We start from the raw sequence: 142,231 nt of genomic DNA, 5'->3' as shown, positions 1-142,231 counted from the left end.
CAAACTGGGTAATAGGTTTTGTGATGTCACCAATTCACAGAAAGGTCAACACTAAAAGCCCAGAAGATTTAAAACAAAAACTGTAGGGACAGCTATTCACACAACTGTCGTCCATCAACAAAATTAAAGTTCAAACATATGATCGGTTTCATCATTTCCAGCTTATTTTCTGTTCATCCAAAAAGAAATGTTTTTTCTGGAACTAAACTATAGGTCAAAGAGCTTAGCTTCTGACATCTATAGTTTGACAGAGTGAAGTTACTTTTCAATTGTCTGTATTCCCATTTACATTATTTTTCCTTCTAAGGGGCCATATTAATTCTTCTAAAGCATGGTGGACCGAGGAAGGGATCTGAGTTTGCAAATTTCCAGTGAATTTAACGTGTTATGTCTGTTCTGGAAGGAAAAAAAAAAATGCAGTGCGGCTTTATCTCATCCCCTTCCTGGACATTTCAGGACTGCTATGTTGTGAGTGTGCTAACATCTTATCCCCTAGCATCTTATCTGTCTGCGTTATGTCGCAGGGCAGCACGGGACCATCAGGGCAGTGATCCAGACCTGCACGGGGCAGTGCTTTCTTCTCGTTATGATGTGAGGCAAAGGAAAAGGCACAGTCCTTGCTCCAAACACGCTTCCTAGTCCTTGCTAGGAAGTACCTAGCAGCTTGTTTTCTTGGAAAGTGAGCCATAAAACAACTCTTACAGCAATGCATTTATACCTGGACAGCTCAAGTCTTGAGCCAGAAGCTTTGTAAATATAAGAGAAGAGAAGCAGGCTAAGTTAGTGCCACTATTTTATTGTATTTTATTGTATTTTATTGTATTTTGTTGTATTTTATTGTATTTTGTTGTATTTTGTTGTATTTTATTGTATTTTATTGGAGGAGGGGGAGAGATGTCTTTTACATCTCCCATTTGCAAGGCACAGTGCTGGGTTGGGGCCCCAGGACACACCTGACATCAGGACAAGATGACCATCCTCTGAGACAACATCCTGAGTACACGACACTGGATGGGGACTGGGCTTGCCAGCAAAACAGCTTTTGCTTCACTCAACATCAGCTCAGTTAGGTGAAATAACGTGAGCTGAATCCCATTTTCAAAGAAAATGATTGCACAACCCAATGCTATCTGTGAAAACAAACAATTAAGCAAACGAAACCAGGCACCAAACTCTAAGAGTGCTTCATGCAAGACCGTGTCCGCCTTGCTAGCCTGGCTCTGGAGACCAGCAGTCCCTTCTCTGACACTTCTGCTCACTCCCAACATTGCACACCGACCCATTTCACTGCATTTCACTCAGGGAGTTCCCTTTGATCCTTTGTGGCTTTGGCGTGCTCAGCGGAAGGACCTTGCGATGGCAAATGGCTCCAGCTGCAGAGCTCTACTGAAGCAGCATTTGCGTCTGTGATCTGGCTGGCCTTGTCTGTTCAAAAGGAAGGTGGCTTTGAAGTCTTTGAAAGGAAAAGGGTGACAGCAAAACCTTAGTTGTGAGGTACTTTGATTCTTTCAGCGATGAACACCTCCCCTGTGTGTGTACCCATGTTTCTGTCCTGACCAGGATGGAGCAGAGGTTTGGGCACTCGAGGCTGGGCACAGGATGTGTGGTGAGGAGATGGAGGTGCTGGTGGCGGGTCTGTAGCCCTCCACCCAAAGTACCATGCCTGGAGGGTCTCACGAGAAGAGGACAACCAGTCAGGGCACAACGTAACCTGTGCCACAGCAGAGACACTGGGAAGCCCACGCGCTACCACCTTGGCGAATGACGTGGTTGCCCAGGGAGTTGTCTCCTTTAATAATTTTCATCCTTGACCAGGTGCAGGCCATGTGCGGGCTGGTCTCACCACTGGACGGCATCCTATGGCACACAGAGCTGAGGCCGGTGGCCGGTGCCTCGTGCCAGGTTTCGGTCGAAAACGCTTGCCTTTCATTTTGCCCTGGACTGGGCAGTGGGAATGGAGGAGCTGCATCAGCCAGTGCCGATTTCATCTAGTCGAAAGTTTGGCGTACTCGGATGAGTCAAGGCTCGTTAAGTAGCTGCTGAGGTGTCCTGAGCTGGCTGCGTTGTTCTCCAACGATGTGCACGCAATTTAGGAAGTGGCTGTTGGCTGCCTGTTCTCCCAGGTCTGTGTCTCACCAGGATCATGTTGACGTTTCCCTCCTGTATCCCACCTGACCCCAAAGCACTGCAGCATTAAGAGCAAAACAGCCTGCTGCGAGCCAGGAGAACTGTGAGTAGTGCATATATTGCATGGAGCAGCTCAGACAATGCTTACACCAGCATGGGAGGTGATCCTACAACAGCTACCGCACATCTGCAGGCAAAGCTGAGGCAGAGTGGCGTAGGAGGGGTCACGGTGGACATCCCAAAACACCTTCCTTTGGTAGAAACTCATTCCCTATTGGTATTCTGAGCCAGAGAAAGACTACTAGCTACAGAACTAAAAACAAGTTATTGATTAGAGCCAAACTAGTGTGACTTATGGGCAAACAGAATAAAGTCCAAGCTACTAATGTACAAACACGGAGTTTTAAAAGGGCCAGTTTCTGGAGCTGAAAACAATTCAGCTTTGGGCTAGATCAGCTGGGAGAGAAATGTAAATAGAAGAAGTGGAACAGTTGGGAAACTAAATATTTTATTGGTGCTGAAATATCACAGTTGAGGAAAAAGTTTGGTAAGAGGGAAAATAAAGCAGATGCAAAAATTAAATACATAGATGTGCTCTGTATGGATTTGTGTATACGTAGATATGAGGAAGAGAGAAGCCAACAACAATAGCTAATGTGACAGCTAATTTAATTGATTTCTACTGTAGAAAATTGATAGGACGACAGGAAGACATTTGTGGACAGTAGATTTAAAGGCAATAAGATGTCTTTTTGAAGCGGAGTCAAAACAAAGGATATCATAAAGCAATTCTGGTCCATTTCTACACGGAAATAGTGGTAAAATAAATATTCAGCAATGATTCAGAGAATGTAGATGAAGCCAATGAGTATGATCAGTCTAGACTTTGAACACAGACAACATATATTTCCTTCTCAACTGGAATCTTAGGAAACTTTAAAAAAATTAACAGAAGTGTAAGAAGCCCGAAGGCAGCAATTTAGATTCAAGAGACAAAAAGAAAAGGAAGAAAAAAAAAATAAAGCCAACTTTTCAAAGCATTAAAACGTTAAAAGAGCTGGCAGGAAAGACTGTGAGTGACTTTGATAAGTTTTGGGAAACAGGTTTCATAGGTCTAGAAGCAAAGTGGCATTGTGCCAGTATGAAAATGAGCAACCACAGGAGCTTGTGTGGCAGTGCAGCAAGATACCCAGAGAGCTGGTGGAGCCTTCAGTCAGTCCCAGGCTCGTCAGCATTCAGCCCCACAGAGCCAAGCTGACCTGATCTAGCATTGGTGATGGTCCTGCTCCAGTTCTCCAGTGTCCTTTCCAATCATTTCTATGACTGCAGACATGATGTGGGTAAGTGTATGGCTGCAGGGCAGCATAACCAAATGGACTGAAGCAAGAATTAATAAGAATGAATTAAAGGGGATAGTGCAATTCACATCAGTGAGCCTAGATACGTAGAAAATGGATCTAATTAGAATAATGACAGCTTTTTTTCAGTGAGGTTACAAGTTTGCATGACAGAGGTTACCAGGGTTGATGTAATTTACTTGGACTTCTTCAGGGTATTTTAGTTCATGGCATAGGATGATATAAAATAAGCGTGGATCTTATTAACTGGATTAAACACTGGCTAACTAGTGCATCTCAGGACATGGCACTGTAAGCTAGGAGTTACCATTTGGCAGGCGGTGTTTTTGGTGCGGCCCCTTCAAATCAAACTCAGAAAGACACACAAAATGCTTCCCAATGAAGCCTGAAGATGGCACAAAGATGGAACTACAAAGTAATGAAGAGGATATGTCTTCAGTGCAGAACAGCATGGATTACCTGGGCTCTTGCAACCAATATGCATTTTACTGCAGAAATGTGTGAATCACAGCTGTGGAACAAAACAGGAGACCTCCTGGCAGAAGGGGATTTCTACCAAAGCAAGCCTGAAATCCGGAGAGGACTTGGAGGTCATGGATATATGTGCCAGTGTGAAATATAGTGTCAAGGGTAATAAGATCCCGGGCTGTACAAACAGGAAATATGAAACAGGAAAAGGGAGGTTGCATTATCCCAGCCTTTCACACCGAGACAACTGCTTTGGGGATCACTGCGTGCAGACCTGGCGCTGTGAGCTGGGCAGGGAGGAGGCGGGAGGGTGCTGAGAAGAGCCAGAGGATGACTGCAGCACTGGAAAAGATGCCATGCTTCAGAGCTGCCAGGATGCAGCCTGCTCGTTGGATGGAAGAGAAGGTCATGGGTGACTTGGCCGTCATTTGGTCACCGGGGAAAACTGCAAGAAGCCCGGGTGAGTTTCTTGACAGCCAAGTATCTTTCAGTCACTTTTTTTTTTCTTCTTCTTCTAGAAAAGAGCTTTAATGTTTCTTCTTAATTCAATCAGAGATGAACTCAGGAAGGTCCTTTGGCAGGTGTTACACAGATCAGATGAGATGGTAACAGTAGTCCCTTCTGCCCTATGTTTCTGATTCTGTGCTCTTGTAAAAAATGGGTGAGCAGTTTTGCAGCTCCCTCTGACTTGAATCAGAAGCAAAATTTTGGGTAGCTAAAGACAACTTTGGGGCTGGCAAGGTAACTCCTGAAGTGAGCAGCTCGCCAAGGTCAAACCCCAGGATTGTGGGGGAGTGGGGAAGGAATGCAGAGCGGACTCCCACCACCAGCATGCAGACCCTTGGACCACATTTGGTCTCTTGTTGGTTTTTCCCCTAGCAGCAAAGCCACGACATTTTCGTGCTGCCCACACTCCCCCCTGCTGGTCACACTGGCTCTCGGCCCTTGCTACAGCCTGGCCCAATTCTGACTTAAGTTTTCTGACTGCTTTGAATTCTGGAGGTGAGATACAGACAAAGGTCACGATGGCATCCGCTCACCTGCCTGGAGGTGTGCAGGATTAAAACATCCCTCCCCAGTGTGCTTCAACAGGGCATGACTTTCAGCCCGGATGAGGGGAGCAATGAGGAATGCCTCTTTATTTGGCTGATGCTAGCAGGAAAATAAAGGCTGGGTAATCACCGTCATCCAAGCCAAGGAGGCCTCTGCCTGCAAAGGCCACTATAGGAAAGACTCAACAGCATCAAAGGGCTACGGAGAGCCACTGGGCAGGCGTGTGAACAGGAATGTCATTAACTCGCTTGAATGTTACCTCACGCTTTGCATGACTCATGGCGGGGAAGTAGAAGCTCGAGCCCATTACCTGTGCACTCTGACAGCGCGGTCGTAACCCCGGCAGAAATAGATTGCTAATAAATAACTTATTAGTATTGTTGTTGTTGTTGTTGTTAGTAAGAAGCCAGTTACTGGAGTGCTAACTCAAAGGAACGGCCTCTGTCCCCTGACCCCTCCTGCCAGCCACCCTTCGGGGAGAGGCGTTTGCTGCTGAAGATAGGGTTTAAGGAGAAAAATGAGTGAAGATTTCCGTTTCTGAGATAGCTGGTAATAATTAACATGCAGCTAATGGAGGAGCATGTTAGTTGGGCTTTCCAGGGAATGCATTCTAGCTGCGAGAAGATAGAAAAATTCCAGAGTGAAATGCAACTGGCCTTGCACCTCATATTTCTTGTGCTCCCCAGATCCCATTAGGCCATTAGGAGGCCTGACCCTGTGCATGCTGAAGCTACTCTGAGCATTTTCTTTGTGTGTAGAGGACTTTAGGGCAAGTCTGCTAAACCCTGAAGAAGAAAACCTGGATTCTACTTCAGCTGCAGAGAGCTGGAAACTCAGAGAGAACCTAAGAGAGACAAAGACTCAAAAAACCTGTAGGATGCCTCTATCTCTCTGGCAATATCTGCCTGCCAAAATAACCTTGTCAATTCCTGCTGAAGCTCCCCCCAACCCCAGCCCACCCTTTCAGAAGAAGATGGTTCATCGGGACAAGTACAGCCCAGGCTTTCTATCCAGAAGATCTCCAGTATGCCTATCAATACAACAGACCAGCGTGTGGTCTGGTCTGTGGACTGCACACCACCACCATCACACTTGGAATAAAGCAAGAAGGGTGCACAGACCTGGCCGTAACAGGGACAGCACGGCCCCATGGTGATAAGTTAAATTTTTAGTGTATCTCTGGCCTATCTGGTAAGGAATCCAGCACTGATTTCCTCTGGGGCAGGACAATTTGCACACTGTTAGCCCATACACAACCAGTTTTCAAGCAAGGAAGGGAAGAGTAACTTCTCCCAACAACTGGGATTAGACATATTTATATACAAAGAGTAAAAAACACCATCAGTTTGTGCTATCATTGTTTACTATTGCATATGCAGCAGAAATAGCTCAAGATAGTGTAAGAAAAATAGTTGAAGTCGTACAAACATATAGATTCTGGGGTATTTATGGGACAAGATAGCACAGCGAGGAAGGACAGATAACGTGGTGTAGGAAGAGAAGAAAGTGAGAAACTTTGTGCAGGGCAGTTGAGAGATTGAGGAAGATATGAATTTGAGTGAGAGTTTTAAACATCAGAAGATCTCCAAAGAACAGTTGTGGTTTTCCTCTCATAAACACAGAAACAACATAAACAGCAGAGAAAAACACACTGAAATCTTAACTCATATTAATAGCATTAAAAAAAAAGAAAGTCTCACTCCACGCACTTTCTTGCAGCTCTGCACAGGCAAAGACTCGCATGGGAAAGGGGAGTGAAGGACCTTTAGTAATCACAAAACCCAATCTCCTGTGATTACCATCCAACCTTTAAACAGAAAGTCTTCACAATTTGCCAACCGTAACCATAATTCCATTGTCTTTGCTCCCCGGTCCCTCGGCTCACAGTTACAAGCACACTCATGCAGAACGCCAGGTTATAATTCTGATAGCTGGTGGAGACAAAGAGAAAGTCCATCAGGGAAAGATAAATATTGTTCTATAAAGATCACCAACCAAATCTACTCAAATTCCAGAAGATAAGAATCGTTAATAATTTCCTGCTCAAAGTGGTCGGCCCTGGCCTCTCCTGCAACCTCTTGTTCCCATGAAGATAACATTTTTGAATAATAATTTTTTTTAAATTACCCCAAACCAAAGCAGTTTTCCCCTGAGTAAAACTCCTGCCCATAATTTGCAAATGTTGGCTTTAGGCCACCACAATTCTTTCTTCTCCAATGGGTTGTATGGTGCATTTAGAGAAATGCAGCTGTGTCGGAATTGCTCAAGCCCTTTATTTTAAGCAAAACACAGTTTCTACCCGTCTCCAAAAGATGTGAGCGTTCCAGTAACCGAAAGCTACCTGTTCATTTTACCAGATTGCAAACTCTTCCAGCTTTCCCTGGACAACAAAGTAACCATAAGTAAATTTTGAAGTAAATTTTGTATTTTAAGGGCTGATGACATGCTTTGAATGCAGCTGTGTAGAATCACTCTCTGGAATTGTTATCTACCAGTGGACTCCAACGCACTCAGAATTTCTCACACACTCCAATAGCTGGCTGCAAGTTTACAGCCCTGGTTTTATTTTCAAGTATTTGCAGAACCATTTTGGTTTGGTGATACATTCCCTTCAGCTGGAGAAAATATTTTGCAGGAGCTGTTCTCTGGCTCTTCTAGCTCTGAAACATCCCCACCGTTCACTGCTTCAGCAGCTGCAGAAGTGATTTGCCTCATGAGAAGAACTGTGAACCGTCTGCATCCCAGGATAGGGAACACAGGACCAACCATTACTACAACAGCTTCATGTCAAGTTTTGCAAAATATCTGTAGCCACGAACACTCCTCGCAGCAGAGCTGAGCTCCCTGTGCCTGCCTGGGTCTGCTTACTCCTGGAACCCACCCAGGGCTTTTCCCTCTGTGCTAGCCCCACAGGAGCCATCCATGAGACAGAAAGCCGATTCTGCTCAGCAGAAATGTAGCATTTTGATTATTGCCATGCACCAGGAAGAACCACTCTTGGAGCCAGATACAAGGCTGGGCTCACACGGGGGGCATTGGGGGTCAGGAAGTTATCGCTTTATTTGTAAACATGAGAAAACTTCATCTGGAGTCAATAAAAACACGTAGTCCCATGGGGCCTTTTTCTGAGTCAAGCAATAAATACAAAGATCTCATCCTCACAGCGAAGGGAAATTGGCAAAGAACAGCGGCATAATCATATGGTACGTCGTATATCTGCGGGCCCTTTCATCCCAGGATATTTACAAATATTAATGAGTCATGCTTCTCAAGCACCTTTTTGGAAGGTATCATTAGATCGTTTTCCAGATGGGGAAACCCAAGGGAGAGAGAAGTGATCCTTCCATAGCCACACAGAGCGTCTGTGACACAGCCAAAAGCAGAAACCAGATATTCTTGCTTCCAGTCCTTTGTTTTTAATTATAGCAACATTCTTCCTCTCGTATTTTAGGTTGTATTTTATGGCAAGTCATATATGAATACACACCTATGCATGACATTTCTTTCTGGTTTGCCTTCCACCAGTCACACTAATACTTTACCCCTTACACTAAATTAATTTTAACTGACCTTTTATAGCAGAAAACTCAATAATAAATATACACACAGATAGTGCTCCTCATAAAAAATAGTAATTGTCTTTATGAGCAAGCAAAACGATATTGGAAATTTGAAAGCAGATGCGTCTTTAATGTTTGAGAGGGGAAATTTAACAGAGTTCATATGTAGGTATACATATGAGCGAATGCAAAATAACACTCTGCTATGCTGTCTTGGTCAAGTTCAGTAACTTTCACACTGTATCTTAGAGGCTCAAACTTACCAAGACAGAATTTATTATCTGTTGGTTTGATGGAGAAGTAGAAAAGAAAGAAAAGAAAAAAATGTCAAGTACTCTCAAGTATGTGAAAAAGCAGCTATCTATCGGCTTCTTTGTTCTGGGGGATCTGATAAAAGAAGCAGCATCGTTTAGTGACACACCGCCTAGCCCTGCTTTTTTGCTCCTGGTGTGGATAAGCAAGGACAGTTGTCAATGGACAATCTAACCCACAGAGGCTCTGCTTTCCTCTAGAACACCACAGCACTTTCTTTCTTTCTTTCTTTCTTTCTTTTTCTTTCTTTCTTTCTTTCTTTCTTTCTTTCTTTCTTTCTTTCTTTCTTTCTTTCTTTCTTTCTTTCTTTCTTTCTTTCTTTCTTTCTTTTTTTCTTTCTTTCTTTCTTTCTTTCTTTCTTTCTTTCTTTCTCTTTCCCTCTTTCTCTCTCTCCTTCTTTCTTTTTCCCTCTTTCTCTCTTCCTCTCTCTCTTTCTCTCTCCCTTTCTCTCTTTCTTTCTTTCCAGCCAGAACACTGTCATAGAGTTTAGGCCAAAGTGATAACTACATTTACATACAGGGCCAGTACTTAATAGGTGATTTCTGCAAGCCGTATCAAACATTCAGATCCTTCTGTCTCCTCCCTGTGAAATCTAAAAAACATCTTCCCATCAAATCCATAGATAAGGGGGTGAGCTGGGCCTCCACACAGATTCTGTTCCTAACCAGCCCAGGAGTAGTGTGGGAATTTGATCCCTTTATCACTTTCTCCTTGGCTTTTTCTTTGGCCTCACTCTTCTCTGCTCTCATCTTTGATTTAGCTGATTGTTCTTTTGAGAGAACAAAGCAATTGCTCTGGATTTTACCAGGGGACGTTTTGCTGGTGGGATAAACCTGTCCAGATGTTGGCATTTACATCAGAGCTAGACGTCTAGACTTACTCTAACAGTCAGTGGATAGAAACAGGCAATCTGGGGCATGGGTAATCGCATTTTAACGTAGATGTTGAAAAAGCTCAGATGAACTAAGTCCTGGAAGCGCATATCTCTCCATTGGCTATAAAGATTGCCTGGAGCGTAAGCTCAAACATGAACATCAAAAGTTAGGTGAGATGAAAGTGTGTGGTCCTCAAAGAACCTACTACAAAAGCACTTCAATACTCACCAGGCTTTGGGTCTTTTGCAGTGCATCAAGTAATATCCATGCTTGTGTTTTCTATAATGATCAAATAGTAATAGAAAATCAGGGAGAGGATTTTCTACGAAGGAATCACAGCCGTACGCTCCTTGTCTGTGAGTGGTATCCACTAACATGCCTGAAGACATCTAGGCTTAAACTTCAGCCCTGAGCCCCAACAACTTCAGTTCAAGTATTTCTGCTGCCATCGGTGGAGTCAGATTGCCCCGTGTTAGCAAGGGGAAGAATGACTCCACAGAATACTCCATCTGTGGGAAGTGCTGCTTGTCTCGTGTTACCAAGCAATGTCCATATGATGCAGCCTTCCGTAATGCTTGCTCATGTTTCCCCAAAGTAAAAGGAGGCAAAATACTTCCTCCTCATCTCTAAATTTACACCACGAAGGTGTATCAACTCAGTTGACTTCATCAGCACAGTTTGCAGCTTGTCAGCAGTGAGACCTCGTCTTGTCCACGTCGTGACAGGAGGACACATTCAGACCTCCTCCAAATCCTGTAAAGAGTAGGCATTGCAACTGCTTCCCCCACTGATGATGCAGCCAGAGAGAGTCTAGCAACCTTAGGTAGCAGGCTTTTAACCAAGTAATGACAAAGTACTCTCCTATTTAGCTGCCAGAGCAATTGCAATGCCAGTATCATGACTGGAGAATGAAACTGAAAAGCTTTGCCACCCTCCTCCCCATACCAACCATTTCTTCATATTCTTCACACTAGAAGACAGCAGGCGACTTCCTTTCTTTGATATCAGGGCTGGCTGTCATTTTATCCTTATTCCTCTTCAAATTTAGCTACATTTACACAACATCAGGATCTCAACAAGTTCATTAAAGACACAGCTATCACTCCATAACTGAAAAGCCTGGTGAGGACTCTGCTTCTCCAAAAGCAAATTTTCCAAAGATGTCTGAGCAAAGAGGGAGTTTTTTTGTGAGGTCACTCTAAACTATCTTCCTAATCATTTCAAATTGTCAGTGAGATTTTGCACTCTGCATGATCTGCTACTCTCTGCTCTTCCACAATTCAATGCAGCTTTAATTTTGTTTGGATCAAAGACCTAGAGGAGTCCAAAAAGCTATCCATGATGGCTAGTTGTCCTTGTTTTCAGACAGTCTAAGGGTAATTTCCAAGTGCTCCCCCTTTGCATTATGCGCTAAGATTGTTTTTCTCAGTTTTTCTCGTTCTCTAGGAATGCTTATTGGCAGGAGTCTTTGTTTCTTAGAAGTTCATCAGCTCTCACCATCTGTTTCTCCCATGATGTCACCGTTCTCACTTTTGCCTCATCATTACTTCCACGGCAATCAATCAGAATTGGATGCCTCAACTGTCTGACCTCTCAGAGGAAAGGATATGAAGTTAAATATATATATATATTAAAAAAGGATAATGAGAATCAAAACCAGGGAAAAATAACTGTTCGAAGTTTCTGATTGCCTCTAAATGTAATTCTTCTAAATTTCTGTATTATGGCATCTTCTTTAAAGAATATTTTCAAGTTGGTTTCCAAGAAAAATCTCTTTGAATTTATAGGTTTTAAAAGGTAAATGTTTAATAATGTTTTCGTGGCATTTTTAAAGAGTGATTTCTCTCCATTTTTGCACTCAGCCTCATATAACCTGAATACCAAGAGACAGTGTAAGAAGTATAGGCAGTTCTTACATTGTAAAAAAAAAAAGAGAATAGCACATAGGCATTCTAAGTTGAAGGATTCATTTATTTTTCTTAATATTGGTGCCTAACAAACATAGGAAAAATATATCCCTGTTAACAATCGCTGCTTTGTAAATTTGGATATAAGACATCTGTTGGTTCTGAAACATACATACATCAAAATCAAGGAGAACCCAAATGCAAGAACTTTGTTGTTTCTAGCAGGGAAACAAGCAAACCATCCCCTCTTCCCATTTTTCTTTCTTGTCCTGATCACGCAATGTCAACAAACAAAGAAGGCCATAAACCGGGTTGTATTTTGCCTTGGCAGGGCACCTGTAGCATATGCTTGCTCTTACATAAAACAGAGCTTTTTAGCTGTTTTTTATTGCCCTCTCCGGTATCAAGGTGCCCACAACATTCCAGCCAGGAGCTCTCAGCTGCTTCTGGGGTTGTAACGATGCCAGAAATACCACTGCAGAGGAAGGCTTTCTCTCCATAGACCAGGAATAATATTTTCCACAGATCCCCAGCTTGCACAGGTTAATGTGACCACAGGCTTCTTCCTCAGCCCCCTGTAGGGTCTATCAGGATGAAAGAGTTTGAAAGTGCTTTCTTTGTACGCTAAACTTCCTGGAGCCAACGGGAGGGCTCAGTATGGCGTTTTGCAATCTGAGCATCCATCTAAGGGGCCGTGTTCCTCGCAAAGTCCCAGCGCTGCGTATGCTGCATATCTGCGCTAGCAATTACTGCAAAGGGGTGCAGCTGAGCCTGATCTCAACACAGCTGAAGCATGAGCGCTGCCAAGAACAGAGTGTGTTCAGCTCTGTTTTAAAAACTATGGTTCGTCTTCAGTTGCAGGAGCTCTCCTTGTTCTCATTACCTCTCCTGAGTGCCAGAGTCTGTGAGGTAAGCGAGAGAGCCCGCTCCTGCCTTGCCTACAATGAAAACTACTTGTTTCAATGTGGAACTCCATTTAACTGGAAATTATCCCCTCCAGATGTTTGTCTGTCCTCACTGGAGGATCTGGTACATCCCAAAGCTAAGCATTTTCTCATTCACCTTATGTAAATATACTTATATCCATAGGCATTCATCCAATAATATCCTGGAGTAACATTTCCTCTGTACTTGGTAATGAACACAATTCTCACCATATCACCAGTTTCATCTTCAGCTTGTTTCATGGGTCTTTTATTTCATCCTTTCACCTCCCCAGGAGGAGATTCCCTTTCTCTGCATCTCATGCTTGGGAATAGAGTAGAAAAAGTACAAGATTTTTACCTGGATCATGTGTCTGTCTCTCTAGTAGCATACCTGCAAAGAGGTTGTTCTGAACAGACCTTTGTAGATGATTCTCTTTTTTTTTTCAAAGTGAGAGGGAGGCTGTGATGGGGCATCAATTTTTGTTCTTGGTGTTCACCTAGTAACAGCCAGGCAGAAGTAACAACGGGACCCTGGAAATGGGTTCGTCCCAGAAAGTGGAGTGATCAGAAGACCACTGTAAACACACAGGACGAGAGGATGGCTGCATTACTGCATAGTCACCATACTCCCCTCAGATGGTCTCTCCCTGGGGTCCAATGTTCCCCTTGTACAGTTTCAAGCAAGATGCCCATCAGTGCTCAGGGATCAGCGTAACTGATCCCTTTCAGTAGTTATGGATGAACACCCCACTTCTGAAGGCTGAATCAAAGAGGGCCCTGGTAATCTCCAGTTGCATCATCTGCTTCCACAGACGCATGATCAGACTCTTCCCCTCCACTTCCCTCGCCCTTAGTTTCATCAGCCCTTCCCCTTTCCTCCTCAGTCGCTCTCCACATCTCAGTTTGCCCTGCAATACTCTCCCTCCATCTCCCACCGTTCACCCTTATGTCGCATGCATGAATAGCAGTGGGTGGAGCGGCTGCTGAAATCGTGCTGGATCCACAGTATGGGCAGTGGGGTCTGCATGCACTTAAGCAAAAATCCTTGAGGGAAATCCTAGAGCCAAGCTAAGGCGTCAGGATTTTGCTCAGTAGATCTGTAGCTGAGAAAATGAACCCCTGGCACCAAGCAAGATAAGCAGGGGGTGTTGAAAGTAGGCTGTGTGCCGAGAACTCCCCTTGCTAATCCCTGCCTCTGGCTTTGAGGGTGACCTAGAGGGGGACTGCTAATTTGCCTCTAGATGATGAGACGGCTTCAGGAGGAGGGCCAAGGGTGACCTTCAGCTTCTCATTTCTTCGCTTCACCTCGCCTCACAGTGACCACTTTGCTCACCGCCGCACCGGCCCAAGTCTCTGCTTCATCAAAAGAAACCGGAGTTCAGCGTCTATTCTGGGAAATACAGATGGGAGTGAAGGGAAGGAGGGGGGAGACCCGTTTCCATGGTTTCAAGCTCTTTCTTTCCCGACATTGCTTCCCTCCTCTTCAGCAGTTAATTTCTTGGGTTTCAGGGCTCGGGCCTGGCCCTGCCTCCTCCCCAAGGTTTCCTGAACCACGGCAAGCACTTTCACACCTCGGCAAGTCCTTCGCTGAGAGAACAAGGCAGGGGAGCGAGCAGTCTGCTTTGCCGTGTGTCACACCCTGGCTTTTGTGGAGTTTTCAGGTTGCTCTGCCCCACCGCTGCTCCCTCCTTCTCCTCAAGCAGCCCCTCACGCAGATGAGGCCTAGCTGCATGTGGCCTCCTCTGCCCCAAACCATGGGGGATGTCATACCCCCGGGATACGCCACTGCCCTCCTCTCTCCTGCTGCTTTCCCCAGGGCAGGAGGCTCTTTGCAGCCCCCCTGTTTCCCTTGACCCCACTAAAAGGACACCCCAGCAACCCCATTTTGTCAAGGGGAGCAGCCCACGGATCTAACTCCTTTAGAGGCTGCATTGAAATAGGTCCTGCTGGTGGCATGTGGGGTGTCCCCCAGCAGGAGCTGACCATGCCCAGTGTCATTCCCTCCATCCCTGCCAGCCCACGGCAAAGCCTCTTGGCTCTCTCCTCCCAGGCCCTCTTTGCTCTTTGCCCCCCAGACCCATTTCTGAGCAGATCCTCCCCACAGACCAGAGGCAGACGTCCCCCCAGGAGACTCTGTAAAGGAAAAGAGCCAGCTCAGAGAGATCTTTTGTACTGCCCTGAGCCCAGGCTGATTTTTCCTGGGAACACCTCCCGCTTGCTTTTTCTGTGAAGGAATGAATGTAGCAAAGCTTAGAGTTGGGCTCATGGCTACAAGTCCAAACACAAGAAAAGGGAAAGCAGGACTGAAAAGCTAGCTACCCTATCATTAAAATATGAAAAGGATTAAGCTTATCTTCTCCTTAGGAAATAGAGGAGAAGTGGGAAGTAGCAGTGTAAGGGGCCTACAGTCGAACAAGCTTTGTTTGCAGGATAAGTGGCTTTTATTCCTGGTGAGGAGAGCTAAGCCGTGTTTACAAATAATGCTGACGGTCCAGCCCTGACTGTGCTCCAAAAATGCACCATCCCTACTCCTGGATTGCCTCAGCATTGTGTCCCCAGAGGCAGGGAGAAGCAATAAATTAGAGCTGCTATCCAAAACATGACACAACTTTTGAGCAATATTTTCTTGTGCCTTGTGGTACGTAGAGGGCTGCTGTCCCCACCATCCCACTGGCAATTGCTCTGGTAACAAAAATATTATTGTCTGCACTGTGATGGACAATAAAGACCCCTCGGGCTCATTGTTTTAGAGTCGGGATTTAGCCCAAGTATCCTCACCACGCCTCTGCCTCTAAATGCTGTGATTCAGTGACTTGGCTGTGGGCTGGAGAGTCGCTCCCTCCCATCTGCTGCAAGGCTCGGCCCCGTAGGTGGGACGGAGGTGATGTGAGGGCCTCGGGCTGGCCTGCAGGACCAGGGCGAGTTACATCCCTCTGGCAGACAGTGCTTCAGAGCCCTGTGGGAGGAGAGCAGCCAAGAGGTAGCCAGCATGCCTCCTTCGCTCTCCTGCCCAGCCTGAGGCTCCTCTGCTGTGGGCTCCTTCATCCCACAGCCAAAAGTTCCCAGGTCCTCTGTCTTGTGAACCCTAGAGGGTACTAGAGAGCAATATTCAGCCTCCTGAGAAGCAGACTACTTGCCTGTGGTCCCGGTGGTGCCTTTCATGAAACTAGGAGGCAACCCTGTATATTGTGGAGGAGCCTTGGAGACACCAGGGCCTGAGCATCTCCCTCAGTCACCATCGCTCTCCGAGGAAAACCCTAGCAGGGACTGCTCAGCACAGGCAACATCATTAAATGCCTTGCAAAGGATGTACTTCTCCCCAGGTACTCACAAAAGGGGGCCAACACATGCAGGGTCAGCAACACCCCAACTTTAATGACCATGATTCCCTTCATTATCTCCTCCTCTGCTTTACAGGTAATGCAAGACATGTTTCCGTGATGGTGTGGGCCGTAGGAGACTCAAGGGGACTGGGCAACCTGTACCACATTACTCCAGCCCTCTGAGCTGTGAATCCATACACACCGGCATGGAGGAAAGCATGCAGTGTGAGCGCATACACTGCCCTGCCTGGAATCGTAATGCAGAATGGGATCATCCCGAACCCATCCCATCTAGGCACTCATCCAAATTTTAAATGTTCTGCGAGTTCAGACACAAGAGAAACATTTCTGCCCTTTCTGCTTTGCCCTGTGATGAGAGCAGAAGAGCAGCAGAGACTGGGTGGGAAGAAAGTCAAGAGGACCCCGCCAAATGATGTCCTAGAAAATAATGACCAGTCGTGGTGACTTGTTTCTCCCTCCTGGACCACACAGAGTCCTGATGCCAAAAAAAGCCCTTCTGCTTCCAGAGAGAGGAACATCTCTGATTCCTCCTGACAAGCCAGGGTGCCAGATGTTGGCAGTGCTGTGGAGCACGCTGGCTGTTTGCCAGTCTCTTGAGGTTGGCATGTTAATTACACCTAAACGTATAGAAGATTTGAATCAGATATAACTGCTCACAGTTATAACTTTCTATTTGGGCAGCAAAAGCACTCAGAAGTTCACAAAGCATGGAGTAAAACAAAAATGCACTTTCATAGCAGTGGAGAAACAGCCTGAAGAACATCCTAAAAAACAGAAGAGTTAAAAAAAAGTGTGCCCTTCTACTCTCTTGGCCCATTTTAACTTGGTAGAACTGATACACACGCCATATCACCCAGCTGAGCCTCTCCTAGAGTCTTTTTTTTGGAGATGACTTCTTACAGGTGAGATTTTCTTGTTCACAACCTCTCTCCCAGCCTTGCAGAGCCATATTTCAGTGATCCCCGAAGTTGTTTCCAGGGGTCAGATCCTGGCAGTAGCACAGTATTAGGAAGTGGAGAGGGGTCTCATCTGATACCTCTTCATACTACACCTTCATCCCTTTCAGGCCTGAGCTTCACCTTTCCACCAGCTGCAGACTTTAATATCCTCTTCTTGCCCATGGCCTGCACAGCTCAAACCTCTCCTGGCTGGTCTCCCTCTGCAGCTATGGGCTGTTCCATATTCCATGCTAACAGCAAATTTGATCCTGACATCACTTTCACCAACAGCCTGTTTGACAGACAGAAATGAAGGAAAGCATGTGGTGGGGACATTTAATTGCTTGTGGTGTAGCTGATTAAAAAGCTTTTAGAAAGAGCTTGGAACAAATTTTTCTTCAAGAAGGAAGGACGAGTCTCCCGATCAAAGCCAGGAGATATCTCCCTTCTGTGACCTAAATTAATGATACAGATGTTCTAGATAGCCTAATTCATCACTGTTTTCACCGCTTAGATGAATTAGATAAGTAGGATGTCCACAAATATGTCCAGAAACTGTTTCAAATAACAGCCAACCCAAGCTCTCCTATGATCCTGTGTGTCTATCAGCCAACAGGCACTTACAATCATTCACGGTGGGGTCCTTTGCAAAACTTCATTGCCCTCTGAAAACTCTAACAAAGGGTTCAGTCTTGAGCTGGAAATGGATCTGCAAACAAGGTGAATGCTTTGCATCCCTGAGCAGCTCTGAACAGTTCAGCAGTCTTGAAGTTACCTGCGCCCTTCAGCATAGCTGTTGCTGTCATTTCAGTATTGCCTTAGAGTTTGAAGGAAAACAAGAGACGTCATCCTGCAGAAGCCACTTCTGAAAAAGCCGCAATGTTTTCTGTCATCTTGCAAGCAAGAACAGAACTAAACAATTCATTGTCTATACAGGAAAACTAAAGTGCCTATGGGGAAAAAAAAATCATAACACACTTTGCCATTTTCAGGCTCTGCAATCTTTCAGCGTTAGAAATGTGAAAGTGTACTAACTTCCAAAGCAAAAAAAAAAAAAATAAAAAAATAAAATAACCAAACATCTGGGAAGCTCCAGATAATTATTGACCATGTTGTTTATCAAAAAAAATAAATAAAACAAAAAAGTGTTGTAAGCCACGATCAGCCCTCTGCTATCACACAGACCGTACTATACAAGCAACCACTGAAAATTTACTGGTTCTCACATATGTTTGCCTAAAGGACTGTGTTCCTGCCTGTAGCCACCTGGATGAATTTTGTTTGCATTCACACCACTTGAGGGAAGCCTGGCCAGGAAGAGATCTGAACCCTGGCAAACTCCCTGCGCCCTGCTCCACTCAGCCATCCCCACCCGCAGCTGCAGAGCAGTTGCAGGCCAGCACATGCGTGGCCATATGCAGAACACCCCGGAGTCGATGAAACCACATCACGGGCATGAGGAAAACCAGGTGGACACCAGACAAGATTGGTTGCAAGTGCAGGCTCAGGCCCAGGCACAAATTCAGGGGATACATCCCTGATGAAACCACAGAAGAGGCAGCAGCTATTCTGACAGCAGCAATCAGAGCCCAAGTTTCCAGCAGGCTTTTAAAAGTGTCAGACCTCCTGCACTGGCCCAGAGATGAAGGCACATTCAGAAGCTATTTATTGCACTTCAGGTTCTGTTTTCACTCCATAAAGAAAATAAATGTTTTGGCCATGAACACAGTCAGTTGTTTGGCTTTTGCTAAGCATACGCAGGGAAACTTCCTAGTAACATCTTGCACTGTCATCAAATACCACGAATTTGTTCCTTTCCACTGAGCTAGGCTCAGGCTTGAATTCTCAATCCATAGACTTTGAACTTGACTCAGGGTAACATTGTTTTATCTGAGGTTCACAGCCTCTTGAGGCCATAGAGGGCCAGCCAGAACATCTAGTCTGACCTCCAGCTGCCCCTAGGCCACAGACTTCAGCAGTTCCAGAGCAATACTTGGTTTCAGCAAATCTCTGTGAGCAGTGCCAGGAGAATCCACAAGATTTTTGTTTTTCAGCAAAGAAGAAGCTCAGGTATTAATTGTCTGGGTTTTGTTGTAGTTGTTGTTTGCTTGTTCGTTTTGTTTTTGTTTTCTGAAACAACTTTGAGAGAGGGAGCCACACAAAGACAGAAGTATGGTAAAATCTCCATCACTCTTACATCCCATCCAGGTGAGGACAGACCAGACCACATCCATCTGTTCTTCTGGGTCTCAATACCAAGCTCAGGATGAGGCCTCTCAAACCATATCTGGTGCACAGTCACTGGAGCACTTCCCTGCCTCTCGTCCCCACCCTTTCCACACCATCCTTCCCCACTGATGAATTCAGGAGCACAAATGATACCCACAAGAAACATTATTTCTGAAAGACAGTTATCCACTGATAATAAAAAAGGCTGAGCTCTCTGTGTAACCGCAACCAAGAAACTCTGTTGTAAAAACTGAGCTCATTCATAAAGAGAGACAAAAGGGGAAGCTGTGTGCAAGGAACAATTCACAGAGCACTGCTCAGTCAGCTCCGGCCCTTGAGACCCTCTGCAGACCCTTGCTCTGATACCCATCTGCACAGGCTGTTCTCAGGAAACTTGCATGGGGAGATGGAGAGAAAGGTGAGATGATCTTCTGTACACATGGCTCCGAAACAGCAATATCATGATGACTTATGAGATACTTTCTCTTGCTTTCACCATCTCCAGAGATTCATACAAACTGCCTAGCGGGTAGGAATGCTTATGGCCAAAGTCCTGTGGGAAAAAATTTTGCTGAGTCAAGCTGGTTGAAAAACAGAAATTCCGCTTTGTGGGAAATTCCAGGACCTTTGTTTTCTCTCAAAATTAATCGGAAAAGTAAGAAATCAAAACTTTGCAGAATGACATTTCCAAGCATTTTGCTTGAGTATTTGGAAGAAAAGATAGGCCAGCCAGAGTTTTCCAAGCCACAGCTTTGTGGGATGTGTGCCAAGTATAAAACCTTTTGGACATTTCTGTGCTGCAATTCCCAGAGCCACACCACGCCGCAGTAAACAAGTGCAGCATCAGAGGCAGCACTCCTAGCAGCATCACATTGCCCTACAGAAAATTCAGTGTCTGTGCAGGCCACATGTGTGACTTTCCCCTAGCAGACACGCCAGGCTGGAAGGAGATTCCCTTCCTGGCAGAGCCATTTGTTGGGCTCTCCTGGTTATCTGTGCAAGGTGAAAGTGTGTTTATATCGTGAGTACTTTCTCTTTCCACTATCATTACCTCTCCCACTCACTGTGTGTGTTCCAGTGACGTGCAAAGGAAGTTACAGCTGACATAGGAGAGGGACAGGCTTTTAAGATGTTCCCCAGAGCCTTGAAACAAAGGCTATTACAAGGAACTCTCTGTGCGTCTTCCAGCACAGAGAGCGTACGCACACCCAGATGGCAGCTCCTGAAGCTGGGATTGTGCAATCCTATGCAGCACCAGTGAGGCTTCATCCTGAATACTCACTGAACTGAGATCACAAGGCTGAGTAAGGGTGGTTTCATCTCTGCATCCTTTCACTACATCAGGAAAGGGAGTAATGGTCAGCAGCAGGCGGCTTCACAAGGTTATGCTCAGAGGACATAGTGTTTCCAGCGTGGTAGCACGTGGGACCACAGCCTCCAACACCCAGGCTGGAATTAGGGTGGGAAAAAGGGCAGGAACAGACCAAGGCTTGACGGTGCCTTTCTGTGCCAGAGCTTTACAGGCTTTCCCTAAGTCAAGCCAGAATCAGAGAGAGATTTCATTAAATAAGCAGTTCCAGGTTTCTCCAAGTGTCAGGGCGCTATAAAGGATTGTTTAACACTGATATGATGAATTAATTTTGCTAAATTCGGCCAGCACCTCCTGCTTCCAGACTGTTCAGTGGCATATTTTAACAGTGGCAAATGGAGGCACTGAGAGTTGCATCATGCGGTGCTGGTGAACTGAAGAGTGAATTTGCCGAGGACCAAGTGGAACACAAAGTGATGTATGGAGGCTCTTCATTGGCACACAGAAACAAGTTTAACAAACCACCACAAATTCCTTAAGGGAATCGGAGGACAGAAAGGCTGCAAGGAATAGATGTGGAGCACAGGAAAAAGCAAAGGGAGTTTAGGAAACAAAGTAGCTGGATTATTTCTTCCTAAATTGGAGCCTGAAGTTCCTCTCTGCTAAAGGTGCTGTATACTTCACACAGGCTATGCACCAAGAGAGCAACGTTGGGTCTCTCCACTGGGCTATAACAGAAATACAACTACAAGAAGTTATTTCAGATCACAAATATTGCTGTCAAGGTGCTGGGGGGGGGGGGGGGGGGTTACAAACACTAGCCCTGATTCTGCTGCGTTTCTCACATGTGTGTTCTCCTGCTCAACCTCCAGACCTTGTTAAATGACAGGGGCTCAGTGTGGTCTCCAAAGCTGACTCACAAATTGCTCCTTGCATGGCCAGGGCCAGAGTTGTACCAGCAAATTCATTTTGGGGGAATGACTTTTAATGAGGCTTAAAAGGTCTGCTAGGGAAGAGGCATGAAGCTTTCTAAAAATTTCATCGTGCTCACTAATTCTCCCAGACAGGAGAATCAAGACCAAGTGACTCGATCACATCCCTTCCCCCACCTTATTCCCTGGTCAGGAAACAGAAACAGCAGCATGGCACAGTGGTGAGAGTGACGCGTGGCTGCAAGGGTGCCGGGAGTGCTGGATACATAGGAAGCTCTCACAGAGCTGAGCTATTGCTAAGAGGTTTCCAGTGGCATTGTTCTACCAAAACTGAAATCAGGCAGTATGCCGGGGAAAGGGGTATATACGAGACTGACACTCATGTAGTACAGAGGGATAACACCAGGTAATTTGCTTTTTTAGCTCTCTTTGAATACATGGGGAATGGTTTGGGCCTAAGTGAGATTCCAGTGGATTCCAGCCTAGTGCGACTTTCTCTGCAGAGGAATGAATTCCACACCACCACCACCCAGAAAACAGACTATTATTAAAAGGTTTACTATTTCTACTACCAAACCGTACAGGAAGGAGAAGTGAAAAATAGCAGGACTGACAGCGTAGGGTGAGAGGACAGACAGATTATCCCTAGATCTCCTGCAGGAGCCAACTTTTATGATGAGCAAGGTTTACGCCAGCAAGGGTTCATCCACATGGTCAGATGATCCTGTGCAGTCTACACTTCAGTCTCCCCCCTCAAGCTACCCGACTTTGCAAGAGAGGAGTAGTGCCTTGCTGGCTCCCCTCCATTCTTTTGGGGCCTTATCCCACAGCCCCAAGTGCCGCGCAGGAAAACTGCACAGCTCTCTAAGCCCTTTCCCAGAGAAGTGGGAGGGGAGATGTCTGTCTGACCCAGGGCAAGGGGGCGGATTGTAGGAAGCCCCTTGAGGACTAGGAGCACGGGTGAGGGGCTAGCCTGCACCCACATTGCAGAGCAGTTATGTCAGCGGCCTTGGGGTTGTACTCTAGCCCATCTCCTTGGCTGGCCAGCCAGCTCGAGTCAAAAAGCATCTCTGATTTATAGGGATGTGGGTGTGGATGAAACACAAGTTACCAGCAACACTGGAGTTATAATCTTATTAACTCTGCAGTGAACACCCTAACCAAGCAGGGAGGCCAGGGAGACAGCGTGACTGGAACAGAGAAGCAGGGCAGCCAGGCTTGTAGTTCTGGTCCAGTTGTAGCCTCCCCACTCTCGTTCCCTCCACCCCACGCACCCAGCGGTCCTGGGGCCACCTGCACAGGGTGCAGGCAGGTCATGGCTTTCCTTTCCAGTCTCCAGGACGGGGGATGTCAGCAGCCAGACCCCCTCCCCCTGGCGCTCATCCCTCCTCCGCCTTCACCCCGAGACCCCGCAGCTGGGCCCAGAGCACGCAGCCAGAAATGGGAGCTGTCAGCGCAATCACTGCGGGTTTCACAACCTCCTATTACTGCAGCTTTATGGTTTGCTTGCTCTGTGTGCCAATATATGTGGACACATGCTCTGTGTCTGTGGATATACGTGCACCCATGTGTCATGTTACCCACCTCCTTAAGCACAGGGGAAGGCCAGGCCGGTGAAAAGGTGGTGTTCATGGTTTGGCATCTGCACGTTTTGTGGTCGCTCTTTGTATCAGATGGGCATGGGAAATTCCTACTGGACTCCAGCAACAAGTCTCTCCCTTGGCTAATTTTTAATGGCAAAGGTTTTGTAATCACCATCCGAGCCTGAGGAGCAGAAATTCCTGCGGGGTAATTGGCTTTGTCGGTCTGTTGGGTGCACTCAGTCTTGATCTCTTCAATTACTGTACGCATGTACCTACTCTCACACTGACACGCCGGCGAGGACAAGCCTGCCGGCTCATGGATGGGTGCGTGTCTTCAAGCAGCACAACCACCCTGGCAGCTAATGCAGCGCACGAGACCTGGGCCAAATCTAGCAAGGCACACCAGGCTCGGCTTGGTAGCAGCTACTTCATGAACTAGATCACAGAGGGGACAAGACCTGTGGGGATAGGGGGCCACCAGCCAGTCTTCTTCCACCACTTTGACTCAGCTCGATCACAAACTTCTCCATCTGCCACTGCTTAGGGCACCTCGCTCTTCTTTCCAACAAGGCCTTTTTCACATGGAAAATGCTGTAGCAAACCTTCCCCGTGGAGACACAGCTTCCCCTGGCAAAAAGTCTGCCTTTGCCAGGGTGGCTTATCCCTGCTGAATTTGCTGCCAGCAGAACAGCACATCGTCTTAAGACTCTTGACAGCATTGCCGCATCAACGGGAGGGACAGGATGACTTTTTCTTTCCTTAATTAATTGGGTTATGCAGGCAAAAAAGTTTTGGGAATGGATCAGGCTGATGACCCCTTAATGCTGCCTCATCAGCATGCAGCATTTAAAGGATGTATGTGACACTGAAGCATGCTTTGAAGCCCCTCCATGGGGCCCAGGAGGGCTGTGCATAGGCACAAATCTTCAAGCCCAGCATCCGTTGTCATTACACGCTGAACACCACTGAGGGCTCGGGCACAGCAAACGAGGTCAGTGTACATGTGGGTTATCCTCCTCATGCAGCCCATATCTTCACCATAAGGTGACCAGCACGTTCCTCTATACCATATCTGTCCCTCTCATGTCCCACCTGTCCCACATGCTGCTGCTGTCCCTCCCCATCCTCCCCACCTTCTCCCTGGGACAGTATCTTTGCCTTTCCCCACTAGACCGCAGATCTACTGCCCTTTTCCCTCTGCTAGTGGCCTGTGGGTTGTTCCCCCACGCCGCTGGAGTTCACCGCAGGCAACTTTCACTCCCTCATCTCCTCTAATTGCGGTCGGCACCCCCCGGGCTGGGGGGGCTCATAAATACTGCGGCCTTGTGAGGGAGTCTCCCAGCCAGTAATTGCCTGAACTTTCCAGATGCACTTCCAGCAAGAAATTAAAAAGCAATGTGACCCTTGTCAAGGGCACAGGCACCCCCCACAATGCAAACACCCTCTCCCAGGAAAACCCCGTCCCCACAGGCCAGCGGGGCCAGATGGAGCCGCAGTGGCAGAGGCGCTGGGGGTCCATAAATCAGGCTTCCCCACAGCCTCTTATCAGCATTGCGGGTGCTGCAGGAGGGAGATAAGGGCCCACCGGGGCAGGCCCGGCTCTCCTGAGAGCCTCCAGGCCAGCAGGCCTGGCCAGCAGCCGGCCACCCTTGCTCCCTGCAGCGCCTGGGCCTGCGGCCTCAGTACCCGGCTCCTCTCTGCCATCACAGTGTGCTGCTCGGCAGGCCTGGTGGCTTTACCCAGGCAGGCTGCCACTTCCCCGTCCCCTCTGCAACATGAGAAACAGCTTCGGGGCCTAATGGAAAACAAGCAATTAACGAGCAAAACAGCAGCGCTGACAAACAGGATTGGGGTGTGCACCTCTGAGCAGACACCCCCATTTCTTGCTTCTGCTGTCATACGTTGCGCTGGGTGAAGCAGGCTTGCCCCTCTCCCCTCGGGCTCTGCAAGATGTGGCACCAAGCTTGGCACTGTGAGTGCCAAGAAAGTACCAGATTACCAGAAAGGCTGCCTCTCCTCTCCGTGCATGCTGCAGCTGACTCTTGGCTGGTTCTGATGGCAGAAAGCAGTGACAGCAGCCAGGGCTGGTGTGGGGATAGTGGCAGAGGCGTCCTCATGGGGCACAAAGTGCTTCAGGAGTGCCTGTGATGTACTGCACCCTGAGCAGGCAAAGATAACTGGTTGAAAGGTCTCTCACCCTGCTGATCCCATTTCCCTCCAGTAGCTCTAAATCCATCACTTAAAAATTCAGTGTTCCTCTGCTGGAGAGCTGGGTGGCCCACAGGATGAATGGACTTCTTCACCCCTGGGGCAGCAGGGAGACTCGAGCAAACAGGGCCAGGAAGGTGCTGCCATGTTAGCACGTAGCTGGGTTATAATTTACATGTACATCCCATATGCTGAGTGCCATTAGCATCTCATCTGGGAGGGCACCCAGTCTCCTTTCACTCCTGAAGGAAACAGCCTCATTAGAAAGCACTTTAAGGCCTACGTGGCCATAGTTGCCTGCAAAACAGGGGCAGCTATGCAGAGACCAAAGACAACCTTGAACATTAGGTTCGTTCCCCTCTGATGGAGTTAGAAGGATGGCATTTCACATGGTGGGCAGTCTCAAGCTGGCCGGTTTCCCTGAGGGGATGCAGCAAACACACTCATCCCTGCTGCAATTTCGGTGACCTCAGGTGGCATGCAATAGGGGTGGTTTGGGTTTGCGTATTTAAAATGACACCTATGAGAGATTGCCCAAAGGTCCAGTAAAGATCAATTAGCTGGTAGAAGAGAAACCTTTAACTGCATGGCTAGTCAACATAAGACGGAACCTTGGGGCACTGAAAATGCGATTGAGTCCATGCCAAGTGTGGCCTTGCTGTTGTCACTAACATCATTCTCAGTGACTGTGACAAATACTGTCCTTTCCCACACTCCTTTAGGTAAGGTGCAACCACTTCAGTAGCCCCAAAGAAGCTTCAGAGGCAGGTGGGGCCTCCAATGGTCAAACCAGTGCTCCCAGCTACATGGGAGGGCTTTGCCTTTGGGTGGAGTTGTCCCAGAGCAGCTTGCCCACACCTAATTCCCCACACTCCCAGGACTCTGGAAGGCCACAGCCCCGTCCTTTTCCACTGTGCTGCCATCACCTCCACTTAACGAGTGTCATAAAGCCCAGCGCAGGGCCCCAGATGGAAGTCCAGGGGGAGGAGGGGTGCTGAGTCTGTATATTCTTCCAAATCTCCCCCTACACACTCCTCCATGCAGAAATATCCCTGCTCCTATCAGCGGTTTTGGAGCTGACGTCCTTTGTGACGTGGGTGAGGTCCCGCAGGGGCCACCAGCAATGATCTCTCCCCACCAGATCTGGCCTGCTCTGGCTAGGGAGACCCCTGCACAGCAACATTCGCCCCGGTGCTGGCAGGACACTGCTGGCTCCCGTTGGCTTGCTGAAGGTCAAGGCTGGTGGCACAGGGGAGCAGTGCTGATGTAGACCCACCCAGAGAGCTGCCTGTTGAAATGCTGCCACATTTTCCCTCCTCTGGGCTACTAAAGGCTGTCTTGATGAAAGCCTTTGTGTTCCCTCTTGACCAGCATTTCCAAGAGCTGAAACCAGGTCTTCAAGTGCTGAAAGCACTGGAGGTTAAGACCACACTGCCTGACTGGCACCTCTGTCCTATCGTCACGAGGAGGACATACAGGGGCAATAGACTTGGGCTTGCAGCAGTTTCCCCAGACAACAAGCAAGACCCTCAAGGAACCACCTCAAAGGCACCCTCACTGTCATGCCAGCATATATCTACTGTGGAAAGGTGTTTCCAGAGACCCCCTTCTCATTCCCTGTCCTGATGTGACTACATGGGAACCTTTAATATGGAATAAAAAAAAAAAAAAAAAAAAAAAAAAAAAAAAAAAAAACACGTGAGCAGGTACTGCAAGGCAGAAGTTCAGCCAGTGAATGTCTTAAAGTAAGGTGCTGAAGTCTCTAATACCTTGGTGCATAGAGTCAGAGCTCTCTGACTAGAAGACAAGCTAAACTTCCTCTGCCTGCCCCAGCATCCCCCTTCCCTTGTCCCCAGAGCTCTTCCCTGCCTTGCATTAGTGCCTGACAGAGGGGACAAGCAGGGGATGGGACACAAGAGACAGCTTGGCTTATCTCTCCCAGGGGGGAATTTCTCACCTCAGCTCTGTTCTGCTCAGCTGCCCAGGAGTCAGCCCTGTCGCCAGAGACAGTGTCTGGCCTGCTGTGTTGACAAAGTCACAAGAGATGTGGAGTGCACATGGAGATCAAGGCAGGGCTGACACAGGCTTTAAGCCCGTTCCCAGTGCTCCGCTCATCAGAGAAGGGAGGCGGGGTGGGGGTGGGAAGGGAGAAGATTTGTCTTCTGCACAGAAGAGACTTGGCTCTCCAGTTCCCCCAGCTCTCACACTTCCTAGTGGCAAGCAGAGGCAGCACGGGGTTGACAGGTGGGGGCATCACTCTGCGACCATTGCAGAGGACAGAAAATGTCTTCATCGTAGCCATGCAGCACTGTCGAACTCTGCTGCAAGTTCCTGTGTCTAAAACACCAAGTTATGGCAGTGCTTTGCTCCCAGCCTCGACAGCAAAGCAGACTCTTCTGGACAGGCATCCACCTCCACTGCTTCCTATCAGACAGCTCTTCATCTGAATGATTTCTCCTCATTCAGATGCTTATCTGCCAAGTTTGGCATCAGCCCTCAGATCTGAGCACTCTGCCCACGATCCTGCTGCACCCCCTTGTTTGCAAAGGATCTTGATGATGTGCACTGCAACTGCCTGAAAGAGAAGGGCAAGTTAGCATTCGCCTGGTCGTTTTCACACACACACACCACTCAACGGATTACAGTCGCTCATCCGTGCCTCCGTTCAGCACCAGATTTGCTTTGCCAGGAGGGGTTTGCCCATTTCAGGAGGGTGGGACCAGCACTGTTAGAGCCACCTCCAGTGGCCAACGCACAGCCCTGCTCCCTGTGCCACCTCTCTGCACACTCCCAGACAGCCAGGCCACGCTTTCCTCCTCTCACTGCTCCCACCGCCTGCCCCCTCCGTTCCCCAAATCTGCCCTTGCAGCTCACTTTTGGAAACAGGTGCAATTTCCCCTGCTCAGTACACCTCCTTCTTGCCGAGCTCTGGAGCATTTTGTGCTCTGCTCTCCAGGTGTTGGGGCCTGGTAGAGGCTGGGAGGCCTGGACACATCCCCAGCCCTAAATGCCTGCACTGAGAGCAAGGCAGAATCAGGCCCGGTGTAGCCGCCCTTACAAAGCTCTTTCACTGGGCTCTGCAGAGGGGTGTTTTGGCAACACTGAGCTGCTTCAGCAGATGGGATGAGTTAGCAATCGTAGTTCAATGCTGGAGTAACAGTGGCTACACTTCCTAGTATAGAAATGTTGCTTAAAAAAAACCCATACCCCTACATGTCTCAGTTCCACTGTGAGCCTGCCAGTAATAGAGGCCAGCTCAGCCTGAAATAGATGGGTTTTTAGTGGTGCCCAGCTCCCACCGAGGACAATAGCAAACCCCGTCCCCTGAAGAGCAGCGGCAGAAGTGCTGAAGAGCCTGCCGGCCCATGCTGCCAGCAGCCCAGCCACACAGCGGTGCGGCTGCAGGACGCCTCGCCAGAAGGAAAGGGCTGGCAGGTCTTCCCCTTCGCTGACTCTCCGTCTCCACCTTTGTGTTGCAAAAACAAAGAGGTTTGGGTGTGATCCCGCCCCGCGCCCAGCGGCAGCTTCGGTGGTTGCGTGCACAACGTGCCCGACCCTGGTGCTGCTCATGGAGGAGGAGGGTGCCTGTGCCCTGGGCATGCTCCACAGGCCCCCAGGTGCTGTGCTTCTCCCTCTCCAAAATACATACGCCCACACCGCCACCCCCTTGCCGGCAGTGGGGCGGTTGCTGAAGACTTTTCCATGCTGCAAGCTAGGCTGGGTGAGGAGGACTGGGCTTTTCCCAAGGTGCCCGCCCGCCTCCCGCTGTGAAATCACGGAGCGGATGGATGCAGATGAGCACGTAGGGTAGAGGGAGGGACGGTGTGTGCTGTCCCAGCCTGACTAAAAGAGCTTATAGTTTACAGCCAAACCTGGCTTGACCTCCTCTGGGATCACCCCAGGGAGTTGGGCTCTTCTTCTCCAGCTTTGCCTTTCTCATTTCATATTTTTGACCTTTATAGCAATATCCAAGAAAACCCCTCAGGCTAGAAATCAGGGGGCTGCGATTTCCCTTGGTGGTCAGTGGAAGCCAAGAACAAGGAGAGACACGTACTAATTCACACGGCCGCATAAAGCAGCACAGACGGGGCCCGGGATCCCACCACCAAAAACTAGGGGGAGGCTCAGCTCACATCTGCACAGTGCAGAGCGTGAGGCGTTAGAAGGACAAATGGAGAAGAGGAGGAGGAGAAACGGTCTCACGCAGCTACACACTCACGTGTCCCAGCTAAAAACCACTAGCAGAGTAAACTGTGAAGACCCCGGGCCAGGAGGAACAGAGTTACAGTAGTGTCTCCATCTAAATTGGCTCCTGCACTGAGAAGAGGAGCCTGTGGTAAGCGCGCTGGCAAAGCCTGCCAGAGCCAAACTACACAGCAACGTTAGCTGTCAGAAGCAAAGCCTCTGGGCTATTCTGTCTAGGATTATTTTTTTTTTTTTTTTTTTTTTTATAAGTCTTACTCTGCTTTTTCCAAACTCCAGACTCTGGCAAGCGTTCTGGGCAGCCTGGTAACTGTGTGCTAAGTTTGGCCTGAAAGCATATAATCCTAATGAGAATAGAAAGACCTGCCTCTCTCTGGGAGCTCCTGCTCGGCTTCAAAGGATCCAGGACTTACCAAGCGGTTTTGAAACCCATCCATGACTTCTGGCCCACTTTCTGGTTGCTGCTGAGGAGGGACAGCTGCATGCACAGCTAGGAGGGGGCACGGGGCTGGGAGGGGAAGGCAGAGGAAGATGAAGGGGTGAAAGTCATTGGTGACCAAGGGATAGGGCAGAGGAAGCAGGGCTGGGTGTCAAGGGAGGTGTTTGGTTAGGAGGGGCTAGGAAAGCCAGTGTTAGGCTGCACAGGTGCCCCCTGCACACCCAGCTTGGGGCTTGCATCTCTTCATCTGCCCACCTGGCACGAGACCCCTGGACCTTGTAATACTGCCCCAAAGGAAAGGGTTTTACAAGGCTGGAGAGGCTCCAAGAGAGGAGGTGCTCTCCTCCCAACCACTGTCCACCTTACATTGGTTCTGCTGCATGTCTCAGAGGGGAGCAAATACGTGCTTGTTTAGGCTGGGAGGCTGCTCTGTGTGTAAACAAGTAGGGGATGAAAATGTCCACAACCACTACCAACACAACATGGGAGCTCATGAAACTTTTGGAGGATTGCCCTCCACCACCACCCGGTTGGAGAAGAGAAATAGCGTGTCCTTTAGCAGAGATATTTGAGGCTAAGGAGCACAGAAAGGCCACGGATGATGAAGAAATAACACTGCCGTGCAGGTATTAGTGCTAGCTCAGGATATCACATGAACTGAGGCAAAGGGGAAACCAGAGAGTTGGGAATGCAAGTCCGATTAGCTATCGGAGAAAAAACAGCAGAGTACCTCTGTGTAACCCTCGTCTCCTGTCAGATCTAATATTGCCCGAGTTAGGGCTGCACATGGGTGTGCTGCTGCCGGAGCACCATGTGGCCAAAAGCCTGGTGCTGCGCCAAGCAGCATGTGTGCCACATTGCTAACGCAGAGCAGGGCTGTCGCCCCCATGGGCACCACTTGCAATTCAATGCCTGATCTTTCATGGTTTTATACACATCTGGCCATCCTGCTGCCGGAGTGCCTTATGTGCAAAGCCAACTGCAACGCGCTTCGCAGGCGGTGCGGAGATGCTCACCTGCCTGCCAGCTGCTTCCTGCTGCTCTGCCCCCCTTGCTTCAGCACCCCCTCCCCGTGAACACCAGGCCTTTCTGACTCAAGTCAGCAGCAGACACAGCTGTTTCTTAATGGCTTGCTCCACAGGAGCTGCTTGCCCAGAAATACAGAGGCAATGGATTGCCCTCCCTGCTGTCTGCGGGCCCCGGGCTGCGGGGACCCAGCCCCACTGCCTGCCCCCACCTCCTGGCAGCAGCAAGGTGGGTGGCAGCATCTCATCCCACACAGGCTCAGGGCTAGCAAGGCTGGGGTGTACCACCAGGCTATATACCCTGGGCCATAATGTGCCAGCCCTCTTAGCATCCCCAGGAACGCACACACACAGCACTCATGCTCTTAGCTGGGTCCCAAGCAGAGCCTCCGATGTCAATGTGCTCTCAAGCCTGGCACTCACAGACAATGGAAATGGTCTCATTAAAAAAGCTGTAGACAGAGTGAATCACAGCCTCCTGCAGGACTAGTCTCTGGGCCCTTCCCAAGCAAATGAGGTTGGCAAAAAGCAACAAGCCCGGTGCCCACAGCTGCCTGCTAACTCTGGACGGCACCGGGAGGAAACACCCTGCTTGCCGCTCCAGCAACCAGGCTCACCCTGCGCCAGGCAAAGCACTCTGCAAACACTGAGGGATGCAGGCAAAGCTAATGCTGTAGCGGTGAGAGAAAACAGATCTCCACCGAGGAAGCCACCCTGATGCTTTCCCCAGGATGCTTTGGTGATTGTGTCTTGCTTGAGAATGGGCTGCTCCATCCTAGAGAATGTAAGCACTAGCACCTATTGGACTCGTCTCTCCCAGCCCTGGTTTCAATTGCTTGTAACTTGCCACTTTCACCACTTGGGCTGACATTTTCCAGACCAGGCATCTGCCTTAGGCTGTTAAAAGAAAAAGAACACGAAAAAAAAAAAAAGGAAAACCCACACACATCTAGGGGTTTTGACTGTTTTTAGAATTGAAGGGGGAAAAAAAAAAAAAAAAAGAGTTTATTTTGTTCATGCTCGAAAAGCAGTGCTTACAACTGGTTAACCGAGAGTTTGAAATTAAGCAAGGGAAGTGCCTGGCTGCCAAGAATATGTCTCTGCTGTCCCCAAGAAAAATATCCCTGAATTTTGATCCAGTTATGAGCTCGATGCTCACACAGAAGAGATTTGGCAGAGTTGGCTGCTCCTTGCTGCAAAGTTTCTGCCCGAAGTGAGTGCTCTGTTTGTCCACACGTAGCTCCCAACACGCGGAACAGAACCAGACCTGCGCTGCAACATCCGCATCTCTCCATGTCAGCGTGTCTGCATCTCGGGCTGTTGATGGAAATTCTACTTTCTCTGCAAAATAAGCAGAGGAGTAAGCAATTGCCTTGTAAAATCTTGCTGAATCACCCCAATCCCAGTTGCCAAACATCAACTGGAAACACTGCCAGGCCTACCCTAACTTCGTTAGCTTCAAACATCTTTTGACTGCTGCCACAACCAAGACTGTGTCCCACGAACATCTCTGGTTTCCTACACAGACAAGCTGAATTCATATCCACCAATCCTGAGATCCATTCCAGTCAGAAAATATATATATATATATATATATATATATATATATATATATAAAAATATGCTATCTGATCACCTTATGCATCCTAGGTGCACAGAAAACCTTAACTCCATCATTTTCTCATTCAGGAGGTTAGACAATATTTTTAACCTCTATTGCTATGTAGGCTCCCATAGCCCCTCCATGTCTCCAGTTTCTAAGCTGGTCCTAGGCACTATTGATCCTGCCTCTGAGACTTGGGCCTCCGATTTTTTACCTTTCACCCAGGGGAGAAATGGGGGTGTTTTGAAGACTCTCATCTCAGGTGTTATTTTTTGGATAGATGTGGGACAGCAGGGAGCACGGTCCAGCATTGGAATAGCCACAGGCGAAAAATGATAACTCTGGGCTGTTGTCTTCCAGATATGCTGCACCCTCTGATTTTAGCCATAACATTTATGTTGAAGTCGTCTTTGTTCTGCTAAATATTTATTCACAGCAATACCTAGCCACACTGATAGAGATGGATACAGCAAAGAGAGACAGAGGGGAAAAGAATCATGATCCAGAGTGATGGGTGTTCCTGGGGTGGGAGACAGAGTGGGGAGGTTTTCCTCTCCCACCTTCTTTATTAGCGTGGCAGGGTTTGTAGGAAGAGCAGTGGAGTTTTCTAATTAGACCAAAGGAGGTATCTGGGAAAAGACAGACAAGCTGTCAGGAACCTGAGCTAACTTCAGGTCTGAAAGAGACACATCAAGCCTCAAGCGAAGCACAGACTGCAAACAAGCTGAACGGCAGTGTGTCAATCAGCCAGCTCTTCCGAAGGAAAGGGGGTTGTTAGTGCAGACACAGCAGCAGGAAACGCTAGCAGGGGAGAGGGGTAAGCGCTGTTAGCTCGCATGTAACAAGGAGAGGCAGAACTTCTTGCCAGGGGAACAGCAGGGGATTCGTGGAAAAGTGGGAAGCTGGGGAAAATTGTAAATTACTAAACAACCAGTATCGGTGCTGCTTCCTTAGCTTTTAGCATCCATTAAAGTCACAGATTGTAATTCCTTGCTCATCTTTTCAAGGTGTTTCCTGGGTTTGCCTTAAGGATCAGGAGCAGATCTATGACAGTGGCTGTTTTTGCTATGAACAGCGTTCTCCTGCCTGTGTCAGCCTGTTTCTGTCAGGCACTGGTGCCCCGTGCTAGTTCATTGAAGGCATGGTGGCAGTTTGGTCCCCCCAGCAGCTTCCTTGAGGACACAAGGCACACTGGAGGACGTGTCACGTTCTGCACGCCGCTGAGATGGCTTAGGGACATCTTAGCAGTTTTATCCCCTGTTGCTCAAACAGTCTGACTGCAGGGTGACAATGCCTTGTTGTGCCATGCAAAATCCCCAGCTTGGACTGCTTCTTCACAGCCTGAGTTAATGCTAACACCACCCAAAGCTTCACCCCTGTCTTTCAAGGACTGCTCTTCTCGGAATATGTCTTCCTCAGAGACCTGGCACAGGACTGGGAGCTCCCTGCAACATCAACCTTGAGCTGTGCGGGCTGCCCAGCCTCTCTGCAGGGGTTACAAATGATGCAGGCAGGACCATGCTCACCCTCAGCCTGCCCTCAGTGCTGGCAGCTGCCATCACAGCGACCACGTTTCGTTTCACTGGGTGCTGTAAGCCTGGATGACTGTGTAGGAGGCATGGGGCAATTTCTGAGGATGAAAGAGGTGGGACCTGAAAAGCCTGCCCTCCAGCCTGGGGACAGGGTCTGGATAATGCTCTTTGCTGAGTCCCCGCCACAGAATTCATTGCAGAGTAATTTCTTCCTGCTGCATCTTGCCCAGTTTCAGACATCTTTCTTTCTGACTCTCTCTGTTTCAATCTCTGCAGCTTATTCTGCGAAGCTATTCATCAGATAATTCCCACAGATGGCTCCCAGACATCAGTTCGCTCGTGAGCAGCTCTGTGTAAATCTGCCTGAAATGCAAGCAGTGGACGTGCAGGTGCCACAGGATCCTTCTATCCCCTGCCATCAGGGGGATCCTTTGAGTGGTGCAGATGTGCTCGGCTGAAAACTGCACATTGGTTTTCTGAGGTGCTGAGGCCACTTGTTCATGGCTGATGTTCATGTCCCTTTGGAGCAAAGGAACATGAACATCAGGCCCAAAAGCAGATTGCTAAATGAATACCCGAGGATCAGCTTACCCAGAGATGCAAATACAGGGTGGCAGAGAAGCGGTGGCTCTATCTCTACCCGCTGTTTGCTGCATCCTTTTTCATGCTTTCCTCCGTGAGCCCAAACCAAGCAGCTTTGCTGGGGCCTGTCCCCACCACCACAGCCAAGCTCGGCTCCAGCTGAGATCACGTTGGAAGGTGTTTCTCAGGATGATGGGCCTGCTCTCCTCCAAAGAGGGACTTAAAACAAAACAACCACAGCCACTCAATTAGAGTTTGGGGCTTAGAAGGCCCTTTATCTCATGAAAAAGAGATTAAAGCCCTCTGATAATTTATAAAGCGCTTAAAAGTTTAAAGGGGAATAGGGCTTTTATCTGAACTATCAGATAACATGAGGCACGCAAAGGCCACGCACAAGGCAGCCCCAGGGTGCAGTGGCTTCGCTACAGAGAGCTTTTGCTTCCAACCATGGATCTGATCCCAGTGCCTGAAATTAATAGCCAGACTCCCAGGCTCTCGGGGACCAGTAGCCAGGCCAGTCTGACACGTCCCTGCGGCTCAGACGTGCAGTCACGTAACTCTCGCTTAGAAAGTCCTTGGGTGTCCTCGCTTAGTGGTGGCTGACAGCTCCCGCGGTGAGATGGGCCCGGCTGCCCCTGCGTGGCCAGCCCAGGGCTGAGGGCTTCTCCCACCACACCGGTGGCCAGTGTTTACTTAATGAAGGTGTGTGGTGTGCTCGGCATACCCTCAGCAATGCACAGTTGGCCCGAGTGCTCTCAGAAGCCTGCCCAACCTGTTTTCATTCGAGTTGGTATTTCACACAGCCAGTTATTATTTGGGTGGCTGAGGCCGTCATTCATTACTCTCCTGGTGTACTTGTGCTGTCTTCCCAGCTCTCCCTCTGCTCATTATCCACTTTGGCCACTGCTGACAATGGTGTCCCGGCAGGCTGAGACCACCAGCGAACAATGGAGGGAGGAACGCGTGTGGGACACAGAGCGTGCCCTGGAGCTGGCCCTGGATGCTGGAACGCGCTCCCGCAGGAGATGGGGACTCCCAGGCTCGCGGCAAAATGCCAGGCTCAGCTATTCCTCAGCGCTGCCCACACATAAAGGAAATGAGATGCCCTTTGAACAACAGGGCTAGCAAAGCCCAGGGTTCCTGGAGAAGAGGGGGTGCCTGTCATCCCCAGACGTCTTCTGCTCACCCTCTGCATTAACCCTCATCCCTCTGCGTGTTAGAGGCAGTAGTGGTGTGCATGAGGTAGAGTTAAATACCTGCTGGTGGGCAGGTCATGTTCACACCTGGTGATGGTGCGGGCAGCTAATGGCTAACAGAAGGTGCAACAGCTGGTTTCTCCCTCTCTTTCCTTCAGAAATCGCCGGTTTGTGGCATTTTATCTACTCTGACAGACACAAACTTAGCATTTCTGAAACTTCTACTGTTCTTTCAGATGTGGTTGAATCTGGCTGACATATCACTGCTGCTTGAAGAGGGGAGGATGGACAGCCAAACAGGCATTGTTTCCCTTGGAAAACGGGCCTTAACAGTCCCCTATAAATAAACCAGACTCTCTTCCTTTGTGCTGACCCCCAGTTAAAGCATGTACTTCGCCCAGCAGATGAAGTCCCAACCTCGGTTATCCTAGCATGCAGACAGAGCCATGTGGCCGGACTCATCCTCACTTGACCACACTCCTCACGAGTGAATGAATCAAACGCTCCACCTTGCATCTGCTTTGCTGGCAGCCTGTGAGAGGATCAAAATGTTCCTAAACAAATGCAGTATGCGTATTGCTTGCCAAATACTTGCTTGTTTTGAAGGTCCTCTTTGCAGAATTTCGAGGCCAAGTTGAAAATGAAAGTTACCTCAGGAGATTTTGGTGGATCACTCGGGGAGATGGGGCTTTGTCAAGTAGATAAAACTCTGGTCTGTGGGTCAGCAGGCACGAGTCCCCTTCCCAGATCTCTCCAGGACCTTCTGCAGGATCTCAAAGAAAAATTCTCTTCGTATTTTCTCTCTCAGGGTTTGCCCATCCACTCCAGGAGTAAAGCAGCCACCGTGCCTGTGTGGTGTTGAGCGTGGGAGCCACTATGAGAAGGAGGTGTTCAAAACAACTCAGGAGTTGTGCTTTTTGTGCTGTCCTTTGGTTTAGGACACTACCAGAACTGGCCAAGAATACTTTAGCGTGACAAAGTTTTCATTCGCATGGCCAGCATGCTAACATCCTCATTCTTACCTTGCATGTCTGTCAAGTGTAAGCAAAGTATCTATTAATTGTGTCTGACTGAATTTCAGCCAGTCTTTTAAAAGGTCATTGATATAAGTTTAGACAATAGGCTAAGAACAGGCTGAATCCCCGTGGAAAACATGCACAAGGCATTCTCCTGTGTCACTGATTTAATGAGGAAGAGTTGAATACACTCCTGTTTAGAAAGGCCCAAATGCTTTGAAGGTTTCTGCTTGAATGGAAATTGGAATTCACTTTGGCTCTGCTCTCACCCTCTGTGTGCTCACCTCCCTGCACTGCCCCAGCCAAGGACATTTGCTGCAGGGAACATCTGCAAAAATAGGAAGGGATGCCACTGGCTTATGTGGGAAATCCTGTTTCCAGTGGGTACCTCCTTCCAAGCATGAGGCTCGTCCTCCAAGACCAAGGGGTGATGTATGTGACTCAACATCCAAGACCATAAACAACATCCAAGCCCATAAATGAGGTGATCAGCATGATCCAAGAAAATGAAGTAACTCTGATTTTGAAGTATTGGGAATTTCCAAGAAATTAACTGCTGAGAGTTCGTCAGGAGAGAAGAGGTGAATGTGTTACTTGAGATGGTGAATAATCAATCATAAACTCACAGGCTACTCAGAAACATGACCAGCGCTGAAATGCCCCAGATACATGACTGGAAATGTTACTTGATTGCAGGCATGACTCCTCAGGTCCACATGGTAACCAGAAACTCAGCCAAGATCTCACCAAGTTGGCCCTAGCTGCCAACTCCTAGGCCTCTTCGCTTAGTCAAGTCCTCTGTGCAATACACACTTCCTGCCCTCTCCCTTGCCAAAGTCCCACTCATCTGGAGCTCACCCCCCAGCAGCAGATGGAAACTATCCACCGCGAGAAGCAATGGGAAAAACCAGCTCTGGTTGGCTCCTCACCCCTCAGCACACTCCGAAATTGGTTAGCTGCGCTGGCTCCCCATCGCACGGAGTGCTGCCATCCCTCCCTTTCTATTTTAACTGCCTCGCATAAGGAGTGGAAAATTCTGCGAGGGAATTAAGTTGCAGGGAACGCTGGTAGGCACTGAGCTGTGAATAGCCTCCCACCGCCTGAGCCGCAAGAAACGCGTTGCTGAGAGAAGGGCAGACCACTGCCATGATGGGACATGGGCACGGATACCCTGCTGTGCTCGCTCTGTGCCTCAGATGCCATAAAAAACCCCAACACTCTGAGTATCACGTTTATTATGTACCTTTATAAGAGCCCCCAGCAGTTCCAGACACAAAGTTCAACCAGGCACCGTTCACTCCCCGGTAGAATATCTCACAGAGCAGCGTGCTAAAATTTTGTAAGCACTGTTGTGTCCCCAACACGTGAACATGAACAAACACCGCATGCCTGAGCACCCTAGTAGGGAGGCCGTGCATATTGCAACCACAACAATCAGAGCTTCGTATCTCCAGCAGCGATAACAGACAGTTTCTGTTATGCAAACAGCACCAGGTAGGGCAAAGCAGCCCACAACACGGCATCACTGATGCTCCAGGAATGGCACGGCACCTCTGTGGCCAAAGTGCACCTCCTGCTGCACGTCCCAGCATGGTGGCACTCGCATGGGGAGCTACAGCCACGGGGAAACATCCTCCTGCAGTAACATGGGGATGTTTCAAGGGATACCATGAAGCCCTAATCCTGCTGGAGAAGGCCGGCAGCTGGGTAGATGTGGAGCAGCTCAGGCAAGACCCAGCACCACCCAGGGTGCCTGTTGCTTATATGAAACAGATAATAAAGCTGGTTATCATCCAGGCAGCTCCTGCATTAGGTGTCAGTGGCCATGTGGAGGACTCCCAAAAGGAAAAAAAAAAAATACATGCAGACATTGCTGTCCAAAATGAGAATGTAAAGTATGAACTCAGCAATTGGTTTCCTTGGTCCTTGAACACACACATGTAACAACAAATGTGGAGCAAACCTATATCCAAGAGGCACTTAAGCACGTGTGGATTAAAGTTAAGCGTGTGTTTAAGTGCTGTCCTAGATCATACCCATTGCAAAATCAAGGCCTGTGCCTGTGGAGACTGTTGGGTGAAGGTGTCTTCTGGTACAAAATGCCACCTACAGCACCACGGCAGGACATACTGAACCCATGTGCAGAGACAGGGAATTACCCCTGTAGGTGCAGAGGCTTCAAGGATTCTTGGTCACATTCATCACCAGAAAACACAGGCTTATACAACTGCGTTGTGTTCCCAGATTTTAGTGAGAGTACCTGGAAGGCACATGAAAGAGGAGGAGAGAGACACATGAAGACACATCCTTCCATTCCTCAGGGTGAGAATATACCACAGGGTATTTATTTGCAACCAAAAGCATGACAGGCGGGTAGGCCTCGGTGAAAACTCCTCTGAGGAAATTGTGTAGCATACATTACAAGAACCAGGGGCACCAAATGAAAGTGGCAAGCAAAGCAAGCAGTAGGAGGTGTCCGTTTACACAACAGGAGTTAAACGGTGGAAGTCCTCGCCGCAGGATGCTGTGGGTGCTCGAAGTTTACACCCTTTCCAAAGACAGAAGGACAAATGTATGGAAAAATGAAATAAAAAATAAAGTAAAAAAAAAATCAACGAAGATGCTAGGTCTGCCTCAGAAAGTCCCCAAAGCACAAATTGTTGGAGACTGGCAAACGTTTGGGAGACATATCACTATACATTTGCCTTCCAATTAGACTGTGTGTTGTGCATGCGCTATCAGCCATCGTTGGAGACAGGATGCTGGGCTCCACGAAAACCCTTGGTCTGACACAGCACAGCTGTTCCTCCCTTCTGCACATGCATGTTTTGCTTGGTGGGGGCAGCGAGGAGCAGTGGACTCGCAGCCAGAGGGAACACCCAAGCCTTGGAACAGGCTCCATCCCATGTCTGGTTTTGCATGATTGGGGTAGATATTTTGCTCAAAATGAGATTGGACAGAGACACGAATCTGGGCACAAACTACCAGCATGCGCTCCTCGTATTCCAGCTGTGAAAAATGTAAGTTTCAATCTGAAAAGCACATTTCACACACAAAAACTGGAAATTGGACACAAACCTCTTTCTGCCAGCATAGCTGAAATATCGTGGCTTTGTCCCAAAACAGACTGAGAGCTAATTAGGGAGCTTTGAAAGTCATTCCCAAAGAAAACTTCTTTCCTCTGGTTATCTACCATGGCAGCCTGACTCCAGAAATACACGAATTTGTCAAAAAATAAAAAATAAAAGACAAGGATGTGTGTCAGCAATTTATAAACACTTCTGAAAAGGAATGGCACGGTCTATTTTACCAAAAAAAAAAAAAAAAAAAAAAAGTAGGAATATGGCTCTGACCGCACACTGAAGCTCTGAAAAGTACTTGAGCTCCTTTTTTCCTACACTACAATAGGAAATGCCAAAGGCCAACAGGACCTACAGTGCTGGGGGGAAGCTGGTCTTGGGCTCCCCTCCCTGGTTTGGCAGCAGCAGAAAATATCACTGCTTAAAAGGTGCCCCATAAAGAGAGTAAAACACCAATCTATCACAATAATAGCAATCCCAGGCACCCCAAAGCACAAAACAGGATTCAAAAACTTCAGGATCTTGGTTTAAAAATGAGAAATTAATATCCAACATGCTATGCTGAAGTTTTCATGTCTGTCACGGAGTCTTCAAGTCCTCAGACTCCACGGTCCCAAGCTCTTCTTGATGATACTTGGGGCTGGAAACATGTTTAAAGAAAACCAAGACATGTGTGAAAAATAAGCTGTGATTGGCACCAGATTTCATTTTTGCCATGGCCGTTTTGAAATCCTTGCTGTTATGTGCAAAGCAGCTCCTCTCTCAGTGAGAATTTGGCCTGAATATTTATCCTGAAAAGGACTTTCAAAAATAGCAAGGTCACAGAAGAATAGGGCCAAGGATCTATCTATGACTATCAATGGTAGAGTAAAATAAAATCTAAAAAAAAAAAAAAAAAAAAAAAGAGAGAGAGAGAGAGAGAGAGAGAGGGGGAAACTTGCTATATAGTTGTTTAAAAATAAATAATTAAATAAAAATCAGCAGTAACATGAAACAATGGGGCTAAATTTTCTGGATTAATTGGTGAGTAAATCCTCTCCAGTCAATTGGCTTATGAGCCGAATAGCCTGCAGCATTAGGGAAAAAAAAAAAAAAAAAAAAGCCACATGGTTTTGCAACACAGAAGAAGAAAAGAAAGAAAACTTGAAAGTAGCTGCTGTTCTTTGTGGATGGTTCCTGCCATTGGAAGTCATTACTGACTGATTAATTTACTAACTCATTAGGGGTTATTTACATTGTTTATGAGCATGTGACTAATTACACAATGAAGATACCAAAACATAATCATCTAATAACAGCGTGTGACCGTGGCAGAGATGAATTGGGTGACCAGGGCGATCCTGTCTAAATGCAGCCAGCAAGCCCCAGCCCGCCCAGATGACGGGGCGCTCGGAGCACTCCTTCACCCTCTCCCCCCAGCTCCAAGTCCACAAGAGGCACAAAAATTGCCAGGGACCCTTGCTCTGGAGGGGCCACATCTGGAGGGAAGCCAGGAGGGCTGCACACACGTCCTCGCAGGGAGACACGGGCGCGAAGCCTCAGTGCCAGTGCCACCGACTGGGAGGGTGTAATCGGGGCGAGTGGTATTTGGGAGCGGTTCTCACCCTGTCCAGAGGCAAATTCCAGCCCAGGAGAATTTGCTCCTGATGAAAGGTGTCTGACGGGCGGCCTCAAAGACTGAGGGCTTCAACATCTAAAGAAATGGCAACGTTGTCGGTGCAAATGGAGCAATCCCCTTCGTCCTCGCTGGCCTCGCAGGGAGTCTTATCTCCAAATGCCCAGTGAGTGTCTTCTGCAGTGGTGGGTTTTCCTCGTGCAGAAACTCGTTCTCCTGCCGCAACGCTGCATTTGCTGCAATGCACCACCACAGGGGCTTTGCATGTCCAGGGTTGCCATAAATACCTCCCAGAAATATGCTGTCACTACTGAAGCTTCTCATAGGGGAAACAGCTTTTATATCCAGGCTACATTGCATTACTTACTGGGTAAATCCAAGCTACATTAACAAAATAAATTAGCTTCTTACAGTATGACATCTCCCATTTTGGATAGGCTGCCACTAACCACTTCGCCATCTATAAACAAAAAGGGTGACACTGACCTGGCTTAACCAAAACTGATGTCTCAGGGTAAAGGCTGTCCCCAAGAGGTTTCCCTGGTAGAAAAAATAATAATAATAATAATACATTGAGGCTTAGAGGAACATCAACAGCTCACAGTGGTGTGAGCTCTCCCAGCTCGGCCTGGCTGACCCCCCTGTGCACAGGAGGGTGCGCTGGGCACCCAGCCCTGGGGTCTGGCTGGGGGTTTTGAGACATGTAACGGGGACACCATGGGAGTGCGAGGCTGAATGTTTAGCCACCCACAGCCAAAGCAGGGGGTACGTAAGACACAATGTCAGACCCCAGCTGCGGCTACCTGAAGACACCTTCAAGCAGCATGCCAGACTGACACTCATTCCCGGCAGTGCTTTCTTCATTTCCCTTTCTCATCCAAATGTTTCTGCTGCTGTTTGAAGGCACTGCGCTGCGAGGCACTGAAGGAACCACGGGGAAACCCCAGCCCAGCTGTGAACCCGCGAGGGAGAGGCAAAGGACCCAGATCGCAGTCACCCTCTCGTCTTTTCTCCCCTCCTGCCCTAAACAGGATGGTCAAGAGGGAACATGCTGATTTATTAAAGCAGCTCTTGTGCAGAAAAGAGGCCCGGGGTACAGGACTGCTGAGCTCAGCTGAAATCGGGCATCTCCCCCGAGCAGCAGCGGGGCAGGGAAATTTGTGTCAGCTGAGGAGTGTCCCGGCTGCAGGACATCCAGCTGGTTCCCTTCCCAACAGGGCCCGAGACAGCGCGAGCCTTCCCGCCTGCCTCCCCCAAAACCGACTGTCACATTTGTCACGGACTACGTTGGCCTAAATAGCTAGGTGTCACATCGCCAGCAGCCCGTACGGGAAGATCTTACATAACCCGGATAAATGGGACAAGGTCACCGCCGAGCCCAACCTCCTCTTGCAGAAGACCCAGCACCCGTGGGTCCTGCCGGCCCCGCCGAGCCCGGGAGCCCCGGCTGCTGCTTCTGGTGGCAGGCGGATCGCAGTGCGCTGCTGATACCTACAGGAAGAAATTCCTGGCAGGATTTGCCGGGCTGGAATTTGCCAGCGTCAGTCGGTAACCAGCGGTGCTGGATCAGGTGAGAGGGTTTAGTGAAACCGCAGGTGTGGCCCTTTGTCTGTGCCCAGTGCGTGTCGCGGCGGAAAAGTTTTACCCGGGTTACCTCACATCCCCTTCACCTGCTGATTCAGGCTCCTCTCGCTATTTTTAAATGAGGTGCTTGGTGTCACTCGCTGAGGAAAATTACCCTGTGCCTCCAGAAATGGATGCTGCGCCTCTGTCCCAGGAGAGTCCCCTTATGCGCGACACCATTTCGCAGCCATCAGCGCCAAAGGGATGTCTGCAGCATCTGCTGTAAGACAACGCAGGGCCCGTGTTTGTGAGAAACACCACGAGATAAGGAACAAGAGGGGGCCGGGTTATGGGAGAGCACAGCATGGGAGATCAGGGAGCAGGCCTTCATGGAGAAAAGGAGGGAGGATGGAAAGCAGGGGCTGGGGAGGCTGAATGCTGCCGGGGCCACGGTTTGGGAGCATTGGCCTCAGGGGCAGGGGCAGACACGGGCAGGGAGGATCCGCAGAGGGGCTGCAGCACGGGGAGAGGAGCGCGGGCAGGGCAGAGGCACCCGGGGGCTGCCAGCCCTGAGATTTTTAGGACGGGTTTTGCGATGGTGTGGATTTTCCTTACAGCCCCTGCTTTGGCTGAGGGGAGAAAGCGTTCAGGGCTTGCCTAGAAACGCAAGGCAGTGTTTAGCCTTGGTGGTTTCAGAGTTGTGTCCCAAGAGGAATTTTAAGGGTAAGCAGTTGGAAGTGGGGGAGGAGGGGAAGGGCTGTTAAATACGGATGCATTTTTCTTTTTTTTTTTTTTTTTTACTGTTATTTTTACTTACTCTACCAATTTGTTGCGCACTTTGGGCTGGCAGCATGGGGCCAGCGCAGGGTGGTGGCTGCTCCCTTGTCACCACCACGGGGCTGCGGCACCGCTCCTGCTCCTGAGGTGCTGAGGGAGGCTCTGGCCTTGCCACCAGCTCGGCACCACCATCCCGTGTCCCTGTGTCCCTCTGGCTCTGGGGGTGGCGGGTGCTTCATGCAGGGCCCTCCTCGCACCCCTGGGCCTTTGGCCTGATCCAGCCAGGCCCAGCTACAGGTGTCCGTCACCTGGAGGACACGGCCGGCGAGCGATGTTTGTATCACGTGCCGGGGAAGGAAAACCACAGAGGCAGCCGGAGGCCAAAAACAACAGCCGGGAGAGGAGGAATTCATTAAGAGAAACGGCAAGGGAAGCAAAGCCTGTTTGTGTAAGGGCAGAGCCTGCGGCAAGCCGTCCCGCGACCCGCAGCCACAGAGGGTCGGGGATGGAGCCGTGCCCCCGGCCACCCCCACGGTGGCCGTCTCCTCGGCCAGGCCATCCCGGCGAGCCACAGCCAGGGACCCTCCTGCTGTGGCAGGGGGGCTCCCTCAAACGTGATCCTTTCACGCCCTCGGCAGCTTCATTTGTTGCTCTCTTTGGGGTAGGTGGATTTTTGGAGGCTGTGGCCCCATGGGTGAGCACAGCCCCTCTCCTCGCAGCTCCCTGACTTAGCACCCCCTCTGGCATGCAGGCCAGCGAGTTCCCAGCAAAAGAGTTGGAACTGACTTCAAAAGGATTTGCAGCGAGCAACCTTTCTATCTCTTGATCCTCTCAGCTGTACGCAGGATTAGGGGCTGGCTGAAGCGCGGCGCCCCCAGCCTGGGGCTCGCTCCCCTCACTCTCCGGGGACATGCCGTGGACCTGCCTGTCCCCAGTCCCACACGCCCTGGTCCAGTGTCAAACACCATTTCATGGACAATGGACAGTAAGGACAAAATGCATGACCTTCCATGGCAGCCATCCCCACAAACCTCACATTGCCCCAGGGTTTAGCCACTCTGGATTTTAACTGGGCTGCTTCTCCTTGGGAAGGATACTGGCTCCTTCCACAGCACTCCCATACGGTGGGGCTGATGCAGCTCCTCCTGCCCCAGGGAGGAGGGAAAGGTGCCAGCCTAACACCACGGGGACTCAGGGAAGGGTTATGTCCCACTGAGACGGGGAGCAGGGGCAAGGTGGTACAAAATGCTGCAGGAACCTAATGAAAGAACTAAGCTTTCAAGATGGAAAATGAAAGGGAAGGCTGGGAGGTGGGGTTGTGTTTTATTTTTCCAACTGACAAAAGGTCTGGTCCAACTTTTTGAATCACGAAAACAAGGGAAGCTTTTGAAAGGGAGAAAAATGACCCTGGCTGAGCTCAGGGTAGCAGAAGAGTGGTTTGAGCTCAGCATTACTAACTTCCATTTGCTCTGCAGGATGGGTCAGTGTGATGCAAAGTTTGTCTCTGAGAGGGATGTCCAGACTGTTTCCAGTAGGTGGGGATGGGAACAGAGGTGGCGTTACCTCATTGCGGAAATGAGGGTGGGAAACGGCTCAAGCAAAATACATACTGCAAAAGTGGAGATGCTTAGCCATCGCTGGAAAAAAATAAAACAAAAATTGTAGCCAGCAGTGTGGATGGGGTTACTGCAGGACAGGACACCGGAGCTCCCTCCGTAGTGAAGAAGGGCAGCTGAGCAAGGGTTGGGACACAGGGTCTGGAAGTAGCACTGCTGTGCTCAAAGCCTGCTTTTGCATAGCTTTATGTGCATCTGGTTTGTGCCTCAGCTGGCCGATGCAAACCACAGGGTGAAAAAGTCAGGGCAAGGAATGTCCAAGAGGTGGTGGAGGAGTCAGCCACTACTGTTGTGTGCTCCGAGAGCTGCTGAGAAAGGGAGAGGACTCCAAGGCGCCAGCAAAAGCGATGGAGCCATCCAGATCTACTGGGATGAGCTTGTTCACAGAGCCTTGGGCCCCCATCACACTCTTCCCACAACCATCTGGCAGGGCCACCGCACTGGGATGCGCCGGGCAATCTCCGGACGGAGCCACCGCTGCTGCCGGTGCCGCTTCAGCTTGTTTGTTTTCCTTAATCCCAAGAGGCAGCATCTCTGACAGGGCAGCAGTGTGATTAAGATGATCCAGCGTGGCTGTCACAAGCATGTAATTACGGGTTTCCTGTGTCACTCCTGCTGGGAGGTCAGTGACTTGCCCTCCCTCGCTCCAGCAGCAGGAGGGGAGAGCCACCAGCTCCTATCAGCCTCTTAACCTCCTGGCCAGCTCTGGCCTCCAGCTCCAGCCTCCGCAGCCCTGGGGAGGGGAGGGCAGGCAGTGGCACACAGCCAGGCTGGGGACGGACAGCAGGCAAGCCACAAACTTTTTCTGGGGGGCCAGGGAGAGTCAGAGCCAAGAGGAGGGGATGGAGAGGACTGGAGAGGGATGGTATGAGGGCAATGCTGCCCATGGATGTAGAAAAGTGGATACATTCCCCCTCCCACTACTCTTTTAAGACATAACATAATCCATCTAGGTCCATTCGGACTTCTCAGGCACACTTTCCCATCCCCAACATCCAGGTATCTCTGCCTACACCGACATGAAGAGAGGAAGCCTTGCTGCAGACTGCCCCAGGCTCTCCCCAAAGGCACTGCAAGATATTTCAGTGGCCCCCAAGGGATCATCGTGCTCTGCAGCACCCATGCTTCCCTCGCAGCTAGCAGGCTGGCCAGGGATGCACAGAGGGGCTGCTCTCACCAGATCGGTTTCTGAAGCTGTTGCACATAGGATTAGCTGCAAATCGCAGCAGAGAAAGACCCGCTGCTGGCCCGTCAGAACAAGACGAGGTTTTGTGCGGCATTTGCTCCCAGAGAAGGCAGGGTTTCCTCAAGCTCTGTTTGTTTAGTGACCCCCACATAAGGAAATCCATCACATAGCCTCCTTTATTAATACTGGCAATCATCTGCAGCCAGCTGTTGCCCAGCTGTCAGAGCTGGTATTGCACGGGAATCCCTGCACAGAGCACCACATCTCATCCTTACAGACCGAGCCTCCAAGAGGCACTTGGGGAAGAGCTTGCATGCCCCTGCAGAGTCCAATATCAATGCTCATCCGTGGTGGCAGCAAAGCATTTCTGTCTGTGAGGAACCACCACTTGGTTGCAAGACAAAACTCTCTCCAAAGCACCAAATGCCACTGTGTTTAGGTGCTGGCCAAAGCTGAGATTCAGATTTCGGGCCAAAACAGAGTGGCATCTCACGTGTAAAGCAAGCCATGAAACTGAAACTCAGTTCTTCACTTACCAGTATCACCTATTTGCCAGGCATATCTTCCAAAAGGGCATCCAGTTGCAATCCAGAGACGTCAAGAAACAGAGAAGTCACCATCGGACACAATAGTGTTCAGTGAAGCACTGAATAAATGCCTTCACCACTGGAAAATGTCTGCCTTCCTCCTAATCTGGAGCTGCCTGGCATGAGCTGAGAAGCAGGCAACCCAGACACGAGCTGTGTTTACACCTAACACAGTTACCAAGAGCTGCAGCCATGAAGAAATGACGACACAAACCTGGGAGCCAGGGGAGGCAAAGACTTTTTTACAGGTTTCCTCTAGTCTATGTTGCATTAGAAAACAAGTGAGCTCCATCCATAATGCATACTGTAAGCAGGGGCGTGATGTAGAGACCCTCAGACAGGGTTTGCTAATTTATGCCCGCAGCCATGCCAGGCACATGCCGTTCCTCAAATAACCAAGCTTTTCTCTGAAACACTAAAAAAAAAAAAAAAAAAGTGGAGTGCTGAGGTCCTTCGAGTGAAGGCATTCGCACAGCCAGCCCCTGAAGCCTTCCCGTCCCTCTCGCGCACCCCCTGCTCACATGGCACAACATTTCGGTGTTTCTGAGCGTGCTGGGGGTGATTCACAGGCACGCACACAATGCCTGCTTTAGCATGAGGCCGGGGAGGAGCTCTGCCTGCCACAACAGAGAGAGCTGCTGCTTTCTGAAACGTTTCCCAGGAGGAAAACCCCTCACCGTGCCAGCCCCGCATCGCCGTGCCGCTGCAGGGTTGGCAGCCCTGACACGCGCCGGATCCCCTCCCAGGATGTGGGAGCTGATCACTTCTCATGACCTGCCACAGCCCTGGGGCTGGGAAAGTGTCCCCAGGTGGAAGGGACCCAGGGTGCAAGGGCCAGGAGTGCCACTTCTAGAGGGGAACAGGGGGCTGCTCTGTACTGAACCAGTGGAGGAGACATCAGATCTGCACGCGATGCTAGTAAATTTGGAAGCAAAGCAAAAAGACATCCCTTACGTGTCAGGCACAGGAGGGCAGCTATTTGTCACCTACACAGCTATGGGACTGTGTAGGATCACTGAGGCCATCTGCCCCAGTCCCTGCAATTACAGGCCACGAGGATATTCACCCCCATCTCTTCCATCGCCCACATCACAAAACGCCTCATCATTCCCCTCCTCTCCTGGTGGCCCTGGGAAAGCAGAGCACGCCACAAACTACACAAGGCTAAAAAATTGTTCCTGCCAATCTGATTTGGATCAAAATACCTTCCTGACCCCAAATTTGGCATTTCCTTAGGGCTACAAGACATATATTAGCCATGTCAAGCAGCCCTGGGAGGGATTTCTGTGTGCCGCTAGCATCACCATGACACCCCTCCACATCTTGTCTCTAGCAGTAGCCAGTGTCCCAAGCACTGGGACAAAAGAGGGGGAAATGCAAACAAACCTTCTTTTCAGCCTCCTTTCTAAGTGAATTGGTAGGGAAGAAAGTTTGCTGGTGGGTTTATAGGCAACCTGAGAAAGGGATTCGGTTAGCAGGGTTGTGTGCATTAACTGGGATTAATTAGTGCACCACAACAAACTGAAATCAGATCACTTTTCAGTCCCTCTTGGCAATACCACCAAATGGAACATCCAAAACTTAATATTGCGAGCTTTATTCTTCCAGTCCAGAACCCCGTTATCCTGTCATCTGATCCCTTCCATAAATTCAGCAGTTCTGCCAATGAATTATTCAGCTGTCCTAGGTCTTATGCATCAGCTGCTACACCCATGTAAGACCAAGATCCTGATGAATGGGAAGAGGGACAAAAAATAAGGCAGTCTGCTGTCTCTGTAGCTAGAGAACACCCTAAAGCACACCCCAGAAAAAGGGCTAAAGCTCCCCAAAATATGAGTGTTTTACTGGCTAAGATGCAGAAGAGCCGAGAGGAGGAGATTTACAAACTTGATATGAATCTTGTATTAAAACTGTCTGTTGAACTTGTACCATTTAAAACTCATGGTCACTGAGATCATTTCTCCAGAACACCATTTATTTTACTCTTTTTTTTTTTCTTCTGTTTATCTAACCCACACATGTAACTGGTGCAGGAAGTACTGACAGGACATGACTCAGAAATACATACAAGCGTGTCCCTCTACATTTACGCAAGAAAATTCCCAAGGATTTGCTGCTGAGGATGGCAGCATTGCACTGGATGTAACAGGTACTCATACAAAACATCCTCGGGGCCCTCTGAGCTCATGTAAACGAGCCCTCCATGGACACCCTGGGGCCTTCTACCGTGATGGGAAACAGTCATCTTTTTCTCAGGCATTGCCCTGTGACGGAGGACCCGACGCCACAAGCCCTGGCACTTGCTGCTAGCAAAAGGAAGGCACATGTTTTTGATGTTCCTTCTCCACCAAGGGATGTAAGTCTCAAAGAAAACACCATCCTCCCTTAAACAAAGCATCTTTTTCCTAGGAAGCTGAGTACACCAAGGAGGACTGACGTTAGTCTCCTCTCTTAACAGACTGATGGAGGGTGGTGTGTTTTGGGCATGGGATGAAAACATGACCAGATGCTAGCTGACCCTGCACCAGGGAGCCAAGCCTGGCCCTGCCTGTGAAGGCTTTGCTGATCTTTATCTGCTAGAAATGTGATGCGTCTATCCAGCGCTAGGTCTGGTGGGGAACCTCCAAAAGCTGAGTTCAGCAAGGGGAAAGGAGAAGGGGATGAACGGCCAGGGAAGGGCCATCCCATAGCTCAGGTAGGAGGGCACCGAGACTGCGAGCTGTGCAGGAGAGCAGGGAAGAACTGAAAGCTGGCCAAAGATCAGCAAAGCTCCCTTATGCTCCTTTGGGACACTTCTTGGAGCTCATTATCAGCACCCTACGGCCGACTGCTGAAAGAGACAAATCCCAAATGGCAACAAAAGACAGAAATTCTGGAAGTTTTGAAACAAAGTCAATTAAAGACCCCAGCATAGAGCTGAAACAGGAAAAATACCACTACAAAGATATAGAAGGGGGTGCTGAAGAAGCTGACCTCAGCACCAAGTTGTGCAGAGCAGCACCATCAGCTCCTTCGCCAACTCCCACAGGTAAGCATCGTTCCTTCCCGAGGTCTGGTTGCCAAGGTCAGGGGTGCAGAGAGAAAAGGAACTTCTGAAAAGTAGGACATGAGGGTGGTAGAGCAAGCGTGAAGCAAACATCTCCCTGCAGTACGTAACTCCTCAGCAAGGAATGCTGGAGAACTGCAACGTCCTTCATGACAAGAACTAGTTAAACTTTACGCTCTTGCAACAAAAGCATTCCCATCTCACTGACCAGGAAACTGGAGCACCGGCAGATTCCAGCCGATGCTCCTAAATGTGGAAGCCTTAAATCAGATGTCTAAACAGCTTGCAGGCATGTTAGAAAGGGTCTTGGTCTTTCCAAGATGCTGCGGATCCCCATCTGCTGCTGGCTGAACGGTTGCCAGCTGACCTACCTCACAGTTCACGATCGCTAGCCTCTCCACACAGGCGCGGGATTATTATCATTATTATTACTGATAAGAGGGCCCAGCTCATTCACTCCATTAGCCCAATTAATTCCAAGGCTTGCAATGCCATTTCCGTCTGATAAGTCAGACAAGCAGCCTGTCATGTAATTTGCTCAAGACTTCCCCAAGTCTTCAGAGTTACCTCTCGCACAGATTTTTTTTTTTCCAATCCCAAGGCAGCAGAGTCATGCATGACTATGTGGGGCCATTTGATCCTATCACTTTCAAACAAACACCCCCCTGGAAATCAGGTGTTAGCACGCCCAAGCAAGAAAAATCTGTGTTCCAGCGCTGTGGATGACTGTAGCAGAGATCTGTATTAACATGTCTTTGCCAGGCCAGAAGAAAATTCACAGATTATATTTTTTTTTTTTTTTTTTGCTGTAAGCTAACTTTATCCAAACTTCTGTTTTGGATCATTGAATCGTGTGTTTGAACAAATCTTCCCCCCGCTCCTCTTACGGCATGACGGCGAGGAGCTTATGTGACAGAGTTGATACTGTTTTGTTAGATAAAAGCACACAAGTTTTTGGACATCAAAAAAGCGAGCCTTCATCACTTACAATGCATGTAGGAATTCCTGTCCATGAAAATACTAATCTTAACACTTTCCCAGTCTGTGTTAAATTAGTAGCATTCATATGCAGCACTTCAGGCCATTTACAAGGGGCACTTCCTGCAATCAAAAACATATGTCCCATAAATGGCCCAGCTCTGCCTAAATTTGCTTTCCTAGAGCAGCTGGCCGCTCCTGAGAACACAAAGGAGAATATTTAAGCAAGTGTAGAGTTTGCTGATACCCAGGGCTGGCTGGGAAATACAAATCCCTTCCAGCAAGAAAGAAAACAAGAGCAACCGAGTTTCTTTTCAAGCAAAATACTGGACTGAAAAATCGAACCCGCTGTTTTCATTAGGGCTCCGCAAAAAGCCAGGCTTTGCCAGGACCAAAAACTGCTGGCTTCCTGGCTGCAGCGGATTGCAGGTGAGCTGTCGGGAGCTCCTGGGGCAGCTCCCAGCCCTCCGGTGCCTCTGGCTGCCTCTGGCTGCTCTGCTGCGCCGGGGATTTCTGGTCCCCAGGGGAAGGCTGGGTGGCTGGGAGCTGCACGGGAAGGCAGCCTCCGCGCGCCCGTCCGCAGGCACTCTCGGTGATTTTGTTTGCTCCTCGCAGAACAAGAGCCAAGGATCCTTCAGTTTGACTCTCCCCGTGGAAATCTGCAATTTTCTTACAGAAAGTGCTGAGCTAGTGAAAATGACATTTTCCATCGGAGGATTATTCTGATGGAAAATTTCCCAACTCGCTTTATTAATACCCTTGACATCGTTTTGTCATTCCTCCTATTTGTGTATCAGTGTCTGGCCACTAAACCAAATTTCTAGCCAGGGCTTTCATAGTTATTATTCCCAGAGGCCATCATGTAATTCTTGGAGTACACTAGACCTGGGATTTATTACAGCAACCGCTCTGGTGCCACACGTTAGGCAACCTGGACGTGTATTTCAGTACTCTCTTTCCAGCCAAGGAGGCTGGAAGAGGCTGTGTGCTAAGCCCATCTCCTCATCATATCATCGGATGCCTCAGCCAGGCCTGTCTGGCTCTCAGTTTCACGTTGCATCAGGGTACCTGTCAATCCACGGGTGCTCGTGGTGCCAGCCGCTGTGTCTCCTACCACGGTACCAGAGCAGGGACTACCCCAGAAAACCTTCTGGCTCCGTAACCAGGCTGCAACTGCTAAAACCGAAGCTGGTGTTTGATGATTTGCAGCCAGGGTAAAGTTGTTTCCTCCCGAGATAAGCTGTGGCTCAACCGCTGACCTCCCAAGGCGATGCTTGGATCTCCTCAGGGGTGTGAGCACAGGGCTGCGGGTCGATGCCAGCCAGCCCTAGGCGCGGGTTTTTTCGGCGTCCTACCCCAACAGCTGGCTTTCTGCGCCAGTGTTTCAGGCCCGTGGGGAAGTGCTGCAAGCTGATTTTACAGGCAGCGTTTCGCTTGTTGATAATACAAAGTTCTTTGCTTCATCTGGAGCCTTGGTACATCATGTGGATCAACATTACTTCTGTCCTCCGTGCACTGGTCTATTTAGGGACTGTAATATTGTCTAGGTATTGGGCAAGACCCCTTGGTAATAACTGCCTATCCCCAGAAAGGAAGATAATTGTGACATATCTTGTGGTCAGAGCGCCTTGAGAATAACCCCAAGCATTACTGGTGATTTATGAAAATCATTTGCAAGTCCCACAGCACGCAGCCGGGTCTTTGGAAAATTCACTTTTCCCTCATTTGCTCCGCAACCGCTCTTGACAGCCTCAGCAGCACCTCTGCAGACATCCCTCGTTGCCACCTCCACCAACCCACCCCTTGCCTGCATAGCTCCAAATGTTAAACGTGCTTTGCAGGAGCTGCCCCGTGGCCCTCTCCCAAAACAAGGGTGGGGAAGCTCTCTTCCCGCTGGTCTGTTATACTGGAGTAAAACCCCGTGTGCGTTATTCACGGGATGCTTCTTGGCATTATCCAGCATCCCCATCTGGCTGATAGGTTTTGCTTAGTCAGACCTAGGGAAAGGATGCCAGCCTTTTTTAGCTGTGAGCAGGGAAACACCACAGCCTCTAAGGCCCCCTCTTTCCTCCTCATGGAGGCTTCCTCAGCAACCCAGGAGATCATCCCAAACCCTGTCCGTGTTGTAGCCTTGCCTTTCTTCAGGCTGTCAGGCAGAGAACAGTAGCATCAAAAACACCCTTCTCCCTTCAAGCAAAGCTTAATTTCCTTTACATTTTCATTCTGATATTGTCCCGAAAGACTTTCACCCCGAAGAGGTGACTGTCCCCCAATGGGGAAAAAAAATAAACCCTTTGTTTCAGGCTGTTTGATGCTGTTGCAACTCCCCATCACCACGAGGAGCTGTATCCTTTGACACAGCAGTTCCTAGAGCACGTTTTAAGGGCAAATCGGCCTCGGTTAATAACCGTTTTTGGATTGCTTCATTTTGCATACCACATGCTAACCGCTCCCTTGACGCAGCATTTAAACTCTCTCCAAACTGGCAACACGCTAGTAATTTCCTTAGCCCCCCCACCTCCCTACCAACACATATTTCAGAATTGTTTATTTTTGCTGTTTTTTGTCTTTATTGCATTTTTCAGGAGCTCAAATGCATCCCTACCACCACTGCCCTTATGGAGAGAGGGGCTGGGAAAGTTTCCACCATCTCGGCAAGCCTTCCACCAGCTGGTTTAACAGCAGCCACTCGCCTGTGGTTTCCTCCTCGGTTTTTCAGCAGTCACGGTATTCCTGGATTATAATCCCACCCTGGTCACCATTTCTTGTTTTGCTTTCCTTCTCAGACATAACACAAAGAGCCACACGGTCACGGATGAGCGCGCGCTGCATACACACAGCAGCTTCTCCCACTACAGCCTGGCCACGAGCGCGGAGCAAACTTTGCTTTCTCCTTCGGCACTTCAGCCTGTCTTCTTAACCATTTATTTGCTCCCCGCAGGCTGTTCAGCTCCAGGACGTAAAGACCTGGTTTGATTTAGAGTATCTGTGACCCAATTGCAGCACCGGTTGATCTCCGCATCAGTGGATGCTTTCACGTTGTGAATCCTCTGGCTGGAGCTCGGGCAGCCAGGCTGTCATGTGTGAGTGGTTGGAGGTGTTGCTGCAGCCCTGAAGGGCCATGCCATAACCCCTTTTACCACCAGCACAGTCTCTCCAGCCCCAGAGCATCACTTTTGGAGGGTGAGATGGGGAATGGATAAAAGGGTGCCTTTTGGGAAGGGAGATGGAAGGATCCAGGCACCAGGCTGGGGAAAGGCATTTTTACCACCTCCCAGCCCCACTATGTGTTCTGGCAGAGCTGTGGAAATTCACCTGCAGTGTTACATCATGAGGGCCTGGCTCAGAAAGCCGAAAGGGAAGAGGCTTCACCTCACCAGAGCCAGGCACTCAAGCACCAGCTGCGGGCGCAGCAGCGTGGCTGGAAAGGTACTGAGGCCACGGTGACTCACAGGTAGGAGTCACGCCAGGAAGGGGATACCAGCTTGTATCGCCGTCCCCTCCCAGTTCGGTTTCAGTGGTTGCCGCTTGGCTCCGGCTGGTGGCATTTTCCATGCAAACTTGGCAGCGACAGCAGTGCCCAGGATTAGCTCCCCCGGCAGGGGGAAGGGAAAGGCAGGTGATACTTGCGGTCGTGCCAGGCTGATCCTCGCACAGAAAGACAACCTGGCTCCCTCGGGGCTCCGCTGCTTTCTCTTGCCATGTCCCAGGAGGGCTTCCCAAAACCCAAGTACGTTGCTTCTGGAGGCGGTGTTGCAGCCTGGACTGTTGAGATGCTACAGCAGTGAGGGACATGGCAGGACCACCACACCACGGCTGTCGTGACCGGCTTGTTTCTGGGGCTCATCATCCCTCCCCGGCGTGCCCCTGCTCCCCCTGCCTTGCTCGGGCACCACACACGCGCCAGACCTCCCAACAGCTGCAAACTCTCACTGCTTGTACAGAAAACAGCAGGCCAGCGACCGCCCTCTGTTTTCTTTTAGCTTAAATATGATAAATGTCAGAGAAAAGATGAGGAATTGCTTTGGCCTGAGGTTCAGGACAGACAGCAGCAGATGTCAGGCCATGGGCAGATTTCGGGTGATGCCTTGCCTCATTCTATATTAAAGAACATCGGTGTCTTGCCCCAGGAAAGGGGTACTGCCACTTTCCCCAAGGCACCAGGTTAAGCATCAGACCTGCAGAGCCTCGAGGCTGCCTAACACAGCACTGAGCTCAAAATCGTGATTTAGCCTGGTGGAAGAAGCTAAGCAAGGAGCATCTGGGGGCGAGGGGCTGCAAATGGAGACTGAGGTACCCCAGCTCCAGCAGGCTTCGGGAGCTGCAGGACATGAGTGAGGAAAGAGGCTTTGGACAGGATTAGCTGCAGGTGGGAATGAAGAACATGGGCTGAGCTGCAGGGAGGGCATTTCCATAGCTGCTGTTTGCAATGTGCCTGGCTCTTGCCTCTGCTTGTGGTCTACTCACCCCTCACGAGCCACAGCTGTTTGTTTGTTTGCAGTGATTTCAAACCCAAGCGCAAAGCCTGAGCTGCCGGGAGCAGTGCTGCTGTCCACTCCCACCGGCTGACCTCACATGTGTACATGCAGGAGGAGGTATGGACACCATACAGCAGCCACCCAGGACCTGCTGCTTTAAACTCCAGCCATAGGTGTTGCGTCAGGTTATGTAAAGTTCAGTTGCATCACGCACCATTGCACAATGCCGCCTGTGCCTGACAGCGTGCCAGGGCTTCATTCATCGATCAGGTCTTGTCGGCCAGAGCAAGCTGGTCAGGAGAAAGGTGCCTGCTCCTCAGGGTACCCTGCTGTGGAAGTCGCCTCTTCCAGCTCACAACACCCTCCCAAAATGTGGGAGCAGAGCTGCCACCCAGCTCCCTGTTGCCATCATCACCAGCCATCATTCACAACAGTGCACACAACAGTGGCACCAGGGCTCCACAAGAGCACAAGGCACGAGCTGCTCACCTGGCCACCCAGAGCAGGGAGCATCTCTCCTCAGTGAGCTCCCCGCCACACATCCCCTGGCGTTGTGGGAGCCAGCACCATCCTGCCACAGTAAGTCATCAAAAATGTGCCATTTCAGAGCCATGTGCCCATCCCACTGTTGGTGTCCCCATAGGGTACCTTGTGCAGGTGGTGCCGGGCAGCCTGGCATGGCACTGATTCCGGCTGGTGCAGCCCCTCTGCCTCCATCCCTGCTGTATTTGTGTCCCCATGGTCTGCAGAAACCACCAGGCATGGGCCAGGGCACTGCACCAGCTTCAGCAGCCCAAGCCCTAGGCTGATGGAAAAGATGGAGATGGGAATGGCCCATCCAAAGCAGCTGGAAATGAGAGAACATCAGGAGCAGACCTGAAACATGAATGGGTTTAGAGGCAGCACCTGAACACACAGGCCCATCTCCAGAGAGCTCCGGGCCCCCACCGGGCTCCTGTGCATCTCCTCTCCCGGGACGTGCTGCGACACCCGTGGTGGCAGGCTTGGCGGTGTTGAGCCGCCGGTGGACTCATTGCTATTGTGTGAAATGCTCCCTTCTTGCCAAATGGCTCCCCTCCTCTGCTAGCAGCGCAATCCCGCGATGACCCACTCCAGGGTGCGGCAGTGCAAGCAGTGGCCCATCCACCAGGCTGAGCTGGGTGGAAGCCCTGCGGCATGGGAGGGTCTCCTCTGGGAAGGGTGCGGGGGGGACCTACCTGTGCTGCGAGGTGCTCTGTCCCCCTCCAGTGGCAGAGGCCTTCAGAAACCAGCTCGCCAGGCCACACACAGCCATCTCTCATGCTTTTGGGCACTCGGGTCCTGCTGGTGGTGGCAATGCCATGTGTCGTAGCCGTGGTGGGCTCCAAAGCCACCAAGGCATCGTGCCAAGGAAGTCCCATCAAGGAAGACACCCCAGCAGGACATCCTGTCATCCATAGCAGACCCCAGCCTGCCACGGCCTGGTTGTGTGCAGACCTCACTCTTTATGTAGAGCTGCGTGGCTGCAATATTTACTTAAGGAAGGTACAGCTTTCGCCTTTGGTTTCTTCCCTGCCTGAGATACTATTGTTTGAGATGGATGAATGTAATCCACAGTATCTCTGTACAAAGAGCTACAAATTTTGTCACGTGCATGCCATGAGTTTCCTCATGGGGCTATAGCTGAGCAGGGGCATGGACTGTCTGAGACTAAGCCTACCTTTGTAGTACCTGTCCCTCCATGGGGAAATGTCCCAACTCTTGTGGAAGACCCCGAGAGAGCCCAGAACGTCAGGAACCACCTCAATCATGGCATGAAGATGCTCAGGGGATTGTCCTAGAGCACTTGCTGGCCTGCAGACGACGCAGCACAGACAGGCACGAAGCCCTATCCCCTGCAGACCCAACCACCTTTGGGCGGTGGGAATGTCCTCCAGGCTGGGCATGAACTGGGAACGGGTTGGGTGAAGGTGAGAGGTCTGGGAAGATAAGGGAGCCCGACGAGCTGGCAGGTCTGGTGCTTTCCCTCTGTGGAACAACAGGAAGAAAACACATCCACACCCGCATGACAGATTTCACCTCCTAGGTACACACTGACTGCAGTGGGAGCACACGGTGGGGAAGGTAGGCACCACCAGGCCACGGCCCAGTTCGCCATCATCTGATTTCCCCCTCCTAAATAGCACACGCTGGACACAGGCTGGCTTCATTGGGCTTGCTGTAGGCCATTGAGTAGGAAGAGGGTTTAATTCCAGTCAGTCAGAGCTGAACTGTTTGAGATGTGAGGGCAGGCTGGGCTGGGAGGAGGGCATGGGGAATTTGTTGGACCTACTGTGACCTCTACTGGCTTGGTCTGAAATTGGTGTGCTGGTTGGCCTGGGCTCTCCAGAGCGTGGTGGGAGCTGGTCCCCTTGCTGCAGGGCCTCTGGGAGTTCCCATGCCCTGGGGACCTCTGTCCCCAGCACAGGCTTTGCCCTCATTCCCATTAAAAATGTAACACAGCCCTCCAAATCACTCATCTCCAGTGGTGCTTTTTTGGGCCAAGTTGGGGCACCCAAGGCCTTCAGCCCCACTACCCTACAGGCATGCCCTCCAAGACTCAGGCCCCCAGAAGAAGCTGTTGCATCACTTCTGTTTAGCTAAGGGTTTTGATCTTTTCTCTGGAGTCGGAGAGCAGGAAGCTTTCTTTTTTAAAGGAAATCCGAGCTTTCAGTTTAATCCTGTGTTTTTAGGAATGCACGGATCTTAATCCAAGCCTGGAGTTTGGACTGTTTTAAGTAGATGTTGTGTGACATTTTAGAGCTAGCTGCATTTAATTGGTGACCTAGAGTCTGTTGCCACAGCTTTGTATTAAGTTTTAGGTTATATTTGATGAAAAACACTAAAACACACTCGCCCACATACGCCTCTCCAACCCCTGCATATAAAGAGAAATATGGGGGGAAGAGAGAGAGGCAAAATCATTAGCAAGCCAGTAGGGTTCTGAACCTTACTTTGAAAATCAAAACCAGAGACTCCTCGGTGGTGACGTATTAGATTGTCACAAACTGTTCCCATGAAAGACATCACAGAGCTAGTTTTGATCGAGTGTTTGTGTTTTTCCTACATGAGCTACTGCCCCTACAGCAGCACAAATGCTTCTTGCAGCAGAACTTCTCCAGCAGTTTCATCTTTCCAGCACAGTCCTTCCTGCAGCACTAAAACAGACTGAGTGGCTCGTACAGCTTCAATGGGGTTTGCACTCATTTGACCTCTCTCGTAATCCAAATACCCTTCATCCCAGTGAGCACACCTTCTTCTGGGCTGTTTGTTCCTGCTAAACATGGGACAGATTCTCACCAGTGCTGCAATATGTACTGAACAAACACTGTGTCGTGATTTAAGAATAAAATCTGGTGACATGAAAAACTGAGGCATTTCCAGCCTCCTAGAAAACATTCCTGGGTTACAGGGATGTCTTTAGAAAAGCTGAGACACACGGGCACATGACACAACACGTCCTTATCAGCCAACCTTTGTCCTGACCCGTCAGACTGCTTCTCTCCCATATGACGTAGCATATTGACTAGTTGACGTGCTCTTACTGTGATGCCTTAGCTAGAGCCCAGCCTTTCTTTAGCAAAGGGGATTGTCTGCATAGAAGGGGAGATGTGGTTGGTTCACATCCTGTCCCTCCGATAGCTGACAGTGCCCCAGCAGATATTAGTGATAGCAAGGAACAAATGATGGTTAAATGGTAGAGGGGGCAAAAAAAAAAATGAGAGGGGGAGTTCCCAAATATGCACCATGTCTCATTTGTGGGGCTGCTGAGTTCTGCCAGGTGAGGCAATGTTTTCCCATTTGGTCTGAAAGAAAACTCGCACCATTGAGAGAGTTACAATGATTGCAGCTGTGAGAAAAGCTGCCCTGCGGTATCAGCCTTGACCTTGCTGAAGCAAAGCCCTCTGAGTCTGTGAGGCAGGGTGGAGTGAAGCAAGATAACTGAACGAAAAAGAGACTCCAACGCTCTCAAAACAAGAGGCTCAACAACAGGTTAGGAGTGACTGAACAGGAAGCGAGCTGTGGGCTCTGCAGTGGGCTGTAGGCTGAATCCCCAAAGCTGGAAAGTTCCTTTCAGTGTCCGTATAAATATTTCTGTAAGTTATTTTTAAGCGTGTGTTTTGAAACTGAAATATATTTAGACTGGTTAAATGAAAATGTGGTTTACAGAAGGCTGCTTCTTTAGAAATTTCCCACGCTGGGGAGCCTGCTCTGCCCTGCTCAGCCCATGCCCGGGCTGCCCGGTCTTGTGGGCAGCACTGGGTCAGAGGCAGGGGCTCCTCTCTGCACCAGGTAGCTGGGAGCAGCCCCAGAACCAGCACAGGAAGGCTGGGTGCTGTTTCCATATTGTTTTGTGGTCCCGGCCTGCGAGAGTGGGGTAAGATCTGGTGCAGCATGTGAGGAGGGCCTAGGAGGAAATCCTGGATCTGGAGAAAGCAAAACCTTCTCCTTCCTGTGAGCTGCGGCCAAGAGACTTTCCCAGGGCACAGCAGGGGTCACGATAGCCGTCCCTTCCCAACGCAACACGGAGCTGGGGTCCTCGTCACATGTGGCCAGATCCCACAGCACTTGCCGTGGAACCAGGATGTTGCTTTGGCCAAAGTCCAGGCTGGCCGGCACCGTTTTGTAGAAGCTAGGGATGGGAAAACAAGGTGGATAGCACAGCCCCTCTGCCCGGTGGGTGGAGATACTGCCCAGGTTTCCTGTCGAGGACAGTGGCATGCCATGGTCCACTTATCTCTTCCTTTGAAGTAGCTTTGATGGGTGGCAAACTTCTCCTTGCTTATCCCAAGCTGTTCTGCAGTGCTGCTGCATACATGGAAACAGTTTTCCGTCCTAGCCCCAGAGAGTGTTGTTTTGCAGTGGACGGTGATGTCCTCATACCTGTGCTTAAGCCTGAAGCAAAAACACAGTTATTTGTGTCCCAGTTCGTATAAAACAATGCTGGGAGTGGCACCATGTGTAAAAAATGCCTTTTCTTCCATATCGCTTTCTTGCTTTTTGCATTATCCATCCATCTTGTGAGCAAAATTCTCAAAAGCTTTCCCAGTGGACTTCAACAGGCTGGGTTGATTTAGGAAAAACCTTTTGAAGCTTCTCCGCTCTAGCCTGCACAGTTGGATTGCTTTTGGGGGGGAGTTCTGGGAAGTGCACATCCAACAAAACCTCTTTCCAGGACTCTGATTTTCTTTTCCAGCTTTTATAGATAGTCCAGCTGGAACAGCAGAATCATGTATGCTATAGTTTAGAAATCTGACCTAGTTCCTTTAATCCGTGCTAACCACAGGAGCTCTCAGAGGGCTCAGCATCAGTGCACAGCCTCGCCAGGTCACTTGCAACACAGGCTTTAAAGAAACAGCTTCATGCAAGAGTAAAAACATCCTTTGATCGCTGTTAAATTGACCAAAAATAGGGGGCAGGGGGGCTTTGAGCTTAAACAACAGCAAACTTGAAATGAGTTTGGTTTCTTCTGCACATGAATGAAGGCTAAACTTCAGCGATGCAGCCTGCATCACCCATCAGAGCAGGGGAATTCCAGAAAACGGAGTGAGAGATGTATCTGGTAAATACAAATAGAGGATTAACAGCAACTGACCCAATGGCAGGACCCCAATCAAGATGCTGAAATGAAACACAGAGCTTACTGTAAGTCCCAGATTCCCTCCCTGCTCCCCTGCATATCCCCAGTGCATCGCTCCCCAGCACTATCTGTGGAAAGGCAGCCAAAAGGGTGGCAAGACAGTGAAAGTGTTATTAAATCCCAAAGCAAAGCAATGCTGCTACTTTTCCCACCCGGCTCACTGTCCTTTGAGGTCCAAAGCCACCTCTCTGAACACCATTTCTCCTCACAAAGTCATCAGCCAGGCACTTTTATTTTATTCTTTTATTTTTCCATAATGCACAGGAGGGCTTCATTTTTTTCCTTTTTCTTATTTCTTTTTTTTCCTGAGTGAGGGGCTACTGCCTGTAATAAAGGAGGGCTGAGAAAGCCACTTCTAGGGCGTTCTTTTCTCAGGGTAGGCAGAGGTGTTTATAAACCATATTCACAGCCTGCTTGGAGCCTGGTCTCTTTGCAAGCTACTCGCGTCCAACGATGATAGGTGCCGCACAGAAAGTCAGAGGAGGAGCAGACCTGCTCTCCTTCTAGTTGAAGCCAACGACAACATTTCTTATCCTAAATCACCCTCATCTTTTCCCTCTCTCATTATAAAAGCGCTTTCCCATGCTCCCAGCCATTCTCAATAGCAGTGCCCCAGCCCCCTCTGTTTCTTTTTTACCAGGGCTGTAGACTATATTCCCTTCCCACGAGAAAATGCCATTATAATGCTTGAGACTTTCTTCCCCCCCTTCCGTCCCACTCCCATTTCTGTTTTCTTTTGACCCACGCTGGGAAGAGCTTTCCACCCGGCCATGCCCACCGATACCGAGCCTCCTGGCCAAGCAGCTGCAGCTCATCTGAAACACGGTCCTGTGAAGGATCGCTTGGACTGGCTCCTTGTCGTGCATCTTCCCCAGGCTTCGGTAATGCTGAGCTCTGGCCACCGTGAACCCTCTTATCCACTCACCCATCTGTGCTGAGCCTTCCCAAAACTCCCCACAGCTCCTCTGTGGGCTCGGTTTTTACTTCTCTGGACCTCAGAGGCCAGATGTTCCCACCACCCTCTTCACTCCTCCATCACAGCAGAGATAACAGCTTGGGGAGGGAACCTCTGGGCCTCGCTGCTGATGTTTAAAAATGGCCTCTTGCTTCATAAAGTTGGACGCAGCCTCCATCTTGCAAAGCGTCCCAACAGCAGCCGCGTGCTTGTCCCACCGCTTTGATCAGGCCTGTTGACGAGAACGCTAAAGTGTACAACGAGGACATTTGTTAAGATCAGCTATAAAAATTTAAGAGGTGGCCAGTGCCTGTCCTGTGCCAAAATTCCTCTTCATCCAGCTCTATTCCGTGCAGGGAAATATTGCAGGATATTTGGGGGGGGAGGAGAGGGCGGTGTTTGTTTTGCTGGGTTTTAGGCAATGGGAATTTTGCTTTTGTTTCCCAGAACTCACGTGCAGCTGGAGGGGCTTTCCAGAACAAAGCCTATCCCGTATTATAGTGAGCCAAGTGGCACTCTGGCTACACAAAAGCAGAAATAACAACAATAATAACAATAATCTGCATAACGAGATCGTTCAAGATGGGACAGGTAGGCAGAAGGAAAAGGCAGAAGTGCTTCAGGCAGGCTTATAAACCCTCCTGCCTTTTAGTACCCGAATAAAGCTGGCCACAAGTGCCCATGCTGGTAGCTCCCCGCCACCCGGCTGCTGTGAGGGGCAGCCCCGACGGCCCCGTGCGCAGCCAGACCCCGCACCCGATTTCCTCCACTTCCCCCTTTTTCAAAGGGTCCTTTCTTGTCCCTGCCGCCACCTCCCCATTTCCACGCGTTGCCGGCATTCAAGGCAAATATTTCTCCCAGCCCCGGCCAGCTCTTCCCCCCGCCTTGCTTTTTGGAGGCCCCTTTATCAGGCAAGGCCACGGCGAGCCAGGCAAACATTACCTCAGGGGCACTGTGAATCGGGGCTGGGGGGGTGTGAATAGGGCCCAGGCATTCCCTCCAGCCTCTTCCCTTTCCTATAGCAACCACGTCGGGAGCCGGCAGGTCACACAGCCCCTCCGTTGTGCGGCCGGGGGCCGGGGGGGCCGGGGTTTCGCCGCCCCGTCTGGGAGCAGGGGACGGGGCAAGCGACAGTGATACGGACTCCACATGCTCCTTCTGCCTCCACGTGATGGTGGCTCGGGATTTTCTGGGCTGTGTCTTCCTATCTAAGAGTCCTGGAGGGGCTTTTTCTTCCTGAGTTCATCCAGGCGTAGTTCAGAGTGTCAGCACTTGAACTTCCCGGTGCTTCAGGAAGGGTTGTGTGAAGGACTAGGCCCCTTCTCTGCTTTTGTACGCTGTAACACTGCCTTAAATAAACCGAAATAACACTAATTGGGTAATTTTCCTTCTTGGAAGCACGGTGGGATCCTGTCTATCCAGGATACCAGAGCAGACCTTCAGACTCCAGGCTTGTGGTAGGACACTTGGTACCACACTGGGCTGCCCTTGCAGATATTCCTGCAGTGTCCACCAGCATCACAGCAGACGTGTTTGCACTTAGGCCATGGTTTTGGCCACCTTTACTCCACTCCCCTATTCCATCCTCTGCTCTAAGAGCCCTCCCCCAGGAGCCATTTCAGCCACTGGGACAAAAAACCCCTGGCAGAGGATGGCCATGGATGGGTGCAGTGCCCTCGGTGGGCTCAGCTGATCCCGTCAGGGAGCTCCAAGTCTAAAAACAGAGACAGTGAACTGGGTTTGTTCAGGTTTCAGGTTTGAAACAGAATTTGTGTTTCAGGTTGGAAAGTAGGTTGGATCGCAGACAAGCAGACATGAAACACACCCTGCTCGGGTGTCAGCAGCACTATCTGGGAGATATCAGTCTAAGCCCCTCTGAAAACGTCACAGGAAAGAGCTCCTGTTGCATCCTTAGTTTGCATGCTCCATAGTTAGAAAGTCTTTCCTAATATCATACCTCAAATATTCATGGACGCGTACGCGTGCTCAGCCTCATACCAGCTGGAGCATTTTCAGGACCTGTGGCTTTACTCCTAAGTATAGAGGGAAACTGCCCATTTGAATTCTCGTCCGTTTCCAAAATGAGTGTGTTGTGGTTATTTTATGGACCATTTTTTTATGTCACAGTAGTAGCTGTCAGGCACTGGGAATTGTACAGATTGAGAGGAAAGCGTGGTCTTCCCAAAACTCTACATGATTCATGGAGAATTAGGACACTGACAAGAGGTTGGTAGCAGGCAGCTGCATGCCAGGATAGTGATGGTGACTAATATCCTGACAGTCAGGAGCCGTTTTGGCTCCTCTATCCACTCCGGAGACCCTCCATCACTCTTGTGGTTTCACAGTCATATATTCCACTTTCTAAAAAAGCCTTTGCTTTCCCCCAAAAGCTTGTGCAAGGCCCACCCAAACAACGGAAGAAACTCACTGACCAGAGGAAAACTGATTGCACCCAAAGTGCTGACACACGCACCGCACAACCCAACCGGCAGCCGAGCCCCCGTGTTTTTCTCCACTCCTGGGCTCTCAGGAACTTCACAGCTCAGCAGCGGGATGGAAATAACTGAGATAGAAGCACATTTTTTAAGTTGATAGAGTAGGACAAAGTTACTACATCCTCTGCTGGTTGAGTGAGAGAGAACAGGGTTCGTCATGAGATTATTTGGGATGAAGATAAAAACAGGGTTTGTCATGAGATTATTTGGGATGGAGATAAGAACAGGGTTTGTCATGAGATTATTTGGGATGAAGATAAAATATCTGCCGCCTGCTTCTGATTCAAGGGTGGGGAAATCCCCCCTTGCTCTTTCAGCAGGGATGCACACAGCCCTCTGGGTCTATGCCCTGGCCTTTCTGCTGCTCTGTGACAAGGAGCCATCCTCCATCCCACAGCCCAACGTCCATGGCCATTCCCACCACACAGCGAGGCTCCCACCGGCCAAGAGATGGAGAAAAACAGCCCTCCAGCCATGCAGCAAGCTCCATGGGATGATGTGATGGGGTATGGCAACCCCACATGCATGGTGAGCTACCAGATGTTATGGCAGGCATTAAGATGCAAGTTCAACACAAAAATACCCTCTGGCCTCACCCTGACCAGCTCCAGAGCTGGGTACTACACCAACCCAGGGTCATCACCTGGGACAGCTGAGCCAGGACCACCTGGGGAACAGTTTGTGTTGGCTCTCAACACCCAGCAAGGCCAGCCATCAGTGCCAAGATGGACTGAGCACCACTGCACCCATAGCCCTGGCATGCAAAGCCACCCAAAATTCCTTCCCCTGACTCCAGGGCAGAAAACCAGGCACTGCCTGGCAGCTGGCTGTGTTATTTGCGGTTAGGATCCAGGCCAAGCCAGCGGGTTTGGTGCTTTGGCCCTGCCAGTGCAGCCAGGAGAATGTGCTGCTGATGGGTCCCCAGTCTTGGCCCCAGAGGCTGCTCATCACTCCTTCCACCCAGAGACCTTGAAAAAGGAGCTTGGTGGAGAAGGCAGCTCCCATCCCCACAGCCAAGGGGGGCTGGTGGTGGGCTCTCTGCCTCCACCAAACCCAAAGGCTCGGCAAGGGAAATTATCAGGAGTCTTGAACTGGCAGATGATGCTGCATCTAAAAACAGAGGTGCTACCAGTCACAACATGTGCCCCTAAGCCCTGCAGAAACTTTACACATCCCATATGTCTTTGCCTCTTCGCCAGGTATTCCATGGAGGAACAAACATGGATCTGAGGTTAAAGCATTGGGATCAGGACTCCCTGCTCTGCGAGCAGCAGGCACATCCCTCCTTGACTCAGTTTCCCCCCGGGAGCTGGGGCTGTATGCTCACTTTCCTGGAGTGGTAGGAGAAATGCTCACTTTTCCCGGGGCGGTAGGAAAAAAAAAAGCTTCTGATGGCTGTGTAGGCATCATCCCCCGTGCTTCCTGATGGGGAGCAGGTTGACGCATAGCTCATAAGTCAAATCTGCAGCTTAATTAAAGTCAAAGACAGGCAGGAGAATGGCAGGGATGCACTGGCCAAAGGGCACTTATCCTGCCACCCCCATGCGTGCAAAGCCTCGGTTTGAGGCATCTGTGCCTCTCTGGGGACACATCTGCTCCCGGATTGTGGGCAGAGCCCTCTCATTCCAGCTACCTCCTGCCCCCAGCCCTGCAATTGCCTGTGAATTAGGAGCTATTCTTGCTACTTCTATGGAAACCCAGAAGTTCCCAGAAAAGGCACTTCTGAAATATATTTGTGTATATATATTAAAATCTCTGCTAACAGGAACCTTCGGCAATGCACCCACCTTTTTCTTCCTGCCCCACTGCCACCCACTCCAAGCAGAAAGAGCAGTGGGTGGCGTTTACAGAACATCTCCCTGCTGACAAGCAGAGGCAATAGGAAGGTGGCCCAGCTACCGGAGTGGGAAATGCAGTGGTCTACAAGCACTTGGCTTCAAGCTGAAGTGGTTTATTTCTGGTAACTCAGCCACAGCAGCTTCCAGTAACGCTCGTAAAGCTCCTTTCCGCTCGGGTGATGGTGGCTTCCAAGGGCCATCGCAGCTAATGCTGCAGTCTGGCTTCCTTCAAAGCACGTTGGTGGATGCCTGAAGTCAGTGAGGGAGCTGAGGCTGCCCAAGATCCCACACGGGGAACACCAGAGATTTCCTAACAGAACCCGCGAGGCGCTTTTACACTCTGAGGAGTGACGAGCCAACCTCAGATGGTCTGGCCAGCATCCACGTGTTTGGAGAATTAGGGGACAGGGTGGCTAATGAAGACTGCCTGTCCCTGTCCTTCCTAAGATCTGCCTTATCCGGACAGGGAATCCCAAAGCCCTGCTCCAAGCAGGCTGCTCACATCCCCTTGCTCCCACCAAGCCCAAGACTGGGCAGGCTCAGATGGGAACAGCTGCAGCTTCCCCTCATATCTGCTCTAGCCCTAATGAAGCCTCGCATCTGCACTGCCCCGTGGGGAAGTTGGGCTGTTGCCTAAAACACTCCCCATCGGGAGCTGCAGGAACACAACCACAGCACATCAAAGCCCAGCCTTGCCCGGAGCTGTTGTCCAGCCAGATGCAGCGGCTCCGTGCTGTAAAAATGCCACCACTGACCCTTCTCTCGCCGTGCCAGACCTGATCGCCGGCTCCAAGCAGACTGCATGGGGTTTCTCCTGACCACAGCGCCCAGCTCCTCACCGCTGCGCTCAGCCCTGACCCTGACTGAAGCTGCTGCAGATCCTGGCTCCAGTGGCTAACCAGCACCACCTGGGGCACCTGATGGAGCGACTGGCAAACGCTGCCCGCTGGTCATTAGAGATATGACATACGTCCTGCTCTTTAGCGCTCGGCCGGCTTCCAGGCTTGCACAACAACCCCTTTTATCTGCCTGGAGTTTGGCCCCTTGGCATTTCAGCCCGTGCCCCTTTCTCCCCAGGCTGAAAGCCGCGACACACGGAAGCCTCTCTGGGTTTCCCTACACAATCCGCTCCAGGATCACATCGTCCTCTTTTTCCCCCTCAAGCTATTGGCAAGGCCACAGTGTTCCCTTGCTTGAGGCCACATGCTTCTCATACAGCTCCCTGTTTTGCCTCCTTTCCTGCCATTTCAGAGCTCAGAGCTGGTCATGAGGCTCTTACGAGGGAGACAGCACAAGGACTGGGGAGGATGAAGCAGCAGGGAAACCCAAAGCCCCTGCCCACACCGAGCACCCCCACCGGGCAGCTTGCAGCCCACGGTCTCCTGAGGCTGTAGCAAAGGGAGAAGGAAGTTTGGTCACAGCTGATGTGGAAACGATGGAGTTCAGCCCAGAGCATGTTCCCCCCCACCTCTCTCTGCCTCAGGGCTCTCCTTGGGGCAGTCATTTTGATGACTGAGCGTGCCTCTGAATTCCCTGCCAAGTTTCAGTCACGGGGATGGATGGAGAGAGAAATACATATAGTGAAGGGGAAAGGGGAGCGAGGCAAAGGGAGGGGGAGATACGTTATCTCTAGCGTGTCAGCTGCCGAGAGAAGGGCAAGAAAAGTGACCCGTATTAGCAGCGGATGGCTTCTCCTCGAAGCCAGCCAGGGACCGAAGCTGGGCAGGGAGGGGAGGTGCTGCAAGAGAGACACAGCCCACGGGCAAAGAGCCCCCGTGGGGAGGCAGAGGAAGAGCACCCACTGCAACACACAGCCCCAGCACGTGGCGTCTCCCAGCTTGAGGCACCTTCCCTTCCCTTTTGTGCCTCTGCCTCGCTGCTCTATATGTCTGAGGGAACACACCATTTCCTTGGCCATCTCTTACCCCGGACTGGGATCCCTCTCTGCCTGCCTGGGCTGAGACCCCGTGGTGGGATCCCAGTGCCTCTCCCACTCAATGCACCTCCTCCTCTGCCTTCCCTGGGGCTGCTGCCCAATATCTGTGGGGGTTCCCCATGAGCAAGCCTTGAACTCACCACGTCCTCTGGCAGGGACCAGTGACCAGATTCCCCCTGGCCATGCTGGAGGTGGCCTCCCTGGTTCGGGCATCTCTGTGCAGGATCAAGGCAGCAAAAGCTTTTTATTTTTATTTTTTATTAAGGAAAGGGAAAACAAAATGCAGAAGCTGGCAGAAATAGAAGAGTTGGTGGCATCCGCAGTGTCACCTCTCTGTGCAGAGCCCTTTGTGCCCTCGGTTCCATGAATAGCAGCAGATATGAGGCATTAATATTAATATCAGTGCTTTGATTATTGCTACTGATAACACAGTTGATAGCAATAAGCGATGCTGCTCGAGGCCTGCAGGAAAACCTCTCAGCACATCCAGAGGAGAGCGAAGTCAAGGAGAGGACAAGGAGCTCTCACCCCTCCCTGTATGACACACAAGGAAATTTACGTTCGCACTCTTCCCCCGATTTTACTTAACCCTACAGTGTAAGACCCCTCTCCAAACCGTGCCAAAGTGCCTCAACCCCTGCTCGCAGCGCCAAGCTGGCCGGCGAGCCCTGCCAGCAGCCGGGGAGAGGAAATGAATCCCCAGGCCCTTCGGCCACAACGCCTTTAGAAGCTAATGGGGAAACTTGATTAAAAAATAATAACGGCGATAAAAAAGGAGACAAGCAAGCCGCCTTGGAAGCCGTTCAACTGCGAGCGCCGCGAGCACGGGAGGCCCCTTCGAAGGCAAACACCAGCCGGCCTCCCCCGGCCGCGCGGCGCGGCGGGTCGCAGCCATCGGCCCTGCTGAGATCCAGCGCCGGGTCGCTTCTGATCAAAACCAGCCCCCGCCGGCTCTGCTGGGAATGAAGCACATCCCCTCGAAGCCCTTCGCCAGCATCGGTTCCTGCCTGGCTGGCGAGGAATTAAAGCGTTTCGCAGGAGCTGCCAGTGCTGCTCCCCAGCAGTTTTCCTCCCTTGCAGCTGTGGATTTCTCCAGAGCCTGCCCAAGGCTTGCCCAGCAGTGGGATCAGGATCTTCCTAAAAGCCTTCTCCCACCCGTCCCCTCTTTTTTCCCCCGGGATGTGCCAGATGAGGTGACACTGCAGCCCCAGGGGATGGAAACCACTGTGTGCGCGCTGTCCTTCACACCAAACCTGTCCATCCATCCATCCTCTGCTCCCCTGCACACGGGTGCACCCACACGAGGTGGCAGCAGGAACAAACCAGCCTCCAGAGGGCAAAGACACCTTCCAGCGAGGTGTTCCTGTCGGGACAGGAGCGGGCTCATCAGCCTGAGTCATGCCCGACACGGCCAGCCCCCAGCACACCTCGCTGCAGGCACAGCCAGTGCCGGGACGGAGCGTGCCAGCTCAGGTGCCTCGCGCACGTAATCCCCTGCAAGCAACCAAAAAAAAAAAAAAAGGAAGGAAGGGAAACTATCAGATTAAAGAAACCACAAAACCTGTCCCTACATCTCCCCATCCCCGCCGTCTCTGGAGGGGACCGATAGGAAGCCAAACATCCTGTGCACACAGCGCGTATCGCGTGGCGGGGACGCGGCTTATCGCCTCGTTCCTCTCCCAGCCTGCTGCAGCTCCCCAGGCCCGGCTGCACGTCGGGAGGAAAGGTGCCAACAAGCTGCCAGCTCATACCGACCTGCTCACTCACCCCAGCGAGGAAAGAAAGCTGCAGCCGTGCTGCTGCCAGCCCAGATGCCCCCCAATGCCTTGCTTGTCCTGGTGGAGACACTTCACCAAAAATAAAAAAAAAAAACAAGTCACCGGGTATCCCCTAGCCCATCCAGCCTTGATCTGCCCTGCTGAAGGCCCAGGGCAGGGGTGCCAAAAGCTCCTTCTGCCTCTCCCCCAGCTCCCCAGACTGTGGTGACCCTGGATTAGCCCTCGCCACCCGCCAGGCTGGAGCTCTCCCCCACCCATTAGGAGCCTCCTCCCTCCCCAAGGGGGACCTGGCTTTCCGGACCCCCCTGCAAGTTTGCCAGGGCTGCTGGGGCAGCACCAGGGGTGGTGGGACCCCCATCCGACAGCCCGTGACACGCTAATCCCGGGATTAGCCAGAGTTCAGAGGTTAATTACAAAGGTGTGGAGAGGGAGGGAGGAGGAAGAGAAGAGGCCATGGGAAGACCCAGAACGACTTTTCCATCCAAAAAGCAATCCTGGACGCAGGTTGGCTGCATTTTCAGAAAGAAAATGGGGAAGAGTACATGATCCTTCGCCTGGGGCTGGAGGGGCTGGTCACCCCAATTCCTGCCCCATCTCTGGTCCGCCACCAAGCATGCACCAGGACCCAGCCCATAAAACAGGCACAGCCTTCCCGCAGAGGTGCGAGGTGATTAAACCTGCTGGGGACCCCGCACGGCTCCAGCACAACCCGGGAACATAAACTGGGGACGTGCAGGGCAGATATCTCGGCGGGGGGGGCGGCGGGATTTACGAGTCTTCCCACCCAGTCGGACGTCTCCAACGTCCCTGCAGCACAGAGAGGCTCCACGCAGGGAGACCTGAACGGGCTCCCAGGCTGCCAGCAGCGTAAACGCTTCGACCTCAACTCATTATCAGCAAACATCACTAATTCGCTCCATAACAACCGTACCAAGTGTGGTTTTCTGGCTTCCAGGCCACGAAGCAGCTATCTCCGCAGGACACAGCTCTGGATTAAGCAGCTGTATCCACCCAAAGAGAGATGCCCAGGTGCTCTGTGGGGCAGGAGCAGCCCCTGTGCGACCCTACAAACCCTGCTGATCCCAAAAGGGGCATCGGGGGCCCCTCCGGGCGGGGGTTCCAGGCAGCAGCCCCCCGGGGAGCCGATGCTGTCGGCCCACCAACAGGTTCCTGGCGTGCCCCTCTCCCGCCCCGTCACCGCCGCGTCCCCAGGGATTTCCTCGGAGATGTCATTAGTCAGAACCAGCGGCATGCGACCGCACATCTGGAAAGAGTTAGATGACGCGAGCCCCTGCCAGCTGTCTTCGTTTAGGTTTGTTCATACTTGGAAGCGCCGTGCAGCGTGATCTGTAAAATAAAAAGCCGCACTGATTGACATGAGCCCAGGGTTTCCTCCGAGACGCTCCCTGCCCCCCTCGCCTCCGCCCGGGAAGGCAGCGTTAGCGCTTATTGCATCCTGGACACTGGAGGAGGCTGTGCAAAAACCACGAGGGCACTGCAGTTAGCCATCGCCTTTCTTCTTGCCAGAGCACCACCGGCCCCAGCTGGCACCAGGGGCAGCCCCGGTGACACCGCCGAGCCTTGCCACCCAAAGGGGACCCCGCTGGGAAGCCCAGACCCGTCCCTGGGGGCTTCAACCCCCTGCTGGGTGCTGCAGCACAGAGGGACCTGGGGTGTCAGCTCTGCCCCTGGGCGCAGCAGAATCAGAGAATGGCCTGGGTTGGAAGAGACCTTGAAGATACTCCAGTTCCAGCCCCCAGAGATTTACAACCCCAAATCCCAAACTGGGAGATCTGACAATGCCCAAAGTCAGTCAAAGGAGCCTATCAGAAGAGCACTGTCAAAGCTTCACCAATTCCTAATGGGATTGTCAACAGCGTTGGGTTCAGCCATTCCCAATCTGGGAATCCCAGTCCCACACACGGAGCCAGGAGCTGCCAGGAAAGCAGCTGATCCATTTCAGGATCTCTGGGGTTGGATCCTTCCCGTGCAAAACCAAGCGGGAGCGGGATGGGAGCTACCACCCGCTGGGATGGAGCCCTGCGCCCCGAACAAAGGGACACTGCCGTGCCAGGACGCGGCAGGGCGGTGGGGAGGAGCGATGCTGGGAGCAGACAGACCCCCCCCAAGAGCTCTGTGTGTCCGCACGGCCATGCACAACCTCCCTCTGCTTCCGCAGGGCACGTGCGACCTGCCCAAAAGCAGCAAGGGGGGCTCGAATCGGAGCCCGGGCTATCGGCTCATCTGTGTGACACGCGATCCCCCAGCAAAGCTGCCAACGCTGGGCTCCAGCCAAGGGCTTGCGTTCCCCGGGACATGTCTTCAATTAATGTCTTTTCTTCCCCGTTTTTGTTTAAAATTGGGGTTGAGCTGCTTCTAAACAGATGTGTTGGGGCAGCCAAAATATTTGCCTTTCTGCTGGCTGCTTGTTTGGCATCCGTGCACGGCCAATGCCAAAATATTCCTTCCTCCCTCCCACCCGCGGCGAGGATATCAGTTCAGTGGAAGGGGATGCCGGGGGGGAGGGGGCACCCTCCTCACACACACCCAGGGAGCCAAATTCAGGCAGCTCCCTGCTGTCCCCACATCTCACCTGCATCCCAGGCCTCTGCCACACTCACTGGATGCTGCAGATGAGACACCGCAGGGCGAGCAGCACCAGTGTGACGCAGAGGACGAGGGGGAAGCCCCTGCCTGAGCAGCACCGTCCCAGCCCCCCCTGCACAGACACAGACCCCTGCAGAAAGCTGCAGCCAGTTTTGGGGTTGGGAACAGGGCTGGCTCGGCAGGCACATGGTTTCAGCTCCCTGGCACGCTCTTGCCACCCAGGGGGGGTTAAACTCAAGCTCCTGCCCACAGGAGTGCTCTCAGCGAGGCTCCCCGAGACGACACGCCGGCTTGAGCCTGCAGCAAGCTGATAAGCAGTGGAGAGGGCGTTAAACCCTCCGCTACGCTCAGCAGGTCCAGCCCCACTCCGTCACGCACCTGGGCGCCCATCCACCATGCAGGCAAGCGTTGACGCCAAAGCCTTCAGGCTACAAACGCTCCCGGCACATCCTCTGGCCCAAGTCTGAGGGGTCGTGGTGGCACACAGCTGTTTCAGCAGGTCCTTTTGCTAAGTGATAAGAGAAACGCTGCCATCGGTTCACCCCAACCCCAGGCTGAGCCATCCTCACCTCCTTCCACCTTTTCTTTTTCCTCTCTCTTCACCCGGGGTCATCTTCCCTCACTTGTCACTGCCTGGGTCTGGATGCTCAGGGTGGACCCAGATCCCCTAATGCCAAAATGCACCCTTCAGGTCAATCCCAGGGCCCCACCATCAGCAGTTTGGGTCCCACTAGTGATTTTGTTCTCCCTGGTGGCTTACACAGCCACAACACCCTCAGAAATCCACAGCTCAGCAAAGCAGGAGAGGCAGGAGCTGACCTGGGATATGTCTCGTGCTGTGCTCTCACATAGTTTTTTTGAGCTTGGGTGCCACAGTTTTGGACCCAGGTGCTTCGAAGCTTCCCTTGATCTTCCTGGAGCTCCCACAGCTCCCAAACATTCAGCATACGGGGACCTGTGCTGGTCAGGGAGAGAAGACAGCAGTGTGGCAGCCTCAGCCACAGAATTACATCCCAGCAACACCCTGCAGCCTCCACGGGACTGTCTGCTGAGGAGGGAGATGGTGGCGAGGCCTTGCCTGTTCCCCAGTCACCACCAGCTCACCGCTGCCCCAGACAGACTGACCTCCGATGAGAGCTCATTCCCCCCCAGAATCCAGCAGGATGAGATGAATTCCTTCCCTCTTAGAAGAAATGTCTCACTGTGCAGCAAGATTTCCCCTCTTTCCTCAGTACCTGGGCTCCAGGCCTTCGATTGCCCAACGCTTGTCTGATGGGCTTGAAGGGAGGGGGAGGGAGGCTGAGCTAATCATCAGTGTCCTCAGAACTGATGATTATCATCCCAAAACGACCTCAAAGATGTCATGAAGGCCTGCTGCCCGAGTCACCGCCTGCTCGGCTCACCGTAGTCATACCGTAAACATCCCAGCCAGCAACGCAGCAACGTCACCGCCGAATACCCCAATTGGCTGCTCACACACGCTACTCAAGTGCTACTGGGGAGAATTTACATCTCCATCACATCATCAGAGGGGGATTGTATTTTTCCAGTCTCTTGTGAGTCAGTGGTGAGCGAGCGGGACGTGTGGCCGGTGGCCGGTGGCGGTGCTCCGCGCATACGCATGTCTGGGGGAGGAATCAGCTGCCTGGCCACAACCTGACCTCAGCCTTCCTCTGCGGTCCCACACGCAAACCTGGAAGCCAGAGACCCAGGGCAGAGCCCGGCTTCACTGACCCCAGGTGGAGGAGAGCTCTGGTTCGAAGGCAGCGCTGGGGAGAGGGACTCTGATGCTCAACATGTGCCTTAGAGAGAGGGAGAATGATGGTGAGGTGATGGGAGAGTGGGAAGGGTGCTGTTCCCAAGGCCCAGCACTGCAGAAACATCCACAAAAATGTCTGCTTTCGTTGTACAAGACCTTGTCTCTTTCCTTTACCTTTCCATACCCCCGTCTCTATCTCTCTCTCCCTCTCTGACAGCACTCCGACCTGTACTCCCGAGAGGGAGGCTACGATAACAGCAGAGCTGGATAACATCACTGCTCCGATGCTCAGAAGGCCTTTGGTATATTTGCTAAGAGCTGTCTCGGCACAGCCGCAGCCCAGGCTGAGACACGGGGGAGGTTTCCTGCCTCCCAGAGCTCCGGCACGGAGGACTGGGATCCTCCAGCCTCATGAGGTGTGAGCATCTCGCCCTCCGCAGATAACCTCCAGGGGCGAGACAGGGTGCAGGGCCCAAACCTGTAAACAGCCCACATCCATTTTAAAAAAAAAATCCCCTAAGGAATCCTCCCTAGCAGCATGTTGAGGATATCCGTGCTTCCATATCAACGCTCAGGCCTCTTGGCAAAGCCAGGCTGGGCTGGCAAAACTTGCTTGGTTATTACGGTTATCATTAGGGACCTCTGGTGTGAGGGTTTCACGCTGTTGCCTTGCCTTTCAGCAGCTGGTTGTGACACAAACATAGACGCAGACGGCAGCTCAACCTCTGCTCTCTGCAGAGGAACCAGGAGCGAGCGTTTGCAGGCTGCTTTTCGAGAAGAGGAGTCTCCTGCAGCCCTCCCCTTCGCTCATAGCCAAGGAGAGAGCTCGCTGGCCCCAGCTGTCTTTCCACCCCGGCTCTCTCGCCAGATGTTGGCCATTAGCGGGACCGTCACGAACCGGGGCTGGCCTCTGGGAGCAGCCTCCGTGGGACGTGGTGGTGAGCCAGGGTGTGCGTGTGCAAGCCGGCGTGCGTGCCGGCAAGTGTGTCCCCGCGGGCCGCCGTAACACAGCCGCTCCTTTGGCCCCCGGCCAGAGGGGAAATGTCTCCCTCACACACGCACGCTCTCGGGCTCCGTGCTCACCCTTGCCCCCTCGGTGCTTCGCAAAGCCCCCGGCTCAGCTGACTCAACAGCTGAGCTCTCTGGAAGCACGGGGCTGGAGGTCTCACGTCCCTCCTCCTCCTCCTCACGTCGAGCACACGCCGCCTTCCCGGAACGTGGGGGCTCCAGCTCCTGACTCCGCTCCCTCACGTCTGCCCTCCTAATTCAGCTCACTTTCTCCTCTCCTCAAAGGCACGGGAAGTCCAGCTCTCTGATTCATCCGCCGTGGGTCCTGAGGAAAATGAATCCTCAGCTTTCCTTTTCTGAGGATGGAGTGGGATCTGTTTACTCAGGGATGTAATGAAGTCATTTTTTTTTTCCCATTTATGCCAAAAGCGGAAAACCATTTCAAAGGGAAAGGAGTGGGTTCAGATTTGGCCTCAGACAAAAGCTGAGTGAACTCAGATCAGAATCAAAGTCAAACAAAGCTTCTGGGTGGTTTGTCCAGAAGACCGATAAGCCTTGACCCATGTCTTCTGCCACCACAATCAGGAAAGGACTCTCTGTTATGGACAGGGCTACAGCCCTCTCTTCTCAACCCCTCTTCTGGCCACCCAGCCTCACCCCTTCCCCTGCTAGGACAAGATTTCAGCAGTCCCAGGGCCTGCTTAATCCATTAGGTCAATTCCTCTCGCAGAGCTGGGAGGGGAGCCCTGGAGTCCTGCTCCTGTCCTTTGGCATCACTCTGGAAGAGCTCTTGTCCCACCCACTGAACCCAGCGGGGACTGTGGAGGTGCCTAGGGACAAAGCAGAAAGCAGGACGGGCCTCATTCACATTTTGTCCTAAAAGCAAGGACACAGGATCATGCCCAGCTAAAAGCCAAGTGGGTCTGAGGCCAGGTTCATCTCAGAAGGATGCCTTTGACCAAAATTGAATCTACAGTACAATTGCCTCCAATGTGTGTGGTTCAGTGTTTGTTGTTGTCATTGTTGAGTTTTGTTTGGTTGATTTTTTCCCTCAGAGCTTTGTCTGCTCTCAGGTTTTCACCATTTGGCAGCAAGATATTGCAGCCCAGCTCCCCAGCAGACACAGTCGGAGGGCATCAGGCACTGTGTGACTGCTTGGAAGCTGAGGAGATGCTCCTGGCCTGCCCTACCACAGCGCCCATGGCGACTGCAGCTCCCTCAGCCTGGTTCTGAGGAGAAGCACCTGGGAGGCAGTGGGTAGAGCCCAGTGGCTGAAACCTTCAGCATTTCCATAAATGTCTTGGCCACAGAGTGTCAGTGGTCCTAGGGGTGGCCCCAGCTCCTACATGGGGCTCTGCTTGAAAAAAGAAAAAAGTAAAAATAAAAATAAAAAACGAGAGAGTGCAGAGCTGTGGATATTGTATTTACGAAAACCAATGTTGCTAAGCAGACGTGCAGCTGGGATTCACACCGGCTGAAGTCTCCTTCAGCCTTCCTTGGCTCCGGTCCCAGATATAATGACTTGTACTCGAGGAGCCCAAAGTCATGACTGCAAGGGTCCGGCTGCCAGATCCACGTCCGACAGAACTGGAGGTGGGGGCAATCCGTGGTCGTGTACCCTCCCCCCCCCCAGGACTGGAAATGTCATCATTGACTTCACTGGGTGCATTTCACTGCTCTCCAGAACCCCGTAGAGCGGCTCACTGACATCATTCCTACGGCCGGGCTTGGCAGAGGCGGTGGGGATGAGGTCCACAGCGGCCAGCAGGCCGGGGATGGTCTGCATGGTTTCCATATGTTAGCTCTCTCACAGGACTCCGTCTTTGCTGCTCAAAAGCCTCAAGTGCCTCTTTAGCTCACCGGTGCAACAACCATGACTGCTGCCGTGCACGCAATTTGGGCAGATCTGCAGCAAGACACCCTGGCTCATGGGGGCAAACACCTGGAAATTCTTTAGCAGCTTCTGCTAAAGGCAGAGAAACTAAACGAGTCCCCCGCCTAGAGCCCTTCGTTTTTGTCAAATTGGCTATTAAATGGAAGGTTTTCCCTGCTTCTGGAAGACTTTCAACAAGCCACAGCAGGATTTTGGACTGGAGGCACATCTGTGCTTCTCCAAAGGTGCTAGGATAGTGGGCATGGGGGACGTCCAGGCACATGCCAAGAGACGGGCAGAGGGGAAGGGGAGAGGAGAAGGGACAGCTGGAGAAGTACCACAGCAGAAGGCCACTCCAAAACAATGGGCAGAGAAAGAATAAAGGTTGCCCTTGTTAATTAACATAATTACACCCTAGCAGCTGCAGTCTACAGGATCTGTAAAGCAGACTGTGTGTCACCAGAAACATCTCAGTAACACTTTATTTTCAAGCAGAAAGTTAGAAGAGCACAGATTTGACCTTATCTGGAGTAAAATACAAACAACTGTGTTCTCCACAAAACAAGACCGAGTCTGCATCTCAGCACTGCAAAGGCAGAGAAAAACAAAGGCTGTAAGTAATGCAACATAAAGAATAAGCATAACTTGTTCTAATGAGCTAGAGAACTAGCTCCTCAGGTATACTAATGAATTAATGTATGTGCACACACTGTCACACAGCCAGATGACTTCAAAAAGAAGACAGATTTCACTGCCATTTGGAAAATGAGATGGTGAAGTCTTCTGCGCACAGTCTTGGTCATGAGCCTGTGATCAGGGTTTTATGAAAAATACTACTGGACTCCTCACTGATGGAGAGAAGGATGCCAGTTCTGTTATCTCGGATAAAAGACAGCACTTCCTACAGCCGAGTTTCTCCTTCCAATAATATGTGTCATTGGGTTCAGCAAGGGAAAGTGCCAAACCTTGAATCATCAGGACTGCCTCACTGCAGTGACTCAGAGGATATCATTCGAACTTCTATTACCTTCTTCACCTTATTTTTCCTATTAGTTATGGTTAGTCAGGCAGAAAATGTTACATGGTCTGATTTCTGTTACCTGGTGTGTCAAACTAAGACTCCTTTCCGACTTTTCATTTGCACACACTGGTAGACAAAACACTCGCTGATTACTTTGTGGTGGTGCATTTTCTGTCTCTGAGATTTGGCCAATGCAAGATGATTTCTGGTGCAGATTTTGTTCTGGGAATAAAAAGACTGACATGTCTGTACTAGATCTGATCTGACCTGGTAGTAAATAAAAAGTAAGCTTTTTGCCCCTGATTGAGGAAAAAAAAAAAAAATCAATTTACTGGAAGTGAACCTTGCTGTGGGAAATTACCAATGCGAACAGATCACAGAGATCAAAGTTAGGTACTCAACTAGTGGGAGACCCAGATTCAAAGAGTGCATCAAATGCAGACTGGTTTGTTACATCGCCATGGTTCCTCTAACAGGACGAGACCAGTGTTCAGATCCCTCTCCTAAAGCACAATGAATCACTCACGCAACCTGAAATAGCTATCTTGGGCAGAGGGAGAGCAGCTCCATACAGAAACATGCAGGATGGGGACAATGTCCAGGATGCCAGAGACTGAGCCCTTGGTCCCTACTACAAGCCAAGCAAATTTTTGAATTCTTGCTTACAGCACCATCAAAATGCTCTGGGCCACGTTACCCACGGTGGCTCTGGGCAGCCACTGTGCTCAGCATAAGCTCTGCAGCTCTCCTTGCCTGGCACATCTGACCTGAAGCACTGCTGGCACTCAGGAGGATCAGCAAGGACAGCTGGACTTCTCCCCAAGCACAAATCCAGTTGTTGAAGAGCTGAAGCAAAGCTCTGGATGCCTGCAGTGACCAGCCCAGTGCCATTACAAGGGTAGTCAAGTCCGATCTCAGGAGATGTTGGCTAGGCAGCTGATGAGCCACCTCACTGATAAGAAAACAGCAGGACCTAAATCTCCAAAGTTCCCACCAGCACCCCCAAAAAAATAGCTGAGATTTCAGGTGTTTCAGGCTGCTGGAAGCACTAGTATCAGTGGTTTAGGCCCATCTAAGTGCAGGCAACTGTCCAACAAGAGGGATCTCACCCCTCCCTTCCCTCGGTCTTGGCCATGAGTTTCCAGCACCTCCATCCATCCAACACTCGTGACCAACACCAGCCTCCCCATCCAGCTGCCAGCACATCTGTGGTTGTTTGCACGCTCATTTCTCCGCCAGATCCACGAGCATCCCAACCCACGAAGGGCAGAACCATTGCTGCTGCCAAAGCAAGGGAAAGGGCAAGGTCACCACTGGGGTGAGGGGTCAGCAAAGGCTTCGCCTGCCCATGCTGTGGCTGTCCACGGTCAGATCTGCTTCACACAAGTTTAGCCCAGCTTTCTCCACACGCTAGGAATGTTCTTCTCGACTGCCTCTGTAAACAACACCCAAAATGTGTCATCTGGTGGGCTCAGGCAAGTATTTGCCTCTTCCTCCCTCAATGCCCCGTTGCCTAAGCATAGCCCTAAAAAAAAAAGGCACATCCAGGAAGACTGCAAACTAAGACAGACTGAAGCAAATAAAAGCCATGCTCCACACCCACTCCTCCTCAGCGGGAAGTACGTGGTCCACAAGCCACATCCTGGCCATTCAGCCCTCAGCTCTCCTTATCAGAAGCACAGTCCCACTGCAAACCAGACTCCACCACCGCCAATAGCTCTGACTCCCAGCCAGCAACAACAGCCCTACAGGCCAGGAACTCCATAACCTCTGGGTTTCCCCAGACTGTCAAAAGGAAGCACTGACAACAGAGCCCAGACCTCGTGTCTTGATTTTCTCCCAAGCCATGCCTGGTGGGGCCCTCTCCTCCGATGCATAAGGGGCTGCCTTTGGAGCTGGGCACCATCTGTGGGGTCATTTTCTAAGGGTGTACCTCACTCAAAGTCATGCATTAGCCAAAATATGGGAAACCTGGCTCCCAGGAGAGCTTTGCAAACTACTCCCAGCTGCTTTCTGGAGGAAGCAATTCCCAGTTGCCAGCTTGTGGCCCCAGGCTAAGGAGGGCACACCTTCCCTGCGCTCCTCCCGCTCTTCCCCCCTCTGTTCCCAGGTGCTGGCCCATGGCCAGCCGAGGAGCAAGAGAAGGTGGCCGCCCCTCTGGCTGCCCTGCTTGGAGGCAGCAGCTCCAGCACTGCAGGACCAAGCCGTCCTGACTGCAGAAAGGCTCTGCCGAGGCCGCTGCCCCTGGCTCTGCCCTCCCAGCCGGCCCCATCCCGCTCCAAAAGCCCTGCTGGCAGAGAGCCTCCTGGCTCCTGAGAAAGCGTCCCCTCAGGGGCTGCTCCTAATTGGTGGTTTCCTCCTCTCCCTCTCATGTTGCTGCGTTTTGCTCCCTTGCTCATATTTTATAAGGCTGGTTTATAATACCAGCCGCGGAGGCTGCCAGATCCCGTTCTACCTTCAGACTTCCACCGCAGGGTGAAGAAGTCCCGTCTGCAAACCAGGGAACAGCTGTGGCTGTGTGCCTGGGGGCAGGCAGGGCCAGTGGGCCCACCCAGAGGCCTGTAAGGACTCCCAGCTTTGAGGCTTCAGCTCTTCAACCTTTTGGAAAGTACCTAAATTACTTTGCGATCTTAGAGGTCTTTTCCAACCTAAATGATTTTTGATTCTAGATACCACAATGATGGGCACAATACCCCAAAGAAGACAACCGGGGAATGGTTTCCAAAGTGCACTCCTGAACTCTGCTAAGCCACGGCATGGCACATGTGTCGAGCAGGCAAGGTGTCCGCAGCCTGTAAGCATCCTGAATATTACCCTCCTGTGACCTGTACATCCTCCTTCTGCTGGGGATTACGGGGTGAGACCACCTGGAAACACCAGTGCCTGAAATGCAGATTTATTGCTGTATACCCCAGCTGCTGAGGAAGGAGTGACTGGATGCAAGCAATTTGCCAGGACATGGCAAACGCCCAGGAGAAGCCTTCTGCCTCCTTCAGGCACAGAAAGCAGGAGCTGGGAGCTGATGCCCCTCACTCATCCATTCGTGTGTCACACTGGCAATCTGTGCCAGGAATCACCTTTCTCCTCGCCCTGACGGCGAGCCCTGACTCTGGCAGGGCTGTAAGCACAGCAGGGCTCATGCACACCCCTGTTTGCCCGAACAGGCAGACTCTGTGCCCGGGGAGCAGGCTGCGATGGAGGCACACGGCCTTGGCTGATCAAAGCCACAAGCAGTCCTCCGGGAGGAAGCCCCGGCTGAACTCTGCGGCGGCAGCTGCAGTCCCCGTCCCCGCAGGCAGGCTGTGGCGAGGAGGAAGCCGAAAAGGCCCCGTGCAAGCACAGACAAACCCTTCCTCCCTCCTCCCAGCAGGCTGGCCCAGCTCCTCACCTCCAAACCCCCTGCCAGCCCCTGGGCCTGAGCAAATCCACGAGTTACCCAGCCTCACCCGTCCTCCCGCCATCCCTCCTCCCCGCTCCCATCTCGCCACAGGCCCATGGCCTCTCGGAGAGGTTTCTGCCCTCCGAGGAGCCCACACACGCTGTGACTACCGAACCCCACAGGCGGCTGGCAAGCCATGCGGGGCTGCTTGTGCTCCACTTTGCAGAACTGGCCAGCATACCGGGAATTACAAGTGTCAGATATCACAGGCAAATCTCCAGCTGGGTTTCCCATTCAGTGGGGAGCTATCGGTTCAACAAACAGCAGCAAGTGCCTCCCGAGCGTAAGAAAGAGGGGTGACCGTCAGGGAAGGGTCAGGGCTTGATCCCCGGCATCCATCCCTCCTCCTCGCTCGCTTGGGAGCTGAGGATGGGTTGCTCTGAAGTGCACCGCCTGCATATTCAGGCGGTCTATCTCGCATCTCTGATCCTTTGATCCTATTTGCATACAAATGTCCTCGGAGATAAGGAGCAAAGGAGGGGGACAGAGGCAGGATTGTTTCTAGAGAGAATGGTGTGCTCTCTGCTTTCCCATGAAGAATCGGGAGGGCCGAGTCCCTTCCAAGCCACCGGCCTCACTGTGCTCTGGGGCCAAGCCCCACCACCAAGCCCGGGCACCGGGGCACCACAGCTCCCAGTTCACAGGGAACCTCCGACCCCGTTGTGAGGAGGTTCCCAACAGAGCTGCAGAGCATTAAGGCTGCCAGGAGGGGTGAGGGTATATTTCAGGGTGGATTATTAGGAATCGCTGTACGCATTGCAGCAGAGCAGAGAGGTTCCGGGTGAAATCACAGTTTGCAGGCACAACACACACACACAGCTTGTAGCCTGGAGGGGCAGATGTTGCTGCAAAAGGTCACAGCAAGGCACAGACCAGAGGCTGTCTCAGTCCCAGCTGAGTGCCTCAGCTATCAGGTAACACAGTTGATTACATACAGGGAGAGAAAAACACTGGAGAGAAGTGGGGGCTGTACAGGAAAGCAGGTAAAGTACACGGGAGCCTCAAGCAAGGAGTTTCACCTGCACAAATCCCCAGCAACAACCATAAGGCAACCTGATGCAAGGACGCAAAATATCCGTAGAAGGAAAGACAACTGGTTGTTGCTGTTGCCCTCAAACACACAAGGATGAACAGATATTCAGTAAGATGAAGAAACAACCAGTTCAAACTTCATCAAAGTAAATAATTTCCTTTGCATCATATGCAATTGGACTAAGCCATCCTTAACACAAGAAGCTGGGGAGGCCAAGAATTCAGCAAGCCTTATGGAAAAAAAAAAAAAAAAAAGAAAAAAAAAAGTGTACAATGATGTGGATGTGAAGGACAAAAATAATAATAACAATAGCTAACAGGACTTTTGGAAAATAAGTTCAGTTTTGTATTCCTGGTCCCAATCCCATCTCTAATGGGTAGGAACCAGAAAGCGATCCCAAGTGTGTGGAACAGATTATGTTACATCTGCCTACTGCAAAGTTCTTGCACCTTCCCCTGAAGCATCTGGCAAAGGCATCAGAGACAGCATCAGAGCATCAGCACACCAGAGACAGGTCCCTGGAATAAATGGATTTTGGGGCTCATCCAGTTTGGCCATTCCAAGGCTCCAGAGTTTCCAGGGTCAAGATTGCGATCTCCGAATTTGTGTATACAAAGTCTTGTCAGACACCAGTGAAGTGAAGCCATTTGAAGTAGCACTGTGCTTGTGATGGGTTGTGGATCTCATTATACTGTTGCTGGTTTTCCTTAAAGCTCCAGATCCTGATGACAGATGATTAGGTGAAAACACGCTTTCTACATAAGACAAGTTTCTAGTCCTCTTCATTGTGAGGAAAACTAAAAAACGTGATTCAAAGGCAACTTTAAGACTCAGAAACCAAGAGGCAAGGAGAGAAAATGCAGCATATGTTCTTTTATAAAAGCTTATAATTTTAAAGTTAACATAAATTTTCATGGTCCAGCTTGAGATATCTGAAACCCTGGGGCTTAGAATACTGAATTTAAGGCAATATGAACTTCTTTGAGCTGCCTCATATCTCAGTGCTTGCTAGCTTCTCTCAGTCACAGGGCTTCCGCTCAGCAGCTCCTCAGAAACCCTTTTCTGTGGGGTCTGTTTTCCCCCATGGTGCTGGCTTTCTGGATTTCATCAGACATCTCATTCAAGTCACTGTTTTTTTCTAAAGCTCTGGCTTTCCGACTCACGCAATTATGCGAAAACATGCATCTTATAAGGGAAAGTTCCTACTCTTCAGAGCTGCCAGAAAAAGCTAGCAATGGAGCCTGGATGTAACCCCAAAGCCCAGTATTCCAGGCCCGAGGAGAACACCGCTATCTTCTTCTATCTTCTTACACTATTGAGGCATTTATGATTTGAGGGAGTTGGTTCTTGGGTCACACACCTGAACTCCTGAGGGCAACATTGCTCTCCACACCCCTTGATTTTGAGCAGGTCTCCCTTGACTCCAGCTTGCTCCTACACATCCCCAGCTTTCCACCGCTTCCTTTCTGACAGCTAAGAAATATTCTGCAGTAGTCTGTATCCCAGATTAAAAAAAAAAAAAAAAGATTTTGATGTTCAGTTCCTGCCCTCAAAAATTGGAGCTTTGGCAGGGTTGGCTCCAGCTCAGACACTAATGGCATGTCCTCAGTGTGGCCTGGGCTTTGGCTCAGCAAATGTCACCCTGGGGCTTGGTTTCCCCCCTGCCTCAGCTTGTCCCTGCTGCCCATCTCCTCCCTTGTCCTAAGGCACAGTAGGGACAGAAAGCAGTTCCCTTCTTCCCCCTCCGCTCCGTTCCTGACTCCCAAATCAGATGGGTTGGGGGTGACGAGGAGGTGACTCCTAGTCAACCTGGCAAAGGTGACGCTCGGTTTCCTAGTGCTGTGGGATTTTGCCTCTTGTTTCTACAGCACAACACCCTGTTGAGGCTTTCGGAGCCCCAGAGGCTTCCTGACTGAAATCAGAAGGATTTGGACGTGAAGATGAGGGTGTTAAGTTTGCATAGGAAGCAAGTCAGCACTCAAACCCAGGCTCAGACCCAGCTTTAGCATACAATGTGAACATATCCACATACATATTTATTGTTCTGTGGCCAGTGCCTGGTGGCAGCATCCAGAAGGTGAGCATGTGTCCCTCCTAACTCTGTGCAAGCCGCCTGGCGAGGGGTTTGCAGCGTGCCCCTCACCCTGCTGCACAGGTGGGTGAGGTTTGCATCTGTGCCTGCTGCGCACGGGCAGAGCTTCCCAGGGAAGGTGTGCTCTCCAGCTCTTTCCTGTGCCAGTATTGCCGCCACCTGGAGATGAGAGGAATGAAGGGCTCCCAACTGTTTCCCTACCTTCATCCCCCTGCCTTTCCTCAGACGCACAGCACCCTCCTCTACCGCAGCTGGACGGGGCAAGCTGGCAGCCCCCCAGCTGCTGTGGTTACCCCACTGCGAGCCAGGGCCCTTCTGCTCTTGGTAAAAAACACCGCTCCCGGCCACTACGGGCGGCTTTGGCTGAGGAACACAACCCCACTCAGCGCTGCACCTTCAGGGAGGAGACAACTTGCCCTGGGCTTTCCTGTCCTCGTTAGCTCGGAATTTAAGCTGCAGATCCGTGCGAATGAATACACGCTTGTGTGTTTGGCAGAGCTCTGCATGCGACGGAGAAGGGGTTTTCTGCACGTATTTTATGGCACTGTCTGGGTAGGGAGATGGGAGAGCGAGGGAGTTTCTGCTCTGCATGTGCACGTGCACGTTTTCATGTTGTCTGCACGTGTGTGCATGCGTATGTGCATTTCCATATTGTGTCTAATAGGCTCTTTGTTTCTCCAGAGAAGAAGGAAAAGGAAATCCGCATGTAATGAATCCATTTATTTTATGGAGCTCCCCCGGAGAGGGGCAGGGGAGCACAATTTATGCAAAAAAAACAGGCAGCTGCTGTTGGGAGGGGGACATCAATCTGGTTTTGATTTTCGTTCATAAGTGGAGGTGGCCACACAAGCCAAGGCCTCGTAAACTCCCTGTAGAGGAGAGTGGCCCGTTGGTGTGAGGCTGTCAGAGCCTATCTGGCCGTTAGTACCGAGCCCCTCTCCTCTGCATCCGACTAATTCCAGCCCTGTTCTGCCTTCCCAGGACGTGTTTCCCCCGTGCTGAGGCCTCCCAGCAGAAGACAGAGGCAGAGCTGTACCGGGGCGCAGGCTGAAATCTTTGTGTGGAAGGGCAAAATGCCCTTCACAGAGCACACTGTACACTACAAAAACAACAACAGCATGACTTGTAAGCTACAGCCCGGCTCCTCTCTGCCATTTAGAAAAAACACAGGGAGGGAGATGGGATGGAAAAATTCCTGGGCTGAAGGAAATGGCCTGGAGACTACACGCCACTTCTCCGTCTTTTTTCCAACCCTGCCATTTTGCAAAACTCAATGCATGTCATCCGGACTGCGGGTGCAAAGCGGAGAGTTTCCCAGTGAGAAAAATGTCTCAACAGGGGCAGAGCTCTCAGCAAAATTCTGTTCTATTATCTGATTCTTCATCAGAACAAGAGTCTGTGGAGTTTATCCATCAGTAGCATGAGAACAAACTGCCTTCAGCGTACTCTAACCCACACTGTGACTGCCCCATATGACAAGAAAACTACACGTGGCTTCCTGGTGACCTCCCCCAGATGCCTGTGCCAGACCAGAGATCATACGCCGAGAAGAATCTAGCTCAAACCCTCACTCAGGATCTGTATTCTTCACCATCACCTTGTGCGTGCCCAATGAAGGTGGGCAGGTAAGTGGACAGCAGATCTATCAAGTCAGAAAACAGAGAATGAAAAGCAGTCTTTTCCAAAAACTGTCTGCACACACTACCAGCAATTGATTAGTGGGCGAAATTAATAAATTTTCTATTTTTGTTACTCTCTGTATCTGTGATTCCTACAGAGGACCCAGTTTCCCAGTTTATAAGACAACCATGCTAAAACATGCTCCCAGCAATACAGCCCCTGGCATCATGTTGCTCTTCCGTTACCAGACAGTTCCAAGCCTCTTATCCTCTAGCACCTGAAAGGAAAATAAATAAAATAAATAAAATTAAAATACCTGCTCTGAAGTATAAAGGCCACGTATGCACTGATGTGAAATGCTGACCTTAAAGTAGCTGCCACAATGAATGTTGGTTTCTGACACCAGTGGGATCAGAGCCTCTTCCTGAAGCCAAACGTGGTAGGTCAACTGCCCCATCAGTTTTTAGGCCAAGAGAAGGAACTGCTTTTACAGGTCAGGCTGAAAAAAAGCTCCTATCATAGAGTTTGATGGATGGAGCACTAGGTCACAGAGCTTCTCCCAGCAGAAGCTTTCAAGAATCCATCCAAAACCAAATTGGTTTGGAATAGATCTAATCACACACTAACTCTCAGAACTACTGGCCTTAAGAGGCCTCAAATGTACAGTAAAGTGCTATCATCTACGCTTGCTCTTTGAGAATCCTCAGTTTAATGATTTTACTCCATTTGAGAGACAAGACTGAGAACCAATGACCAAAACACTGTCCAAGTCAAGAGAGGAGTACAGTAAACAGGTCACCTTAATGCTCTCATGGTTTACGTTTTCTTTCTTTGTATATAAACGCAGGTATCTTTAGAGGCATGGCAAAGGATACCTAGAATTCATGAAATGTTGAACTGATTTTCATCTCCATCTCTTGCATGTGTTCACCTCCATTTATCAATGTTTCAGTTCATACATTGGGGACTGAACATCTTATGAAATCTTGGTTGACTGGGGCTGCATCTATTGGAGTTTGCCACTGATCCCTTCAGCAACAGCTCATGCAATTCTTAATTTTAATGTGTTCATCTTCACACAGACCTACAGGGAAGAGAGGCACAATTACACCCCAGTTACGGGTAAGTCCCTGAGGCACTCAAAGACTAAGGTTTGTCTCACATTGCAAAGCTCATCCAGCCAAAGAGGGCTGCTGATGTACCTGTGCCAGCAAAAACCCTCATGCAGATGCATTTAAACTGATGCAACACTATAATGTCCTCATGGTTGTTAAGAAGACATGGGTAAACAAGAGAAGAGCCCACAGCTGGGAAGGGAGCAGGCAGAAAACTGTGCCCAATCCAGCAGAAAGCCTTCTAGTCAGGCAGACCATATTCCCACTAGGTGGCTCTGCCAATGTAGCAATGCCCTTGATCATTTGGTAATTAGTCTAAGCTATTATTTCTCAAGTACAACCACACAGACCACATGCAGGTACCCCGTACTTCATGAGCAGTCAGCATGCAAAAGCTTGTGCTTGCTATTCTGTTAGAGATTGACTTTTGCTTCTAAAAATGTGTAATTTGATCAGTCACAAGAAAAGCATGCTGGAAAAAGCACTTCATGGCTTACCAAGGTCATGCAAGAAGTCTGGGGCAAAGTACAAAATTGAACCCAGGTGTCCCGCATCCTCAGCTAGGCACCTAAAAACCTGGATCGGATGCTGCATTAGAAGCAGGACAGCCTGGAAGCATCCCAAGAAAATCCATGCAGTCATGAAGATGTAACAACTCAGAAAGGAGGAAGCAAAATAATCCTGGGAGAAAGGGGGAGCTGCCTTGATGGTTGTACACATAGCAGAGGATGCTCACCTACACTACTACAGGGCTGCATGGCTTGCTGAATATGCCCCAAAACAGAATTAAAAACATCAGCACGTCACGCTGTGATATGGCACTTCTACAAATACACAGCTGTGAGGCCAAGGAGAGGAAATCATTTTCTGACGAGGTTCAGAAGAAGCCTTCATACACCGGGGGTGAGGGCTGTGCAATGGACTTAAACAGCAGCCATGAGTACAGAAGGTTCCAGCCTGGCCTAGGGGCACCCACAAAGGGCAGAGTAAACTCTGCTGCTCCTTATGCAAAGCCGACAGGAGCGTTGCTGCTTGTTTGGAAACAGTCTGAGGAAATGAGGAAAGTTGTGAAGAACTCCGAGAGCCTTGTCCAGTTCGACTGGTCAAGAACAAAGTCCCTTATAGCAGCAAATAACTCAGCGTGGCTCCTACTCCTTCATCCAGGAGGTGATTTCCATCCAAAGCTGCTCCCCAGGAATTACACCTTTTCAGCCAGCTCTCTGTGTTTCCTACTGACTTGGCCTAATGAAAGTGACTCCCAATCAAGACTGGCTCAGTAAAGCTCCTACTGGATCAGAACTGACCTCAGCTGGCTTCTGTCATTTCCAAAAAGCTCCCGCTGTTTTGGCTGACTGTCCAAGCTCCAGGAAAATTGCATGTAAGCCCGGCACTGGCAGAGTGTTTCCAGAAAACGAAGGGGACAAGGAAAGCCAACAGGAACCAACACGGTGAGTTTGCCTGAAGGAAAATGTTTGCAGCAATCCCTGCTCTAGGACTACTGACCCCAAAGAGGACACCAAGATGGGCGTCCTGGGCAGACTGACATCCCCAGCCCCTTGGCCACCTCCTTTCTAGCTCTTCTTGACTGCTGCAGGTCTGGACAACAGCAAAACTTCACGTTGCACCCACTTGCAGAGAGATTTGTCCCTACGAAGAGCTATTTCTCTTGCAAGGGGCCAATAACACAGTCCCAAAGAGGACACTCACAAGCACCCTGCACTTTGGAGATGAGCCCAGCAGCCCATACAGAATCACACACACTCTTCCCCTCTCAAGCCCTTGGCAGAGCAGGGATTCAAAGCGATCGCCTGGATTAAATGTTTACGGCCACTTAAGCATCTGCCTGCCGTGCAGGGCCCACCTGGCCAGGCAGGCACACCTCCCCCAGACCCCCAGCGGGGCCACAAGGCTTGCAGGCTGTGTGGGCTGCGCTGCTTCGGGGCTGACGAGCCCGCCGCCTTCCCCTCCAGCTGCCTTGTCGGCAGCGTCCTGCTGACAGGTTCAAGCCGTGCAGAGAGGCTTGTTTTCATAACCTGCTCTCTTTTAACCAAACTTTCCCAAGCTTAGTCCTCTCTGCTATAGGCAAGATCACCTGCTGCTCGGGGCGGATTCGGAGTCTTAAAGGGAAATTGCAGAAAAACAGAGTGACACGTAGCGGTGTCCAAGGAAGAAGGCTCCACCACAAAAGGCTCTGGAGATGCTCCTCATACTGACCTGCATTCCAGCCCTGGGACACAGCACACTGCCCAGCAGCTGACTTGGAGCTCTGATCGATACCCTACCATGCTGATCTACCCATAAGCTAATCACAGCTCAGCTCTGTGATTCTCAGTAATATTGATAAGCACACACGTAGGGTGGTTGAGATTGGAAAGCACCTCTGGAGGCCATCTGGTCCAACCCCCTTGCTCAAGAAGGGCCACCTAGAGCCAGACAACCACGGCTATGTCCAGATGGCTTCTGAATATCTCCAAGGAGGAAGAGTCCACTCCTCTCTGGGCAACCGGTGTTGGTGTTTCATCACCCTCAGGGTAGAAAAGCGTTTCCTGATTTTCAGAGGGAACCTCCTGGGTTTCTGTTGGTACCCACTGCCTCTTATCCTGGCACTGGGCACCACTGAAAAGAGGCTGGATACTTCTTTACACCCTCCCTTCAGGCATTTATATACATCGATGAGATTCCCCCCAAGTCTTCTCTTCTCTAGCCTCAACAGTCCCAGCTGTCTCAGCCTTTCCCCATACGAGACATGCCCCAGACCCTTCACCATCTTCACATGAAGGGCTCTCTCCAGTATGTCCATGTCTCCCTTGCAAAAAAAAAAAAAAAAAAAATCTCTGGAGTTTTTAACTGAGCTGTCAGCAGCAATGCTCAGCTCTTAAAGTGAAGGAATTAAATTAGAGCGCTTGAAGATGACTGAGCAAATGAGTTTTCTCCCAAGCACGCATTATCTTTTAGCATTCGACAGGGAACTTAATTTGCCATTGAGCTGCCTTTTCAGTAAGCTTAGCTGGGTCTCTCTGAACTTCCTCACAACCATCCCTAGTCTTGACCAGCCTAAATTTGGCCAGCGCTCACATGCTAATATTTAAAGCCCCTGCAGTGCAAATGAAAAAAACATGCTATAACAGGATTCTAAACAATGCCATTTGGTTTTGGTCTTAAAATTTTTGTATTGAATTTCATGCTCTTCAATCCACACCCCTGGAGACCAAAGCCCCTTTCTTACCCAAAAGGAACTGAAGAGGCAAGATGAGAACAAGTTTCTTCACAGTATGCTGGAGGATCAGCTTCTGCGTTCCCTAGCAAGAATATTTAGTCCATAACTTCTTTGATTAAACTATCAATGAGAGCAATGAAAGTCCGATGCCTTTTTGAGGCAGGGCTACTCTCGCCCACTAGGAGCTGGACTGCAAAAAAACAACTTATTTCACACATGTGCTGCCAAAGAGCTGTCAAACGGGAACAGCTCATTGTGAAATGTTTTTGTCATGAGAATGAATATTCACTCAAGAACAAAACCAAACCTATCAACCTCTCCGACTTCAAAAACAAAAAGCCCTCTGGCCCAGAGTTTCGAAGTTGTTCACCACCCTTGTGAGCCAGGATCCAGCACAGTTCAAGAGCCGCTGCCCAGTAGGGCAGGGAGTGAAATCCCAAACAGGTGTGGACCAGGTGTGAAGAAGTGGAAGGTTAACACACCCCATCCATCACCGGACAGCACATCTGTAAAAACGGAAATAAATATTAACTCGAGGCAAAATCTTGTCTGGAGATGAGCACAACTCTCCCCAGTGGCAGCTAAGGGATATCATGTGGTGAGGACTGCAGCTGAGCTGATTTACTGCTAAACTGTGCTTGCATGGCTGCAAGAGGCTCTTGTTCCCTCGCTGCTGAATTGCTTCTCCTCAGTACAAGAGACAAAGAGTCCTAGTGCTCTACTGAATATCTCTCGGGTTCATTTTTCCAGTTGCAAAGCAAACGGTTTGAAGTTTCATTGTCTTGCCAGACTCATAAAAAGAAACTATCAAATGCTAGCCAAATTGTGAAGAACAGCATGTTTTATGAAAACCCAATTAAACTCTGGCCATCAGTATCTCACTTTCATCTCTGCCGAGCACTGTCTCAGCTTTCTTCTTGTATGCCAAGCTCATATTCTTCTCTGATTCACTCTGTGAGATTACAGTTAACAGTTTCATTTTGTTTGCCTGTTTTGGGGGGGAAAAAGAAGGCAGAGTCCTTCTTGTTTATATTTTAGATCCGCAGGGTACCAGAAACAAGTATCTTTGGGGTCAGGAAAGGAGTTTGCTTCCTTGCCTCAGCTATCAAAATGGGAATTGTTTGCCGGTGTTACTCATACACACACTGAATGCCTTTCCCAGAAGGACCTGACAGAAATAAAATGAACACACAATGAAAAGAGAAGTGCTGCCTTGTGATGCGCTTTGGAAATCCTCCTCTTTGAGGTGCACAACACGGCAGAGGCCTGGAGTCCCCACAGACCCGAGTACCAGGAGAAGTGGAAAATGTCACAGAAGTATTCCCATTCCCTTCTTTCCCCAAGACAAATTCCTTTTCCCTTGTCTCTAAACAGACAGGTATCTGTCTGACTTGGATTCATGTCAGGAAGCCATAATAAGTGCTGGAGTATATCGTGTTTTCACCTGACTGGCCAAAGAAGCCAATTTTTACTTTCCACCAGCCTCCAAGCTGCTTCCAGGCCACTGATTAATGAAAGCAAAGAGCTCCCTGGATCCTGCTTGAAGTAAGGGTCACTAAAAAAATATTGCAACACGATGCAAAGCAAAAGTCACATACAATTAGGGATGAAGCAAAGCTGTTTTTAATAGATCGTCAACTATCACCTGAAACTCATCTTCAGCCCATCTGATTTGTTTTCCAACATACCAGTCCAGGAAACAAGCTTGCTGATGATTTAAACAAAACAAACAAGCGATGTCCCACTGTCTTCTGTCATTATCACCCTTCTGTTGTCCTTTTCTGTCTTCTATTTAGAAGACTCCGTAATAAGACTGTCTTCTATTGTCTGCCGCTCACTGTAGCCTTGGTACGAGTTATAAAAATGCAGTGAAAAGGGCAGTCCCTGCTTTTACTTGTCATGAGATTTGAGGCTTTCAGTGCTGAACAATATCAGAAAAAAAAATAATAAAAAGAGAGAGAGAGAGCAAAATATATTCTCTGCAGGTTTGCAAAACGCAAAGATAGATGGAGGTTCAGATAACAGGGTTCTGCTGATAAGACCAATCTGTCAGGACTCAGGGTAGCAGCGAACATGGGTGGATAGGTGTGTATAAGAAGTGCCACGTTCTGAACTTTTTACCAGCTGGAAACCAGCGGCATCACAAAGAAATACCAGTCGGAGAGCTACATCAACAGCAGAGTTGCCTAAGTGAGCGCTATTCTCAGAAATCCTCAGAGGAGTTAGATGACTGAAAGCCTCCAGAAGTGAAGGGCTTTGAGGCAAATCCAGCTGATATATTTGTTATATGGTGCCAGCATAATTTCCCCTAATGGCTAGAGAAAAGGGGAAGCATGAAAAGGGTCAGTTGGGAACGTATGTGCGTGTGGGGGAGGGGGGCAAAGAAAAGGCAAGACTAGCTGAGAACAGGCTCCATCTAAATTGCATACAGACCTCACACAAAGCACAGAGAATTGGTCAGTAGATTGAAGCCATCTGGCTGGAGGAGCCATAAGAGGAAAACCCTGCTGGAGATCTCTCCATCACGTCCCATCGTGGTCCAACATCAGAGCACAACACGGGCTTCCCCCACTCCAAACTCACGGAGCTGAAAGCAGGGAGAAGAGCAAGGAGAGGACTGCAAAGTTTGTCATGCTGACAGAGCCTCTACTCTCCTCGCAAAGGACAGATCCAGCTGGCACTCTCCCCTGCAAACAATTTCAGGCTCGACTCTGTGCCTCGTTACAAAGCTCCCCTTTCGATGCAAGCCTAGGTGTTCGGCTCCTGGCTGGAATGATTTGCAGAGCCTGTCCTGCACCCTGGTAGCTCCACGTCAACCTTGACCAGAGCAATCAGATCCTGAGCTTGTGGATCCTCGAGTGCTCAGACATTGGGAACGTGAGGCTTACAGATGAACACGCTAAATACCCAACAAAGCAGCTTCTACAGTGACACAACAGCATGACAGATGGAAGGTTTGGGCACCACCGGCTTTGCCCACACAGCCCCAAGGCCTCTCTGGTAAGCTTCAGGCTTTGGTGGCAAAAAGAGAGAAACTGAGTCGAGGTTATACGTGCTGCAGCCAACAGCACAAAACGCTGGTGCAGACAGCTGGCTTCAGGTTGTCGAGACTCCCCCATGGAAGACCACCCCAGGGCTGTCTTCATGCAAATGGACCAGAGAAATCCTAGTCTCCTCTTGCTCGTCTTTGCCATTTCGAAGCACGTCTATTTTTGAAGTCAAACTGAGCATTTGTTACACCTCAGCCTCGAAATGTCTGAAAACACAGACGTTTTATGGCCCAGACACACCTTCTGACTTCACTTAACGCAAATTAACATAGCTGTGTTTCAGCACACTGGTATCCGAGCGTTCAGCATTGCACTGATCTTAATGCCAACCATGGCTTACAAAGTCAATGTTTTCCCCCGTCTGTTTTTCTGAAGTTCTTCCTTACCTAGCTTGAGAAAAATAATAAAAAATAAAAAAAGATACAACATCTGGAAAAATTAAATCTTTGGATATTTGCCGGTCTGATTGCCATGGCGTTGTTGCAGAGCTTTTCTTCCTTACGATTCTCCCATGCAGATTAATTGCCAATCCATATTAATTGCCAGAGATCAAAATCTCAGTGCGAGGGGTTCAGTTGTTTTCCGTCATTTTGCCTTGCCCCCATGGAGCATTCCCGAAATGTCAAAAGCTATTCATATTTTTTTTGAACACTGAAAATCTCAGAACTTATCATTTCTGTATCACAAGTGAATTTCAGTGAACCTCATCTTCTTTTTCCTCTAATAAATGTCATCACTGAGGTATTTCAGCTGGTGTCAGCAATGTCACGTGAGAACAGTAGCATCTACAATATATACGGAGAGAGGCAGGGGAAGGAGAACCAGAACTGAAGCGGTATTGAAAAAGGAAGTTGGATTATTTTTCCCACTGGATTTTTCTTGTTTACACTTTGCTTGAAATCTTGGAAGGAAAAGTAATGAAATTATTACTTGGTTGTTTTACTTTGAAAAATAAGCGTATCCACCGGGAAGAGAAGGAAACCTCAAAAATACAAACAAGTGATTTCCAAGCAAGTTGCTCATTCTCCTGCCAGTGCCATCTCCTTGCCCTGTATCCCTGCTTCCTTTGCAGCTTTTCCTTACCATCTCCAGCCACCCTTCCATCCCCCTCCACACTTCAAATTATTAAAGTCTGTCCCGAGCTCATTCCCTCGCACCTCCTCTGTATCGCAGTGACTCTGAATGGTTGAGTATGATGAATTGCTCTTTTGGTGCAGAGTGTTAGCTATTCCCTTCTTTTATTCAAGATTAAGGGGGTTTTGTCACTTCTGGTGGTTTTGTTTGTTTGCTTTACAATCACTAGTATTATTTCAATTATTTTTTATCTGACTATAAAATGTTACTGTAAGGCACTCTGTCTAAGCATGGACTACCAGAGAGGACAAATCTCCGAATCTTTCTCCTTACAAGAGTGGCTCCAGAGCAGTTCTGGGGATTTGTAGCACTTGCTAAACACACACAGGTAACAAGTCATTTTGAAGAGCTCACTCAACTTCCTTACATGAAATCCTGGATGATCCCTTGTTGGACTTGAACACACTTCTTCTGCTTTCGATCACCATCAACATCAAATCACGTGCTGTAATAAAAATTCTAGACATTTTGCAACGTGTTCATCACCAGATTCAGAAGGTTTTCCTAATTTTTCAAGGAGGAGGAAGGGAGGCGGGCTGTTGGAGGCAAAGTGAACACTGACCTGCAGTGACCCCTTCTGGAAAGCACCAAAAACGTACCATTGGAAACCTGTACTGCTCTGGGGGGTGCGTGTGGGAACTACATGACCTAATAGCTTTTTCCATCTCGATTTCTATGATTTTCAATCATATTGCCTTGGAACAGCCTCAGCCTTCACAAGATGTTTGCACGGGTAAAGCTCTGGAGCAGATATACATGTCATCTGTTAGCATCCAACGGACCAAAAAATGCCCAGCGGACCAGAAAAGTTTCTTTGTTGTTGGAAACAGAAAGAAGTAATATGTTATATTAAATAAGAAAAATGGCAAAACATATTCCATTTTTTTCAAACAAGACCAAAGAGCAGAACAAAAATTAGTATGAAAAGAAATACTGTGCCTTGCAGAACATCTACATCTAATCCAAAAGCAGTTCAGACGAGTGAATACCATTTATTTGAGAACAGTGCCATAAAATCTTTGGAGGCCATAAACAATTAGGACATAAGTTTCTCATCTACAATATGGTACTTCTTTGCTTCTGACCAGCTCCACACTTGTGAGCACAGGTTTAATTTTAATTCAAAAGGCAAAGCATTCGTTCTTCAATGGTCAGTGACATCCCATTCTATTCCTTGGAAATGTCCACATCTGTCTGAACTCCACCACCTTCTGTAGTGTCGACAAAATACAGACCATGGCTGAAATGACTTACAGAAAAGAAAGCCACTTTTCTCTTTCGTATGTAGACATAACATTCAGAATTCTTTTTTTTTTTTTTTTTTTTACCCCAAAATACAAGGGCTTGATGAAATAAACGCGTTTAAAATTCCCTGTAGGAAATTAGAAATATGTCAAATTTCCAAACTTGGAAAGAGATGATGGGCTTCAACCCAAGTTGGCACAAACGTTGTTTATCTCCTTGGGACTCAATGGTCTGCATCGCTGATGGAAAATACTCTGAAGGCAAAGAAATTATCCTGGGGAAAGAGAGGATCCACTCTATCCAGAGACTCCAATTCTTTACGAAAGCAACTAATTTCCTTCTTTGTGTTAAATCATGTGTCACTAATTCATTTAGAGACAGCCTTTGTTTGAGGGTGAGAAGAGCAAGAGGAGTTCTTACTGTTATCTGACCTACCACCATGTTGGTAGCCTCTGGCAGACCAAAACCCAGAATACTGCTTAAACGTCAATACTGAAAAGTCAAATGACATGGAGAAAGTCTTGAACAGCACCCAACCTTGCCTGTCTCTTTACCTTCACCATGCTGAACCAGCACTGTGCTTACTGTCGGTTTCTTCCCATTGAAATGGACAGCCCTTTAGTTTTCCCCATCATGTGAGACAAGCAGAGGAAATTGGGTTTAATTTAAACCCTTGAATAAACTCTCCTGCCAGGTTGTCGCAACCAAACTCCTTCCACTAGGATAAAATTCTCTATATAAAGAAAAAAAAAAATCACAAAAATGTGACATTGCTACACCACTGTGTCTAGCAATGTTCCTTTTCCTCATAAGGAAGTTATTCCCAGACTGGATGGCAGTAAATATTTTGTTTGGCTCTTATTTCTAAACTTTTGGAGAAGCTGAAGATCACCCTGCTTCTAAGGATCATTATATAGCATAATCCAACAAGAGACGAAGAGTTTTCTTCCGGCTGGCGTTCTTACTCAATTTGTTCTCTGAATAACTGGGATGGCCCCATTCTCATTGCTTGGCATAGAGCACTGGAGGCTGGACAGAAGCCCTGCCTTCACTCCCACTTCTTCGGAAAAGTCTGAGCTGAATGTTTAGAATTGCCATAGAAAGATTTGCGTTAATTTTCTGGTCTGGTCTCCCACAGTACAATCTAAAGGGACGGTATCACCTGGAGAACCTACCCAGTTTTATCACGGATTACAAAAATAAATAAATAAATAAAATAAATAATAATAACTAAAAAAAAAAAAAAAAAAAAAAAAAAAAAAAAAAAAAAAACAGAAGCGTAGTCCCACTGCCCCAGATAGGCATACGTTTTCAAACTGGACTGCAACAAGAAGCAAGCGTTAACAACAGGAAGGAGGTAGGAGTGAGAGGAAACCTCTTGAGATAGTAAAATCACATTTATTTTACATTACGTTAAATGTTATCTTTGTCACAATTTATACTTTACATTAACAGTTTATCTAGAAACTCAGAAAAATGTAGAGTATCTTGCTTAAACAGCGGTGACCACTGATAAAAGAGGATGCATGAATAACCACCAATGCATGACTCCCAGATGATTCTCTCATTCCATTAGTTTAGCTTTTTGAGAGAGAAAATTGAAAACTAACTAGCATTTGGGGAAAAAAAAAAAAAAAAAAAGAACGTGAATGACCTTTACTATTGGTTACAGATGATCTCAACCTCAACTACACCAGCTGACTCTTCACGAGGACCCAGTATTATGACGAAAAACGAATGTTCACTTTGGTACCTAAAGTCACAACTGTTTCATGCACTGCCTCAATGGGCACCAAGGGGCTACCTTCCATCAAAGGAAGGAGGAAGAAGCTCAGAGGTGGACACATGCTAAGAAAGATGATGGGGACAGTACTTTCTCAGCAGCAGGCTACAAGCTGCCCAAGACCTGCCAAAAACAGAAAGTATCTAAACTGGGCTACTTGTAGCCTGTTTTCAGCCTGACAATATGGTGCTTCAAACCTTCACCTGAGTTACAGATCACCATAAATAACATAAATAAGCCATAAACCAGCCCTTGTCCTTCCTCTCTCAGAGAGCCAGGAGAGACTCGGGAGCTGTGGAAGGAGCATTGTTCAAGCCTATGTAACACAGTGCCAACACCACCTCTAGGTTCACCTCCACCTCGAGGTGGAAAAGGCTCTAAAAAAAAATAAACAATAAATCAATTTAAAAAGAAAAGGAGAATATGCTGGGCAGGGTAAAAGCAGCCTCCCTCTGCCCGCCCCCCCGCCCGCCCCTCAGGTGACAGGGGCGGGCCCAGCCGCGCCTCAAAATGGCGGCGCGGAGCCCGCCTTCCCCCCGGCGGAAGCGGGAGTGACGGCAGGCAGGGCGACGACAAGATGGCGGCCCCCAGCCTGCTGCGCGGGGGGCTGAGGCGGCTCTTCGCCGGGCTCTGGGGGCGCGGCTGGGCCCCGCCGCCGGCCCGAGCCCTCCGGGAGGGTGAGTCCGGGGCCGGTCCCGGGCCACGGGCACCGGGGGGACCGCGGAGAGGCTCCCGGGCTGCCCCTCGCCCTGTTGGTTGGGGGAAACGGCAGCGTTCGCTCTGTTTCACCACCCCTTTCCCCCCCCCAAAAAAAAAGGTTATTTTTTGCTGAACTAGTGTCACTGTATTATTTTGTTTTTCTGACTTTTTTTTATTTGTTTGTTTTCAATTTTTGTCTGTGCAGTCGTGGAGGTGACTGAAGGCAACACGACCACAGTAAGTCTCTGTCCCCATGTTTTGCTCATTAGCAGCCCGTGCTGTTGCATCTCCCCTTTTCAGTCTCCTGGTGGCTCCCAAAAGGGATGGTGAAAGGGTCGGTTTACTGCCCAAAAGACATCGTAGGGTGCGAAGGCAAAGCAAAGGTAGGAGTGTGTTACAAGCGTGGGTACATGAGGTGGATGGTTTGGCCAGAGAAGGTCAGGGTCTCAGCACCCTGGTGCTGGTGAGGGGATGAAGGGCTCCAGGCAGCATCACCCATGAACAACAGACCTGTGGCGTTGTCACATCCCTGTAAAATTGGAAGCACAGAGTACAGGTGTTGAGTAGCTGAGGTGCAAAAGGCAATTCTGCTTCTTTTTCTTTTAAGTGACATTTGACATCATCTCAGCCCCATAATTAGTATGAGTAGACACAAAGGAAGTTTCCTCGATGTGCAAGCACAGGGTTGTTGTGTACCACACATGTTGCTTGGCTTTGACGTGCTTCATGTTTGATAATCAGAGCCTTAGCAACTGTTGGTGATGTGAAGATTGCATTTCATAACATATTCAGTAATAAAAAAAAAACGGTGAAGGAGGTATTGCCAAAGAGAAGATGCCAAATACTAAAAGAATACTGCTTCTGAAAAGAAAACCTCAGTGTTGAGTTTTCTGATAAATAACAGCATTTTTTCTCAGCTACGCTGTAAAACAGAAAGGAAAAGACCAAAGCAATAGGATTGGAATTTGCTTGATTAACACCATCTGATCTGTTGCATGTCATCAAGAGAAGTATTCTTTTGAAGAAGAGGCACAGAAGTTACTGGAGGGTGTGGTAAAATGTTATTGTTTTGTTCGCAGTATGCGTGCTAGTAGGAATCTATCTAGAGGCAGGCGGTACAGATATTTTGAAGTGTTTAAATACCATTGGAAGAGTAGAGCAGGAATCATTGGGGAATAACTAGAAAACAATGCACTACGCCTTCATCTATTTTAAAATAAATATTAGGGAGGGAAGAGACTTTAATGCCTTTGAGAGTGAGTTTCCTTGTTGTATTTGGGTTTGAGATTTGAATGGAGCAATGTCCAATGTAGAAATATAAGGAAGACTTGGATATCTAAATTCTATAATATTCTAGCATCAACCTAGGATCCATCCATACTCATAAATGATACTCAGCCCTTTAGCTGGGCAACCTATACCATTTGTTACATTTCTCAGTATATCCCCTGGTTATTTCATTTATCCTACCAACTCAATGTCTGACTTTTCTGAATCCGTGTCTCTGTGCTCATCTTTCTATATATTCTTGTCTTTTATTAATATTGAAGGAGGTGTTCAACATGAACCAGATGAATGAATCTCAAAGAAATCTGGGTTTTATCAGCATGCTGAGAATGTCAAGCATCTATATTCCCTCTCAGTTCTCTAACAGAAAAATAATTGGGTGGGTTAATGTGAGAATCCGTAGTAGTTGGGAAGTAATTACCAAAACGTGTATGCTGAAACTTATCTCAAGAAAAAGTGATACTGATACAGTATTCTGATTCTTCACTCGTTTTCAAGATTAAATTAAAGTCAAAGTACGGTTTGAAGCCAGACTGGCAGGAATCAGGACCCTGAGGGAACCAGATAGGCTGACTTCCCTAAAAATAATTTTACTAATGAGTAGAAGAGTAGATACTGGCCTGTGTTTTATATTCATAATTACTTTTTTTTTATTTTTGTAAAACTGGCTGTCCTACTTGTGGAGGAAGGGATCTTACTTAAAAATTGACAGTATTCCCTCTCTTTGAGGTACAGAGGTTCAATTACAGCTAAGTTATGTTTGCCATCACTAGGCAAGAAAGACACATGGTATGAGCTGTTTCTGACACTTCAGCTGGATGTCATTGTCCCATACAAACTTAGAGAACACGTCATGCTGTTTTCTTCCCAGGATTTCAGCTTTTTTATTAAAAATAGCATTGCATTCCTTCGCAGTGTTGGAGAATTTAATTAGATACCCAGGATTTCTTCATAAACTCTCTGGTGTTTGAACTATTTGAGCCTAACAGTTGGTGTTCCAAATGGTTTTAATTTTAATTTGACCAGACAAGACTTCCAAAATGTTCTTGAAAAAAAACTGGTTTAGTTTTATTGTCTTTTCATCTCCATTCAGCTGCAAGTTGAGAGAGTTCTTGCTTCTATTCATAAGTCCTCAAAAAAGACAAGCGCACACTTATATAGACTTCGTATTCCTAAAATACCTATGCCTCGAAAACAAATTTCTCAGGTTCCTCCCACACACGCCTTCTAGGCTTCTTTGCATGTTACTTTTGAGAAAAGTCAAGTGTTAGATTCACCACTCTGTAGTGATGGAGAAAAGATTGTAAAATGATTTCCCAAAGGGATTTTTCAGGGAATTAAACTAGAAAAAAATATTGGTGTATTTTAAATATATATATGTGTACACACACAGAGCAGAAATCTTCTAACAGTCCTTTCTTTCAATCTGACTTCTGCTCAGAATTTTCCTTGGTGTTGGCTTATAGTCTAGTAAACATCTGCATACTTTGGCCCACAGCATGCATCTGCTGTTCTGTGACATTCTCATGTTCCCAGCAAAAATGTCTTTTAAGGCTTTTGGCTAAAGGATCACTACAATTGCAAGGCGCAGTAGTTCAAAGAAACTCTGCAATGAATGGAATTCAGGGAAATACGAGAATTTCACATTAACTAAGAACAAGTTCAGATTTAAATATATGCAAGAATTTATCAAATGGTTCTCTTTGCTCTTTGGATTACTTATTTTCCCCATAATCTTTGTATATCCAAAGTGCTTGATTTATTGATCTATAAAAGAGTGAGTTGTATAATGCAGGTCCTTTGCCACTTATATCCGTGCAGTAATTGTCAATGTGTTGTGGTCTTAGTGATAGATTTTTCTCAAATCACAGGTGAAGGTAGAGGTATGGATTGTGCAATCTTTGCTTGACTATTGTATCCTTTGAATTTTTTCCTAGATTGAAGGGAAAATTATAGAGGATGCTGCAGCACCAACTCCTCCTAACCCCTCTGGCCAGTGTCCCATCTGTCGCTGGAACCTGAAGCATAAGTATGATTACGTGGTAAGCTTAATGAGGACGGTGTAATGCTCCTTCATAGATAAATACTGCTCTCGTGTCTAGCCTACTGCAGAACCTGATCCTTTCTTCTTTTGCCAGGTACAGTAAAGATGGGTAACTCCATCTCTGCTTCTATTGGGTATAACAAGAGCTTCCTACATAGTGATTGTTTGCCTTGATTGATGGTATTTCATGGAAAAAGGATTTGTTTATATCAAATAGGAGGTTTGGAATCTGATCTGAGAAGGCCACTTAGTCACATGGTCTGAACTTGGGTAGACCTGTGCGGTGTCAAGAGTTGGACTTGATGATCCTTAAGGGTCCCTTCCAACTCAGGATATTCTATGATTCTATGATATCTCTGTAATGTGCCTAAATGCCCTTCAACATTGTGCTTTTAAGATAACAGAACTGAAATGTGATATTTAGTCAACGGATTCAGGCCTGCTGTAACTCCAGAGAAACCAGAAGACTTGACTAGGTCTTGACTAGGCTTGTATCCTTAAGCACTGCAGGTTTTTTTCAGGTCATTGTTCACTGAAGTAGTAACTGTTCTGCATACCTTTTGAAGCTCTTGATGGATACGGCAGAGAGCATACATGCTCTCTTCCCTTCCCCTTAGCAACAGGAAAAAATAGTTGATTGACGCCTTTAGCAGGAAATGCTAATGAGGTGTTTATTAACTAATGAGAGTATGATTGACACTAAATGTGGAAGATGACAGGGAAATTATGTAATGCTTTAAAACAAAAGCACAATGCTCAAAAACATCTTAGAGTAAAGAGTATGAGGTAGAGGATACAGAATGTAGCTTCCCAAGAAGAGGTCAATTAAACACAGTTCATAAAAGACCTAAGTGCCCCAGTGTAAGCTAAAATCTCAGTGCTGGATTGCAGTCTTAGAAATGACTACTGTAAAGCATTGGGGTCGAAAAAACAGGTACAGACTTAAGCACTGAATTAGGTACAGACCAGCAGGCCTTGATTGTGTGTAGTGCCAAGATCTTAGCTGAATTAACTAACAAATAACTTGACTTTTGCAGGGTTTTTTTGAAGTGTGGAAAAAATTTTAAGGAATCACCCATCTTAATTGAGAGGGGAAAGAGGATGATGCAGATGGCTACTACTTGGTAAATGAAATGCTGCAAATGCCAAGTAGAATGGTATTGATTCGGGGTAAAACCTAGTAAGTGTTTAGGACAGGACCAGTTATGACTCATGAGTTTTGAAGGACATGAATACAGAAACAGTGCCAGATAAAATACAATTACTTCAGGCAGGTGAAATAAATGATGTGAGGTATAAGTGAAATGGCAGATTGGTATCTGTCAGTCTGTGTTGCAGGAATGATGTTGTCTAGGATCTGGGTGGTGTTAATGATTCCAAATCGGGCCGGATGCGGTATTAAACAGTGAAATAAATGTCAGGGCAAAGTGTTTTGTGTTCTCTGGTATGGTTTCACAACAATCCGGGCAAGCTAAAATATTCTGAATTTGCAGGTGAGAGTAAGTAAGGAGAAATGCCAGATATCGTTAAGGTATGGAAAGCACTATGAAAGCAGATCAGACTCGTTTTGTGGTTCATCTTTGAATGCAGGGATTTCTTGCAAGACACACTTCATGGTTGCTGAACGCCACTGTATTCAAAGTAAGCCAATCACACTGGAAAATAGTTTTCTAAGGTTAATTTAGAGTCACATAACTTCTAAATGCGTGGAGTCAACAGCATCATTAAACTGCCTCGCTCTACAGATTTTCAGAGAGCATTCCGTGAGTCACCCACTAGGAACTTCATAGAAACTATAAACTGATACTCAGGGATGAGATGAGTCATCTTGAAAGTTAATAAGATTTATTTTCTTCTGCTGTCTGTGGTAGAGGACTCAGTTGCACAAGGAGATAACTGGGCCAATGAGAAACAAAGTGATTTTAGATAATGTGGTGCTGCAGGGCCAGAGTTCCCAGATTAGAAGTAGGCTGTTGGTCCCAGAGGACAACGTGAAGGTTGAGTGTTAAATATGTTTGTACTGTGAACTAAGATTCAACATTTTCTTCCATGTTGAAACTGGTTGATTCTCGGATTCTGATTTCTAGTGGTCAGTACAGAGGCAGGAGCAAACCAGATGTGAGGAGAGATCCTGCAGCCAGGGTCCTGAGAATCATTGCTGAGATTGTTCCCAATGCTTTAGGAAGCCTTGGCACATGTCCATCCTGGCTGTTGTGTAGTTTTTTAATGCAAGTGTATCTGGGTATATACATCCAGTATGCCTGCTGCAGGGCTGAGGAGAGTCTGGACAGAAAACTAAAGAGAGCGGTGTAATCCTAGCATATCAGTTGTAGAAGGTTCCTGCCTCAGTTTTTAGAACTGTTCCTCCATGGGGTTGATGAGAGCTAGGAGAAATTTCAGCTCTGGAGTAGATCACCTCTTCTGCTTGAATAAGTCCATTATGTGTTTTAATGCCAGTTGTGGATTTATAGGCTTTTAAATGTTAAGAGGAATGAAATCCCCCCCTTTTCTGCACAAAAACTCTCAGCTGTTTTTCTTTGCTGCAGCAGCGATAACTAGCAGGATCTTGAAATGCTCAAATAATAAAATGCAGGCATTTAACTGTGTGGGTCATTAAACGGTTTATTAAAGTGTTTAATTAGACAATTTACTCACTGGTGGCTGAATTGTCCTAAAAGACTGTAAATCAAGACCAGCTATTTTAAAGGTACAGGCTAGTTCATACAGCATAACCTATAACCCCTGCTCAGTGCGGGATCAGAATAGGTGGATCACGGGGGTTTCTTTGAGATTGATAAGCTGAGCTCAGGCGGTTGCACAGAAGGGAAAGTGTGAGCTTTTTTTTTTTTTGCTTGGGACGCTTGTAATTGGACTGAATAAGGCCCTATGAAAAGGGAAGTGTTGAATTAGCCCCCGAGGGAGCTGAGTAATATGACCTCATAGGACTTCCCTTTTGTCATGGGCAACTAACATGGTCTAAAGTAGTAGCATAATGAGTTACTTTAGCTGTCAGAGAACCGGGGGACCAATGGCTCTGAAGTTATTAATCAACCAAACAGGCTTTGTGAGCGCTCACGGGTCGTGATAACAACCTGCCTCAGCTGCGGTGTGGAGGGCTGCAGTCGGCACTGCCAGTTCAGTCCTTAGTCTGCACCAAGGCTCAGGATAAAGGAGCCTGAGGTACAAATGCCCGCTGTTTGTCGTCTGGGTATGTCTGGCCACTGAATCCCAGACCTCTCTTGATTTTTCACAGCCATCGGAGGTTTTAAAAAATTGATTTTCATCACTGTCAGGAGGCAACTGGGTTGGAACCTGCAATCCTCTTACAAAATGCCTAGAGAATGGCGTACAGCTCCCAGGAGTGAGGGTTAAAGGAGGAAATACGTTCTTGTGTAACTGGAAATCATGACAGGCAGGCTTGTCCACGGCCCCATAGTAATTTGGCTACACAGACAGAACTCTCATTGTGATAAATGAAGCTTTTAATGAATTGCATGTAGCCAGTCAAGGATCTTGCTTTCCAAATGGTCTGCGGATATTGAAATGCAGAGATGCCTCTGCCTTTCAGTTGCCATCCATTCAGAAGAATGTGTTATACGTAGTGTTTTGTTTAGCAAGTTTATCCAGACCTTTTAAAGGTGAAGGCTAAACTTGTTTTTCCTTCTCCCCCCCTTAACCACTTCAAACATCATTAGCCTGCGCAGGCAGTAAATATGTCATCTTGCTTTGGCTGCAATGAGGGGAAACCAAACTGCAATCTTTGCCTGTTAGCCCTAGATTAATTCAATCCAAGCTGTTTTCATCAAATGCTGCAGATTACAGGGGTGGGAATCTGGGTCCAGCCTCATGGGAGCTGTCCGGTGATTAAAGCAAATCTGTAGTTACAGGCTTGGCTGTCCACTAGCACAGAATGTGAATTTCATGGAACATGACGGCACCACGAGAACTTGCCAGACGTATTTTTTTCCTTTGATTCCTCTACATGCTTGTTCGCTTCCCTCCGCAGCTGCCCCATAAAGTTGGCTGTACCTGTCTGCTTGCTCCCTGCGGTAAGATGCATCTGCACGAGGACGCTGCGGGGATCTTCTGAAATGGACAAATCTTCTTAAAATGGCAGCATTTTAAGCCAAATGGCGTGAACGTAGCTTGGAACTGCAGCAGCAGGGACATAGATGATTTCACTTGGGATACAACTGCCACACAGGGAAGTTGGTCAGCTGGAGACACGCTGTTGGTCAAAGATAATAACAGAGAATGGATTTTTTTTCCCTTTTTTTTTCCAGAGGGAGAAAAAGACTATCTGCTTTTGCTTCCCGCCACCCACCTTTGTGTGGAAACACTTGATAACAGCCCTGTGACTCCAAGAGGCGTGGTGGTAGTAGGAGAGAGTGCTCGGACCACACACACCCTTCGGGAGAGCTGTGGCCTACTCAGGCTTTCATGGCTGCAGCGACTGGAACAGCCTCAAACTTGCCATCAGCTCCCTTCTCCTCCTTCCCCACAGAGCACTACAGCAGGCTAGTAGAAGGGTGTAGGAAGCTCTTCTCTTTCGAGGCACTTGGAGCTGAACAGCCCTTTCTCACTGAGGGAAGTGGTATGTTTGTGTGTTTGGGCTAAATGGCAAGTCGAGGTGTTGGTGATTTGGAGAACGGGATGGCTACAGAAGATGGAAAAAATGGGATGGAGGCTTGCTTAGGCTTCCTGGATCCAATCCAGTGCATTTCAGGAGTGGCCGAAAGTCAGTGCCCTTGGACTGTTTGGCTGGCCTCTGTCCAGTTTCCACCAACGCAGCTGGCACCAAACGGTCCCTTGGTTACTGTTCTCATTGGCAAGGTCATGTGCTGGCTGGGCTGAGGACACTTTGCTTCTTTTTTACCCACAGATGGCCTCTTGGGAGCTTCCTGCTAGTTGCTCAACTGTGCTATTCTTGTTCTTTGGATACAGCATCACTGTATGGTGGTTGTAACTCGTTCTTCATTAGCATGGAGTTACCTAACCTGCTGCTCTTTCAAAGAGACGAGTCTGAAAATAAGCCTGAATACATTAACTGGTAGAAAGAAAGCCAGATAAGGGAAGAGGGAAACTTTGTTTTTCATGATCATAGTGGTGAGGGTGGGATTGGAGAGAAAAAAAAGTCTAAATTTTTGACTGCAGCAGTTGTATGGCAGCATCTGTCAGAGCTGGTCGTTACCAGAAAGCCATGCTGAATTCCAACAGCCCACTTCAGAGGGCTGTTGCCCTGGACGGGGGGAATAAAGTGCTGACATACCTGATCTGAATTCCCTTTTCTGTCGGGGTGCCTGCTGGCACGTCCCTTCCAGCCGGAGAGCAGCCTCTGCATGCTCCAGCTACCTCAACTATGAAAATGTTTACAACAGCAGTGGAGAAGTAAACTCTCAACCAGCAACAAGTCTGTCAACAGGCGGGGGGAGGACGCAGCACAGAGGCCCCAAAAGCCCTTTGGGCCAACTGACAGAGACATCAGTGTGTCAGGACCTGCCTGTGTTGGCTTGAGGGTGCTCTGGCAGCGGTGGTGTGTGTGGAAATGGCGAGCTGTGGCTGAATACGGGGCTGGTTTACAACGTGCAGTTAATGGGACACTTGTGCTGTGTTTAATAATTTGTCATGGCAGACTTATGATACTATCTGATCCTACAGTTCCCTTTAATTTTGTTTTTATTAAAAGCGCTTTAGATTTCTAGAGCACTTAATTGGAAAGGTCAACAGCAGTGTAAGCTAAATGATCCTTGAATCCCAGCCGAACCCTCAGCGTGCTCTGAGCGCTCCTTGCATCCAGCAGGGCTTCAGCAGCCCTGCCTAAGGCACGCACAGTGGAAAGGCTGGGAGTAGGGATTTATTCTCTTAGGTCTTTCCTATCGGCACACGTTCTCTTTTCACAACAAGCTTCTTCGTGCAAGCTCTTGGAAGGCTGCCCTGCTCTCCGCCTTTCCAGAGAGACGTGAGGGAAGTTCCACCACGGGAAACCAGATGAAAGCTGGAGGGATAGGTAGCAGAGAACAACCCTGCTCTGAGGGAACAATGGAAGGGCCAGGGGTGATCTAACGTATCTGTGACCTTTAGGATAGCAGCTGTGGGGGGATCTCAAGTTGTGTAAACACCGTCCATCTGCAGGTCTTGTGTAACTGTGCCTCAGTGTACCTAGGACACATTGTCTTAGCTAGGATCTTGGAGCAAGTGACAGCGGAGGAGCAAGGATTGGAGCTGACATCATGTGTTTACACTAGTGAAGTCAGGGGAAAGCTTAGTAACCTCACTGAGCTAAGCTGGCAGGCAGAGCGATGGCAAGCAGCAAAAGTCGCTTGCTCTCCATCTGCAGCCAAAAGTGTAGGAAGTCATCCTCGTCCTGCTCTGTACTGAGCTCTGCGCGCAGCGTGAGGACCAACACAGCACCTCAGAGGGACAGCAGTTAACGTAGCTGCAGTGCTGATGGCTCTGCCCTCTTTTCCTCCCTCAGGATGTCCTGCTCCTGAGCCAGTTTATCCGTTCTGACGGAGGGATGCTGCCACGGCGGATCACGGGCCTCTGTTTGGAGGAGCACAGGAAGATTGCGGTCTGCGTGCAGATGGCTCACCGTGCAGGTACCTGGCCCCCTCAGACAACACCCAGACAGCCCCATGAGAGGGGTCTCCCACCCCACGGGTGTAACTCTGTAAGGTTTCTTTGGCCAGTCACCCAGCAAAGCCGTTGTGCACCAAGTGCTGGGACGGGATGATGGAATCTGCCATCGTGGAAGGATGTAGGAAGTGGCACAGACTGTAACTGTGCTACTGATGATTAAATACCAGCTTCTGAAGTGACTTGTTTTAGCATAAGCATGACCCTGACCCCATTAATGCACCTGTCAACTGTCTGCATTGTGAAGATCTCTATTTTGACCTGGAAGTGTGTCCTAGTTGACACAGCCTCAAGTGGCTGGGTCTGCTGTGTGTGTTTCCTCTCAAAGAGTGTATCCAGCAGAACCTCCCAATTTCTCTCTGGCTAGGGTGCAGGCTCAGCAATGGCTAAAGAAAGAACAAATACCCTTTGTGCTTTAGTTATGTTTTAGCAGTAGGGATCCTGGGTTGCGGGGCTTATGAGGTGTAATGTAACTTCTGGGTGATACAGAGGCAAGGAGGGGCTGCAAAATATTCTCACGCCTTTCTTTTTCTGTCTCAGGTTTGTTGCCAAACCACAGGCCTCGACTTCCTGAAGGGCATATTCCCAAGAAACCCAAGCTCAACAGGTGAATAGTCTTATCTTTCTGTCCTTTTTTTTAAGGAATAGATTGGAAGAGGAAACCCAGTTCCTTATAACTGGGTAGAACATGCCTCGGGCAACAGGTTTCATAAAAAGTACTCATAAAAAGTAAGTGCATTAATGGGGTCAAGGATGAACCTTTCAGTTTCTCTGGGCAGCTTGTTCCAGAGTTCAACCACTCTCACAGTCAGAAGGTGCCTTCTTGCATTCAGACAAAATTTGTTTCCATTTGTGCCTGGTACCTCTTGTCCTGTCGCTGGGTACCACTGAGAAGAGTCTGGCTTTGTTGTCTTTACACTTTCCCTTCAAGTATTTATAAGCATTGATAAGACCCGCGCTGAGCCCTCTCATCTCCAAAATAAACAGCCCCTTCTCTCCCAGCCTTTCAGTGCCTGGCCCCCAGCTGCAATTAGGGCAGAAGGGTGTGCTCAGGATGGGTACCAGCAGTGAGATGAGGGCTGAGCAGCTAACAAGGGCCTGTCACAAAACTGTTCTACTCTTCCCCATCCCCATTTGCCCTTTCTGACTGCAGGCGGTGACTCGCCCTCAGCCTGCCCTTCCTGTGTTACACGCTCTCTTCCCCCTCCCAGGACTGAATGGCCTCTGGCCTTTGGTGGACAAACTGAAAGGCTGCTGTCGCCTTCTGCGCTTTGCTCAGCGTTAGGAGGTGCTAATCCCCTGTTTATGGCCTCACACTCTGTTTCCATGGGGATGTCAGAGCGGTTTATGAACCTTGCATTAGCAAGCCATGGGGTTACCAGAGGCCAAGGGGCTGTTGCTGGGAGAGTTTGGGCTGCAGGGCTCAGGGCGGCTGGAGACCCCTGTGTTTCAGATCCCACATTCTGCAGTGGAGACTTGAGGTAGGACCTTGGAAATTGGAAAAGTCCCTGAGATCAGTGAGAACTAAATTAGAGGAGTACATTTGGTGCAGCCCTGTAGCCATCAAATACTTCAATTCTGAAAGCTTTGTTATTCCTCTATCTGAAGTCTTGGAGATTCTTTAGTTGCTGCGTCTATCTAACAGCTGTGGGGTGGAGCACGTTATCTAGCTAGCATTCACACAGCAGGTTGAGATGGGAAATGGGAAATCCTCTGTCCTGCTGGAATCACACCAGGGCTCCAGATCTAATGCCTTGACTCTGACAGATTGTTTCATAAGTTTTTAGTGAGGAAAAACCTCCAGATATGTTCTGTGTTTAATCTCTAAAATTAAAAGATCTTAAATAATTAGTGATTAGGATCCAAGCTCTCCCTGTTACCACCCATGTTTTCCTCCTCCCAGCAAGGAGATGTAATGAGTGGGGTGGAGACAGTTGAGGAAAAGAGAACAGAGCTGTTGAGATGAAACAGCATTGAAATGTCCCCAACACTGACGTCTCAGCCTGCTGGCAGGGGAAAGCTCTCTGTCTCCTTACAGAATCTTGTCCACTGTGGTTCTGTGAGAGTTTTGACTCTGCCTGCCCCACTACCTGTGCTTTTTCTGTGTTGCTCTGTGGAACTAACTGTAGCTGGCACCACTTACAGCAGGAGCCATTAATTACTTCCATCCTCCAGCCTGCCGGGGCAGGGTGACCCTGTGAGGACTAAACACACTGAAGACATTTAACCAGCACTTATTTGGGGAATTAAGGCAGAATTCTTGTCACAAGCTTCCCACATAACTGAGTTGGCCAGTTTTACATTCTCTTTATCTCTGTAATTGTTCCTAATGCCTTCTGTAAGTCCCTGGTAACTGGGGAAGTGCTCAACCTGTGGTGCTGCCACAGGGCAGGGGAAGGCAGAGGTAGAATTGAGCTGGGACTTCCAACTGGAACAAGCTGCCTTGTTCAGTGCCATGGGGACTTGACCAGGACTTCCTCTAATCCTGTCTGATGTAACATCAGGACTGCCCATTTAACTGAGCCTCTTTCTTCACTGCAATTGGACCTGCTGCAGTTTTAAGTGTCAGTCCATGAAGAGATCAACAGGATCTGCAGGGAGCCTATCACAGCAGGCCCTTGTAGCTTGCCAATTGCTGGTACTGATGCTTGCAGAAATGAAAGAGAGGTATTGCTTGCTGGGATCTGTACATTGTCCCTCTTTGGTCAAAGGAAAGTAATCATGAGGGAACACAACAGAACTTGAGACAAATGTGTATCAGGGCTGCACACTGAGCTGGGTACTTCTCGCAGGTGGCTAGTAATATCCAGTATACTGAGGATTTAGTCCATTCCCAGTCATGTCCTCTGTTCCTGCTGTCTCCCTCATTCATTTGCCCTTATTCTCTTGATATCAGGGACTTGCGTTGCACATGGAAGAGAACTTTGCATATAGAAGACACGTAGTTCCTGCTGTGCTCTCCTAAAACAGGAGGTCTGGTGCAAGGTTAAAAGAACAGGCAGAGCTGAGCACTGCACAGGGATGTAGTCTGTCTCTGACTGTGCTAGTAAGAGCTTTGCCCTTCTGAAGGACAGCAGTGCTCTTTGAGATGAGTGAAGTGACAAGACTAAGACAAAAACCTAAGGTAACCTTAAGGACAGATTCCACTCACTCACACCACGTGAGATTGAAAGAGATTTAATGTGGGGAATGCAGCTTGATGCAGGAGTCAGAGCCCAGCACCTTGACTGCACTACAGACCTGAACATCCAATTTCTGGATGTAGGCTCTCTGGATGCTTTCTAGACTTAGAGCAGCAACCCCTACCTGGCTGGAGTCTGGCAGATTACTTCATTTGGGTAAGCAATTCCTTTTGTTTCTTTCCACTCCTGCAAAGTCATGGCTGATGCTCCATTTGGCCAGGTTTATTCTGGGTTGTGTTGGTACTGCTGAGATCTGCTGCTGAAGGAGGAACAAACCAGACGGATGAAACACTTCAGCTTTGTCTCTGCCCTGAAGTGAGGTGCTTCTCCAGCTTGAGACTATTTTCATAGCACAGCAGTACAAATTATCCAGCAGGTCTGTCCTTGAGGAATCTGCTCCTGAGATGATGTACAAGCCAGCTGCATAGGAGGAGCCCTATGGCTCCTGGGCAGAGGTGCTAAGGAAGTGCATGAAGAAGGGCTGAGAGGAGCTGTATTAATGTATACCTGTGGGAGTACCTTGGCTGTGCTTGTGGCTATCTTGGCCAGAACATTTGGCCCACATCACATTCACCCTGTCTAAGAGAGCCTGCTTCAAATACAAAGTGCCTGGATGCACTGGCTGTCACCTAGCTGAGATTAAGAAGTACCACGCCGCCATATGGAGCTGTCAGCAAACTGCCTTCTTTTACCAAGGGTCAGGGGTGCTGTTCTGCAGTTGATCTAATGATGTGAAGTTTGGATTTATCACCAAAAACCCCTCTGCCTCTTCTCTGCTTCTCCTGAATGTGCTTTTTGTGGTGCTTACAAGCAGAAATAGCCTGTTCTATTTTCTGAAGAGGTTTTACTGTTGCCATTGTACAAACTTCTTTCCTACATGCCCACAATTTCTCTGCACGATGGTAAGAATTTGCTTTGCACCCATCCTGGATATGATGTAACACAGAGGAGAAGATTGGATGAAGGTAGAACATGAAGGTGAAATGCTAGTTTGAGCCAAGTTGTGGTCATCAGAGTGGTAGGAGATGAGTGAGAACAGCTTGTGATCAGAATTCATCTGGGGAGCACTCAACAGCTTTCTGTTCTACCCCTTGCAGTTTGGACACCATCCAGGTGGGACTAACCATGGCGTTCCTCATTTCTTGGCCTTCAGTTCTTTGTCTTTTCACTTTCTGCCTGATTTGTTTTTGACAGCAGTACCTCATAAACGTTATTGCTTAACTGCTTTAATTCTTATGGGCTCTTCTGCAAAAATATGGCCATCAGAGTACCCACATCACCCATAAATTCTTGAGTCCTCCTCCTCTCTTTCATAACGTTCGTCTGCAGCACTTGGACATGGAAAACCAATGAAACTTACCCCATCATTGCAGAATTGCTCCCTACAATTCACTTTCTCATATTTGGCCCAGTCTGGGGCTGTCATTGTTTCCAAGGGATGACTCCACAAGCAAATTTGTTTTGTAGCCAAGGATTGTTCTTTCAACCCCAGCCTAAGTTCTCCCTTTCATAACTTCCTGTAGTTACTTCTTAAGTCTGAGTCCAGTTGTGCTCCAGCCTGGCGTGTTCCAGTGAAGTGCTGTAGCAACGAAGTATTTTCACTGGCCCACGAGGCTGAGGAAGTTCTCAGGGATTTCTCCAGCGCTGTGTGGAGCAATAGGCCACTTCCAGATTCCAGAGTCATGTGTGCAGGCCGCCACGCACCAAAACCATTTGGGGAGCTGTCAAGCACTGTTGCAGGTCGGACTCCTTGCTTTCAGGAGTGGAAACCTGAGCAGTTCAGCGGTTTTCTTTACAGCGTGGAGATTGCTGCCTGGATAGCGTGGACTAACTGTCCAGAACAGTCGCTGAGTTCAGGCCAGCATCTAGATGCTCCCTTAATGTGAATGTAGCACTCATTTCCTTTTGGCAGGTCCAAAGTGTTGGTTAAAGCACAACACTGTGTAGTTGTTCCCTTCCCAAAAGGACTGAAGGATGTCACGGGTTCCTGAGTCATCCTTGCTCTGTCAGCAAGAGGTTTTATAGATATGGAGTACACGATTCTCAGTGCTCAGCTGCCACTCCATTTTCAGCTTCCTACTGGAAGAACAGAAATTGGCATGGGTAACATCCAAGTCAACCTCTCCTCCATCACCTGAACTGAAGAATTTGCTGTGTGTTAGGGAACAGGCAGGTTCCACATGAACTCCTCGTGAATTACAAAGTTCTCAGGCTCTGTGGACACCTTTCCTCCCTCGGAGCAGAATCTGGTTTCACTGCTATCAGTGTTTCACGCCAGCAGCATGTGGTTTCTCTCATCTGCATGGAAACTGTGCTGTGCGTACCACGTGAATTCAAAAGCAAAGAGCCAGAGCTGCTGCAGGTGAGCAAAACCAAGAGGTGTCAAGGGAAGGGATGTGGCAGGGAGGAGGCAGTCTTTGCCAGCACTTTGATCGAGTGCTTCCTGCGTAGTCTGTAGCCCTCTGCCTTCTGCTCTTAATCCAAACAAGAGCCAGATTGGAAAAGCTCACTGAGGGTTCAGAAGTTCAGCCTTGAACTCCACCGGCAGGCTTGAGCTGCATGCAGGGCTGCAGTTGCCCCATGTGTGGGTAATTTCTCCTAGCACGTGGAAGTCCTGTGCCCATTATTCCTAGGTGTTAAGCAGCAACCTCTGGGTGGGAAGGCTTTGGGGCCCTCCTGCTCACAGAATAAAATCTGTGCAAACTGATTTCCTTGTGCCACAGAGATTTTAGGTGACTGCAATGACACTACCTACAGCTATTTCCAGGATTTGCATCACACTTTACCCAAACTAGTCCTTTGTGCAGCTGGAGTCTAGGAATTCAGCTTGCTCCCTGGGATCCTATCGTACTCAAGGGGGTAAGCAGAGCCCTGGGGTGGGTTGCCACTCTGAGATTGGCAGTTCTGTCCCCTGTTAGCAGAGTGAGAGCTCTGGGTACTGAGATAACAGGTTAGGAGGCTGCACACCAGCTGCATTTGGCAACCACATGGAGGCTCTGTCCTCACAACCCTCGGCTGGTTGAGAAAATTCAGACCATCTGCCAGTGTGTATCTGTAGATTATTGTAAAAGCTCCCCGGGACAAACCAGGTGGCTGGATATAATGGGAAGTTGGGTGACTTGGCTAGAAAAGGGGGTACAATTTCACGAAACAGCAGAATTCACAGGGAAGTCCTGTGTGCTGGGCTTTGAAGCCCTCATATGTGAGCTTTGTGGGTTGTTTCTGCTCTCAGGAAAAGCAAATCTGTTTTGTGAAACAGTAGGAACTGGGGTTAGTCAAAACGGAAAAGGAACTTGGTAGACCAAGTGCTCCCAGGCATCAGGCTTTTGCCGCTGCTGAATCAAGGTAAAAAAAAAAAAAAAAAAAGGCAGCAAACAAAATAGGACAAGTTTGAGTTTGGGACAAAGCAAGTATTAAAAGTGCTAAAAGCAAATGTGCTCCAGGAAGGGAAAGCGTCCAAATGTCTGTTTCAGCTAACAATGAAAAGCCCCAGCCTGCAGTCCCCAAAGGAAGCCAAAAGCCTGGACCAGAGGGCTGGATTAGACCTGCTCAAAAGAGAAATAACAAAAGCTTTCAAATCAGGCCATTACTAAATCCTCCTTCCTATGCAGAATTGGGGTGTGCACTTCCAGCCCCCACACAGAAACAGAGGGATTTCTTAAAAAGCCACTGTCTGTCTAAACCTGCACACAGCATTGATGTGTATCTCGCGTTCACACATTCACTTCTCACAGTGAGATCATTTATTATCACGGGAGCACTTTCCCGTAAGCGTGCGGACACGTGATCAGAACTGCACTTGGCACATCGATGGATTAAAACTATTTTGTGTTTTTTTTCCTCCTTCACTGTAGCTGCAGCCTTGCGGTATCAAAACTTGTGCTACAGACCTCCCCCTACAGTAAGGGAAATTTGAGAAGGACTTAGCTGTGTGTGTCTGTCAAATACCCTTACAAGTTCTCCCAAAAAAAGCTGCCTTACGTTGGTTCTCCGCCAGATTCCCAAGTAGGGACCTGTGTTTGGTCTCTCTGAACTCCTCTTGCATTTGAAATTAGAGACAGGAGTCTCTCTGACTTCCTGTCCTCGTGGTGTTATGTAAGGGATTCCACTAATGCACTAGCATAGCATTAAAGGTCAAAAGGGACTAATTCAACGCATGCGTGTGAGGAAAAGCGACTGAGCCTTGTTCCATGCCATCTCCTGAACCCCTCCTGCTGCTTCTAGGTCTTTTAACTATCATAAACTCCTCAGAGCAAATGCAAACATTTTGGAAGTGCCTCCATTTCAGCAGCAGGGACCTCCAAACATGATCCATTTTTCGATGTTTGTTATTCAGGATTGCTAAGGAAGGAAAGCGCTAGGAAAACGTGCTGCTGTTAAATAGTTTGTGGCTGCCTGGCATAGCAGGCTTTCTTTGTAGTTCGCAGGAATCTGCCAAATGCCCTCAAACAAATGCATTACGTGGTCTCTGTCCAAAGTTCTTAATATCTCAAAGTTGCACGATACAAATAGAAGGTAACAAAGCTGTTTGGGGAGAGGATGACTGATTGAGGTTCCATTAAGACCATGGGATTACTCAACACAGGCATGCAAACATCGCTGGACAAAGTTTATCAGCCCGTTCCAAATTCTAATTTGTTGGAGCATTGTTTGTGCAGATTACGCTGGGGTTTTACTTTGGATCTTTATTGTCTGAAAAGACTCCTCTTTCTCTAAGGACCTCTGTTCCCTCTCTACTGGTAGCAAAAGATTTAAAGCCTAACAAAACTGCAGGCCACCCAGCCACAGGGTAAGATTTCCAGTAACTGATTCTGGATCTGAAATCCCCTGCCTGTTTGCAAAGCCAAGTCTAAAACTTCAAATGGTAAAACGCAGAGGCTGTTTGCCAGACGTTGCTCTTCACAGAGATTTGTAGTCATGATAATTCCATTCTAGTACCTCTTAATTTCAGGTTCTGGCTTCCTGCAGCAGCAAGCTGGAATAGTGTTGTCCAGAGAATAATAAAGTAAATTTGGGCCTATGAAAGTGCAGGACTAGGCCAGAAGCCCATCCTGCGCAGAAGAAATATCCATTTATCCACTGAAAGTAAACAAGTCCCTTTTTAGAGCCTATTTTACACTGTTAGACTAATTACTTTGTAATTAGTATACCTTATTGAGGCAAGCTGTTGAAATGACACCTCCCCTAGGGGATGGATGGATTCAGTCTTGGACTTAATTGCAACGAAGGCACTCCAGTTTTAGCTACTGGTGGACAACTTACCAGCAGCCTGGAGGTTACACCTGATTTGTTTCATGAGACTGGAAGTCAAGCAGGTGGTAATGGGTGCAGCACAGAGGTACAGCAGTGCCAAAACATAGGGGATGTTCAGTGGTCCATTCTGAATTGAGGGTGCTGTGCTTGTTTGCAATTGCTTTCTCGAAGAGGCACGTGGGGAGGCAAAGGCAGACAGAGGAGTGTGTGTCCCTGCTTCACTCAAAACCTTTTCTCAGTGATCAGTCCCAAATTGAAATGTCTCTGTGTTGTTTTGACAGGTATCTGACCCGCTGGTCCGTCAGATCTGCAAAGCCCATCTGGACGAGAGGCCCTAAGTGGTGCAAAGTCCCCATGCCAGTTGGACACCCCTTGCTGAAGGATAATGTCAAATATACACACAAGCCTCTTAACTTCAACCACTAGGGTCCAGAACTGGCATAGTCAATGAGTACAGCTGTTTTACACTGTTCTGGTTTTTTGTTTTGGTTTGTTTTGTTTTTTTTTGCAAGTTCATCAGTATCTCCAATTTCCAAATTCCAAAACTGTCATTAGTGTCCTGTATTGTCTCCAGTGAATGAGCTTCAGTCTGCTTCTCTAGGAGAAGACACGACATCCAGCAGAGTTCAGCATTCAGAATGATTTGGAGAAAGCAGGAGGCAAAGACTTGTCCTCAAAGCCAGAAAGGACCCGAAGGTTTCTGTTTTGTTATAGTCTGCTACTGGGTTTGGAAAAGATTGTTTCCTTCTTTTCCCAGAAATGAATATTAATGCCCATTAATGTGTTTCAACTCAGATTTGCTTTCCTTGGGCTCCTATATCTGTGACACTGATGGAAGAAAAAGCCTCCTGAAGCACTGTTATCTCAGCAGTAATGGAAATGACATGAATGATTACTGAAGTGAAATATTTTTATAATCTGTACTGTCCATAAGTTGCAGCAGAATGTCTGGGCGGTGGCAGACAGGCATGTGTATGTCTTACATGACATCTTCAGGATTCCTAGCCTGTGCGTCCCTCCTGGATCTAGCAAATACAGAATGCTGATGTTCTTGACAACTGGGCCTCTTTTTTTTTTTTTTCTCCTTGCAAATACATTTACCACAAGTTTTCCTTTTCAGTGATGGGGCTGCTTCCTGGGAAGGTTTCGGGCTGAGAGATGCACACAGTTTTCCATCCTATAACTAACAGGTGGCACCATTTCTCTCCCTGTATGATACATGTGTGCGTCTTCCACTGACAGCTTCTGCTTAAGAGTGCTAGCTAAGGGCCTCATATGAAAAGCTCATTAAATTTATCAGGGTCATTATTGGCTCCATTTTCTTGATACTTATCTGAGCTACAAATCAACACTGAATGTACTCCTTTCATCAGAATCATCAGTTAATACTTGTCAGCATTGACGGGAACAAAGGATGAGGATAAACCCATATTACCCAGGAAATGAAATTAGATTAAAATGATTCTTTTTAGTCTCACTTTGTTTAAATGGAAGCCCTAGATTCAGTCTCTTAAGCTGGCCAAGATTTTTTGGCTTTGGGAGACAGAACAAACTCTTCATTCTATACTGAGATAAAATCTCTGTCTGACCATCTTTGTTTTATGAAGCTTTGAAACCCAGAGCCCTTCAGAAACAAAAATATTTTTCTTTCTTTTGCTGTGTGCAGAAGTTAATGTCTTCTAGCCCAGGTAGCTCTGCTTGGTGAGTTCTACAAATGGAAAAGTCATTGGATAAGGCCTTGAGGTGAAACCAAATGAGAAAATTTTGCAAACAACTAGGTGATGCCTACAGTTACTTTTTTTCCTAAATTTTTGTGCCATGAGCTGGAAAGACCCCTCTAATATTGGTAAAGCCTAACACCTAAAACACAAAACAATCAGCCCTGTCTTCAATAGGCCTTTCTCTAGTTCAGGGTTTAGTAAGGATCCCTTAGAGTATGCACCAGCTGTCTACTTTGACTCCAAAAGCAGCCAGAAACTCTTAATTTTGTTTGGCATACATGGGTGACAGCAAGCATTGGTTTGTGTTGCCTCCAGATGAGTTGTGGTGGCTTTGTACACAAAAAGATTGCATAGGTTTGATTTCCAACCTAGAACAAGAATCCAGGCCAGAGTCCAGGCACAAAAGAATACTGCTCAAAGTGCAGAGGTTTTATACATTTATAGAATAAGCAATAAACGAAATCTCCAAAGTGTAAAATCTAAATATTCTTGAGTCCTCATCACAGAGAAGCATGTCACAGCATGAAAGGCAGATCTAAGTTCTTCTCACCAGTGCCGAAGTAGACGTAGCCATACTGCTTAGTCATTGGGACGTGGTAGAACGTCAGTCCCGGCCAGAGCAGACTCCTCAACACCACCACAGCGCCTCCTTTCTCTGGCTGGACAGTCCAGGAGCCTGTAGGAGAATACGTGCTAGAGTCACTACTGCAAATAAGAAGGGCGATGTTCCTGCAGCAAGGGAGAAGGATCGTGGTGAGGTCTGCCTCACAAGTTAACAGTGCACAAGAATGCACCAGTACGTTGGAGTTCCTGACACCTGAAAAGAGGGAAGTCAGACCAGAAACCTCACTGCTGTTTCTTCTTCTGGCAGTTCAGCATTATTTGCTGCCTTCATTTCCAGGTGTTTGCATCTAGTTTCACACAAGCACATTCCTACAGCCATAACAGTAATGCCATGCACCACAGGAAGGGTCCCCTGGAGCTCCAGACTTCTATACTTCACCCCTAGGAGAGGCTGCAGCTATTCTTGGCTGCTTCTGAATCAGCAGCAGTTACTCTAACAAGCTCTGCTACCCATTTGGTCTAGTTACTAGTTATATGGCAATCCTGGACAAACGTGCACGGGTATGAAATTTCTCCTCAAAATAAACTTCCAGCATTAGTAGAAGGAAGAAGAAGGCACTCTTCCTGCTTCAGGAAAGACTTTTCCCTAATGCAGCAACTGGGAAAGAGGAAGAAAAGAAAGCTAAAAGGATATTTCCCATCTCAGAGAAATTTACAGAAAAGGTTAATTCAGTCTTTTTCTGTAAGGCTTCTTCAGTCTTTTTTTGGCTCCACCATTGATGAGGATGTGCGTGGTAGGGGCAAAGAGATTAACTTCAGCATTAATTTTGCTTTGGCTCTGCAGAGGAAGCCCAGAGCCAGTGTGAAAATGCAATTTCTCCTGGATGCAAGGAGCTCTGAGCCACTGAGTATTTGTTTTGTGTTTGACACATCAGCCTGGAAACAATGCCAGAGGGGAGGGGGCTGGAGCATCAACTTGGATTCAATGCTAGGGGCAAGGAGCTGCCAAGGAGAAGAAAACAGAGCTTCAGCAACAAATCAGTAATGCCTAGAGGCTGGGATGTAGGGAAGAAGGTTCTTGCCGAATCTCCATCTAAAAGCAAAAGCAGCAGACCCAAATCAAAAGAAAAAAAAAACAAACACCACCCACAATCGGAGCTATCTGACTATTGCTGGCCTAGAGTTAAGTTGTAAATCCACATGCACCCAACGCCAAAAAACTGTCAATTCCAGAGCAAGCAGAAAGCCCATAATGTGTTGGGCCAGTTAGGCTGTATTCATCCTTGTAGGTAATTTTAGGTTCATCAGTTTGTGCTCTGACTCATGCTTACTCATGTCGTGGTTCGCCTGAGGAAGGGCTTCTGTGATTGCTGTCAGCTGCCATCCCCCCCCCGCATCCCAGTAACCTCTGGTTCTCGGTCAATTTTAGTCGCATCAGATGAACGGCTTCAACAACCCCAAGCTCCTACAACAGCTCTCCACAGGACAGGGTCCAGGGGTTGACCGCAGCTCCTGAAGCTACGTGTTTGGTCTGCCAGCAGCTGCACACAGCACAGGCTGGGAGGCTTGCCCGGTAGCCAAAAGCTAGCTTGGGCAACCGGTGGTTGCATGGCTTTGGGGTCGTGCACCCTCGCAGTGCATGTAGTCTCTTACCCAGCTGATGGCCAACTACACCAGGTAATTTCTTGAGGGATGAGGGAAGTGATGCTGAAAGGAAATTTGTGTGGTGGCTGCAGAACGACGAAGGAATAACACGATTCAAGGTCCTGTAAAACCAGACGTCACGAGTGCTGCCACTCAGCTGTTTTCTGCCTGTTCTTTGTATTTCTGTTGTTTTCAGAACTTTGTTGGTCATGATTGCTTCTCCTGTCTTTCAGTAGCAAGTTGCACAGGTAGGTTATATTATAATACACAACATAATTCCCGTGCCATCTTTGTTCTGTTACCTTTTAAAGCACCCTCTCCGATTACGTGCAAACACGGAACTAAAAGATCCACGAGAACCCCCTCACCTTCTGTGACAGCCACTGAACTTTCTGACAAACTGCCCCCGGCTGCAGTACAGAAGTACAAAGAGGATATTCACAGTCTGTAAAGACCGAAGAGATTTCTGCAATGAAGGGCTTGCTTCTGACTCACTCAGCCCTGTGTTTACACTACAGACAAACAGCTGGAAGTGACAGTAAAGCCAAACACTGACTAATGCAGAGCAGGATCAGTACAGGTATGCCATCTCTGCACCTTCCTTGCATTGTGCAGGGATTCTTGTGCAGGTCCTAGTTAAAACATGAGCTGGTGTCTCTGTAAGCAGTGGGTTCCCATACAAGGCAAGCTCAAGTCTCCCACGCAGCCTCTCCAGTGCCACACACAGGGAAACAAATGGCTGGATCTTTGTCATAGCTGGGGTAAACACACACATCATGGCTCGGGCACAGAGATGACAAATTCTGACTGAATGAATCTCCTACAAAATCCACATGTTCTTGAAAAATGACTTGGATTGCATGGCAGCCTAGCTGGGGAACCCTCCACCACAAGGCAAATCATCCAGTGACTGAGGCAAAAGTCACCTGCTGCCAAAGCGCGAGCTTTCAAATTGCTTTGTGAACTTTGCTTCTAAAGTTTTCAGCATTTGCTAGTGGCAGTTGCTAGTCTGTGCATGAGGGTGTTGGACAACAAGTGGCAAGCAAATGTCTGACTGTAATCGTGACAAATAACTTCCATTTCTAACACTGAACTGACTTTTCTTTCGGTTCAGGGTTTTTCGCAGTGTCAAGCTGCAGAAATGGTCTGCAAGCCTTTCATCCAGAGACTGGTGGGCTTTGCTGCAGCTTTACACGTCGATTTGCAGGGAGGATTGTAAACTTTTGGAAGAGTTTCTCTGACAAGAAAATAATGGAATGAAGAACTCCCATTGTCTGATTTTGGACCAGTCCTCTGAAAAGCAAGTCTGTCAAGGATAGGATTGTGTCTTGCCTTGCTGGGTGGTGAAAGCCCTTAGGGATTATCTAGCTTGCTAATGCCTCCCAGCATACTGGAAGCATCCAGCACCTTGTGTATACGCGATAGCTTCTATGCGTGTATATAAATATGCATACATTCATGTTCATGCACACAGATGAACTCTCTGCCCCAAACTACCTGTAGGGAAAAAACAAATGCCTGAAGCACATTATGTGGGAAAGGTGTGAGGGAAAACAGGGATGCTAATGCTCTCGGGTCCTGCATTTGTATTAAGACTTCTTTGTTGGACAAATTCACAGAGAAGGTAGAGTAAATCAAGTTCTGCTTGATTAAATCCACATATCTTTTTTCTGCAAAAATACACTACATGGATCCACGGTCTCCTCAGAACATTTACCCAGTGTCACACAGGCTTATCAATCTCTATATTCATCAACAGTTAACTCCACTGATCAAAGGAGCTTCCCACACTTTCAGACCTGGCAGAAATGGACAGATGTAACTGAAAACATTTATGCTAGATCTCTGAAGGCTGTGATGGGCAACTGCTTCATTTTCCTACCATCAGTCCGAGCTGCAAAGTCTCAAAGGGCTCAAACGTGTCATTTCAGAAATGCACGACCTTTGAGGAATATTACATTATACTTCCCAGCTCTTCTCTGATCCTTGATTCTGCATCTACTTCTATGCAAATGGGGACAATAAAGTTTTGCTGATGCTGCGTAAGACTACTTGTGAAACGAGGACCTGAACAAAACAAGCAGGGTACTTAAGGGCAATCCCAGCTGGACCATCACAAAGTACAGAGGCTGAGAACAGAATGAATTATAAGTAACTGCCTGAAATTCTAATGCCATCTTCACTTGGGTCCTGTTTTCAGCCGTGACAGTGCCCAGTCATAGAGCTGCGATTTATTGTGCAGCACCAAATGGCAGCAGCAGTGCCATCTTTCATCATTTAGTAACCAAATCACTGGGAAGATGTCTCTAATCATCCTTGATAGCTGAATTCATTCAGTAAACTTTTCCAGACTGCACTCCTGCAATGCACGAAACCCATTCAGAAACTGCATTTGATAACGCAATGCTGGTGTCTGCCTTCTAAGAAGACATCACAACCAAGTTCTGGAACTTGCCTGCTTACCTTGGTCCTTTTTGTTAAAGGTTAGTTGAATTACAGTCCAGTATCCCAGTACTGATTTTTTCCATTCCTCACCATGTTAGCTACATTCAAGGAAACAGTCCAGAAAACAAAAGTTAATATTTGAATTTAAGAGACATGGAGTTCTTCTCCTTGAAAGATCCAAGACAACTTGTATTGTCTTCCATCACAGCTCAAATCTCACAATCTTCAAACAACGTGATGTTTTTTCAGCCCCACCTTTCTTGCAGGAGCTTTAAATATTGTCGTAAATCACTCAAACTATTTTAATCAGTAGCAAATGAACAGCATAAAATAATAGTATAAAATGAACGTTCCTTCCTTCTCCTTCAAGAGAAAGCTTTAGAAATGCATTGAATAATACAATATAAAAAGGGATCAGGAGAATTATGAAAATTAGGTGCTGCATTTATCTTTTTTAATAAATAAACTTCCCTTTATTATAAACAGTTCTCAGAGTAAAATGGTTAGGTGTGGGCCTGAATTAATATACAAATACTGAAGCAGGGTTCAAATCCTTTCCAACATTGGCTCATCATTACCCCTGTGCTCATCATTACACCTCTTTCAGGCAAGGTGTCTTAATGTGTGACTGGGAAGCTCAGAACATCAGTCTGTAAGGTACACCAAGAATCCTCAATAGAAGTAGTCAGGAAAACATATATAGATATATATATATTACTTTTTGCATTGGAGGGAATACAACTAGAACTAGGAGATGGCAAGTAAGAGCTGGGTTTCCTACATTTAAACACTGCTTTTAAGTTGCATCTGAGGAAGAGGTGCAGCCCGTGTCGTCCCTAAATCGAGCAGTGGGGTTAACTCGCTCATCATGCAAAGCTTAATGAGGTGCAGGGAAATGGAGGTCATAGCTCTCACGCTAGAGATTTTTCATGGCAACACCACTGTGATAAGGTTTCTGTTCTTCAAAATACATATTTTTAAATTAGCAAAATAGTTCTTAAGCTGCACCCAGCAAACCTAAGGAAGCCAAGCGCTGCCTGTTACTGCTCCAGAAGGGAAGGGAGGGAGCTGCTGTGTGGGAGGAAAGAGCATGGGAAAAATATCCGCTGGATGAAGATCTGGAGCTTCCTATTCCCCCTTTGGAGCAGGCTGCAGCCTCCACCCCTCCAAACCCAGGCAGGAATTCTGAGGAGTTCCTTACAACTTTCCAAACAAGAAAGCACTTTGAAGATCCTGATGCTCACCCAGTGTTAAACCGCTGCCTTTTTTATGGCCCTTCAACAGCTGCCAGGACACCAGGGCTGAATTTCAAAAGTCAACCTCCTTCTTCTCAGCTTCTTCTTCCCTTGCAGTCGCCAATAGAAATCCCTGTCTCATCCCCTGCGTCTGTCTCGGCTATGGGCTGAATCTTGCAATTCAGAGGGTGCATGAAACATTAGCTTTTAAACAAAAGCCTTTTAAGAGGGCTGTTTGCAGGAGAAGTTTCCTGCTGTAACTGGTCCACTTTCAGTATGACCTCTCATAACATCGCTGCTTTGGAGGTGATTCAGCAACTCCTAATTTCAGAGCAAGCTTGAGAAGAAACAGCTTTAAAAGCTAGACAGCCCGACACAGACTCCATGTCGCACAAGCTCACACAGGGTCATAAAAGTGACATTATCAATTCCTCTTCAAAGAAGGAAATGCCTCGAGGGAAAAGCAGCTACGCCGTGGTTGCACTTACCAATAACACGATATGCTGCTGCAAGAGCAGGTCGTAATGCGTCTTTCTGCAGTCAATCCAGAGTGAGAGGAAAGTACTGAGTTACAGGACAAATATTAACACCTAGCGAGGGCGAACACAACCATTTCCCTTTGCAAAAGCAGCTGCTGCTTGGCTGTGTGACCCCAGGCACTTAGTTCTGACAGCGCTCCACTACACCCCTGGGACTTAACTTCCGTTTCCCTCCAGCAGAAAATCCTACACTGGGGAGAGCTTCCTACTCCTAACTCACTGTCTGTAGGGAACAAAGAGCAATTGCGAAGCAGAGCAGCTGTAAGGAAAGGTCACTTTGCTCTGGCTCTCAACAAATTTCACCACACGGACATTTCACACGCAGCCTACCAGCCATAAGGATGCATCCAAACAGCGCGGGGCTCAAACTCCTTCGTGCCACTTACTGGCTGCAAACTAAATTTCTTTCATTTGCTTGACACGCCACCTGCACCCCATATGTTAACACTGCTGTCAATATTTCCAATTCCCCATGTAACTATTTAATAACAATTAAATAGAAACACAGACTGGTTGCAGGTTCACTACTATTTTAAAAAGCCACCAGAGCCAGGAAAGTGGAGCTTACAAACAGGCAGATGCTGCCAGGAGGCTTTTGCGTGGTCCTAATGCCTGCCACGTCTTTGACACACAAATAAAACCATGCCCAAACCTCAAAGTAAACCAGTCCTACTTCAGAGGCTTCCTGCTGACGAGGAAGATTCCAGGGTTGCAGCTTTGTCCCACATTCACAATATTCAGGTGAAATTCGGGCCATACCTAGACATCTGACATCGGTGCTGTTTAATTCAGTTGAAGCAGCCTCTGCCCTCAAACCTTTATTCCCACCCTCATCACTCCTCCATCATAAAGCCTGCAAAAGTGTTTTATTTACTGCTCAGCGAACGAGGTCAGGGAAACGATCTGGTTGAAAAATAGTCTAGTCAAAAATAAAGTTATTTTTCCAGCTGGAATCTGGGTGCACAGCCAGCAATGTGGATACAAAAGGAGGGACAATACACAGACATAAATGAACAGCAGAGGATGGGAAGCACTGACAAAGCTAGCCCAGGAGTAATGCACATCTAATTACAGACTCCCTTTTAGCCCAGTTACATTGCCTGTTAGTCCTAAATCCACGTGATAATTAGAACAGCACCAGAATCCTTTCTCCCACCAGCTAGTTTTTTACTTTTTTGTCGTTGCTGTTTTGTTACGAAAAAGATGCGGTCTTGGCACAGAAAGCAGCCAGAACAAGGATTCGGAATGGTGCTGTGCACTAGAGGAAACAAGACAATATGCAATCAAAACTTCTAAGTAGCAGGAAAAACTAATTCAAATCCCTTCTGTTTGGATAATGACAACAAAAATACGGATCATTGTATCTTGGGTCCTCTGCAGTAAATTTAGAAATCCCTCCGAGCAGCAGAACACCCTCCTTCCACAGCACAGGTTTATGCTGGATCCCGTCACACTCCATATTTCTTGTTCAGCTGGTCGCTGTGGAAACGTTTTTGGAGCGTGCCAGGAGTCACGTAGCATCTACCTGGGGAGCCCCTGCATTAATCCGTCACCTTCGTGGACTTCTGTGAGCCCATTGGTTCGCAGGAAGAAAAAGAAGGAGTCTCTCGCTCCTCCCCGCTCTGAATGAAAGACGCTTCCTCTAAATCTTGCTACAGGATTTCAGGCTCAATTCAGCTTCTTTGGGGCTTTTGTCGCCAAACAAATGTGATGTCTTTGAAAGAAAGATTAACAGTTTGATGAAAGGATGCAATGGACAGCTTTGTTCTAGCCATCTTCCCCCTAGAGCTTTCGGTCACTGTCACTTTCTTACCCGAGGGAGAATATCTGTCTGACTCCCAGAGGAGATTATGGCCACCTTGTAAGATTTTGCCTCTCCTGATAACAAAGCACTGGCCACTTTGAGGAGGTGATAATGATGAACAGGGGCTGGATTACGAGCAAAGAACCTCACATTGATCTCTGAATTCTGAGAGAGCACAAAGCAGTCAATGCTGGGATTCAAAGCCCACTGAATGCTTAGAGCACATCCAATTCACCCTCCTGCAGGAGGGGCGAGGCTACAAACCCCTCAGTCAGTCCCCAAGGTGTACTTCTCACCTCCTCATCAAGTTAGCATGACTAGTTAAAAGGACTTGGGGTGAAGAACAGATGGCAGGGCACAGATCATGAACAGTGGATGTTTTCATGCTTGGCTAGATACAAATTCTGGCCCAAATTACCTGAAGAGTTTACCGGTTGCTGAGAATACTGTCACTCAGAGCATGCCCACACAGCACAGTACAGCTGGGGTGATATTAAAGCTAATTCCAAAGCTTTAGACTAAGGAAAGATAGACTAAGGATGGCTAAGCATCTACTAGGACCTGGAATAGCCTGGGAACCTATGCACAGCACAACTGCTGTACAAATACGCCCACAGATCAACTGTCCCTCGACCTTCTCCCTCCACGCACAGCCACACACCCCTTCAGCGTGCAGAATTTGTGGACAGCAAAAGCAGTCAATGCCCGTTGACTCCCTCTCTGCAAAAGTTGTACAGCCAAAGGAGCAGCAAACGGCAGAGGAAAGCCACGTGCAAAGAGCTGGCACCAATGCCAGCTGCTGCACAGGCAGGAACCGTACCTCCTCACGTGGAGCCCCTTCAGAAATAGATCACTGCGAGCAAAAGCTGACCTGCTTAGGGCTCATTCCGACTTCCAGTAACAGACAGACTGCCCTGGGATTTCCTCTTCAAGTAATTTTTCATCATTCCCTAAAAAAAGGGTTTAGTTCGAGGCTAACAGAGTGATAAAATTACAATTTCTGGTTCTGAGGCTTTACCAGCATTTCCCCATCAGTTAACTGGAAGTTCATCTCCTTTTCACATCCAGTGAACCAGGAACTGGGTGGGCAATGTTTTCCTTTACTGAGGAGGAACAAATCTTAAACACAATCCCTGGAAAGTTGCTACAAAGACTGTGCTTCTGTCCTTATTTCACTGCAGGCAGGAGGGTGAAAGATCCCACCACTGTTGATGGGCAGCCCTGATCCAGGATAAACTCACCCAAGGCCTCTGACTAAACAAGCCCCCTGAGGTGATACAGACCTAGGACCCAAAAGCAGTGAATGCACTCTTTTATTACCCGCAGACACAAAGCCAAAGGAAAACAGACTCCTTTCCAGAAAGCAAGGCAGATCATGGACAGCCAGTCAAAAGTTGGCTCTCCAGCTGGCTCTGGAGTCCTCCTGCTGTGCTGCCACGGAGGAGGTTTCAGTCGGATACTGAACTCCTAAGCTAGCAGCACCACACCTGTAGGAAGGACAGCATCTTGGATTGTTCCCAGGGAACTTTCTTGGGCCTCTCTAAGAGTGGCCTCTAAAAGCTAACCCCTAAAGCCTCTGGCTTCTAAAGGCTCCCTAGTCCAACATCACTAGCAACAATGAAGAGTGGCTCTACCTTTGTAGGAGGTAGGAAACATGCTTATGTGTTTGGTACATCCATTGCATGCCTCTGGTCACTAAGGATGCTGAAAAAGCTTTTAAAAAATCCAGTGACCATTCCAGAAATTGCCTAAGCCTGGAAGGGACTGGATCTCTTCCTCTCCTTACCTACTGTTCAGGATGTCAATACACCACACACAGCCTGGGAACCCAGGCTTTACCTTCTCCTCGATCTGATCTTCTTGATGCTTTTCTTCCTCGTTTTACTTTTCTGTAATTTCTTTTTCTGTGCTCAACGCTGACAATGCTGGCACCATAGTGCACCCTGCTGGAAACCAGCAGTTACAGCCACCCTAGAATTATATCTGACTTCAGTTTTAACAGAGAAATTCAGGTACCAGATAAAAAACACCAATTAATTAATAACCCATTAAGCCAACTGCTCAGTTCAATTCCCACATCTGAAAGCCACCAGCTGTTCTGATCCACAGACATCTGTTGTACTCCCTCCGTGCCACCGTCCTATAAAGCTTGGTTGCTGAAACCACTTGTTTAAATGTCAGGTAACTCCAAGAGATACCACTGCTCAGTTTCACAGATTCACTGAGTCTGAGGATTACCTCTCCTAAACAGGAACGAGGATAGCTACGAGCCACAAGAGGTATTTTGGTTTACATTTTGGCTACCTCTTTTTTTTCCCCTTGCTAACACGCAGCACTGCCCTCTCATTCATTATGGGTCTTTTAGTTTGGATTTCAGTGAGACAGCTTGAAAAGCCTTGTCCCCGTGTGGCTCTTGGCAGGCTAAGAAGTAAAGTGCTCTTGCTCTCAACTTTCACAGAGCTGGGGAGGTGCTGCTTATTGTTAAGCAATGAAAGGGGAGGGCTCAGGTCACATCTGTGAAATGTTAGCGGAGAAGGGAGGCTGGGTGAAAGTAGGTGGCCAGCACAGCATAGCACTTCGCTGGATTTTGCAAGGCCACTGGGGAGATAGGCAGCCATTTGTCTTCGAGCCCTGATAACAGCCCGGCTCGCTCTCTGCTGGCTAGCTGGGGTTGTAAATACCTCTGCAGACACAGACTCTTCGAATGGCTGGAGACTGGAGGCTGATAGGGGATTAATCGCCTGGGGGTGGGGGGACAGTCCAAAAGGGAGTTAATTAGCTGCGTTAATGCATGGAGATAAAGCAGGTTCATGTCTCCTGGGCCTCTTCCTCCCAGTACCTGGGCTTTTGGGGTAGGCGAGATGAGGCTACCAAAATGGCCCTTGAGAGTGGCCAAAGGAAACTCTCTCTCACTGAAAAATGCAGCCTCTCCATCGTCAAGGCCCCATTAAGCACAAGGTTTTGCTAAACCGATAAAGAGTGTGCTAATGAAGCTCAGAGGACAGGAGGTTAGCGTTCTGAGCCAGGCTACTGTTCAGGAAGTTTAAAGAAAGGCTAACGCCCAAAGTCAAGGAAATAGTCACAAACCCCTGTCTGTAATGCTGTAAAAGGAACACTCCCAAAGCACTGCACTTTTGGGTGAAGAGATAAAATAATCTTCTGTCTAGACAGTTCTACGCCCCCTCTAACTGAATCGTGAAGCAGCATGTGGACATGGCTCATCATTATCCCCCCTCTGTATACTACTCATTAGGTCAATGCCATAAAATCTCTCCTTGTGTTAGTCAGCAACTGCATCTGAGGAAATCTCAGCTCTTCAGATCACACTCCGTGATGGACACTGATAAGTCAGGAGTCTCCTCAATGCTCTTCTAAGCCTTCCTGTGTTACAGCTCAGGAAGTAAAGCCAGCTGTATTGAGAGCCCTGCACTTGGAGTCACCGTCTCAGGAACCCGCTGTCACCTTTGTGTCATTGTCACTGGCGATGAAGAAGCCAAACATCGTTCTCCATAGCTGTCACCAAATTTCCCAAGGTGTACCAGGAAGTCATCTGTTCTGGACTCTCACATACCACTGGCTATTAAATTGAACTCAATTACTCACATCTAGTATTTGTGTTTGTATTTCAGGTTGTGTTTCCATTTGGCTAGAACACATCTCCCAGCATGGCATCCAGCATGACGCTAAGATACCAAGAAAAGCACTCATCCATTGCCCTTGCTAGCAGGCAATCATTCCACTCTTAAGATTTCTACCTAGTTTTTCCTTTCGGTTTTTCTAGCTGTAATTTCCAGCTGGTGGTTCCTGTTATGGTTTTCTCCGCTATACTAGACCTTCAGTACCCAATACTTAAACTCCGTGGAGTATTTACACAGTGTAATACAGTCATTCTCGTGTTCTTTTCTGCAAGATAAACAGATTGAACTGTTTATGTCTCTCACCAGCCCTTGAATCATTCTGTGGCTCTTTTCTGCAACTTCTCTAGTTTTGCAATGTGCAGTAATACAGCCCTGATCCCACCAGCAGTATAGCAAAAGTAAAGTCACCTCCCAGTTCCTATTTGCTACGCCCTTGTTTATACATCTACAGATCATATTAGCCTTTTTAAGTCTCAACATCAGACTGAGAGCTTGTGCTCAGTGGGTTGTGTCTGGATTTCCTCTCAGAGCCACAGCTTCCAGAATGCAATTCTCAGCCTCGCTCGTGCTCCCTGTTCTTGTATACTTGATTTTGCACTTACACCAAAACGTACTTTATTTAAGTAAGCTTGGTTTACCAGGTCTCTGTGGGTGTCTCGCCTTTGTCATTATCTGTCTCTCCACCACTCCTGTATTTCTATATCATTTATAAATACACTGAAGAATATCAGCACTGGCACCAGTCCCAGCTGAAACCCCTTCTGACCCCTTCCAGGAACACACCCATTCTTCGCTTTCTGAATCACAACTGCTAATCAAGATTAGTTTAGGGGAGGATCTCTGCAATGCTGGGATTTATTCAAGGTTAGCATCATAAGTATGCCACAAGTCTTCTGAGATAATGCATTCAGGAGCAACTTTTCTGGCTCTGCCATTCTCGTGTTTTGGCCCACAGTGAAGGTTGTCTAATCCTTCTCTCACTTAGCAAATAGTCTGAAAACCGCCTGAAAGAGTATTTTATTGTCTTCATTTGATGCAAGTCCATATTCTTATTTTCGTTCCAAATACAAACCAGAAAAAAAAACTGTTGAGCATTTCTGCCCTTCCACGTTCTTATCAGCCATTTTACCATCGCCATTTAGTGACGGATTCCAGTACCCTTAATATGCTTTCTTTTCCTGTCAATATACCCGAAAAATTCCTTCTCACAGTTGTCAAATGAGTCAGCAATGGATTACTCCAGTTTATTCTGTCTTCCTTTGTCATTTCTTATTCATTATAAATTCCAATTTATATTGATCATTAATCGTACCTGACTTTCTGCATTTCCTTTTATATTGATTTTTAATTCTAATTCTTGCTCTTATGACATCAACGAACTGCAGTAGGCTTTGAGCCAAAAGTTGCTGTTTCTTGACTGGGAGCCATGACTTTTGACTAAACTCTTCTCATAGAATTCCTGTTTTACTCATATCTTTTCCTATCTACAATTTTCTTTCCCTTTGCCTCTGACAAACCTCCCCTTCTGCATCGTTTTTTAACAGCGCCCTGTTGGTGTCCCTTATCTCCATATCAAAGTGATCTGAGTCAGTAATCTGTGACAAACCTTCAAAGTCAACTTATTGCTTTTCTGAAGTGTATTTTCAAAGTGACTAAGAACTGAATTATCCATCCCCAATTTTAGTTCCTCCCAAGCTTTCCATTCTACACTAGTACCCTAAGCTTCCTCCCATCCTTCTCCTTCACCCTTGCAGAATGTAGCAGTGCCTAAACTGGTACAATGGTCACAGTAAAGTCATCCTTTCCTCTCCATTTTCACTTTCCCCGTCATGTCAGTGTGTGACAAGTGACTATTGTTTCATATCCACCCAACATTAGGTCAAGTGAAAACGCTATAGGCATGCTAGGAATTACTGCTGTTTGCTTTGCTGTTTTATTATCTACGAGCACATGTAAAACTGCCACAACTCTAGTTCCTGAAATGCTATTGCCCATGGTGCCGAACTCCATGCAACAGAAAGGACGGCACTGGCAATCTGCCAGCAGCTCAAAGGCTACATCTAATTGTGCATAAATTTGAGCAGATTGTCTGCTTAGACTAGAGCAAACAAGCTTATCTTTAATGCAGACATATGGCCAGTAAAACCTACAGATCTCAGCACGCAACGTTTTGGCCAGCTGGCCATTTGGATCAGAAAGAAGCATTGCATGATCTGATACTGTGGTGACAAGGAGATCAGTATCACAACCCACCCGTGTTCAAAAATCATGAGTCAGGCCACTCAAATTCATGAGTTTTGCTCAGAGATGGAGATCTTAAAAGGGGGTAAGCAGACTGAATTTGTCTATGAGAAGGTAGTGTTCACATTCTCCCACTTTTCTCTCCAATCATAAAAAAAAATGTTTTTTTTGTTTGTTTGTTTTTTGTTTTTTGTTTTAATAAAAAGTCACATAGTCACTTGCCTCTGAGAGCTGAGATCCCAAGAAAAAGCAGACAGACTCAGTGTGATCAGGGGAGGAGCACCAACATATTCTGAACTCTTAAAGTATACAGATAACCACAAAGATAGACACACGAGCAGAATCTGGAACCTGCAATCACCACAGATATCACTGGTAAAGATAAGGGCGGCAGACAGTTTTGTTATAAAACTCCAGTTGTTGTACTCTTGCACTAAACTCTCTGCTTTTCCCATTGCATCCTTGATTCAACCTGGTTTTAGCTTCCTTTCTTCCCACCTCTCAGCTGTCAAATAAAATCTTCTCTCTGCCTCCAGCCTTCCATTCTGTAAGACACCTCTGTTCTCCCATAATGACATGCCACGTTCTGACAGTTACCCTCTTGATAACCATCACAGATGCTCAGTCTCCAATTAATAAAGAAAACTATTCCAACAGAGTTGTTACATTTAGACAGGGGAAGAAAAAAAAAAAAAAGCAGCCTTTCCTCCCTCAGTCCTGTTCTTTAGGTCTTTTAAGATTTTAAGAGTAATTCTAGCCAATTCAGGCTGTGAATATCACTGAGATGTTGCTCACCTACTGGTCCATTTTTTATGTATTTGCTGAGGGGAAAAACAATTCTCTGCTTCAGTCACAATCTATTCTGAATGCAATAGGTTTGGAAATTCCTGCTTCGACTCAGATAACAACTGTTCAAGAAAGGAGCTAGCCAGGAAAGACAGGAAAAGCTTCAGGTCAAAATGTGGGGATTTGCCAGAACTGTGAACAACATGTCAAGAAATAGAGAAAGCATTGTCTGCTCTCGATCAGGACTAACATGCACTGGCAGAGTTGAAAGAAAGTGATCCAAGAACCAGAGTTCAAAAGCTTTGCAACCAAGAATGGGAGACTTCAGCGGAGCCACACTGATAAAATCAGTGCAAAGCTTGTGTCTGTCCCCTCTTCCTTTTTTTTCCCCCACATTTTCACAAGCAACCAGTACGTTAGACAGCCTGAACGCTTGCTAAAGAGGTAGGTTGATCTTTCTTTAATGTCAGAGCTCCTTTCTGCGTATGATAGAGTGCAATTAGAGAGGGTGCATGCTTTGCTGATCCTTTAATCAGTTCCTGTCTTACTTCCTTAGCCTGACAAGCTCATCTCATCAATCCCCAGGTTCAGTCCAAGCAAGAGCAGGACAATACAGCCAGAGCTGCACAGGCACCATGATGAATCTTCTACTCTTCCATTAAGAAGCACTCAACTACACTTGAACTCAGGTAGTCTTTAATAGGTAACTTTTCTGAGGAGACTGAGAACTGCATTAAGAGCAACAGCCTCCTGGGAAGAGGGCAAAGGTTCACGCTTATCCAAACCTCAGGTTGCCACAGGAAGACAAACATGATGGTGACATGTCTGAGTCCCACTTCCTACCTGCCACTGGTTAAAAGAGCTACAAGTCACATTTGATTTAAAGACTTCCACAAAATCTCCATCTTTGTGTCTAATATACAGCACGACCTGCCAGTTGCCTGAACCCTTGGACTAGATGGGAAGCTGCAGGATTAGGGGTCCCTAATCTTTAGAAGTTGCCATTCCCCATCACACTGAAGCTGGCAAAAAACAGCACTGCGATGCAAACTAGCCTTCAGGCTCTTATCCCGTGGTGCCAGTTTCCCAGTGGAAACACGTAAAGCACTGCAGATTCATCTCCTGCTGCAGTGGCTTTGTGCCTGCAGGTCTCACAAAACTAAAGAGTCTCCCTATCAGAAACCCTAGAAAAAGAGAGGGGAAAAAAAATCTAAGTAGAAGCAATGCCTTAACTGCCATACAAAACTGCAACTAAGATTTTATTAGGAAGCATCTAGGAGCTAACCCCACTTGCCATACTTCTTTTTGAGTCTAAATGAGCAATTCAATGAGCCAGTGTATGTAAAAACATGCTGTATGGCCAGACTACATTTCTGAAAAATGACTGCAGCAAAGACACTAGCAGTAAGTTGGACAGTTTTGATTTTAGCGCTGTTTATACTCTGAAGAGACAAGAATTTTCAGAATTCAGGACACAGCTCACTAGTTTCATTCTCCCTTCTCTTTTGGCAGAGGAAAGATTGGGCAAATATATATATATATTCCAGTTCTTACAGCCAATTCTATCTGGCACGGGACAGCTACTATCCTACTATCCTATCTTGCTACTCCAGAACAGAAATAAAATAGCAAACGTAAAGTCTGATTGTGACTCAAATATTCTTCTAGACAGCAGGATGTGGAAATGTTTGGCCCAACCCAAAAACTCACCATATCAGCAAAAAGCAGTGTTTTTTAGGAAAAAAAAAAAATCATTCCCAGTTTACAGACGGAAAGCAGTTCTGTAGAATTCTATGTACTTTAAAATGCAGCACAGTAACGAGGAATGCAGCTGCAGACCAGGTGGTAGATATAATGATTTACTCTCTCTGAATGAGAAACTAAATCCCTGTTCAGAGCTCCAGAAGCAAAACAGCAACATAAATCCAAACTGGTAACATCTCTTTAGAGAAATACCTCACCAGAGGAATCCCTGGATGAGGTTCAATGCATTATATTTAACAATTGCCCAGAAAAACAGTAGAGCTGTGAACTGAAGATACATTCCAGTACGCACATCTTCCGTCCTCCTTCTGCAGTGTATAATTCTGCTAGAGGACAGATTATTCCACACTACAGTATTTCCAACACAGTTTATCAAAATAAAGTTTCAACCCAGCCTCTCAAGGATATCAGTTTAGCGTTAATGAGAGCTCATTTAGGCAAAGAAAAGCAATACTGGGTGGGATGGAAGGTGTGAAATACTTCAAACCATGTAACTCCGCCAGTGACAGGGAATTTATCTCCCCCCATAGGGTCACCAGCTGTCACAGGCTTTACAGAAGTCAGGAGGGAATACAGCACTGAGGCTGAGGGGGGAAGTGATGGTGTGATCAGAAGACCTTTTGTAAGGACGCAACAGCCCTGGTACACTTATCATTTTAAGTGTTTATAATTGATTAAAAAAAGGGAATTAAGTACAATATTTAATAAAGAATAATGTTTACAGGTTAGCAGGGGGTTCCCCTAAGCATACCCACTCCACTGTAACCCTCGCCTTGTCTCTGAAAGGGAAGACTGCCTTCCCTTTCATTGCATCTCTTGACTCTGCTGTTTTTACCTGGTGGGATATCATGCTCCAGAGAGTCCAGAAAGTCAGTGGATGGGTCCCAGTTAGCCTTTTCCAGCAGGGTTTTATTCTTCAGGTTACTAGGCTCCGTAAAATGGAAATAGGAACTTAGCTTTTTTGCCTCAGTCAAGGAAAGACCTGCAAACAGCCATTTCTGAAAGTTAATACAGTGAGCTGGGCTAATGCACATTGTATCACAGACAGTCATATTGTTTCTCTAATGCCCACAGGACAGAATCACAGTCTTTCTCCAATGGACTCCATGGAAGTCCACGGATTTGCCACAAGCGGGTGGCACTACTCCCCGCTGCATTGTGGACCATGCTAACTGCAGTCCCAGATATGCAGTGGGCACTGAGGCAAGACCAACTCTCTGCCCGTTTGGTTACATACTATATGCAGATGATGAACTCACTGCAGCTGTAATGGCTAAACACTGACATAAACCACACACAGACAAATGAAACTACAGGTTTAATGACTCAGAGATTCTCCTCCCACCTCCCAGAGTTGAATCGTGCACCTGAACATTAGTGATTATATTCACAGCTCTGTGGTGTGAGTCAGAATTGCAGGAGTGGCACCGGATTGTCTCCTCCCTGTTCATCTTACCCGGGTCAAAAATAAACCTGAAATCAAAGCATCAGCTAGAGAGAGAAAGTCATCTTCGTTTACAGCCTTTATGATCAAAGTGCAGTTGATTCTGATAAAGACAATGGGAATTTACCTTCAAAGTTTCTGTTTTCATGCACAGACCCAAGAGGAGTCTTCACAAATGCGCCTCGGGGTACGATACCAACTGCTCTGTCTATCTGGTCTATTGTAGCTATGAGGCGGTCCTCCTCCTTGATCACGAGCTTTTAAAAAAGAGGCAAGTTTTAAAGGCAGGGCTTTCCTTCTTGTTGTTTCTGTAAATAAACTCAATGTGACAATAGAAACCACGACCAACTCATCTTGGTGCCCAATGGCTATCCAAGGATGAACACAAATCAGCCATTCTTCTCATAAGATATGACAGGAAACATGGCTAGGAGCAGAGTCTAGACTCCCAAGAGAATTACCTGTCCCTCCCTTCATTCAACCACTTCCTCCCTCTCAATTAAGCTGCTTTTGACTATTCAGTTAGAAAGAGTGATACCTGCAGTTCCTGCCTAGAGCTTCAGACGCTGCAGTGAGGATCTGTACCAATTGCACATAATAAAACATGAAGGAGAGAGGATATTTCTAAGCCATATCTAAGTCCAGGAATAATTGAAGTAAGAGTTCAATCAAGAAGCTGTTGCTACACAATGACAGAGGACAGGAAGGCGGGTATATTCCACCTGCTGTGACCAGGGAGATTCTTGAAGGCATGCATTTTGGAAGGAGCATTACCTATGGGTAATACTCTAAGAACTAGAGAACAAACCACAGGAACAGCCTTTCTAGGCTGTAAAATAGGAGATATGGAGTCCCACTTGTCTCCCATTCTTGCTTCCGTAACTTTTCGGGCATCAGTCAGTGGTGTCCAGGTAAAAGTGTGCTGGTTCTGAAGAAAGAGCTGCTCCTGAGTGGGAAATTTTCCCTGGAGCAGCTGGGACACATGCCAATTATCAGAATTATTATGAATATTCCATTTATATGAAGACAGGCTGAGGGAGTTGGGGTTATTCAGCCTGGTGAAGAGAAGGCTCCACGGAGACCTTACAGCAGCTTTCCAGTGCCTAACAGGGGGCTACAGGAAAGCTGGGGAGGGACTCTTTGTCAGGGAGTGTAAGGATAGGACAAGGAGTAAGGGCTTTAAACTAAAAGAGGGCAGATTCAAATTGTATATTTGGATAGAATACTTGCATAGAAATTCTTTACGCAGAGGGTGGTGTGGCCCTGGCACAGGCTGCCCAGAGCAGCTGTGGATGCCCCATCCCTGGAGGTGTTCAAGGCCAGGCTGGATGGGGCTTTGGGCAACCTGGTCTGGTGGGAGGTGTCCCTGCCCATGGCAGGGGGCTGGAACCAGGTGGTGTTTACAGTCCCTTCCAACCCCAACCACTCTGTGATTAAACAAGTAGGACCCAGGCTGTTCCTGTGACCCATCAGCTGCCTCTTACACACGAGGAGCTGTCTGTATGGCACGAGGGGTACAACTGCAGCGAAAGGAGCTTGAAAAGCGTTTCGTCGTATTTACCTCCGTACCGTCTTCGAGCAATCTTTCGGCATCTTCCGCGCTGACCTCGGCGTACTCGTACTGAAAACTCGGGTCCCCCTGGAAGCGGCCCTTCAGCTTCTCCGCCTGCTCCCCCACCTCCTTGGCCACCGGCGTCAGCAGGCTCCACTCCACGCAGTCCAAGCTGCAGGCAACAACACACCTTGGCTCTCCCATCCCTGGGGGCTCTCCCCAGACCCCCAGACCCTCCCCATCACCCCCCAACACCGTTTATTTTTGGGCTTTGGGACGCCCATCCCGCTCCCTCTCCCACTCCCCCGGCCACCTGTAGAGGCGGCTGCGGGGCGCGGCGCGGTCAGCCCCCAGCCCCTGGGCGATGTAGTAGGTGCCGCGCACGCCATGGACGCAGCCCCAGAACCAGACCGCCTCGAAGCGGTAGTCGCGCTTCAGCAGCGGCAGCGAAGCCCCCAGCGCCGCCCGCTTCTCCGGGCTCAGCCCCGCTCCGCCGCCGCCGGCCGCCAGCTCCAGGCCGCCGGGCAGCCCCTCCGCCTCCATGGCCGCCGCGTCGCCGTCGCCGGGCAACCGGGAGGCAATGGCGGCGCCTCGGCAACGGCCGCCATGGCAACGGCGCGGCGGGCCCGGGGGGAAAATGGCGGCCGCGCCCCGCTGGGCTGAGGGAGGAGGTTGAGCGGGCAGGGCTGGGTGTGTCAGGGCTGTGTGACCCTAACCCGTTAACCGAGCCCCCGGTGTGGCAAGCAGTGTGTTAAGCGTGCAGCCCCGCGTGGGTGTGTGTCGTCCCTCGGTGTTCCTCAGAGGGCTGAAGCCAAAGGTGTCCCTAAAAGGCTGGGGGACACCCCATCATGGAGGACACCTTGGCTGGGATCCCACCAACAGCTCCGTTTTCCTCATGCCACACAGCCAGCACCAAAAATTACCTCAGAATCTCAATGCACAGCGTAATTTTACTGACCTTGCTATCTCCTGCACATCCATAAGTAGATGGCTTTTTTTATTATTTTTAACCGACACTATTTGGATCACTGTGTGGGGCCCTGTTTTGCTGAATCACACACAGACAGACATTCGTGAAATAGCTCCTGCCCTAAAAATCTTGCAAACCGGCCTAATACAAACGTCAGTAAATAAATAATGAGGTCATCCGGCTGCTTAGACAAATAAAAGTTGTGTTTGATGTCTTAAGGAAGTTTAAATCTTTACACGAACACTACTTAAATATATGTATGTGCACGTATATTTAAATCCATAGTCACATCATAAATTCTTGTATTTCTTTTTTCATCTATTTCCTGTTCACACCTAAGGAAAACACTGATTAAGGGTTGCTGCCTGTAACACTGTCACCTGCTTGTCTGTCAAGTGAGATGTTCAGTGAGCTGTACAACATGCAGTCAGATCCATTAGTTTTACCTAAATCTCACAAAAATGAACTTGGATTCTTGCAGATTAACCCCCTCTCTTTTAACGTGAATCATGCAGAACATGCAGGAGGGGCCACAAAATTGTGTCCACACTGTCATCTACCATTGTGCCTTAGCCTGATTTTCCCTACAGGAACAGGCGTTTTCAGGCTTCGTAAACTTGTATAATGACCAATGTCGCTAGAACCATTTCTTGCACTAATATTTTATGATATGGCTGGCTGGCCAGTGAACATGAGAACTGCAAGCCATACTCGTTTCATATGAGTCAGAGAGGCAACCTGAGACCGTAATGAATTTCTGCCACTGTCAGCCACAACTGGATTCAAACCAGATGCTAGCAGCTGAGCGGCTCTTTAGCCTGTTAGGGATCTTCTAAGCCACCCAGTCTCCAATCTTTGCTTGCCCTGACTGAAGATTATCAGAAAGGAAATCTGTAGCTTAAGGAAATTCTTCCTGGTTCAGCAAAGCCTGGTGGGCAACTGTACTCTGCCTTGCTTTGTCTTGACCCCAATTACTAAACACTGATAAGCATCGGGAAATAAGTGGTTGTATTATTTAACAAATGAAAGGTCAAAAGCACTGCTATTCAGCAAGGTCAGAGGTTACCATCACTGTTATTAAACAGTTTGAAAGCAGTTTCTCCCATCAGTTGCCATCGCAGGCTCAAACAAGCAGCTCAGCAGTCGGGCAGCCAGGAGGGAAGAAGATAGGCACCGGGCATCATTCAGCAGGGCTCGGGGCAGGCAGCTTTCCTCAGGGACCTCCTTCAGGGAGGGAAGGCGCTGTGCTCCAGCGGTGCACAGCAATCTCCCATCAGGGCACTGAACTCTCCTGCCTTTGGCCAAACCTGACATGTAGCCATGTGCCAAACTGCTTCAGCTCCTCCCTTTTCCACTCCACAGCACGGTCGACCTGGTAGAGTTGGTGTCAACTTTTGGGTGAGAAATCAAACTCAGGCTCCTTTGCACTCCTCTTGGGCAAGGTACTGAAGCTTGGACAGCTCTTTGCAGCATGAAATATCTTGAAATGTATGTAAGTTATTGCTGAGTGCACAGTGGCTCCTGTATGCCTTGCACAGCATTGTAAAACATTTGAAAATACCTTTAGCGATGTAGTAGGAAGTGAGCTCATTTTCCTTCATGTTCTCCAGTCTGCCTCATCTCAAGAGAAAGACAAGCAGTCACTGATCCCTGTCACTGCTTCTGCTGGTACAGATTATGAAGGCTGCCCTGGAAATACTCTCAAAGGACAAATGTAGCACTGTTCTGGGCGTATACTAGGCCACCACTGCTCTTAAGTGGACTTACTCATATCAGGTCCTCTGTGTTACAATATAACAGCAACAGGAGGCACCAGGGATGTCCCTACTTTTTATAACACCAACACTTTCCTCCGTCTTGGAGATTGTACTAAATGTGGCAGAATTCTGGTAATACTCTGACTGCAAACTGTTCAAAGAAAAAGGTTTTTGGCTTGTCCAGCACCATTGCCATTTTCTCCACTAGTGAGGCTGAAGCGTGCTGTGTGCTGTCACTGGGAGCCTTGGAGACGAAGGGGTGAAGGTGCTGCATGCTGCGGGCTTGGGATCCTCCACATCTGGAAACACTGCAGGAGTGTTCCTAGTAACAAGTTAGCAAGAAATTGGGCTAGTAGGTCAGGATGGGAACAGCTGTGCTGAGATTCAGAGGAAATCTGTGGGTTGACTGTGACAACGTCTTCCCGGAGACTCTCTTTGGCGTAACTCTGGGCAGGCAATATGCCCAAAAAAAAGTGGTCATCCTACCCTAGTCAGGAAAAGATAGACGTAAGAGGCAATGAGCTTTGTTGTAGGTGTGACATGAATTTTTCTATGTCTATCAGTTAAATTTCATGCTTTTCATTACTCTCTTAATAGCATCTGTCTTCCTGGCTGTTCCTGGCACATGGGACAGGTAAAGCATTTACTGGGTAGGAAGCACCAATGTGCTGATTACATCCATGCCTGGGCATCACATGAGTAGCTATAACTCATCAAG

General features: G+C 48.6%; 2 protein-coding genes and 1 long non-coding RNA gene across 6 annotated transcripts; 2 read left to right on the top strand and 1 right to left on the bottom strand.

The window, feature by feature from the left end:
* The first annotated feature begins 73,621 nt into the window (after positions 1 to 73,621).
* On the top strand, positions 73,622 to 77,081 carry LOC137853768 (uncharacterized). Its single transcript, XR_011094697.1, has 3 exons — positions 73,622 to 74,743; positions 74,896 to 74,980; positions 75,359 to 77,081. It is a non-coding gene; the product is annotated as an uncharacterized lncRNA (long non-coding RNA).
* Positions 77,082 to 83,265: 6,184 nt separating this feature from the next.
* Positions 83,266 to 139,368, bottom strand: RSPH9 (radial spoke head component 9). Of its 3 annotated transcripts, none has more exons than XM_068676528.1 (6): positions 139,100 to 139,368; positions 138,796 to 138,958; positions 137,362 to 137,491; positions 136,626 to 136,772; positions 119,681 to 119,806; positions 83,266 to 87,041 (listed from the first exon to the last, which is right to left on the bottom strand). In XM_068676528.1, exons 1-6 carry the CDS (start codon positions 139,327 to 139,329, stop codon positions 87,028 to 87,030), a joined length of 810 nt encoding a protein of 269 aa, XP_068532629.1. In that variant the 5' UTR covers positions 139,330 to 139,368; the 3' UTR covers positions 83,266 to 87,027. The 3 variants fall into 3 exon arrangements, with proteins under 3 accessions (XP_068532629.1, XP_068532627.1, XP_068532628.1); XM_068676526.1 differs by lacking the exon at positions 83,266 to 87,041 and adding an exon at positions 106,233 to 106,566 and having other exon boundaries at positions 139,100 to 139,367; XM_068676527.1 differs by lacking the exon at positions 83,266 to 87,041 and having other exon boundaries at positions 119,551 to 119,806; positions 139,100 to 139,367.
* On the top strand, positions 98,807 to 118,467 carry MRPS18A (mitochondrial ribosomal protein S18A). 2 transcript variants are annotated; one of them, XM_068676530.1, is made up of 6 exons: positions 98,807 to 98,985; positions 99,213 to 99,244; positions 102,232 to 102,336; positions 108,814 to 108,937; positions 109,515 to 109,581; positions 111,871 to 115,811. In XM_068676530.1, exons 1-6 carry the CDS (start codon positions 98,886 to 98,888, stop codon positions 111,917 to 111,919), a joined length of 477 nt encoding a protein of 158 aa, XP_068532631.1. In that variant the 5' UTR covers positions 98,807 to 98,885; the 3' UTR covers positions 111,920 to 115,811. The 2 variants fall into 2 exon arrangements, with proteins under 2 accessions (XP_068532631.1, XP_068532630.1); XM_068676529.1 differs by lacking the exon at positions 111,871 to 115,811 and adding an exon at positions 117,691 to 118,467 and having other exon boundaries at positions 98,813 to 98,985.
* Positions 139,369 to 142,231: the final 2,863 nt, after the last annotated feature.

The sequence above is a fragment of the Anas acuta genome, chromosome 3, assembly GCF_963932015.1.
Source record: "Anas acuta chromosome 3, bAnaAcu1.1, whole genome shotgun sequence".
In the NCBI taxonomy this organism is placed as follows: Eukaryota; Metazoa; Chordata; class Aves; order Anseriformes; family Anatidae; genus Anas; species Anas acuta.
This window is presented reverse-complemented; position numbering and strand designations above follow the sequence as displayed.

What these genes read in the sequence shown, in the direction of transcription:
- RSPH9 (XM_068676526.1), bottom strand. Translation starts at nt 139,329, where the DNA reads ATGGAGGCGGAGGGGCTGCCCGGCGGCCTGGAGCTGGCGGCCGGCGGC. An exon ending in CCCCGCAGCCGCCTCTACAG is followed by an intron (nt 138,959 to 139,099) that starts GTGGCCGGGGGA and finishes TGTTGCCTGCAG; the next exon opens with CTTGGACTGCGTGGAGTGGA. An exon ending in GGAGCATGATATCCCACCAG is followed by an intron (nt 119,807 to 136,625) that starts GTAAAAACAGCA and finishes ATTCTCCTACAG; the next exon opens with GCTCCTGGACTGTCCAGCCA.
- MRPS18A (XM_068676529.1), top strand. Translation starts at nt 98,886, where the DNA reads ATGGCGGCCCCCAGCCTGCTGCGCGGGGGGCTGAGGCGGCTCTTCGCC. An exon ending in AGCATAAGTATGATTACGTG is followed by an intron (nt 102,337 to 108,813) that starts GTAAGCTTAATG and finishes TTCCTCCCTCAG; the next exon opens with GATGTCCTGCTCCTGAGCCA. An exon ending in GCAGATGGCTCACCGTGCAG is followed by an intron (nt 108,938 to 109,514) that starts GTACCTGGCCCC and finishes TTTCTGTCTCAG; the next exon opens with GTTTGTTGCCAAACCACAGG.